The sequence below is a fragment of the Candoia aspera genome, chromosome 2, assembly GCF_035149785.1.
Source record: "Candoia aspera isolate rCanAsp1 chromosome 2, rCanAsp1.hap2, whole genome shotgun sequence".
NCBI classification, from domain to species: domain Eukaryota; kingdom Metazoa; phylum Chordata; class Lepidosauria; order Squamata; family Boidae; genus Candoia; species Candoia aspera.
This window is the reverse complement of record NC_086154.1, coordinates 182,642,317-182,751,145: the sequence shown is the minus strand read 5'-3', so window position 1 is coordinate 182,751,145 and position 108,829 is coordinate 182,642,317. Positions and strand designations below refer to the sequence as shown.

The following is a 108,829-nucleotide window of genomic DNA, read 5'->3' as shown; positions in this document are numbered from 1 at the left end:
GCATCTTAATTTCCATACAAATCACTACTAAACAATGAAATTATCACAAACAATGAAAGTATCCATTATTACATGAAATGTAGCAACCTGGATTGTGAATCTGGCTAAAGCAAATTATGCAAATGACTAGACTTTATGGTAATTTATTGTGAGATGGACTTGAGAAGGGGCTTATCAGGAGATTAATAGAATTTACAGATCATGCTACCCATGTTTATTCATAAATAAGCCTAGCTGTGATACTGCCTCCCTTTGTTGTATGATCTGTTTAAAGTAAAAAAAAATGGAGTAACTACAGGCAAGATGAAATAATGGAGTAGTATAAAGAGCCATTAAAATGATTTTGTTTATTTGTTACAGAAGCACACGGTGGAAAAAATGTAAGTTGTCTAAGCATGGAAGGTGTTAAACAACACCTGTGGTATCAGGATTCAGGAAAAGATGGGGCAGAGAATAGGATAGATGTTAACACTGCTTCAAAATATTGGAAGAAAATTATGTATCACAGTTATGAGGTGGGGATCAATGCTGTTGACAGATACACGCCAAAAAAGCTGTATTTTCCTGATACATACAATATTCATTTAGTGCAATTTCACTTGTACCGTTCAACAGAAAAGCAGTGTTTTTTAGCACTTTTAGCAATTGCCTCCGTTCTGTTAGGAAGAACCATGCATTAATCTTGTTCCTTAACAGTTCTATCCAGCATTATCGTAACTGTTACTTTAATGGTGCTTTTGTTAGGGATAAGTACAACTGTAATGAGGTATCATCTCCTGTAAGAATCACAATGATCCATGAGAACTTGTGCTTCAGGCTCATGTGGTTGAATCACGTGTCTGCCACTAAACACTAGAAGCGTGATTTTTATATGTTCAAGGAAAAGTGATTTAGGTGAAAGGCATTAGCTGGAAAATTCTAGAAGTTTTTTGCAGTTGTGTTAGTGTTCTGAAGTAACATATATGGTTTTTATGTTATAATCCTGTAAGTGTAGACATGATCCATTGGACAAAATCTAATGGCATCCATTATAAACATTTATAAAATCAATTTCATTTGGACCAAGTTTTTGCAAAAAATATACAAGTGTGCATGCACACACACACATATATATCAGTGTAATTAACAGATATAGGTATAATTTATAAACTGATGCTGATTAGTTTTTTATGCTGAAAAAAAACCTGAGGATCCATTCTGATCCATGCCACAAAAAGATAGTTTATTCAGTGATAGTGCCAGAAACATTAGAAAGAGAAGTGTTATACAATTATAAATGTAAAAATCATATGCTTTCCTAGGTACATTTGTTCATATTCATGGCAACACAGTGATTCACAGGGGAGTTAGTTTTCCTTATGAAAATGGTGGATTCAGATCTTATCAGTAATTTGACATTTAATATCTACTGGCTGTGAGAGGAATCACTGGTGAGAATCTTGGCAATCTACACTGTATCATGGGTCTAGAACTTACAATGCATATGAAACTCCAAGTCCAATATATTGATTAATCATGGCATGAACATACTGTAGATTGTTCTGAAATTTGACTAGATGTGTATGTTCCCCAATTGAATATACAAATGTAATGGTGTTACCTATCAGTATAAATACTATATGAAAAGTGCTCATTTTGGAGAGAAACCTTTTGTAAAAACCCTTAGCGCTCATAAAGATTCATGACTCTGCACCAATTTTTTGTGCAGAGTTAATATTGCTAAACAGAATATCCATGATTTTAACTGTACAGCCCATAAGCTCAGATGTATTCTGTGAGTTGATACTAGATTTGGGAGAGTCTCTGTAAAAATCTAAAGAATGTACATAAAAATATAGCATAGACCCTGCTGGCCTTTTGGAAGTCCCTGAAGACTTGGCTGGGCCATTAGGCTTGAGGATCCCATGGAAGTGGGGAGCCTGAGAGAGCTGCATTGTTTATGAGTTGTTGGTTGGCGCTCTCCTGCGCTTTTTATGTTTTTGAGTAATTGGTTTTAATTGTTTTAACTGTTTTTAATTTTGTTTATATGAATTTTGTCTTTTTGTTTTAACTTGTAAACTACCCAGTCACGTATGTGAGATGCGTGGCTATAAAATTGATTGAAAAAAGGATAGATCTATGTTCTACTCTACAGCGGCCATGTATTTCTTCAGTTGTGTTGCTACTCATCTTTGCCATGGAGTCAAGATTATGGACCATGATTGCTCTTGAAAGTACAAGGCCAATTATTTTAATGATTGTGCAGTGACTACAGGTATGATATATAATTTCAAAGGAATATTGAAAATATTCTGAACATTCTTTAGATTCATATTGCAGCACCATGAAAGTTCCTTAACTTTCCACATCTGTAATTTTTCTAGTTCAGGCCACATAGGGAGATGTGATCTGTGATATTATATAGGATATTACAGTATATTGAAAGCAAGTGACATTAAGAGGACATTTTCTTTGTATACATGTTTGGGCCATGATGCCACAGAACATTGTATCTATGATTGTTACTGATCATTGTACATAGATGCAACTCTGTTTTGCAATGTCTCCAGGAGAATCCCATGTAAAAATAAAGTGAAATCATAAGACTCCTGCCTTGGATCCCTATTCTGTACAATTTCGTTGCTATTTTGGTACCAAAAGTGGTCAGATCTGTAACAGCAAAGGTCAATGCTGTGCAGATGGATCCCATGTAAAGATCATATGGATTTGTGTGGATAAGTGCCTCAGATCCCTATTTTTTGCACCATAAGAGCATCAGAAGTCATTGGATCTGTGATTGCAGGCAAATGGATGAGATATATGACCTGGTGGTATTTTCCTATAAATTACTTCTAACAGTCATGCAAAATCAAAAAGATCTATGATACAAATGCTTTTTCCAAACACAATAGCCATAAAAATTTTCAGATGTGTGACATGTTTCATTATGTGCAGTCAGGTGTGGTCTGTGGATCCCGTGTGATTTGATGATTTAATAAAGATTCCCTAACAATGTGAAAGCAAAAGGATCCAACCTAGGAGCCACACTTTTAATACCACAGTGGAACAAAAATGGCTTCATCTGTTTGTGATGGTCATTGTGTATAGACAAATATATCATGTGATTTGATGATTCGGTAAGGATTCCAGGCAAAAATCCATAAAATATTTAAATATAACTTTTCATTGGAAATTTTTTAAATAATCACTACATTTAACATTGAAAATGTTGCCATTGTTTTCATGCCCATAAGAGCATCAGAAGTCATTGGATCTGTGATTGCAGGCAAATGGATGAGATATATGACCTGGTGGTATCTTGTTTTGACGTTGAGATGAAATAATGTCCCAGGATACTCAACTGGAAGAAACACCTGAAGCCTTAAATGTTCCAGCAACCTATGATATTTTGCAGTTATGCCAGACCATAGACCTCTCTAAACTGGGTGTGTTTCCTGCCCATGTCTTGTAGGTGCTACAGTATTCAAATATTTTTACAGGGCAAGAAGAATGCACCTGTCAAATTTCCAGGCAGTTGCTTTGGCCCTTCCAGAAGAGTAAGTCTATTCTGCTTGAAGAGCCAACACATCTGACTGCAAGTGTTTTCTCTGGCAGCTTTCTAAAACTAACTCTTTGCAGAAAATATTAAAACATTTTGAATGTGAAACTGGCAACAAGCAATAGGGCAATTCCCTGGTAACCAAAGCAGACACTTGTAGCTTTAACCATTGATACAGAAAGGTAGCCATACCAGTGGTATCCCTAAAAATGAAGGAAGGTGAATGTAAAGTGTTGACCATTTATTTCTAGATTTATAATAATCCAGAAGCCCTGTCCTCTTCAGCATCAGCTGGTAATTGCATAAAGCAATACAGAAGAGCTGCAGTCATCTAAAGTAGTAAGATATACATCTGGTGAACCACTGACATTTTCACTGTCTCCATGATTTTGAATGGGCTCAGCTATGTTATGCAAACCAAACCAATTGTAGTTTAACAAATAATAGCTCAGCATTAGGTATAAACCTAGTTTAACCTATGACATTCTGAATGTCTGGCTTATATATGGGCACCAAATTTAAGACAGAAAAGTTAGAGAACACTCCTTAGATACCACATAGATTCTAAGAAAACTTTCTGTAATTTAGGGAAGCGTATAGACTCCCACTCATGTAATTTAATTTTCAACTAGTGCCTTGTTCAATGTGATCAGAATTAGTCAATTTGGTTGTTACAATATATCACATTTGTATGATGGTGCGATTTAGTTTGAGTACAGGAAGGCAAACACAATGGAGAAATTGCTGTATTCCAGCACTAAGCCATAATGGCTGGGCCTACATTTTATGCTAAAATGAAATATAGTTTGATTGATTTGGGATTCACACATTGTCTGAACCCAAACATAGTTTGCAATCTAACGTTTGTGTCTTAGCAGGATATATGGACCCTGTTAATAAGATATTCAAACTTTGATTATGAAACTTGATAGGTCTTACACAAAATTTATTTATAATTTCCATTTCAATAAGAAACCACCTCCTATAAAGGAAACTTCCTAAAATAAAATGAGAACATTCAGAACTGAAATAATTATTTGCATATTTAGTATTGCAGCTGCATTTCTAAATCCACAAGAAATGATAAGCAAAGGAGCTGCATGTTTCTGATAAGGAACTAAGAAATAATGCTGACATTTAGGTATAAGGGCTTAGACTTTTGAATGAGCATCTCATCAATATGAATGAGACAGCTCATACTTTGTAGCATTCTTCTTGCAAATCTGGCTGGCTGAAGATAACACTGCACTCAACACTGGGAAGGTTATCACTAAATTCAGAGAAAGACAGAACTATATGTATTCTGAAGAAACATTCTATAGAAAAACAACCAGAAATGAAAAAGACCACAGTACACCTGAAAACACAAAAGACATATTTCCTGGCATGCTAGATTTTTCTTTAACAGTGGTTAAAAAGATACCTACTGTATGTGGAAGTCAACTTTCTGACTTATCTCCAGTTTCATAAAGAATCAGGACCACTGTTGGTAGTGTCACACAATGTAAAAGCTTACAGAATAAGCAGGGAGCTAATATCAAAATGCATTGCTGGAATTCCTTGCAAAATACAAACTTAAATCTAGTTAACTTTTCCTTCCAACTCTCTCAGTGGATAGTGAAAAAATTTCTGCCTGCTCAACAGAATTTTCCAGCCCCCTCTTCTTTGAAGCCCTGTGGATCTACTCCAGGTACAAATTGATTCCAGATGGTTTCACCCTAATGGAGGCACCTGGTGGAATAAGAATCCATTCTGCAAGCGATTTCTGTCTGATGAAAGGCAGCAGTAGATATAAGTGTCACACATCTCAGTGAATCAACATGTCCTTAGTAATTTTTGTTAATCCCAAACTACAAAAGGTATTACCATTACCTTCAAAATAAGCTTGCATGCTTAACAGCTTTGAAGAATAACACATTTTAAATCAGTGCAAAAAAATAACATTTCATGTCCAGAGAGTTTATCCACAATATTTATTCAATTTTTTGTAAAATATGAAAATGTGTATCTTTGATATAGTCCTAGACTCCCCCCCCCTTTTTTTTAAAGGGAGGAGTTTAGAGCAAATTAAGAACAAATCTACAGCATTCATTTACTTTAGCTGGTTCTGATACAGAGGAATACTTCTTAATTTGAAAATCAACTCCTAGGGACTTGGCTAACCGTACAGCATTTGAATCGCCACTGATGAGTGTCCCAAGAGCCACAAGCAGTCTAAAAACAGCTTCAAGGTCTTGCACTACCTCCATGACTGTGCTGATCACTGACAAACACTGAGCTTTGCCCTCAATGTTATTACTCTTATGTAGACAAACAGCATAGTTCAGAGCCAACGTAGCCAGTGCAATGTGAATGTTCTTATTGCTGCTCAGCTTCAGTTCTATTGCTTGTGACATTATTGAGTCCCCCTGTGCCATCATGAGCTTTTGGCCAACTGGGTGAATAAAACAATTGCATAAAATTCGCAGAGCCAGCATCTGATTGGCTTGCTTTCCTCCAGGGTTCAGGAATTTGATAAGATGGCCGCAGAACTGAAGGCCATCCTTTTCACCACAGAAGCTTTCATTCACACTGGGATGCCTGATTGCTAATCGAAGAATATCTAGTGCTGGAAAGACAAAGTCTAAAAACAGAAATACACAGGAAGTTAATGGTCATCCTCTGAAATTCTACAGAACGGTCAGTAAATTGGTAACTCCTACTCTTCCAATATCTGGGCAGAAGAACTGCCTCACCAAAGATTAGGAATGAAATGGTTTTCTCAGGAACACATTTCATATTCCCACTGGCAAAAATGGAAAAAGTAAATATTATGGATGTTAAAATGAACTTATTCACAGGGACTCCATTTACAGTGTCTAGGCTGATGACCCTGTTTAGGCTCAGGAGCTAAGCAGGATCAGGCCTGACTGGAAGTCTGTTCAGCAATCTGGATTTAAAAGGGACACAACGATTTGAAACGCACATGGGTGCACATATACAGTAGCATCTGTGTTATGTGGTGCCCATGCAAACTCTGAATCTGGATTGCAGCAAAGTCTTATTAGTCAGATGGGAGCTATTCAGGAAACTGTAAACTGTAAACTAGATTAGGAAGTTAAGAAATATTCCATAAGAAAGCTGTGGCAAACCACTTCCATACTGTTGCCAAGAAAATTACAGAGATGTGTCCATGAAGTCAGCAGGAGTCAAGCTCAACTTGTAGGAGATTTGATTTTAATAAAGATAGTTGGCTAAGTAGAAATTATCTACAGATCTTTATACTAATGCCAAAGTCACAGACTGGACTTCGCAAGACTGGACTGAATACAGGATATTGTTATGAAAGTCTAGGCTAACCTGTCTGAAAGATGATATAGCAGTATATCTATGTTTTCCAAATACCTGAAAACTGGACAATACTGAAAGATGGCTTAGATATGAGCTAAAAATACAGTATGGACATAGCATCATAACCCTCAGAACTTTACTGCTCCCTTCCATTCTTGCGACATACCTCTTCTCAAATACGTATCAGGAATGGGAAATCTGAGAATGTCACCCTACCAACAACTAATTCACCCAAATGGTCATTCTTGCCTACAGAAGGTGGCTCATATTTCTAGTTTTCCAAATTAAATGAGCTCTGCAACAGCCGTTTGCAACAACAAACAACTGTTTACCTCAAGAGTCATGTTTTGTAAAATGGGCAGCTATATACATTTGCTAAATAACTAAATAAACTTTTCATGAGAAGGAAGCTGCTAGAAGATAGGCAGAGCTGCAAAACTGGATACAGTACATGATTAGATAGGAAATGGGAAGAAAACAAGTGACTCATTAAAGTAACACTTGTAAGTGAAACATAACTGCTGATGGCCTTATGGACATGTCCATACAGTTTTCTTGGCAAGAATACAGAAATGATATGCTGCTGCCGCCTTCTGGGTTTTGTTTTGTTTTGTTTACTTACCCTAACCTTAGAATTCACAGGTAATGAAAGGCCCTAAACATTTTTTCACTAGCATTATCTAAACATAAAAATGCTTTTGTTATGTGCATTCTCAATTACTTAGACTATAAAACTATAGTGAACTTCCAGCTTCTAGTTCATTCTGGCACACGGATCCCCATCTTTCTCTACTGGTAGATACACTGTGAATTTTATCAAGCAATTCTACAAAATGGTTGATGGACTTGCATATTCACACAATGGCAACTATAAAGCACCAGTTTACCAGAAGGGTCCAAGCAAAACACTGTGCTATACCTACCCATCATTTTTACTTTCTAAGAAAGCTTATGGAGTCCACTGCTATTTGAGAACTCTAATCAAATTTTAAAAATATGCATTACATATTTTTATATCACTTCATGAGAATTCCTAAGGCAATTCACATTTCAATGTGCCTTGTATTAATCATCATCTCAAGATCAGATTAAACTCTATCAGAAACATCTGGCTGTACTCTCCCTGATGAAACCAGTTTGTTTTGGGAAAGGGGAACTCCTGGATTTGTGGTTCCTGCTGGAGCAAAAGGTGGAAGCCATGGCCAAGGAGCCTTTGCCCAGCTCTAGCTGATGAGCCAGTTACATACCTACCTGGACAGGGAAGTCTCAGCAACTATAACTCTTGCCTTGATCACCATGAATGGAAACTTCAATGCATTCCACATGGGGCTGCCTTTAAAAACAAGGACTTGGAAGGTACAACTGGTATAGAATGCAGTGGCCAGATTCCTAATCAGGAACATCCATTATAGTAGAGTCACAACAATCTCATTGCCCTATATGTCATGGAGCCAGATTATATCAGGATCTGCCTTGCTAAATGTGACTCTGGTCAGGTCACCTATGGAGAGCTTGCTGAAAGTCCCATCTTCAGAAAAGCTGGAGGGGTACAGACCAGAAGGCAGGCTTTTTGGTAATTATCTGTACAATACGTGACAAGCTGCCCCTGGAGGTGTACATGGCTTCTATCCCTCCAGTGTTTTAGGAGGTACTTAAGTCCATTCTTTTTCAATGAACCTTTGGTTCAGGATGAAGATTCCTAGAGGCCATTTTATGCAATGTTACATGGATTTTAATTGTTCTGTATGTCTAAACTGCCCAGAGTTTGTATGTTTGGTGCTGCCTATCAATATTGTGAAGGGAGGGAGTGTTGAGAGGAAGGGGAAGAATGAAAAGAATATGGTTGGAGTGGAGATGACATCCCCCAAAAGAGAGAAGTAAGAATTTTAAAGAAGAAAAAGCAATGTATGAATCAGCAAATGGACATAGTAGAAGCAAGGATGGTTAGTAAGGATAGGAAGGTATGGAGAGAGATAATGAATGGTGTTGGTGTAAACTAGCTTCAGCTAGATTCCTTTTTCTCCTTTCTCATGCCTTTAATCTCTTTTGCATATTATTTTTTACTCCTTTTTTATACTCCGTGTAATGTTGCCTACTCCAAAAGGGAAGAACACGTTGAATATGTATGTAGCTATATAAAAAACTCTCATATTTAAATATTAAGTGTACTGATTTAAGGTAAGCATGGGATAAAAAGTGGCTTACTTAAAAAGATGTATTAAGATATTTTAAGATGCTGCCTTTAGTCCATATAATTTGTGAGATCTGTCCTCAACAATTACTGCATACCATTTGGCCAGTTAATTGCTTTCCACAAAGTTTGCAGCTGCTCTGCTGTGGGTGCTTCCATGGACACACTGCACACTATTGACAACATCTTTTCTAACACATCTAGATCATCTTCTGTTAATTGTTGTTCTTCAGATACATTTCCATTTAGTTCTTTCATCTTACCTATATGGGAAATGTGAAATAATTTGAAATTAGTTTGCACTTATCTCTACAATGCATTTACTTCCTTTTTATAAAAATGCTGCATTATCTTTCTTGTATCTACTGATTAGATCAAATTGTAGATAACTCTATTTAGCATGAGCATTCTTTAACATCAACCTACATGTCTGAGTTATGTAAATGAATGACTATCAGTTTATAAAACACATTTTACTAACTTTCAAAAAAAATTTAAAAACTGAGATAGCCCTATGAACAAACCCACCATACTAAATCCATGCATGACTAGTTGGCATTCAGCAGTTCCATCATTATGTTAACATTAGGTGTAACTTCAGTAATTTCCACATACAACAAAACTGCCCACAAGCAATAAACTTGCTGTAGATTTGGAATAGTAATTTATCTACATTGTATCACCTACTTTCTAATCCAAAATATCTTATAAATATTTTAGGTGTTATGGAACAAGCTGCAGTTCCAAGTTCCCCTGCAGGGAAAACTAGATCCAGTAGAAAATATTTTCAAATAAATATATTTAGGATTGAAGCACAAGTGAAAATTATAAAAAGTAATTGAAGATTTATAATTGCTTTAAACTTGCATTAAATAGTGATCGAAACATATGCTTTGTGTTAAGAAGTTCCCAAGGACAAGCATTGGCATCCTGAGTTACAAGGATCTGGACAAGATTAGTGCTAGTCAGGACAGTCTCTACTGGGCTAAATTATGCTGGTCAAAAACTGAAATAAAGTGATTATTGGGCTAAAGCTGTGACTTTAAATGTAACAGTTTCTGAAGTTCCAAGTTCTTGAAAATATCTTCATAAAACTAATTTATCATCATCTGACTGGTATTGTGGTCCCAAGATGCTTTCTACTGTCTCAAAACTCTATGTTCATTCTTAATTTAGAAGGTCTTATGAACACTCTGGAAACTTGGAACAGTTACAAGATCAGGCAAGTAAAGAGTAATAAACTATTGACAGCTATTGAAAAGCAAATTTCCACCATTAAAATGTATACTTTGGAATGTAACTGGTATACCAAAACCACAATCTAAGATGTGATGGTGCAGCAAATAAGTGCCAATCAATACACATCTAAAGTAACATGTTATGTGAGAGAAGATATCATGAGCTGGCTGATCCAGATTTATTGGGACCCAATTATTTCAGAAGACATAAGGACTAAATTCCAAACTATTTTCTGCAATACGTAAGCTATTCATCTTGTAGCATAAAATTAATGAACTTTGATGTTTCAAGAACAAAAATGGTTTATATTGTATTGGTTTGCACACAAGAGTCCACTTGATTTGGCTGCAGTTCACTGCTTGCATCCTTTGACAAATATTTCAGCTACGTGTTAGAAGGAGTCTGGTAGCACCTTTTCCGACTACAGATTTTATTAAAAGAGACAAACTTTATTGTAGCTCACTTCACCAGGTGCACAGAGAGCCAGTTTGGTATAATGGTTAAGGCATCAGCCTAGAAACCAGGAGACTGTGAGTTCTAGTCCTGCCTTAGGCAATGAAACCCGGCTGAGTGACTGTGGGCCAATCACTCTCTCTCAGCCCAACCCACCTCACAGGGTTGTTGTGGGGAAAATAGGAGGCAGGATTATTAGGTATGTTCACTGCCTTCAGTTAAATATAAAAAAGGTGGTATAAAAATCTGATAATAATAGCGCCACTCTGTGCATCTGATGAAGTGAGTGCAACTCGCAAAAGCTTTTCCCTTTTCATAAAATTTAGTAGTCAGAAAAGGTGCTACCGGACTCCTTTGGATTTTTTTGCTACCATAGATTAACACTGCTCTCCTCCTACAGTCTTCAGCTACGTAGAGAGGAGAGAGCAGGCAGTACTGTCAGTGCTCGTCCTCATAACAAAACTGCTACCCTACCCAGGGAGGCCTATGCCTGATGGCTTATCAGAGGGGCAAAACAGCAAACACAACAAATTTAGCATTACTCCAGTCCAACTTTTTCTGCAATAGGAGAAAGCAGAACACTGTTGGATGAACAAGCAACACTTGAAAAAACTGACCTGCAATACTTATAAAAGATGAGAAGCAACTAGTGGCTTCATTCTGTTAAAAACATAAATTTTCTGTGTAATCAAAACTTGCTTTTTGCATGAATTGTTTAAGAAGTCATTACCAATATACTCACCCAGTATTAATGTAGGGTTGGCCTGATCAAAAGTAACAGCTTCTTTCTTCGGAAAATAAATATTTTCAGTGTTACCTATCACTGATTCGGAGCCTAAAGGATAAAGGTAAGAAGAGAAAGAGAGATTGGCAGCCAATTTAGTAGAGAATCTGTTTATTGCTGATAAACTGAATGAAAAGTAATAACTTGATTGCCACCTACATTGGTGCTTAAAAGTTTGCAAACCCGTTTGAATTTTCAATGTTTCTGCATACATACGACCAAAAAATGATCTGTTCTCCACACTTTATCCTAAAACTAGATAAAAAGAACCCAATTAAGCAAATGAGTCAAAAACATTGTACTTGTTAATTGATTGAGAAAAATGATCCAAAGCTACATATTTGTGTGTGGCAAAAATATGTGAACCTCTAGGATTATCAATTCATTTTAAGGGGAAATTAGAGTCAGGTGTTTCAATCAATAGGATAATAATCAGGTGTGAGTGTAGGAGGTCCTGCTTTATTTAAAGAACAGAATTCTGGATATTCACTATCAAAGTTTGATCTTTACCACACAGGCATGTGGAAGTGTATCATGATTCAAAAAGGGAGATTTCTGAGGACTTTTGAAAAACAGTTATTGATGCTCACCAAGCTGGAAAAGGTTATAAAACTATTTCCAAAGAGTTTGGACTCTACCAGTCCACTGTCAGGCAGATTGTGTACAAATGCAGGCAACTCAGCACCATTGTTACCCTCCCCAGGAGTGGTCAACCAAGATTTCACCAAAAGCAAGGCATGTAATACTCTGTGAAGTCTCAAAGAACTCTAGGGTAACATGTAAGGAACTAAAGGCCTCTCTTGCATAGGCACATTTCAGTGTTCATGAGACCACCATCAGGAGAACACTGAACAACAATGGTGTACATGGCAGGGTTGCAAGTAGAAAGCCACTAGTCTCCAAGAACATTGCTGCCCATCTATAGTTTGTGAAAGACCACATGAATATACCAAAAAGCTATTGGAAGAATGTTCTGTGGACAGAACAAAATAGAACTTTTTGGCTTGAATGAAAAGTGTTATGTTTGGTGAAAGGAAAACACTGCATTCCAGCAGAACCTCATCCCATCTGTGAAACATGGTGGTGGCAATATCATGGTTTGGGCCTGTTTTGCTGCCTCTGGACCAGGATGGCTTGCCATCGATGGAACTATGAATTCTGAATTGTACCAGCAAATTCTACAGCAAATGTCAGGGTAACTGAACTGAAGCTCAAGAGAAAGTGGATCATGTAGCAAGACAATGTAGCAAGACCGAAAAGACACAAGTCGCATGTCCAAAGAATGGTTAAATCAGAAGAAAGTTACAAGTCTTGGAATGGCCATGTTAAAGTCCTGACCTTAATTGTACAGAAATGTTGTAGAAGGCCCTGATGCAGGCAGTTCATATGAGGAAGCCCATCAACATACCTGAGTTAAAGCTGTTCTGTAAGGAGGAATGGGCTAAAATTCCTCCAAGCTGATGTGCAGGAGTGATCAACAGTTAGCAGAAACATTTAGTTGCAGCTACTGCTGTTCAAGGCAGGCACACCAGTTACTGAAAGAAATCGTTCAAATACTTTTGCCACACACAAATATGTAGTTTTGGATCATTTTCCTCAATAAATAAAATGAACAAGTATAATGTTTTTGACACATTTGTTTAATTGGGTTCTCTTTATCTAGTTTTAGGACTTGTGCGGAGAACAGATCACATTTTAGATCATATGCAGAAATTATGCAGAAATTCAAAAGGGCTCACCAACTTTAAGCATCACTGTATGATAAAAATTATAGCTTTAAAAATTCTAGGCAGTGAGTAACTTAGCAAGCTTTATAAATCTCACATAAAAGTTATATAACTGAAATTTAATATTTAAAGGTTAGCATGAGTGCATGTATGTGCACACACACACACTATAGTTACTGATATAGCCTAAAAATTTAGTTCAAAAGGAAATCAATTAATTTTATTTTTAAACCTTCTTTTATTTGCCACTACCTATCACCTCTGTTCCCCACACCCTGATCTGTCTACTACATTTGTTAAAAACCTCATTTACTTGTTGTGATACCATTTCCCAAATTCTGTGACATGATTCATACACTGCTGCAAGCCATGTGATTTCCCAAGTTCAAACTTAGCATGTTCTGTAAATCCAGCTGCTGTGGTTTGTAAACCATCATTTATAACAATGAATGAACCCAGTCACACCATAGTATAGGTACCTTTCTCAGTATAAACTTTTAAAAGGCCAATAATACTTCAAAGCCTGGAGATAATGTAAGTACAATGTTCACATTTCTTCAATTAGAGCACAGCAGTGGTTCTAGCTATCCAAAGGCAGCTAAACAGGTAAGTGGCAGCAATGCAATTGTATTTGTTGACCGTGATAAATAAGGAAGGGAATAACGAATATAAGTATACAGTAAATAAATAAAGAATACAAGAGAGCCAGTTTGGTCTAGTGGTTAAGGTGCTGGGCTAGAAACCAGGAGACTGAGAGTTCTAGTCCTGCCTTAGACATGAAAGCCAGCTGGATGACCTTGGGCCAGTCACTCTCTCTCAGCCCAACTCACCTCACACGGTTGTTGTTGTGGGGAAAATAGGAGGAGGAAGGAGTATTAGGTATGTTCGCTGCCTTGAGTTATTTATAAAAATAATAAAGGCGGGATAGAAAATAAATAAATAAGTAGCCAGCTTGGTGGCCACAGTACTGATCTTTGGCCCAGTTTTAATATCAGCTGTGAAAACCTGTCCAATTACCTGTAAATGGATGAGTTCCACTTACAGGAGTTGAAAGATCAGATGTAGTACTTGGGACGTAACGACCAGCACCTAAAGACAAAAGGACAGTAACAAGGTTATATTCACAAAGCTTACATAGACATTGATAATATAAGCTTATATATATAGACATTCATTTATAACAGAAAAAATATTATCAAATCCAGACTTCATTTTGTAAAGTCTTAATATCTTAATATATTCATCCAATTTTGTTGTATTTTCTCTATTAAGAACTATCCCTGATCAATCAAGAAAAGGCTCATCTTAGTTCAGCCAATTTTTTTTTTTTCTTATACTGGCCAACCATATGCCTCTGGGGAACTTGCAAGGAGGCGGTGAATGTATATCCTAACTCCCTAACTCCCATCATTGTGCCCTTGCACAGATATTTGGAAGCATGCTGCCCCCACCAGGAGGTGATATTGAGTCTCAGTACCAATAACTCTTGATAAACCTGGCTTCCATAAATTTTGCCAATCCCCTTTTAAAGCCATCCTAGTTAATTACTATCACCATGTCTAATGGGAATGAATTTTGCAAGTTAATTATGTACTATGTGAAGAAGTACTTTGTCTATTCCAAATCTCCTTCGAATTAGTTTCACTGGATGACTCCTGGTCCTAATATTTAGAGAAAGAAAGAAAAACATCTCCCTCTCAACTTTTTCCATGCCATGAATGATTTTATACACCTTGATCATTAGGCTCCTCAGTCACCATTTCTCTAAGATGAACAGTCCCAATTGTTCTAGCTTTTTCTGTACCTTTTTTCAAATATGACCAGGCCTATACACTGTATTCCAGATGTGGAATAGAAGATTTGTATAAGGGCATTGCCATGTTGGCAGTTTTAAAACTAAATTTCATATGCTATTACCTAATTTAAAGAGATTGACCTGGAGCTCTTCACAACCCACAGTAGTGATTCGAGAAGGAATTTGATCCACTTTCTCTAATGATCAAATCACCTATAACCAAAAGTCTTCTGTCCCCACCCACTGGAAAAGTATCCTCAATACCAGAGCATGTGTATTTGCCACCCAAGGATTAAGCCTCTCTTGCATGAACATTGCTTTTATTGCTGGAAATGATGTTCTCCTTCCCCGGATCTTCATTCTGACAGAACAGCATCTATCATTCTGGGAATTGAGATGAAGCAATCATATCCTTCAAGGTCTCATCCACATTCTTTTCTGCCTCATTAATGATCTCCAACTCAGTCTCCTTGGTTTTAGGGAATGGACTTGTTCCCCGAGAGTCAACAGCTCATAGCACTGACTTCCGGTGGGGGACATGGCCTACTGAACAGCTGTGCCCGAGACCTCCGCAGACAGAACTGACAGCGGTGAGTTTTTTGGGGGCTCGGGCAGGCTTTCTCCTGTCTCCCAAGAGCGATTTCACGGACAAAGAAATCGCTCAGAATATCCCATCTGGTGACTTGCAGCCCAGGAATCACAAACAGTGTTTGCGCCAATTGGGTAAGAGCCACCGGGAGGCCAGGATGTCATCATTTCCAAGCCATGCTGTAGCCTTAAGGGACACTAGGTTGAGCCACCCCATTTCTAAATCATCCAATTTACATGTGTGTGTGTGTGTGTGTATAAATTATCTATGCTAAGAGAGATTTTCTACAGCAAGGAGAAGCGATCTCTCTTGGTGCTTGTCATTATTTTGGGATTAATTTTTTAATTTTTTTTAAAGCTTTGGCTTGTTTTCCCATTTGGATATTGAGGAAGATTGAGAATAAATAATTGTCTCCCTGCTATTATTTTTGAATTGAATTTGAAGGATTTAAAATTTTCCTACATGTTGAATCTGCTGTTTCGAATCTTCAGTTTTCTGTTCATTTTCCATGAGCTGCTTGTTAGCATACTTTCCATTATGTCAACAATGTAAGAGATATTTGATAAGGGAATTTTATCACCGGCATTTAATCAGGCTTATATTGCAGTTATACCAAAAGCTGGTAACTATCGAAGCAGATAAAGATCACACTCAGTGTGCTAATTATTGTCCAATTTTATTGTTAATTTATATCCTGAGAGGAATTCCAGTTTATATATCTGGAAATTATTTTCAGAAAATAAATTCTGTTTAGAAAATTTCTATGGGATTCTTCAATTCCAAGAATATCTTTACAGAAAATGCAGTTACCAATTACTGAGGGAAGATTCAGTTTTCCAAATCTGGAGCTATTATCATCATGCTTACCTATTGTCAAGTATTAAATACAGAAAGCCAACAACTGGTGTTAATTTTCCGATTTGGGCAACTTTGCAATATACATATATAGCACTTTTGGTTGGACAGTATTAGGACCTAAATACATTAAAACTCCAGTATCTCTGGAAACAATTATGTCAGTTAGAAAGTTATGGAGTGTAATGTCTAATAAAAAAAGATTTGACCTTTTTTCCCATGCTAAACTGACTTTATGGGGAAACCCAACTTTAAAAATTGGGGAAAAGATGGTGATATGGAAAAATTAGATGGAAGTGGGAATATTGACTTGGGACCAACTGATAGATGATAAAGATGAATTTTTAATATACTCTGTGTTAAGAGATAAATATCATTTATCAGATGTAACCCAATGGCAATATTTAGTTACAGCTTTTGTTAACATTGTTTGGACCAGCAGCATTTTCAGCTTCTGAGACACCTGAGATACTAAAGCAACTTGTTAAATCCTTTAAAACTAAAAAAACCTACTATTAGTTTTTATAGATATTTGTTATCAATATATCAATTTGATATGCAGATGCTAAGAAATGAGTGGAATAAAGAATTAGAGGTTCCTATATCGCCTAGACAATGGGAAAGTTTCTTAACTTCTACAGCAAAAGTGTCAACGGACCTCAAATTACGACTTATACAACAAAAATTAATATTTAGAATTTATTGGACTCCACATTTATACAGTGGATATAAAAAGTCTACACACCCCTGTTAAAATGCCAGGTTTTTGAGATGTAAAATAATCACACCACGATAAATCACTTCAGAATTTTTTCCACCTTTAATATAACATACAAGCTGTAGAATTCAATTGAAAAACAAACTGAAATCTTTTAGGGGAAAGAATAATAAAAAACTAGAAGAACATGGTTGCATAAGTGCGCACACCCTTAAACTAATACTTTGTTGAAGCACCTTTTGATTTTATGACAGCATTCAGTCTTTTGGGGTAGGAGTCTATCAGCATGGCACATCTTGCCTAGGAAATCTTTGCCCACTCTTCCTTGCAGAAGTGCTCCAAATCTGTCAGATTGTGAGGGCATCTCCTGGGCACAGCCCTCTTCAGGTCACCCCATAGATGTTCAATTGGATTCAGGTCCGGGCTCTGGCTGGGCGATTCCAAAACTTTGATCCTTCTTCTGGTGAAGCCATTCTTTTGTTGATTTGGAGGTATGCTTTGGGGCGTTGTGTTGAAAGGTGAAATTCCTCTTCATCTTCAGCATTTTAGCAGAGGCCTGAAGGTTTTGTGCCAAAATTGACTGATATGTGGACCTGTTCATAATTCCCTCCACCGTGACTAAAGCCCCAGTTCCAGCTGAGGAAAAGCAGCCCCAAAGCATAATGCTGCCACCACCATGCTTCACTGTGTGGTGTACCTTTGGTGATGTGCAGTGTTGTCTTTGCACCAAACATACTTTTTGGAATTATGGCCAAAAAGTTCGACCTTGGTCTCATCAGACCATAACACATTTTCCCACATGCTTTTGTCAGACTTGATGTAGGTTTTTGCAAAATGTAGCTGGACTTGGACGTTTTTCTTCGTAAGAAAAGGCGTCCGTTTTGCCACCCTACCCCACAGCCCAGACATATGAAGAATATGGGAGATTGTTGTCACATGCAGTACACAACCAGTACTTGCCAGAAATTCCTGCAGCTCCTTTAATGTTGCTGTAGGCTGCTTGGCAGCCTCTTGGACCAGTTTTCTTCTTGTTTTCTCATCAATTTTGGAGGGACGTCCAGTTCTTGGTAATGTCACTGTTGTGCCATATTTTCTCCACTTGTTGATGACTGTCTTCACTGTGTTCCATGGTATATTCAATGCCTTGGAAATTTTTTTGTACCCTTCTCCTGACTGATACCTTCCAACAATGAGATCCCTTTGATGCTTTGTAAGCTCTTTGCAGACCATGGCTTTTGCTGTAAGAGGCAACCGAGTAAACGTCAGAAAAATCCTACTAGAACAGCTGAACTTTATATGGGCTTGATCAGAGTCACTTTATTTGATGGCAGGTGTGTACTGACTATTTAACATCAATCTGAATGTGATTGGTTAATTCTGAACACAGCCACATCCCTACTTATAAGAGGATGTGCACACTTATGCAACCACGTTACTCTAGTTTTTTATTTTTATTTTTATTTTTTCCCCCCTAAAAGACTTCAGTTTGTTTTTCAATTGAATTGTACAGCTTGTATGTTATATTAAAGGTGGAAAAATTTTTGAAGTGATTTATCTTGGTCTGATTTTTTTATGTCTAGACTTTTTATATCCACTGTATAGAAAAGGACTGTCAAAAACTGTACTTCGTTGGAGATGTAATAAGGATAGTGCTTCTTTAAAACATGTTTTTACAATGTCCTTAGAATGTCTTTACGAAGTTTTGGGAGAAAGTAGTGGATTATATAAATATGCTTGTGAGACAAAAGCTAAAATTTTCAGTGGATAATATTCTCTTGAACTACATACCTAGTACATGGAATCTGATAACTGGACAAGGTAAATGGATTCTCCGTGCCCTTACTGTGGCCAAAAGACTGATACTGCAGCATTGGAAAGATAAATCTATGGCCCTGTTCACTCAATGGACTGAAGACCGGCTTGCACGTGCCACTTACAGTGTAAGTGGATTGCCTATAGACATAGACTTTGTATGGACAAGTATAACAAAATACGGGACTCATTTATACAAAAGACAGTAGGTTTTTAAAAAATGATAGTTATGTAAGTGTATTAGAAATATATACGTACTTGAGTGATATTTGCAGTAAATATATATAGAATTGTAACTGTTTGTTATAAAGGTATATCATACTATTATTTTTCCTTTGTTGTGTTTTTTTCACTTTTTTGTTAGAGCTTTTTTTTTCTTCTTCCCCTTTGTCACTGCATGTATTTCTATCACAATTATCTTTGTGTTTTGTTTCTTTTCTTTTTCTCTTTTTGTTATTATTTTAAAAGCAATAAAACATTAATTAAAAACTTGGAGAAGAGTCATACCTGTAAATGGATCTGCGGCAAGTCCTTCACTAGATTCTGAGGAAGAACCTGGAACATAGCGACCAGTACCTGTGAAAAGATGTACCCAACAGAAGAACAAGTTCATTAGCTAATTGATTGATCATCTGCTATCAAGTTGGTGTCAACTCTTAATGACCACATAGATAGACCTTCTCTGGGATGGTCTGTCCTCAACCTGGCCCTTCAGGTCTTCCAATGAAGCAGCCATCACTGCTGTAATTATCCATCCCCCTTGCTGCTGGTCATCCTCTTCTTCTCATCCCAGCATTACAGTCATCACAAGAGAGCTGAATCTTCACACACAACTTGTCCAAAATATGATAGTTTGAGCCAGGTCATTTGTGTCTCAAGTAAGAACCCTGTATGATCTCTTCTATGAACCATTTGTTTGTTTTAATTATCCAATACATTCCGTATTTCATGAAGGACTTATTTCACATTACTGCACTTTTACAATTACATTATCATCAGAGGTGGTATGGCTGGATTATTTCAGTTCAGAATGGGGTAACTTAAAATAAAAACAGTGTTACACCTGTTTTCTTTTTGTTTGGCCCTTCTGGTTGTTGTTATTTTTAATGAAAAACCATCTAACTGAATTTTTTGGCTGTCAAATTCTAACAACATGCTTTGTGGAGGCTCAGGACGGCACATATTACCTAAGGGTTGCCAACACTGTTGCATAGACAGTGAAATGGTTAACATCTTTGATTAGGATGAGGGAGATACAGGTTAAAACCCATATTAGCCATACTGTAGTATAAAAGCCCATGGAACAACTCTGGGCCACTCACTCTCCCAGCCCAACCTACCAGACAGGGTTACTGTTGTATGAAAGAACAGAAAGAGAAAGTGTTATATACACTCCCTTAAGGTACAAACAAAAGTAAAGATACAAACCTAACAAAGAAATTATCCTGTGAAGTTTAGTTTGAGGCCTCAAGTATTTTAGAAGTCATTTTTATTTTCAAGAAATCGCTGCTTGGTCAGCTCTTAATATTTGAACAAATTAGTGCTTCACAACATGGCGGAAGCAAAAGAATGGCAAGATCTGCATTACATATATAAAAATAAGTATGAGTTTCACTGTCATGCTTTTCAAGCAGTTCAAGAACATAACGTTTTTCCCTACCTGTGAAAGGATCTGAAAATTCAGTATTTGTATGTCCCAGCGTTTGCCCTTTGGTGTTATCTATTATGAACTTGGCCACTTGATCCAGGAACATGGGATTCAAATCATTCTTTTGCAGGAAGTTGTATGCTGTCAGCCATGGATCATCAGTAATACTATATGGCAGTTTATAAGAAGGGCCACCTTCATTTACATCAATAGTGAAAACATAGTCATATTCCTTTAAACAGAAATCAAATTAAAAACAATGATTTTCCTATATACATTCAAAGGACATAGATGAATACATTGAGCAGCTAGTCATTCAGGAAAAATGATTTACCTTTCCTTCATATAAAACTTTTCCAGATGTCTGCTGTGTGGCTCCAGATGAGCCAACAACATCTCCAATTTTCATCCACTTGCCTTCACTAATGCTCCACTGGTAAGCTTCAACTTTTCCACCATCTTTAATAAGTCTTGTCTGCCCATCTCTTGTACCTTAAAATATTAAGAAGAAAATTAACTGCATGCCTAGAGAAAGTAATTTAATAACCAACATGTTTCTCTCCATCAAAAATGATAATTCTGGGGGTTTTGTCTTGTCCTCAGATATGGTCGTGTGTACAATTAGCTTCAAACTCTACTAGCATAGTCTATAAAGATGAGAATGCATACACTGTAATTTTAGAGGTATGCAATGCCATGTCATGGTCAATCCTTGACAATCTGCTGAAACAGATTTTAAAACTCTATTCATCTATCCATACTATGTACACCTCCTAGTTGGTGGAATGCAGGCAACAGTATGTTGGCTTGCAAGTTAATCTAGATCAGCCTTTCTCAATTACGGTTGAGGTTGTCACAGATTCCATGAGATACCATAATGAAAAAAAAAGTTTTTGATCTTTGCACAACGCTAGCGCTTGCATTGGTGGGAATTCTTACATGCTATTGTTGTAAACATTGTAAAAAGTGTGGATTAGAAGTGAATTGTATTGTGAAGTTTTTGTATTGTTTTAATTTTTATGGAGGGGTTCTCTGAGACCTGAAGATTATTTCAAGGGTTCCTCCAGGGTAAAAAGGCTGAGAGAGGCTGCTCTAAATTAGAAATTCTATCTTGTACAGTATTGTGTGAGCATGTTTCAGGATAAAACTAGGCTCTGGTGATGCCTTTGGTATACCTGCCAATAAACATAGTTTTATACTATTAGCAAGGAATGCTGCTTATGGCACAGGCCCAACTAAGCCTTATAACCTACTCTGTATCCTCTCTATCTTATGAAAAACCATTATGTGAAAGCCTTGATTGACCAAAGGCATAATTGATTATAGTTCTCAGTATTTATGGGCCCATCTAGACACCATAGGTTGGTGATAGTTTCCTTTTCGAATGCAAAAGGGGTCACTGACAGTTGACTGCAGCAGATAACAAATAAATAAATGGTAAAGAGCATAATTTAACCCCCTCCTCAAGAAACTATTGCTGGACCCTATTGTACTAGACAATTTTTGTCTAGTCTCCCACCTCCCCTTTTTGGGGAAAGTGGTTGAGGAAGTAGCGGCGTTGCAGCTCCAGAGGGTTCTGGATGAAACGGATTACCTAGACCCCTTTCGGTCAGGTTTCAGGCCTGGACATGGGGTGGAAATGGCATTGGTCACACTTATGGATGACCTCAGGCGGGAGCGGGATGGTGGCAGTGCATCCATCCTTGCTCTTCTTGACCTCTCAGAGGCTTTCGATACCATCAACTATGGTATCCTTTTCAGGCAGCTGAGGGAGTTGGGGGTGGGTGGCGTGGTTCTGCGCTGGTTCACCTCCTTCCTCCAGGGCCAGTCCCAATCGGTTGTGACAGGGAGCGAGAGATCCAACCCTCAACCCCTCCTTTGTGGGGTGCCGAAGGGTTCGGTTTTCTCTCCACTCCTTTTCAACATCCACATGAAACCACTGGGTGAGATCATCCGTCACCACGGGATGAGATATCATCAATATGCAATATGCTAACTGTAATGACTAATCCAGACTTAAATGAATTCAGAGGTTTTCCTTCAAGGATCGAAGTTCATTCTGGTGTCTGTCCGTTCTTAAACTAAGGGACTAATTCTTAAATTTTGAACCTGAGCATGTGAAAGCTACCTCTAAAAGCATTCTTTTTTAGATTTTATAATATCCTCTTAGAGATAGTATCAAAGATTACTCATTTTTAAACAGACAGCAAATAATTAGCAATTAAGTTTCTAGTATGCATGTTAACAAATCATACACGGTTGCTTTAACTTTTGGGAGAAGGGGAAGAAAGAATGCCATACCAGGTTCATTCAGATGTTCTCTACCAGGAAGCTCATCAGCATTAATGTCCCCTAAGTCACCAGTTTTAGAATCAATTGCTGCTTGAGAAAGCTCATTTTCAAAAGCATGAATCTCCTCCAGACTCGCTGTGCGCTCCAAAGACTCTGTGAACACTCTGATAATTCCATCACTGAAGGAGGAATAAAAATGGTTTTGGTTATTCAACCAAGTAGTTTTGTTTATGATGTCTCCACTTACAGGAATGCTTGTGTCTGAAAGGCCCAGCTCACAACCAACCAACCCCAACTTACAGATTTTCTTCCAGACCTCAATGAATTCAAAATAATGTAATGAAATATCACAGAGACTGGCTTATTTTAATAGTTCAGTCTACTTTTTAAAGAAAAGTAAAACACCATATTCCATGAACACCACTGATGTGTCCTAAAGTTACAAAACAAGAAGACATGCAGAAGGGTACGTTCAAAGCACATTAAAAAATCTGTGTTTAATGGACTTGATATATATCTTATTATAGTTTTTTGAACTCGAATTAAGCTCAGAATAGCTATAGTATTTCTAAGAACTTTACTGTTTCAACCAGAAAGTCATTTTCTCCCATATCTAGCGTTCACTGTCTCTGAATATGGAGCTTTTATTTCAAATTGAGATGACTAATAGCTATTGATGAGTTATTAATTATTTAGGGAAAGGGAAGAAGTCTACCAGGCAGGATGTATTTTTCCAGGAATCCAAAACATCAGCAGGCATGGTCCACCACTAGTTTGCTATTTGAGAATTATGGTCTATATTGCTGACCACTGAAACATCTCAGCAGTTTACAATAAAAACTAATTAAAAATCAAAACACTGAAAACAATTAAAATAACAAAGCCAGTAAGAACAAGTAAAATGCATAATTTTACTTGTTCTTATTGGCATTGTTATTTAATTATAAAAATAATTAAAAGTAACAATCATCAATAAAAAGCTTGTTGATAAATATGTATTTTAATTTTAAAAAATTTAAAAAAATAAAGATATTGGGCCCCTCAATTTGGCAGAGGGTGCATTCCAAAGAACTGTGGTAGCAACAGAGAAGGCCCAGTGCCAATCCATTGCCAGAAATTCTTATGGCAACTGTAGGTGAACCTCCCTAGATGATCTCTGCAAAAGTGGAGGTTTGTCTAAAGAGGACTTTCAAACAGCCCGAAGGCTTTAAAGGTAATAATCAACACTTTGTATTTCGGCCAGAACCAAACTGGCAGTCTATGCAGTGCTTTAAAGCCCATGTATAACATGGCCTCTGTGTTTCTCCCAAGACCAACCTGGCTGCTGAGCTTTGTATCAGCTGAAGTTTCCAGATTAGATATAGAGGCTGCCCCACATAGAGTGCATTACCATTATCCAGCCTGGAGGTTACCAGCACACACATCACAGTTTTAACATCATTTTCTTCCAGAAAGGGATGCAGTTGGCATACCAGCTGATAAATTGATAAAAGACATTCCTGGTGGTTGCATCAATCTGGGAAACCAGAGAGAGATTTGGGTCTTGAAGCACCTCCAAACTGCATACCTGCTCCCTCTGGGAGAGGATAATCCCAAATCTATACCTCTCTGGAATTATGGTCCCTCACAATGAGCATCTCCATCTTGTTTGGATTCAATTTCAGTTTATATTATCCCTCATTCAGAACAATATTGAGTGCAAGCAGGCATTCAGAGGAGCCACATCATTTCCTGAAGATGTTACTGAGAAACAGATTTGGGTGTCATTACCACATTGGTAGTATCCATCTCCAAATCTCCTAATGACCTCTCCCAGGAGCAGCACCGATCACTTCATCTATACATTTTATCATACAACCCCACTGAAGGTATAGTCCTTAACCTCATGTCATCCATTAAGTGATTACACAAAAGGGGCAATCTCTTTAAGGGCCAGACACCCTTAAATCCTGGCCTTTCCTAGAGACAGCCAATGGCCAACAGCCAACAACACTCAGGGAAGGGCCCCCAGTTGGTACTAAATTAGCAAGCAATGAGACCTCTGCTTCAAAGTCAAGCAGGCTGCCATCCAAGCGGTGGGAGGAGTAGGGAATGGATGTCGTCTTCTTCAGATTCTGCTTTGTTACTAACATTTACATTGCCATTTAAAACCCACACACTAGCCAATGCACTTTAAAGTCTCACTTGATACTTCTTTTCATGTTATAAGTTCCACCTATTCCTGCTGCAATAAGACTGAAGCTTAAAACTTCAGTTTTGGAATAACGGCAGCTTACCATATTGACTGAACTCTAACAAACTGTGACTATACTCACTTATAGTTCCTTGAAGCAAGCTCACTAGATCCCAAAGTGTGCTTAATCAAAAATGGAAACAGAAGCTTCCAATCACTTCTCACAGTCAAGCTAAGTAAGAGGATAAACCTAACTATGCTGAGGCTCGTTTGCGTAACACTGACATGATACATGACTGCAGCCAATACTAGTAAATGCACCAAATTATTTAATTATGTAGCGTACAACTGATATATACTGTTCTTGCTTAGTGCTATTACTAATTTATCTAAATGGATGGCAAACTGAAGCTTAAAGATACCTTGCTCCAACAACAAGATCTCCGTTGTCTAATGCACAGCAACACCAAACAGACTGAGCTGGAAGCCTGATTGTTTGTACACATTCTCCTTTTCTCCAGATTCTGAGTGATCGATCTTCACCAGTTGTAACAAAATCTATAATAAGACAACAAAGCATAATTATATAAAAGAACCAAATTTAACGGTTACATTATGTTCATGCAGATGTTAACAGTTATTGCAGATGTATGATAATCCAACCCTACTATCTGCTCGTTTGAAGCTTTGGTTTCCTGTATTAAGTGCAGAACAACGGCTTGCATATCACAGAACCCTCATACAATCAGAAGCATTTGCTCTCTTACACTTAGATTTACAGGAGTGGGTTTGTAGTGTGTGTGAAAGCATGACCAAATCCCTTCATCAAAGCAGCAGTAGCAAACGAAGAGCTTCTCTGCAGCAAAGGAATAGGAACAAAACTCACCAAAATGTGAGCAGAACCACACAAAAGAAGCTCTTTGGAGCCAAGCCATTAATCTGAACAAATTCAGGGGAAAAACCCCCCAAGAAATCTGACAAACGATATCTGGCTTGCCTAGCTAAAAAAGAAGTTGTCAATATCAGATTGCATGAGAATGAAGTATTATACTGTATAACACTGATTATTAGGCCTCTATTCAAATGCCTTATTAAAGTAGCTTTCAAGGATCTTTACAATTTTATCAATCTTTTAAAGAGGAATGTAAGAAGATGTATTTCAACAGTCATCATTAAAAGTTTTTATTTATAATTAACACTAGAGCAGTCCTTGTTCCAAGGTGCATTATTAGTCCAGAAGAGGCACCTGTAATGACTAAACAAACCTGGACAGCACAGTGTACACTTCCAGGGCTCACATCCTAAATCAAGTTTATTTATGATTTATGATATCTGTTTGTTTATTTGTACCACAGCTGGTTGAATAAATTGCAATGACATGGTTCACACAACATTAAATCATGATTACTGGGTTCATAAACTGCTAAACCAATATCAAACCACATTATTACTTGGCATTATGTAGTAATTCCTCAAGTGCAACTTCAACTCCTCTATTATAGTTTGTGACAGATGGTCAGGGATGCCCTGGTAGATGGAAGAATCCTTATTAGAGGCAGAATCCTTATTACCGAACCTTTCGGTAAGAGAATATCATCTGGCGGGGTCCAGGAGGTGGGCCTTCTCTGCAGTAGCTCCCACCCTCTGGAACACACTGCCCCCAGTGGTGAGGTTGGCCCCCATCACCCCTGGCCTTCCAGAGGAATTTGAAGACCTGGCTCTGCCACCTGGCTTGGGGTGGGGAGGGGAGTCATCATGTTTGGGGATGGCTAGTACCCTAGAGCGCTCTTCGCATACAAGGTCTGAGTTATCATCCACCATTTGGATTCTACTTTTATCTATAATTATTGTATTTGTAATTGTATTTTTAGATATTGTATTTTAGATATTGTATTTTTATTATATAGCTATTGTTTTATTGACTATTGTTGTAAACCTCCCAGAGTCCCTCTGGTGGGAGGAGATGGGCAGTGACAAATTTGATTGATTGATAAATAAATAAATAAAATTAGGTAATTAACCTGAAGAACCAATATTCTAATGCTAGGGAAGGAACTGAGATTTTATTTAATGGTAATTCTATACTTACACTGACAATAATCTAGAAAACAAAATGGTGTTGTTGCCATTCATTAAAAAAAAATGGGGAGAGTTATCTTGTGGCCCAAGTCTTACCTTTACTTTGAGGGAAGACTGATATGCAATATATATAATTGGTGTGGCCATAATAAACTTGAAGACATTCACCAGATATATGCCATCTTCGAATGCTGGCATCATTTGCACAGGAAAGAAATTCTGTTTCACTTAAAATAGCTAGGCCTCTTACACAGTCTTCATGTCCTTTGAAAGGAAATGTTTGATAGATTAGAAATGTATTTCCTTGATAAATTGTTCAAAAGTTTATATTTTCCCTATAAAAGAGCCATACCTCTGGGTTTAGCCCTACAAAGACCCGATTCAACCCATTTTAAATGACAATAAGCAAGCTTTGTAACCAGGATGTACAGTAATTGTCATCAGTGCTCTTGTTTTCCTGGTTTGTGAGATCAGTCTTTCAAATACAGACCTTGCAAATAGTCATCATATATATAAAACTCAATACTGCTATTCTACCTGAGTTTCCTCTGGGAGACTAGAAGCTATGGCTGGCACTTAAGCCATAGGTAAATGGAGAACTGTATACTGATGTGTTATGTACACTGCATGCATCTATGATGCAACTTAATACATGTAAAAGCATTTTCAGTGATACAAAACTTAGAACAGTCCCTTCAGTATAGGTATTTATATATTCTTTCTATATATCAATATAGATTTGAGTCTTTTCATACTCACATAGGCAAAGCCAAACTGACAAATGAAATTATCAGCAACACTGGACTAATTCTAAAACTTAAAGAAGGGAGCCTTGCATTAAGTTGTAAACAGCAATACAACTTGTTTTTTATTATATTAACTTAACAGAGAAGAGTATGTATGTATGCATGTATGTACTTATGTATGTCTCGTCCAGAGGCAGGAACAGGAAAGTGGCTGGAAAGGACTGGACTAAAAGACGGCACTGGACATAGCAGCACAAGAACAGGCACTAAGCACCAGATCCATAGATGCAGGGGTCTACCATGCTAGACAGGACCTGAGGTGCAGACCGTGCAGAGAGGCCTCAGAGACAGTCCAACACATAGTGGCAGTGTGTAAGATGCAGGCAGGAACAGCATACACTGAACGGCACAACCAAGTAGCTAGCATTGTGTACAGGAACACCTCCAAAGAATATGGGCTAGACCCTCCCAAGTCCAAATGGAAGATTACACAGAAGGTTGTGGAGAATGACAGGGCTAAGATCCTGTGGGACTTCCAGATCCAGACAGACAGGCAGGTACTGGCCAATCAACCAGACATTGTGGTAGGAGACAAGGACCAAAAGACAGAGGTGGTGATAGATGTAGTGGTGCCAAGTGACAGCAACATCAGGAAGATGGAGTTTGAGAAGCTGGAGAAGTACCAGGGCCTGAAGGAAGAACTAGAGAGGATGTGGAAAGTGAAGGCCAAAGAGGTCCCAGTAGTGGTAGGGGCACACGGGGCTGTGATTCCCAAACTGGGAGAGAGGCTCCAACAGATCCCAGGAACATCAGAACTCTCTGTCCAGAAGAGTGCAGTGCTAGGAACAGCCAAGATACTGTGCAGAACCCTCAAACTCCCAGGCCTCTGGTAGAGGACCCGAGGTTGAGGAAGACACATACTACCCATAGGGGTGAGACAGGAATTTTTTAAATATAATAAGCAGATGAATACCCCCACCCCATTATCCATATTACTCAAAAGTTTTCTTGCTTCCTTCCTTTGGCATGAAAAACTGATTTGAATGTTGACAAGCAACACATATTAACAATCAATGCTGCAAGTCAGATACAGACTTTTATTGTTGTATGATAATCTTTTAGGTGGCTCCCTCCTCTGAATAATGCATAATTTTTTATTTCTTGGTAGATTCCAAATACTAAGGATATAGCCAAGAAGAACATATGCTTCTTAACATGTAGAGGTCAATTCATCCTGCTGATTTCTGTCCAAAATGTGGCAATAATAGAACAAGCCAAAATCATATGAATAAATGTTTCAACTTGTAACTGGCAACTCCAATAGCAAGTCAACAGTCACCAACCACTATTAATCATTCTCTGAGGTGTCCAATGGAAATAAGGCAAATGTTTTGTCATAGTAATCTAATTAAGATAACAGAAAACTTTTTTCACATTATTTAAAACAACTCATTAATTAGTTTACCAGGGCAGGGCAAACTCATTATTTCAGACATTGCATAACTAATATCAATTTCATTAACTTCCTCCAACTTCCTATAAAAAGGGATTACTGCTTTAGAGAGCTTTTTCGCCAGCACCAGGAGCTTCTGAAGCAGCAACAGCAGCTGAACTGAACAGACTAAATAACAAATGACCGAGGTGTATAAACCACCAAGAAGTATCCGCCACTAAATCAAACTGTATTTTTTAAAGGAAAAGTTTTAAAAACAGTTTCCTCAAGGATTCCTTGTCAGAATCCTGTTTACTGATTACATTGATGGGGATTTATTTATTATCCCACCTTTATTATTTGTATAAATAACTCAAGGTGGCGAACACACCTAATACTCCTTTTTCCTCCTCCTATTTTCCCCGCAACAACAACCCTGTGAGGTGAGTTGGGCTGAGAGAGACTGACTGGCCCAAGGTCACCCAGCCGGCTTTCATGCCTAAGGCAGGACTAGAACTCACGGACTCCTGGTTTCTAGCCCAGCACCTTAACCATTAGACCAAACTGGCTCCAAATTAAATTAAATTAAAAATTAAATTAAATTAAATTAAACCACGTACATTAAGAGAGAAATTAGATCCTTGTTAATTAATTTAATGAAACATTTCACTAAGCCAGCATACAATGAGAATTGCATTACACATTCCATTTTAAACTACAGAAATGGAATGCAAAACAACTCCTGATGGGGTGGGGAAAGGATCTACTATGTATTACTACAAGGAAAAGCAACAGTTTGTTTTTTACTACATGAAGTGATTACCCTGTGGTCTTGCAAAAATGTCTGTACTTTTCAAAACCCTTTCACTAGCAATTTAATGCAAAATACCTACAGAAAGAATTAGTAATTTTCCTCCTTATAATGCCTCCCCCACCAAAGCAGGATACAAAATTAGCTCAGAAACAACTGGCATGTCCCACCGACTGAAGCTCTATATCCAAGCCAAATATCTGGTTTCAATATGTCTAACTGGCCAAGTAACTTTCATTTCGTCTTATCCATATTAACTCTCCCTAAGAATATCTGCCCATCCCACTAGATCAGATAGGGTAGGCATGCTCCAGATCCCTTCCCTAAAATCCTGCCACCAAATGGGACCTCCGAAGTGTGCCTTTTCCATGGCTGCCCCTACCTTATGGAACACCCTCCCTCTGGGCGATTCAGCAGGCCCCCATCCTTTTAGCTTTTCAGAAGGCCATCAATACCTGGCTTTTTACCAAGGTGCTGGGATAGGATAGAATACAAAGAATGGAATGAGGGTAATTGGAGCTTGCTGTGGGGCATCCTAAGGGGATGATTAAGGCGCAGGGTTTTGGGTTTTGTTTGATCATTTGATTGTTTTATGGTTATGTTTTATTGCTGTTGTAAGCCACTCAGAGTTGTTTAACATGGGCAGCCATACAAATCTTTTAAATAAATAAACAAACAAACAAATAAATTGCTTTCTTTGGCACACATTTACTTTTGTTTCTTCCTGTTAGAAATGCCCTCTGTATGATACCAACTGCCTTCCCACCCAACACGGGAAAGGATGGCTTAAATTGATGTATATAAGAAAGGAAGGTGTTAACTTTAGATCTGAGACTTTTCCATAATGGACATTCACTCATAGGAAACTTTTACTAATAGCTTAATTTTGCCTATCATTGGGATGCCCAGCAGAAGCTATACTTGCACAAAGCAAAGACTTCAGAGATGAATAACTGCCATTCTAGTTGCAAATTCAAGCATTGAATAGCCCTCCACAATATTAGAAAGGGCTAGAAATCTTCACAGATCTTTAGATTCTAACTAAACTTGTTGATTCCATTTCCAATAAAATTCCAAACCTTCATTTTATAAAAGAATTCTTTTTTTTCCAAATGTGCGTAAGGTGTATGTTTGCAGGACACATACAGACTTCCACTAAATACAGTTTAATTGCCCTGGGCCTGTTAGTTTACACTAACTCACAATATTTAAGATAACAAGCTACCTATCCCAAGAACAAACTTTTTCCTAGCACCTGGTGCCTATTTTAACATTTTCCTACTCTCTGTTGTAACCCTGTACTATCAAATAGTACATGAATTGCAAATAAGCTTACTCAGGCAGAAGGCCAGCTACATTCAATGGAAATTTTACTGTCATATGAAGGGGCTCAGAAGTAAATCCTTGTGTTAAACTCACTTACACGAGAGTATACTTTGTTAAACTCTACAATACTTATTTCTGAGTATGACTGTCCTGCTGGGTGAGTCTAACTCCGTATTATTAATTCACTGAGCAAACAAATGGATCCAATTACTGTATTTTCTTGCATATTATTCATTAAACATAAAATATTTTTTGATAAAGCAATCAAAATCGTTTAGTTTTTAAAACTGAAACAACTAACACAAAACAACTCAAAACTGAAAATGCAAACTGTATTCCAAAATGGTTCCAGATGAGATTTTAAAAAAGTAACAAAAGATACTCAACTACCAGAAAATATCATAAACATTTATATGACCAGTAGTCAAAAGTCTGAATTGAAATAGAACATTTCCCGACAATAGACAAAAGCTGAACCAGGCTAGCAAAATGAAATATTTTAATGCTTGTATACTATTAACAAAACATGTTTTTTTTCCTTTCTATATCTCAACGTTCAGGGTAGGGAAAAATATCGATTTTTGTATAAAAGAAGAAATTTCTCATTATTTTGTATTTAAAAACTGTATAGACAAATACCTACCAGTAAATGTTCTCTCGCATCTACCTGCCTTCCACAGTTTAATCGTTTTATCAGCCGAACCAGTCAACATCAAACCTTGTTCAGGTAGTATCTTCACGGCCCAGACTGCTGCAGTGTGGCCCTATAAAAAAAGAATATTTTCTCTACCAGAGCCCATCTATGTTTTCTGAAATGCGCCCGTATCAACACACACACATCATTATCTGTTACTTCATGACTGGCGGCAACAGAGCTTCCATACCTGTAACGTCATCATGCATTTGTCATTCAACCAGACTTTCGCTGTAGTGTCCCATGAGCCACTAAGAAGGGTGCCAAATTTTCCAGAGGAGAGACTGCAAACTAGAAAAGAAAATGAAATCGGCATCGTCAAACTGAGGTGTTGATATGCTAGCAATCAGAAATAGCTTAGAGGTAGCTACTGCAATCCTAAAAATACATTAGAATAAAATTCACTGTTCTGAATTTCATAATTATTATTTCATTTGTGACGTGACAATAAGTAATTATGCTAAACAACCAAGGAAACCACAGCCAAAGTAAATGCCTAAACAAGCAACATTCTTTCCACATAGCCATTAACAGTCCGTGTTACTGTTTCCTTCTCCCCCATGTTTTTATCATTCTTTCTCTCACTCCCACAACGTATTAAATTCAAACTGCCTTTTCCCCCTTCTTTCAACATGCTGTTTTGGAATTTTCTGAATAGAAAGGTGAAATTAAAATATTTTAATAAAAATATTTAATTTAAAGACGCACTGTATGGTGGTAGAACTTCTGGTCATAGGCATAATGCAGTATCACACAACATAGATAACATTGTTAGCTTAGCAATTCCCAAGTTTTGTTACATAATAGTGAAAGTAAACAAAAGTACTTGCCCCATTTACAATGCTAAAATAACAAATTTAAAATCCATTTATAAAACTATATATATTAATGTGAAATTTTGTACAACAGTGCAAATTAATCCTGACTTGTATAGACATTTAGTTTTATTCAACCAACAGCATCATAAAATGTGGCTGGTACATTCTTAATAATATGCCAACATGGATTATTAATTCTGAACATGACAAAGCAACATACATTTGGGTGTCTTTTCTAACAAAATATGTCTGTTTGTATATGGTAACAGTTGTTGGAATTATCAGGGTCAACTCAACATTGTCTCATAAGCATAAGGGGGTCTTTCTAGTAAACGCATCTCTATTGTGCTTGTGGGATGTCACATGGGTCACCTGATTTCCACTTCCTTCTCCTTCTTGGGTTTGGGGATTAACAATCACCATTTTTACCTCTTGGGCACACCTGCAAGCAGGAGGTGCTGCAGAATGCAGCTCTCGTCTTTTTCATCTTGCTTGCATGCAGACTTTCTATTCCACATAGAAAGTGTCTACAAAGAACCAGTGATGAATAAGTGCTTTCTACCATGAAGCTACTTGGTCCAGATCTACTGAATAAATGTAAGCTACTTTTTTTTTCTCCATCTAACTACTCTGTGAAGACTGAATTCTTTTCTGAACGTAATTAAGCTTAATGTGCAAGTTTCTTCTTGGTTCACGCTTCTACTCTGCAAGATTGTTGTTAGCTGCTTGGAGTTCTCTTATTAACCTTTAAAAACCCCATAAACAGTTGCTAGGATACCTCATACCCTTTTACTGGAAATCACACATTAATAATAATTGTATAGTTAAATAGCTTTTTCTTACCAGTGTTTTTATGACCTTTAAGGACATACAGTGGTGTAGAGTTGTCCAAAGTGAAGATGCAAATATTGCTGTCATTACCACCAGTAGCAATTAATCCACGGGGGTAAAGGTCACTTGGAGGTATGACACACACACAAGAAACAAAATTGGAATGGCCGCTCAAACAGTGTATTTCATGAAATCCTCTGTTGGAACTAAAAATAAATACCCAATTTATAATAAAAATCAGATCAACAGATCAAACAAAACTTGTACCTAAGTCTTCATGTATTAAAAAGATTAGAAAAATATTTTGAGAGACAGAAAACTACTTTAAAATATGGTATACTTTATTAACTTGTCATGCTTTCCATTTTCTTTGCAATCCAAGAACACAGTTTTTGCTAAAAAAATAAAATAGCTGAGCTTGTAATTAAAATATACATTTCAACAACAAGGATCAGAAGGTCAAAAAAATGTTTAATTAATTTATTCTATTTTTATTCCGCCTTTTTTTTTTTTTATAAATGACTCAAGGCAGCAAACATACCTAATACTCCTTCCTCTTCCTATTTTCCCAACAACCACCACCCTGTGAGATGGGCTGGGCTGAGAGGGAGTGACTGGCCCAAGGTCACCCAGCCAGCCTTCATACCTGAGGCAGAATGAGAACTCACAGACTCCTGGTTTGTAGCCTAGCACCTTAACCTTTATTTTCCAGAAAACTCTAAATTATGTTGAAAAATCCCTGGTTCTTTATAAATCCTAACTCTTCTAGAATACTTTTAAATTGGTAATAATCTAGAAGAGTAAACAGATGAACACCTGATTTCATTTGTTGTTTTTTCAAGTGAGTAGTGGCATCCCCCAGGGTTTTCAGATGAGTTCCAGCCAGAGATAAATATGGCAGGCTTGGTTAATAATCGTTCAATGTATTCATTTAAGCTGAAAGTATGATCCCATCCACTGGAAGGCAAACAGAAAAAAAAAAAATGCACCAGACCAAGGAGGTGAGAAGAAAAAAGATACATGTACTTTATTGCAAATGTACAGTTATGATATGCATGAAGAACTTACTCTCCAGGGGGATGATTATGGTACAAAACACAAGCAGCTAATTTAAAGTTTACAAGCTAAAACATTTTCTTTTTTTTTCTTTTCACTTCCTTAGTCTGGTGTGTTTCCTCCTGTTTGTCTCCATGGCACAATGCTTTCCACTTCTCCTATGAACACATCAAACAACTACCACTCAGGCCTTCCATATTTATCTCTAATCAAAGGTAATATTTGTAGCTCAGGGTTGAACTGTGGAGTCCTTGGTGCTCTCTGAGCCTTGTTGTTTTCTTGCAGACGTTTCATTGCCAGACTAGGCAACACCTTCAGTGCGAACAGGAAGAGGGCCTTGCTCTCAGTTTATATCCAGTGGCTTGCCCTGCTTGTGTTGGTGGGGGTGTTGTTGTTCTCTCCTTGGGAGTTCTTTGATTGAGCTGTTGTTTGCTGCTTGGTTGATTGACTGAGATAATAGTTCCTTGATTAGGGTGTATTGTGCTGAAAAACATATTAAGTAACCCAAAAGACCCAACAGCCCAAGAAGAAAAAACAGGAGTTATTTACAACATACAGTGCAAAGACTGTAACAGCCACTACGTAGGACAGACAGGCAGAAGACTAGCAGAGCACATCCAGAAACACCAACTAGCAGTCAGAAGACACGATGAGAACTCCTTAATCTCACAACACATGGACAGACTCAACCATAGTTTCAACTGGGAAACTGTGAGCATCCTAAACCAAGCCAAATCCAAAAACGCTAGAGAATTCCTGGAAGCCTGACACTCAGACAAAGCAGCCACCAACAGACACATAAAGGTAAACAACATTTACATACCATTCAAAAGAGACAATAGAAAAGCCAAAAGACCAGTACACTCCCTTGCCAGCAATCAACACCCGGATAGGCAAAAATCAACACTAGGATTAACACCAGATGAACCATCGAACAGCACAATACACCCCAATCAAGGAACCATTAACTCAGGCAATCAACCAAGCAGCAACCCACAGCCCAATCAAGGAGCTCCCAAGGAGAGAACAACACCCCCACCAACACAAGCAGGGCAAGCCACGGTATATAAATTGAGAGCAAGGCCCGCTCCCTCTTTGCACTGAAGATGTTGCCTAGTCTGGCAATGAAACGTCTGCAAGAAAACAGCAAGGCTCAGAGAGCACCAAGGACTCCACAGTTATCTCTAATCCTAATTCATTTGTTACTCTGAAAGCCACTATGCTTTAAAAAAAAAAAAATCTTCAAAGCTTACAGCAGTTAGGTAACAACAGAAATAATATATTTAAGCAAATAGTTTGGGAAAATATTTGAGAAGTAAATCAGAATAATTTCTAATGATCAATTTATACTGGCAATGCATTTAACATGAGCACCGTAGTTTTTGCTGTATGTTATGGTCAACTCATTAAAAAATCCTGAGACAGTCATTATAAATTTCAGAAGACTGGATTCTATATTACAGCAGATAAAAGTTCTGTCTTCCACTATAAAAGCCAGATTTCCTGCTGCTCCTGGTTGAAATTGAACATACTGCCACATAAGCCTTGGATTTACATGCTTCTCAGCCAACTTCATTTGGTATGTCCACCAGATGATTGAAAACATTTGCTTCTATTTCCATAAGACTAGATAACCTCAATGATAACTTTGCTGGGACCTTCTATGTATGCACAATGTATGAGCATATATGCAAAATGTTTTTTTTTTAACATTATGGCCTGTTTACAAAGACAGGTAAATTACTATCCTCCTGATTTTTGGACCTCAATTCTCAGAAGCACCTACCAATTATTATGCTGGCTAGGTCTGATGAGAGCTGTAGTTCAAACTATCTGGGACCACCAACCTCTGATCTAGTAAAACAGGAAAAAGTAGTAATTTGGACAGATTTTCAGCCGAGACCCGCGTAGTGTCCTAACATCTAAGAATCAACTGGCCAACTGGTCATCCGATTTGCCCCAATGGATCGACCCACAGCTATGCCGTTTCAGGAAAACACACGTAAGTTCTCACACTGTACGTGACAGTGGCACCCTAATCAAGCGTCTCCAGCCCCAACAGGCCCTACATGTCGTCGCCGTCCCACCCACCCCCACCCCGGCTTTCCCCTCTCAGTTACTACTAACCTGTTCGGCGCCCAGACACGCGCCGTCCGGTCCCGGGATACGGACACGAACGAGCCTGTCGGGAAGAGGCAGCAACTAAGCCCCCGGACGTCCAGCTCGTGCCCAACCAAGGAGCAGCGGAGCCGGTAAGCACCTACCGCGCTGGCCATCCTGCCAACCCGCCCGCCCTCAGACACCCTGACACAGCAGCGGCAGCCGTCACCACACCCGCCTCCCTTCCTCTTCCCACCCACTTCCTCCCCCGATATGGCGTCAAGCACCAAGCGCCGGAAAAACTGACAATCCACAATTCTCTGCGGCGAGAAAGAGACGAGGACTACATATCCCAAGATGACAGGGTCGATAAAGGCGGAAGGAGTCTTACAGAGAACTACGGCGATGGGAGCGAGGTCCCCTAGTTTTCTTTTTAATAGGCTCTTGCATTTACGTTCGTCGTATAAGTAAAGCCAGTAGTCACTTGCGTATCGATCGCGTTGTAGAATTTAGGCAACGGGGAAGAGTAGTGCTTGCTGATGGTTCGGGGGTAGCAGGCAATGGCAAACCACTTCCGAATTCTTGCCAAGAAAACTGCAGGTACCTGTCCAGGCAGTCTCCAGGGGTCAACACTGACTTGGAGGTATACACACACACAAGTTATTTTGCAATTAATGAATCTTAATCTCATTTCGCTAGAGTTATGTTTGCCACAACTTTCTTCAGTGATACCTCATTTTTTTAACATGGGTGAGTGAATTTACTTTCAGAGCAATAGCCCTGGTAATATAACAGCAACAACAATATCATTAGGCTACAAATAAACGGACGATCGCTAAAAGGTCGAGTTGTCTACATGGAGAAATGATCACATTTCTACACATAAGAAATGTGATAATTAAAATGAGCAAGAAGACACAATTCTTGCGTGAATATTTATGTTTACTTATAGTTATATATTGTATTACATATGATTTCGCTTTGTTTCTTCGTAATACGAAAGACAGAAACGTCCACCCCAAACAATGGGTCCGAATATCCACAGGAAATATTGGGAGCCACGAAGAACTATCTGACATGACTAAGCAGACTGGAAATAAAAATTACCTATAAATAAAATAGGGGACGGATCTTCAGAAAGAATAGGATAGGTGAGAGATCGTTTTGCCCTTTCTAGATTATTATGTATTAATTTTGTTATTTGCTTACGTAGATTTTTATTACATAAATGATTCTATGCATACAATGGCAAATGATAGGTTGGGGGTATAAATAAAAGTATTTATGGCACCACTGGAACAGAGATTTCCTAAAATAGTTTTACAAATATTTTACAAAGGAGACAGTTCATATAGTGCAATAGTCTGCACGTAGGAAATTTAGTACGGCAAATTTCCGGGTAAAAGCTTCGTTAGAGAACCGAGTTGTTTTGAAGCCATTATCTGTCAATCAAGTATCTCTGTAATGGGAGGGAGAGGGAGATGATGGAATCTCGCGATAAAAAGCGTGAAGAAAACACATCGTTCAAGTTCCGGAATGGCGAAGGGAAAACGGCGCCTTAACTGAGCTGCTCTCGTTGCTAAGATACGGGCGCCGCATGCATACAAGAACTACCTGGCAGCAACTGACGCCCTTTCGTTTTGCGCGTGCTGAGAATCATGTAAGATACAGAAACTCGGATTGCAGAGCAAAAGGGCGTCTGTAGCTTCGTCTGCCTGCGCCTCTGTGGAGGATAATCAGGCTGTCATCGACGCTGCTAGATTACCCTATATATCATATCATATCGTATCATATCTCAGCATCGCCCCGGCTTTTCCTGTGAGTGAATGGATTTTCTTCGGCACAGCTTCTGAGTAGTAACGGATGGCGTAGACCTGCTGTAACGGAATCAGATGGTGAAGCCTTGAGGTGAAGTGAGTTCACATGATAAACCGTAATTTGTCTGAAGGATAGTTTATTCACCAAATCCCTACTGGCTAGGCTTACACAAAATACAAGATGTAAATCAGAGTTTACAAGGCAGATCTGTTGCAGATCTCAAGCCAAATAAGCTATGCCAGTGTTTCTTAAACTTTTCTCTCAGGACCCTCCAGTTTTAAAAATTATGGAGGACCCCAAAAGAGCTTTTGTTTGTATGGGATATATTAAACAATATTTACCATATTAAAAAATAAAATTGATGGATTTTCTGCCACTATTGCTTGTCACAATTGGTTGATGGGATTTTAATATTGTATTATTTTTCAACATAGGCTGGCAAATAATTTTGATTTCATGGACACTTGAGAGGGTCTTGGGGGACCCCCAGGGATCCTCGGACAACACTTTGAGAAACCCCAAACTATGCTGTGGAGTCTTTGGCATAAGAGGACTAACATACTATTATCCATTGTGGAAGTTGGCAAAAATATATGCAGGCTTAAAGAACTGCTGGCCACATTTCTGACCCTTCTTCTGCCTTGGCAGTAAAGCAAAACGGGGGTTCTATCAAATGAGAAGCACAGTGAGAAACACCTTTAGTGTCAGCTATTGGCAGTAGAAGACCTACAAGTCTTCTGTCAATTATTTGATCACTCTGTTGGATTGGAGAACTGGCACCAAAGGAGTTATTCTGTCACTCTTCTCCCCCCAGCTTCTCTTGCCACACTTGGAAGAGGGAGCAGGTCTCTTTCTTTACTGCAGGGGAGGCTGGTGGGGAAGAGAAGAGGGGGAAAGTGATTCTTCAGCTGGACACACACCGTCCCCTCCCTCCCCCATAAAACTGCCTTTACCCAGTGGATTGATCTCTGCAGTGCCTAATCCACTGGGGTGCTTTTTTGACATGTGCTCAGTGGGTTTACAGAAGGCTGCTGCATATATATCAAAAATGTAACCATCTAGCCCCACAGATTGGGCACTGCTCTGCCACAGGCCTGGGTGGACAGCTGGGGTGAGGAAGGGGAGGGAAAGGGAGCCACTTTCCCAGACACACTTCTCTTCCACAACAGTTATCTGGCCCCATGGAAGTGTTTCTACATGGGATGGGAGAATTGGAAGCTAAAGAGCCACTCCCCACCACACATCCCAGTAGATACATACTTGACTTGCTGTCCCTTCAAGTTTGGGGATCTGTGGCCAGCTATGGCAGAGTTAGCTAGAGAAGTGGGAGGGCCCTGGCTCTCCTACTGTCAAAGGCAAAAAGCTGGAGCTATGGAATCATTTCATTCATTTTCCTTGAAGATATAAACAGGTGCTTAGACAGGCTTGGGCCACTAGTGGTCTGTTGACCCTGCTCCCTCTTGGCTAGTTCTGGCTGGGACAGACCTATTAATCTTCTTAAATGTTCTGGTTTGCAGATTGAATGTTTATTTTTGATATTTATTTATTTTGTACCATGGTTATTTTATTTTATTTTTACCATAGTTATTTTACTGTATGTTATAGTTTTATGTACTCCTGAGATTGTGGTAGTATAAAAATCTAATAAATAAATTAAATAAATTATGGAACAGTTGTGTATTATTATTAATCCCACCCTCTCTCAGGGGCTGAAGGAAAGTGTGATGCACCTCCTGCTGAAATTTTAGATCCCTCCATTGTTAATTGTAGGATAGTTTCTATTCTACTATTCTTAGGCAAGGTGGCAGAATGGGTGATGTTCAACCAACTTCTGGCATGTCTGGATGGTATTGATTGCCTAGATCCATTTCATTTCAGAATATAAAATGGAAGTAATGTTGGTTGTCCTGACTGGCAATCTGTTATGGAAGCATAATGGGGAGTGTGTTTCTGCTTGTGTTCCTGAATCTCTCAAGGTTTTTTGATACCATTAGTTATGGCATCTCCCTGGACTATCTGAGAGAGTTATGGATCAGAGACACAGCTTTGTTATAGCTCCATTCATATTTTGATGGCAAGTTTCAGTCAATAGAAGAGTGGAAATACAGCTTCTCCCTGCAGTTTTTGGACTGCAGGGTCTTGCAGAGTTCCATTTTATCCCATATGATTTCAATAAATATATGAAATTGCTGTGTGTGATAGTCAGGAAGGATAGAGCTGGTACCATCTTTATGCACATCGGATCTGCTCCTCTTTTCCATCTTCATCAGATACTGTAGGTCAGCTTCTATAATCAGGTTCTGCTTGAACTGGATTGTTCAAGGCATAACAGACTAAAACTGAATCCAGAAAAGTTTGAGGGATTGGTTGTAATGGGTTTTAATGGGGAGATGAAAGAAACCCAGAAATTGCAATGCATCCAGGATGCAGAGTCAAGAGCCATTTAGGAGCTTGTGAGCAAAATTCAAAGAGCTTGTTTCAACATATAAATCCCTTGCCTTGCTCCTAAAGGAATGTCTTCCCCTTATATTATGACTATCACCCGGAAAGGAGATCTGACTAGAAACTATTAGGCTCAGTCTTCTCAGGAGTGGCTGCATGGACATTGCCCTCACTCACTGATTTTAAGAGAAACCCCAAAAATTATAAAAGCAACCATTCCCTTTCTAATGTTGCATTTTTATGACTGTGTATGTTGGCTGGTCTAAATTTTATATATGTTTTATTGGCATTTATTGTTTAAATGATGTCAATTGATGTTGTTTACCAGTATTTACTGTTGTAAAACACTGTGGGCTGAATTGCCAAAAGTTGTGGAAATAAATTTGATTGTCTGTGTGTGTGTTTGTGTGTGTCAGTGTGTAAAATGGGCTGTTTAGGGGCAGCTATTTTCAAGCTCTCAGGTAAATCCAATGAGCTGCTAGGCTTATTTATTTATTCATTCATTCACTCACTCATTTATTTGTCATTCATTCATTCATCTCCTATTGCAAATAGTGAATTGTAAATGTAGACTAGACTAACTCTACAGTTTTAACTTCTTAAGGAACATGGCAGGTGATTTTGGATCCAAAGCCCTTTTACCCCACTTCCTGCCCAGTTTCTGTCGCCCTTTGTTTTTGGAGATTTCTGCGGTCAGGATTTCCTCAAAAGAAACTAGCTGTGGGGCTTGGCAGAAAAGCAGGAAGGGAGATATAATGTCAAATATCCTTCCTGAAAATTAGAGAAATAGCAAACAGTATAGAATAATGCAAACATTTTTCACTATGGTGGACTTAATTGCCAAGTGTACTGTAATTATACGATGTGTGAAGTAACCACTTATTTGTTCACTTATAATTTTAAAATTGTTCATTCAGTATATTCCTTCTTTAATAGATTATGTTTTGTCATTTAGAAAGCCCCCTATGTTTTATAATTATTACTATACCAGTACACAATTATCAGCATCAATGTGCAACATTTTATCAATTTGTGTAGTTTTTTATTTATTTTTTAACATTGCCCCCTTTTCAGTAATTGTTTTCAATGCAAGTGACAAGCTATTTTTTTCCCTAAAGCTTGTTCCCTTATTGCACTTATACACTTTGTCGAGGTAAATGTAATTCTAATTTAAAATATAGAATTTTATTATTTCCTTTAAAATAACTGGTTTATCAGCCAGATCAAAATTATCCATTCATTAAGGAGGACTTTGTGTAATATGTGATTGTCTTTTTCTAGACAGAAATTTGACGAAAAAAACAGAAATGGCAAGTAATCATAAACCTCCTACAGCACGTCCTTCTTCACGCATAGGGCTGAGTACCAGACCACCTTCATCCTCATTACGACCTCCATCTGCAGCTTTACTTGGTGGAGGGGTAAGTTAATATTAACTTGTTCAAAAATCTAACAAACCCAGATATAGTAGAATTGACTGTTCCCGGTTTAGAAGTATGGTAGGCCTGAAATGTTTTGCTAGGCAAATGATATTAAGACACTTTTACTTTGTTATTTGTGTTAAGGGGATTACTTTGAAATACCTTCTCTGTAGCTAATTGTGTGCCAGTATTATGGGAATCCTCCCTCCCTGGCTAGGGCTTAGATGAGATACAGGTTGACTTCACTGGTGTTCTACCTTTCCTTGTCCCGCCCACTTTTTTTTTTTTAACTCTTAACTGGCATAGCACTCTATTCCGTAAACTGAACTTGAAGTCAGTTGGCAAAAAGTATTTTGGTAGAAATAACTTTCACATCCCCCTATTTCCTCCAGCCATCCCATATTTTTAGGCTGGATAGTGCCCTTACTCTATTTAATATACTATCAGAAATGCATAAAAGGGTGTAAATGCATAAAAGGGTGTATATTATTGTGTCCGCAGAATGCTGTCCAATGGCCCTGTTTAAGATTGATCGATCTCTTTTGGGTCAGGTAGATTCAGTGACCCACTTACAGGGCCGTTCGGAAGAGTTTTTGAACCATCTGCAGGACAAAATCGCTCAGATCCATTCAAAGTTGGACTCTTAAGCGTGAAGCGGAGTCTGGGGAGATGCCAAGGGAGCGTACTTGCCCTGTTATATGGGAACAGTTTGATCCTGTTGGGCCTGAGGAAGTGGACAGGATCCTCTGGACTGTTAACGAAACTACATGCCATCTTGACCTGTGCCCTTCCTGGCTGGTAAAATCAGCCCGGGAGGTGACTTGTGGTTGGGTCCAGGCGGTGGTTAATGCATCCTTGAGTGAGGGGGTATTTCCAGCTGCCTTTAAGGAGGCACTGGTGCACCTCCTCCTCAAGAAGCCATCCCTGGACCCTACTATACTGGGCAATTTTCACCCTGTCTCCCACCTTCCCTTTTTGGGAAAGGTGGTTGAGAAAGTGGTTGCACTACATCTCCAGAGGATTCTGGATGAAATGGATTATCTAGACCCGTTTAAGTCAGGTTTCAGGCCGGGATATGGGACAGAGACCGCATTGGTCGCACTTATGGATGATCTCTGGCAGGAGCAGGATGGAGAGAGTGCATCCATCCAAGCTCTCTTGGACCTCTCAGCGGCTTTCAATACCATCGACCATGGTATCCTTTTGTGGTGGCTTGGGGATTGGGGGTGGGCGGTGTAGTTTTGCGTTGGTTCACCTCCTTCCTCCAGGGCCATTCCCAGTCGGTGGTGATAGGAGAGATCCGACCCTTGACCCCTCCATTTTGGGGTGCTGCAGGGTTCGGTTCTCTCTCCTCTCCTATTCAACATCTACATGAAACCACTGGGTGAGATCATCCATCACCATGGGATGAGGTGTCATCAATATGCTGATGATACCCAGTTATTTATCTCCATTCCGGGTGAAGTGATGTAGTCTCCACCCTTTCCAGATGCCTGGGGGCTGTGGGGGTCTGGATGGGGAACAACAGGCTTCAACTGAACCCTGGTAAGACGAAGTGGCTGTGGATTGATGGCCCCTCGGCTTCCAGGAAGTTGTCATCTTTGGTTCTGGATGGGGTGGCACTGCCCCATTCAGAACCACTGCAGAACCTGGGGGTCCTCCTGGACTTGTGACTCCTGCTCGAAGAGCAGGTGGAAGTCGCGGCCAGGAGGGCCTTTGCACACCTTCAGGTGGTGCACTAGCTCTGCCCCTTCCTCGATCGAGATGCCCTCCGAACAATCACTCATGTCCTTGTCAACTCCCATATAGGCTATTGCAATGCGCTCTACATGGGGCTACCCTTGAAGAGTATCCAGAAGCTTCAGCTGGTCCAGAATGCAGCTGTGCAGACAGTTATTGGTGCTATGAAATCAGCACATGTGACACCACTGTTACATGAGCTGCATTGGATACCAGTTTGCTTCCAGATCCAATTCAAGGTGTTGGTTATCACCTTTAAAGCCCTGCATGCCATGGGACCAGGCTGCCTGAGGGACCGTCTCATCGCCATAACATCGACCCGCCCCACCCGGTTAGGCAGAGAAGGCATGCTATGGACCCCATCAACAAAGGAATTTTATCTAGCGGGGTCCAGAAGGCGGGCCTTCTCTGCAGCGGCACCCACCCTTTGGAATATCATGCCCCCGGAGTTGAGATGGGTTTCCTCGCTCCCAGACTTCCAGAAGGTAACAGCTCCACCTGGGGGTGGTTGGTGCCATAGCACCCCTATTGATCGGGATTCTATCTCCCCTTGGATTTAATATTTATTATCTTATTTGTGTTTTTAAAACTGTGACTGAGACTTAGATGTTTTTATTATCTTTTTTATTGTAAACCGCCCAGAGTCCTCCATTGGGGGAGAGGGGTGGTAATATAAATCTAATAAATAAATATTCTGCATTTGTATATTTTTCTTTATTCTGGTACATTTTTATTTTTTAAACTAGACAGTTATCTCTGTAATTCAGGTTTATTTAATATTATTCATAAAATGTGACCACTTACAAAATCATCTAAGCCAAAACTTCCTGCTTCAAGAATTTAACTATCCAAATGTTTGTCTGCGTTTTTGACATCTGATCTTTTTCTTGTTTTCCTTTTGTCTTATGCCTCATACTGTTTGCCTTTTTACCATCCTTTAGATTGTTAGTGTTTAGACAAGTGCCTAGGTACTTGACATGCTTATTGATATTATCACTCTTAATAATCAAGTAATAACAATTTTTTGAGTCTTAATACCCATTTTGATTGCTAAATAGCACTTCTTTCTTCAACCCTCCTAGGGAAAAAAATCTATATGTTGGGAGATAATGAATATCTTCTAACTCTGGGTCAAGTTTCAGTTATTTATGTTTCCTTTGTTCCCCACTTTGGGATTGTTTTATCAATTAAAAGCAGGTTAAAACTTCTAAGAATAAATAAAATAGGAACATAAGGATAAAGCATGGTATACATAAAGGTCTAAAACAGTACTTTATTTATTTATCTATCAAATTTCACCACTGCCCATCTCCCCCCAAAAAGGGACTCTGGGTGGTTTACAATAAAGCGAAAAGAATAAAATACAATAAAAACAAAATATAATACATAAAATATAAAATATAAAATACAAAATATAAAATGAGATCAAGATGGCAGATAAAATTCTAATTCGGTTCATACATATATGAGGACCACTTTTAAGGTGCTAGCCACCCCCAGGATTGACTACCCCCCTTCCTGCCCCAAGCAAGATGGCAGAGCCAGGTCTTTAACCCTTTCCGGAAGGCCAGGAGGGAGGGGGCTTGCCTCACCTCTGAGGGAAGAGTGTTCCAAAGGGCGGGGGCCATGGTAGAAAAAGGCTGCTTCCTGGACCCCACCAATTGACATTCTCTCATAGATGGGGTCTGTAACTTGCCCTGTCTTCATGACCGGGTGGGACGGATCGATGTGGGAATAAGTGTGCTTTTTGTTTTTGATTAAAGCTTATTATTATGGTTTGATGTGTTATGTGAATCCTGCCAGTATGGTTTGTGAATCATGGTCCAATAATTAAGGTATATTCAGTAACCATAGTTTAACAAACAAATGGCTTAACTTAGGTAAACACTATCTTGAAGAGGTTCTAGAAGAAATCATTTTCTATCATATGAGCAGTAGGATCTTAAATTCTTTTCAGTTACTACTTCTTTCTCCATATCATATCACTAGCCATTTCCCACTCTATAGAAGTTAATATATACAGTGTATTTTGCATTTACAGAATTTCTGCCTTCCTATAACTGCTTTTCCTTTAAAGAATCTGTTGTATATAACATTAAAAGCTATAAGTTTTTTCAAATTTCAGTGCCTTAGCCTATTTATTCATAGAATATAAATCAGAACAGACTGATTATCCTGTTCTTTGGGGGTGCTATTTTAATTACCTTTTCTTATTGATTTTGATTTCTGTATCAGATTCCCCCAGGTACATCCAGGCCTGGTACACGTGGTGGATCCATAGGTACTGGTGTGGTTTTGTCCTCTCAGATTAAAGTTACAGACCGTCCAGTGACACAGCAAGGACTGAGTGGAATGAAAACAGGAATGAAAGGTATTTTAAGATATTAAAGTACAAGAACCTTAACCTCATTTAACTATTTTTTTTCTTTATTTAACTCAAAGGTCAAAATCATTACAAGATAAAAATAAATGAAAATTAAAAGGTTGAATAATTAACAGAATGTACAACAATACCTAACCTAATAAGAATATAAATTCCATTCCATTAGATCCAAGTTTTCCTTGCAACAATCATTATTGGGCAGAATTTAGCAACCTTCCTGGTTACATCAGAAAGGTTTGCTAGCAGAAAGCACGTATTTCCTGACCCAGCCAATCAAAATGGTTAACTAGCAGAGGCATTATTAAACAGGACACACACCTAGATTGATACATGGAACAATGCACTAAGCATGAGGAACTAACATTCCTGATCCCTCCAAACAGAAGCAAAGTATGTCTTTTAGTGGGATGTTGTTATAAATGCCTTCCAGAACCACAGATGTCATAGCATTAAGTCTAGTCAGTGAAAATATCCTTCAGTGCAAAACAGACAGAATACTAGAGAAATGGTTGGCCTCAATAACCTGTTTTCTACATATACTCCTCTTACGGTAGAGGGTTAGACTTCAATTTTTGTATATCAGTGTCAGGCATGTATTTCTCTATCCAGCACCTTTTTTCTACCATTGTAGAATTGAGCTGAAGAGCCACAAAAATTTGAGTGTGTTTCTGTTTTTCATCCAGGAGGAAAGAGATTTTTCAATGAGAATTAGGACAAGAGAACTTTCTGTACAGGGTAGTATTAATCAGTATCCTGACTGACAAACTCTCAAACAGAGGAAAGATCAGCTTCTAGACACAAGAGAGCATTTGACACACAGCGGAGAACATGAAGCATAGCTCTTAAATATTTAGTCTGGGTTGCTTCTAAAACTCTAAAATCCTTATACATGCAAAGCTGGGGGCATAAAAGGCATAATATCTTGGCCTTAAACTAGTTTTATGGCTGTAGGAAGTATTGCCTCTGCTACCAAATCGAACTACTGATGTTACAATGATGACATCTTTTGTATGGTTCTGTCATATAAAGGAAGATTGAAAGATGACCCCAAAATACTTGAAGTCTTTCAAGTAAGGTAATATAAGTAAAATGTTGTAAATAGTTTGTTTTAAAATCCCGTATTTATTAAGTAATTATTATATTAATTGGATTATATAGTAGTCTCTCATTCTTATTGTCTGTTTCATCTAAAAACACAGTATATTTTTAAATGATCATGTTGAATTTTCTACTTTAAATACATTTTTAAGGTAAAGGTAAAGGTTTCCCTTGACGTAAAGTCCAGTCGAGTCCGACTCTAGGGGGCGGTGCTCATCTCCGTTTCTAAGCCTTGGAGCCGGCATTGTCCATAGGACACTTCCGGGTCATGTGGCCAGCATGACTCACGGAACACCGTTACCTTCCCGCCGAAGCGGTACCTATTGATCTACTCACATTTTGCATGTTTTCGAACTGCTAGGTTAGCAGGAGCTGGGACGAGCAACGGGAGCTCACCCCGCCGCGCGGTTTCGAACCGCCGACCTTCCGATCAGCAGCTCAGCGGTTTAACCCGCAGCGCCACCGCGTCCCCCTAAATACATTTTTAAAAGAGGGAAAAATAAAAAGAGGGTATGCTGGTTTGGTGTAGTGGTTAAGTCACTAGGCTAGAAACCGGGAGACTGTGAGTTCTAGTCCCACCTTAGGCACAAAGCTGGCTGGGTGACCTTGGGCCAGTCGCTCTCTCTCAGCCCTAGGAAGAAGGCAATGGCAAACCACTTCCAAAAAACCTCGCCTAGAAAACTGCAGGGACTTGTCCAGGCAGTCTCGAAGAATTGGATACGATTGAACGGATTAAAAAAAAATGCTGGAGTGAACCCATAACATGTCACCTCTGTTCATATGTGATTGAATAGTCCAATGCACTCTACATAAGGTTGCCTTTGAAAAAGCATTTGGAAGCTGCAGCTGGTTCAGAAGGCAGTGGATTGGATAGTGATGGGTATATATTAAAGCATCCACACAATACCTTTACTCTAGGAGTGCACTGATTGTCATTTCCTTCTGGGTACAATTCAAAGTGCTGGCTGTCCCCTTTAAAGCTTGTCGAGTTTTGGGGTCTGGGTACCTCTGGGACACATTCTCCTTGTAATATTTGCCTGCTGATAAGATCTAGTATTCTGGGCTTGCCATATGTCCCTCAGTTGGAGGTTGCCACTTTCAGAGACCACGTAAACATACCTTTTGATTTGCTACCCTTTCCTCTCGAATAGTATCCACCCCCCCACCCCCTTGTTCAGTTGGCCCCTTCCCTTCTGGGAAGCTGGTCTGTTTATAATTACTTCTTGGTCATGAGATTGGGTTCTTTCGCTACTGTGAAATTTTTATACACAACTGCTGGCTCCCGAGGAATGTTTTCTAGCTGTTTTTTTTTTAATTGATTGTATATATCATTTTAATCCCAGTTACGTATTAGGTAGTTGTATTCTGTTCAGAGGTGGCAGATTGGATTGACCTGTAAGTCCTGTGAATACATAAAATAAGATAAACTGCTTGGAGGAAAAATGTATTTGGTTGACCTTAACAAAGGCTAAAATAATATATCATTTTAATATATAATCAGAAGCATCTGCAATGCTGGATTGAGTCTGGACCCTGTGAGCCAAAGCAGAGCAAGCATATCCAGGGCCTATAGTTTTCTAAATTTATGGATAATGTATCATCATTGATCTTTTAGGAAAAAATATGCTACGTCGTTTGTCATTAGTGAAGAAATATCTTCTCTGTATGACAATTTTGTTGTTTTGCAAGAATCATTTCACTATTTTTAATTAAATACATCTGTTTCTCATATCAGAATAATATTTTTTTCCCTTAGGCCCACAGAGACAAATTATGGATAAATCCTATTACCTTGGAGTGCTTAGGTACGTGAAAGAATTTGTCACTCGTAATACCACATGAGGTTGTGTCAAATGTTGTATTGTAGCCCATGTTAGAAAAAATTATAGAACCAAGCTGGGAACTCTTAAAATCTTAATGAGGAGGTTTTGGATTACAGTACTCTTTTAATATTGTATTTTCTCATAAAATGAAAGAGGTTCTTGCCATCCTAGTAGCAACCATACTTTCTCTGCTATTTTTCTGTCCTGCTTGAAGCTTTGCTTTCCATTTCCTTCCTATTTGCTTAAAGCTAGTTCTTCAGCTCATTTTAAATTGCCATCGCTTCCTTGCTACATAAGTGGTGATTTGGCCATACTCCACAGCTGATCGCCTTGCATGCTTTTGTGGCTAAAGCAGACTTCCCTCTAGGCATCTGTGTATTTCTTCTCCATGGTTATATATGCTTGACATGCTAGGCCAAAACCTTTGTTTAATGAGTTTAATGTGTATAGAACTTATGACCAAGTTTTGCTTTCAGATTTTGCTTTTCCACAAACCCAAATGATGACTTTTTTAGGTTCAGATAATATAGTAAGCCTAAGACTTAGGATAAAGCAGGGAAAGGTAATATTGTGGTATGATTAACCAGTTTTTTTGGTTTAGTGTGTCACACGATCACAACTCATGAGACTCTCAAACTTGGGATTGTCATAAAGTAATAATTGTAGCTAAGCTGGATTTATTTAATCATGGTTTGGAAAACAAACCATGATCTTGTTTGCACATAATGCTAAGCCATATTGAGTAGATTCATAGGTACATCAGAAATGAAAAAAACTACATTTTGCCTTCAAACAGTGTATGAATTTCACCCATGTTTCTTCTGTCTGTCCATATGCTCTTGGTAGCCGGAATCAAATTAATTAAGCACCCTTAATTCTGCCTAATTTTAGGCATCTTCATTTCATCATTGTAATGAGGGAAGTGATAATTATAAAAATGTCCCTTTTTATATAAAGAAATAAATCTATGCAAAACTTGGTATAGTTCTTACCTTGGAAAAACTAGCTGACCCTAAATTAATACAATATAGTCAAATAGGTCAGAGATAAATATATCCTTTGATATATTAAATACACGTTTTAGAATGCTAATGTGGGAATTTTAAAAAGCATCTATATTTTAAAAATCCTATCTATTTTAGAATTAAAATTAGGAACTGCAGGTTCCTAAACAAATCCAATTTAGTGCACATTCCACTTAGCCCTTCATTGTCACTGAAAAAGATGAAGTAACATTTGTAGCCTTCCAGAAAACTTAGAAACCGACCTGGGTTATAGAATATTATGTTGACCAATGCCCATCAACCCTAGACCACATACTTAGTTAACGGGAGTTTTAATTTAGCTACTTCTCAAGGACCTCCTCAAGTTCAATTACATGAAATTTCAGCAATACACAAAGGCTGAAGTATATATCTTAACACCTATTTCTTTTCTTATAGAAGCAAAATAAATGAACTTACCTCAGAAATCAATAAGCTTCAGAAAGAAATTGATATTTATAATCAGGAGAATTCTGTGTATCTGTCCTATGAAAAAAGGTAAGCTAAACTGCACATCAAAATCCATAAATATGCTTGTCCTTGTTAGTGGATTCACACTTATGAGTAACTTTTGGAAATGTAGAGCTTTACTTGTTTTAAATTCCATTTATTGCTGGGCTCTGTAGTAATCTTGTGTTTTCTTGTGCTCTTAGAGCAGAATCTTTAGCTAGTGAGATCAAAGAATTTCAAGGACAGCTGGCAGACTACAATATGGTATGTTATTGTTTCACAAATAATTTTTAAAATTTAGGTTGAATTCATGCATTGAAGAAACTGGACTCAATTTTGAATTGCATTTGCAAATAGCTTTCCAACTATTGTTTCTCTAATCCAGCTCGGACCAATGCAGATTTGACAATAACTATGCAGAGCAGTAGTCTCTTTGATTGTGTTCTTCTATGAGATTACATGAACAATTAATTAACTTTCCTTGTTGTTTTAGTTGGTGGATAAACTTAACACTAACACTGATATGGAGGAAGTAATGAGTGACTATAACTTGGTAAGTATAAAGACTGATGTTTTATTTCAGTGTTGGTAGTATTTATATTGAAAATTGGCCTTGGACTGCTGCTGCCAAATTTCCACTTGCGTAGCTGGAAGATATTTCAAAGAAAACAGGGTGATCAGTTCTTGTGAACAGTGTGGAATCCTAAAATGATAAAGGTAAATAATGTGGCCCCTGCACTGTTGTTTCTGTAACATTAAAAATTAACTGAGTATGGAGACCTATTACTTCATTTAGCAAATAAATCCTATTGCCTGTATGTACAAACCAGCTATTATGCAGGGGAATGGTAAGGATATATTAAACTTTGATTTTCTTTCAGGGTACCATTTACTTTTCATTTATGTTAATAAACCAGAATAGCATATATATTAGAATAAAGGAATATGTATTTTTTGTTCATATTTGCTGTTGAAATAGCAAATGTACATAAGTGACGTTGCCAATGACTTTGTCTTTGTTAATAGTTAAAAGCTCAAAATGACCGTGAAGCTCAGGGCATAGACATTATTTTTACAGAAAGACAGAGGTAAGTATCTGAATTAAAAATTTTAAAAAAATCACAAAAACTTGAAGAAGTGAATTTTCATACACATTGCAGTTTCTTGGCATTTGCCCGCTGTTTGTTCTCAAGCATTTGAAGAAGGCTTTCACAATTGACATATTTACCACACACACACACACACAAAACAATAGCAGTCACAAGAACAATTGGCATAAAAATTGCAAAGCAGCTCTTATTACAGTTGGGGGTAATTCATGTTAATCCAGAATTCCTTTCATGGAAGTAAGTGGCAGTCAGTGGCATCTGAAAGGAGAGGGCAGAGGAGAGCAAATTGACAAAAGCAGTGCTCCAACATCACAACATAAGCGTAGCCTCTTTTGTGTCTTGTAATGTTGCTTGCAAGCCCATTTACACAAATTATGTAAATGAATGCAAATGGCGTAATTTATGACATCATTACACAACTGATGTAAATCAACACAGAAATTTGATTCACTGCATTAGAAATCCATCATATCAGTATCTGCTAAATCAAGGTGGTAAGGTTTTTCTTAGTAAGTTTAGATCATATAAAATTAATTAATGACAAATAACAGATTGTGTGTGTATTTTTGTCCTATATATAGCACACTTCTGTGCTAATAACAAATAGTTTTGGTCTACAATATTTATGGTAAACCTTTATGGATCAATATATTTGTCTTCAATAAATCCATCATCTTCTGGAACAAATGTATGAAATTGTTCAAAAGCAGCTATAGACTCTTCTTCATTCGTCGCTGAAGTTTGTGGGATCGTGCGTAACTGTGGTGTGAATGTTTCTTCAAACATCTCAGATTCTTCTTTTTCTTTCAGGCGTCTGTGATTATAGTTGATGAAGTGACGGTACCACATTGGAAATTTGATAGCAACAGTAATCAGTGCTGTAGTGCTAAGGATGACTGCTAGGACCCCCAACAGAAAAGTCCAGCTTTTGCCAATGGGCTGAATACCTGCATGTTAAAATAAACAAAATATTTATAATGTATAGTCATCCTCCATAACTATCTTTTCTACATAAACGTTCTGAGAAATAGCTTGACTTCCAAAGGCCATTTATTAATGTCTACTGACTTGATTAAGCAAACCTCTCCTCTTCCTTATAGGAAATAAAGCCTTTAGGTTATTTACCTATTAACTTTTTAAAAAAACACATGATAAATATAGTACATTTTTAAAATAATGTTGACCCTTAGGTGAATATTTTTCAGGTGATGCTATGCTTAACAAATACTCTTGCAGGAATCTGTTTTGTAATTATAATTATTATTATCATCATCATCATTTATTAAACTTGTAAACTTGTATGATACTTGTAAATATCACATATGAGATTTCAGCTGAATTAATAATAGACTGATGAATAATCTTGACTTTCTACATGGATCTCAGGTACCTGCCTCAGTCATGGTCTAGTTTATTCAAGACTAATGGCCCCACCTAGGTATACCCTTTCATGTTAGCATAATACCATTATTACAACTTCAGCTGGAACTTTGTTGACTTTCATGAGATGAAATTGTTGCCAAATCAGATAAGCAAGGTTTTTACAGCTCAGACCAACATATAACAAATAATTGGAATATTAAACTATCAGGATTATCTGAATTAAAGTATGGTTTGCCAATATGCATGTAATGATATTCTGTGTCTCTTGCAATTTAGCATATTCAATTATGTTCTCCTAAAGAAAAGATTGCTTCAGTTTATGTAGCGTACATAAAATTATTTCAGTGTATTTCCTGGTTTAAAATACAATGCAAAAGTGTCATGGTTTAAATTAGCAAGGTAGGAAGAGGGAAAGTTGAGAGTAGAATAGTCTGTTAGGAAAACACTATGTAGGCGGCCATTACAAATACACCAGAGAAAAAGGCGGCTACCAGTCCTTTTCAATGACAGGAAAAAATAAAACAGAATTTAACCCTGTATTATGCATGTACGCATCTGTCCATCTATCTGTGAATGACTGGACCCTTTACCTTGGTAGAAGCTATTCATCGTCTCATTTAGATGGCTTGGAGTTTTATATTTTCAAATGGAGTCCTAGATTTCTGTGAGTGCCAAGTTTCAGATAGATTATTGCAAGCATTTGAGGGCAACCTTGACAAAAGCTATTCTTAAATGTAAAGCAGGATGTTGTAAAGATTTTAATTTGTGTGAATGTAGATTAGAAGTAGAGTAAATGAATATAAGTTGACTTGCTTGATGAACATTGCTTAAAGTACTCAAGGCAAATTCTTTTTTCTTCTAGCAGGCTTATGGGCATTTTTTATGTTTCAAAATATTCAGTGCTTCAAAACCCATATAAGTGAATTAAATTATTTTTTGACATTTCTTCTGAACCATTATACCCCATATGTACACTTAATTGGTTATTTAAACTGAAATGTACCTGAATATGCTGATCCATTTGTATAATTGTATGTAGTGCCATAGATAGCATTAATAGAAGTAAAAGGTAAGAGAGTTGTTCCAGATGTTCCCATTTGATTACAATTTGATATATTTGTTGTCTTGATAGGGTATTTTTTCATAGTAACTAGATGAGTGCACATAGTATTGTTCTCATTTTCTGTAAATATAACCAATGTCAGTATTAAAATGTTTGGCCTACACTCTTATACAAAGATAAACTTTTGTATAAAAAGAATACAGTTTAGTTTATGAATTTTTAAAAAATGGATGAGCTCTGGTAGCACAATAAGGTTGACAGAGTGAAACAAAATAAATAGTATGTACATAATACACTTAAATGAATTTATATTTAATTTTTTATTCTAACAGAAAAGGAAGCCAGCAAAAAAAAAAGTAGCCTTTTCAGTCAGTTAACCAGCTAAACATATGGGCAGAAAATACTTAGCATTCATGCACAGAAAGCAAACTTTATTTGAGGACTTCAAGAATAGTCACACTGTCCAAGTTTACTAATCTTATGCATTAACAGCTGGTTTGCAGGTATCAGAAGAATTTCTGACTTAGTTAAATGCAGCTTTCTTGGTGCAACGTTTAGCAAATAGCTAATTCAAAAGAAATATTTATCCCATCACTGTCAGCTTCAGTAATGGAATGGTTTGAATGAATGGAATGGATAACTACCATGAGATAGTCATCTGGAAGATGCTACAGTAGAAAACCAATTCTAGTACTGTATATCCCAAAAACTGGACAGTCTAGGAAAATAATTTCTGGGTAGAAATTATATGAATATTGATATTTTTACTGTATCATTGTAAAACTGTATGACATATGTTACTGTGCTAGTTATCTGTTTAACAGTAATCTTAGGATAGATTGCCATAATTGCTTCCCTAGGAGTATATTCTTTAGAACACAAAGTGGCTTACTTCTAAGTAGATACTGCACCTGTAAGTAGTGTTGCCAGATCTGGGTTGGAAAAATCTGGACAACTACCAGATGGCAGCAGTTAAAGTTTTCTGTATGCTGTCATCTAGTAGTCCTCCTAATCTTTTCAGACCAGATCTGGTAGGTAGCTCTAGTAGATGTTTGCAGAGTTATTTTACTGAAATACATTATTCTGGATACATTTCTGGTTCACGGTGTAGACCTTTTTTCTAACTCGGCTAAACACATAACTTTTGAATTTTCTATTCTGAAATACTTTAAAATATGAGGACTGTATTTGGTTTCAATTGGGCAGTTTTAGCCAGAGTATTAAACCATGCCTTAATGCTTATATTATTGGAATGAGCCCAAACCAGCTCCTGCAGTATTAGGAGAAGATCCTTACCAATGTTTAGTTTCTCTTTCAAGGATAGTAGCATTGCATATAAATTAAATCATGAATAAAAGCAAACTCAGTTATATAAACAAACCAATTTCATAATCCAGTTGTTTGGAAATCATGTTAATGTTATATATGAGCCAAGTCTGTCATGCTATTACAACGTAGGGTTTAATTTTTGGCTCCTAATCAAATTAGGAATTTCGGAAAGTAATTCTGAAATTACTTTCAGAAATGACAAAAAAAAAAAATCAAGAGTCTAGGTATTTCATGACCTACCCATTGTCACAGTACGGTTATTCAGCCAACGCTGTAAACTAAGAAGGTCACATGAACAAGTCCATGGATTTCCACTTAGTGTAATACATATTGAATTAAATGTTACTTCAACATCAAAATATTTTAGAAGATTGTTTTGTAAGTTCAAGACTTTCAAGTTGTTTAGCCCTGCAAATGCATCAGAACTTAATTGTGTAATTTTGTTATTTTGTAGATGCAGAACCTGCAGTTCATTTAAACCAGCAAATGCTGCTTTTCCAACTATTTCAATATAATTACTGCTGATATCAAGAATTTTTAGTTTTAGAAGACTCTCAAAGCTGTAATTACGAAGAATAACAATAGAGTTGTTGTTCAAATACAGTTTTGTGAGATTATTGTACTGACGAAGTATTAGTGTGTCATTTTTGCTTAGAGTAATATGGTTACAACTAAGATATAGCATAGAGATATTTTTGTTTAGATTAGAAGGAACAAAAGAATAGGTTTTTGCCACTTCTTCACATTTTACCTGTTAAATAGAGAGAAAAAACAGTTATGAAGATACCATTACAAATGATTTACAAGATGTTTTACAAATCTCTATAATATTTATTGTAAAAAAATTGTCCAAAGAGAAATTCGAGTGGTTTACGTAATAAAATAAAGCATAATACAGCAACAAAATCCCATAGGATATAGAACTAAAATGCAGCAGCATAGAACAGCAAAATAAGCAATACCCAAAACAGAAACAAAGCAATGACATCTGTATGCTGCTTCTGGTTAGGAATATTTTCATTACAAATATATACAAGAAAGAAGTTGATCATAAATATGGATTCCAGATACATGAAAATTTTAGTACTCCAAATATGAAATAGGTTTAAACAGCTTTCAGTAATGGAGTATGAAGCATAAATATTTGAAGTTTCTATACCCTAGACTGAAAATTACCTTTTGGCACAGAATGGTAGCACGGTTTAATTCTAAAAACCATCTGTAGAGCTGCCAAGGGGTGCAAGGGACAACACATGTTGACACATGCATGATACCAACATGCAGATGACAAAATTTAAAATACTTGCATCAGACATCATGATGCAACTATTGCAAATTACATAATACTACACTTGATCTTACCTAAAAGGCCAAGGAATGCTTCTTGGCCTTTTGGCTGTAGTCAAATGTAGTATATAATATCATCATTTGCAATAAATACATCATGACACAGATGTATTTGTTATGTCATCGTGGTTTGTAACGGACACTACTGTATGTATACAGCAGAGTATGATACCTGAAGGAGTTAAAGTGTGAATATTAAAATACAATGTACAGTACTATATTATATCTCTAATCTCTTACAGAAAAATTATTCTTCAATGGGTTTTCAGTCTTAACCATCCTGAAGAAAGCATTCCTTGATTTTTAGTATGGAATGTATGCATGAGTATATATGCTGTATGAATATATGTGTGCAAGAGTGATGGAATGACTGGCAGTATTAATAATAGGAATGTGTGATTACTATATTTTATAAATGTCACAGGTTAATTTATTCATATTCTAAAATATATTTTAAAAGAAACTGCATTGCACCATATGCCCACTTTAAAACAAGCTCTCATTCTCATCTTGTTGGAAATTGGGAGCTAACCGCTTTCTTTAACAAGTAGCTAAAGAGTAGTAGCTGTATTTGGTTCCAAAACTTACAGTTTGAGTAGTATCACTGCATTCGGTACTGACTGGGTGAAGAAAGAGAACCGGAACCAGTATCAGGAGCCAAGCAAGCTTCATGTTGAAAATCTGTTAATTTTCAATATAATTCAAATAGTAACAAGGACTGAGGATTTAGTATAAGAAACAAGTTAGAGCTATTATTTGTTCTTCCTTGGCTCATGATTTGGGGTCACAAAATGTATCAAAGATAATTGCAGAGCAAAATAAATGAATACAATTCTTAAGAGTTGAATAAAATATTGAAATTGAACTAATAATTGTTTTTACCACAAAATCATCCATTCAACTATCTGATGACGTATGTATGGAAGAAAACTTCTTTTATTCTGACTTTCTAAAAGGTAGATGACTATGCATGATGTACAGGCAAAAACACACACACACACAGATACACATACGCAGAGATACACAGAGTAATCCTTCATACGCCCATATTCCCAAATTCTGCTTTATGTTTGGAGTAATGACACATGGAAAGTTTTGCAAAGATGACTGACAAATCAGCCCTGTGCAGAATACATATGTAGGAGGCAGAATCTTGACCTTTACTTCTCAATAATGTATTTGCTAAATCATCTGGTTCTCTCCCCAGTTTTAGACTGGTTTTCTTACAGAAAATGAGACATAGTAGACAGAAGTCCATGAAATGTGCCCCCTCCATGTTTCAAAATAAATGTGATTTCTCTCCAAAGCATCTCTAGCTGGCAACCAAACAACAATGATTTTTTGAACAATTCAAAGGCTGGATGCCAGGCCCACTTGCTAAAAGCACAAGCTCTTCACTTCCTAAGGGGGTGTTGCTCTAGCTAAATAATATTGCTGTAGATTTTTATGAAGTACAGAAAATAACTGAAACAAATATTCTCTAAATGCATGTTCAGTCATTTAAGAGCAGATTTAAACCTTCCTGAGAACTTTTCTTCTTGCTCCCAACTGAGCTCTAAAATGGTTCTGCTCTGAAGGGCAGCACAAAGCGAGAGTCGTATCTCATTGTCTTGAGGCAATTTATGTGACCATTCTTTACAAAGAAAACTACATAAATCTCTCAAGGATTGATAAAAATACAGCTAATAAGGTGTTTATTTAATACAATGCAGTAGCCTGAGAAACAAAACCAAGGTTGCAGTAAAGTTTTGTTGTGAAAGCATCTCAATCTTCTGTTCAACCATGTATTTTTTAACAGGTCAAGTAAAAGCTATTTCTCAAGGTTTCCTATTTATTGCCAAAGCAATCCATGTTCAGCTTTAGGTTGTTTAAAAACCAAGTACAGCTTCAAGGTAACAGTAGAGTTAAATACGACTTCTCACAAGGCATAAATCATTCAGTACCTTTTCTGAATTTCATAAAAAATCAAACCAGGCAGTATATATTCTATAATCTTGGATTATGAAGCAAACTTTGTTATTACACAGTTGTACTATGCTCTATTTGTATATATCATACCTTCTTATTTTTTCTCTGGAATATCATGCTGGTGTATTTTCCTGTGAATGAAAAAGGAGAGATGAAAGTTCTGCACTTGGCTGCAACCTTTGTACCCAATTAGCAGGGAGGAACTTTAAAATAAAGTGCAGGACACCATTAGCAAAAGATTGACTATTTGTGTTCATCTGTGAGTTAGAGGCTTGCAGCCAATCAAGAAAGCTTTTGAATGTGATCAGTGCAGTTTTATGACATGAAATTGCAAGGTGAGGGAGGAGAAATCTCTTAGCGTTTCCAATAAAGCAAGACTGCATTGCATTCAAAGAGCTAAAGCCAGAAAGGTGGGCTTCTTCATTTTTTAAAAGGGATGGTCACTATGCCACTAGCAGTAAAAACATCAGTCCTGGCACAGTATAGCCTGTCTATAAATTTTGTTTTTAAAAGGAAGCAGGCATATGCATGATTTTAGATCAAAGGTCAAGAAAAAACAGCTTGAACAGCTAACAGGTACTAACTGAGCTGCATAAGAAGGGTCTGAACTGTATGAGGAAATGCTGTTTCTCTCATACTTTCTTGAATAGCCAGCTCCTCTTCCCAATCTACCACAGCAGTTTCAGTTTTTAAGTAAGTGTAAGCAAACTCTGGCCTTCATGTCCCTTTTTTGTGGTCCCAGGAGACCCCTCCAGCCGCACTGTTGAATTTTAATTTCCTGCCATTTTTGTGGTAGGAAACAGACAAAATCTGAAATGTTAGCTAAAAATAGGCATAATGCTGTTTAAAATGTATTTTTTTAAAAAACCACAAAACCAAAAAGTCCCAGAAGTTGGCAATGGCATTTCTATATTGTTCCTAAGAAAGCTACATGAATATATCCATGAAGTAATCAGAAGTTGAGTTCAGCTCAAGGAAGGCTTACTTTTTGTTGTTTTGCTTTGTTTTTGCTTTCATTCTCTTTAGTGCAAAATTTACTGCTGTCTTCAATTTAAAAAATGACCAGAATGCAAAAAAAGTTGGATCAGGTTTACAAAATATTTATTTTTGTGACGCAGCAAAGAAAAACTAATTCAAGCTGTGGAAGATGACATCCGGCAGGAAAAGCAGGCAGCAGAAAATATCATTAAAAATATGTCTGAAGAAGATCAAACTAACTATATGGAAATGAAAATGGCCAATGAAAAGCTATTGCAGGTAGCCTTTCATATTACCCTAAATTATAGTTTGATGTGTGTCAGCATAATTTCAGATTTAGAAAATGAAAAAAAAAAACTTTTTCAGAAGCTTCAGCTAACATATTAAGGGAACATCTTCCAACCAAATCTAAGATTTTACCCTTTTAAAGGTTGAATGAGTGCATGATTAACTCATACACTCATAAATCATGGTACAGATCTACCAACCTCTTTTTCTTTCTTTATAGTTTTAGTTCTCCAGTTCCTTTCCAGAATTATGGTTTCTTAATTTTAAAGAAATCATGGATGTGCAGTTTGGTAACTGTGCCTCACAATGGGGGAACCAGCCATTGCAAGTATTCATGTGCACATTAATCATGCATGCTTGTTTAGTGTGATGTGCAGTGTGTCTTTGCAGGAAAAGCTCCATATAGGAATGAAAGATTTGATTGATCCCATTCAAGAAAGAAAAAATCATTTGTTCAGAACAGGATTATTGAATCTAAGCTTTTAAAAGAGAAAAACCTATTTCTTTAACATCAGGAAATTTACAATCATGTCTTATTTTGAAACAGGAGTTCTAATCTAACTTTGCATAACTAACTGGGATATGGACTACAGCTGTTATTTCTTATGTTCTTATACTTGTTTCTATAAGAATCTCATTTTACCTGTGCAGGAACCTAGTAAGTTGAATTTGGCTATGAAATTTAGCAAATAAAAATCCTGAAATAATCTGGAGAGCTTCCCCCTCAGGTTTTGAGTTCATCTGAATTTCAAAGGGAAGCTGATTTTCATTCTTTACTATCTATTTCCATTATTTACATGCACTATCCATTTCCATTCTGTACTGCCCACAACTGCAGAAATCTTCAGAAGAAATTATTCCAAATATTATTGGAATTATTATTATTATTATGAAATTACTCTGATCAGACTCTTCAAAGAAATGGGAGACATATTTATCACATATAAGATTGGATGACTTGTGGTTGAATTTGACTACTTCTGTGCATTTATATAGGATAACATGGCCGTGGCTGGGCTGCCCGTGAAGCCTTAATTTCAAAGTTTCTTTCAAGCACAAAATCTCTAATAGTTTTTATTATATAAAATCCTCTCCTAGGAATTGTCTTCTTTACAACAACAACTGGATGCTGTGAATTTAAAAGAACAAGCTCTGGAAACTGTATGTATTTTCCTATTCTCAAGTTGATTACATAATGGAAAGACAAGGTTGAAATGTAATGGCTGATAAATAAGTGTCTTAAGTACAATTGGGGAAAAACAGTCAAAACCCTGAGCTAGTATCATTTTAGCTTTTTTTTTAAAATCTTCAGGACACTGTTTATCAATTGATGGTTGCCACTGTAGTGTAGAATAAAAGCGGGCAACTTTTTCTAGTCTGTGGATCGCACTCCCAGTTTTTTGCCCTGCTAAGGAGCCTCTGGGAACATATCCAGTAATATGGTGATCTCATATTACTCATATCTCTATCTCCTGAGATACCTCAGGATGAAACACTGTTATTCTTTTTGAAGCTTTTCAGGAGATTGGAACAAGGAATGTACAGCTAGAAAAGGATGCCTTTTGCCTTGCTGAAACTTAGCACCTATTGTAGCAACAACAGAACTCAGGGTTTTGTTACTGAATTGCTCTGTCTGTGATCTCTTGCTGTTATGTTATTTTATGATATTGGGCATAGGTGCTACAAATTTGGAAAGTACATAAAGTATAGAAAGCAGAATAAGTAGTGAAAAATGCAGTTTCAAGGCAAGAAAGACAGGCATATTATGGCCTTTGAAAGAAGCTACAAGATCCTGTATAGACTACCTGCCGGGGCCACTCAAATTTTTAACATTTCTTTTGTTGTTGTTGTTATTCTGTCCAACTCTCAGTGACTCTTTTAGCAAATGTTAGCACTAAAATACTGGAAAGGAGAAATGCTTCTTGAAGGGAATTTATCATTATTTACTTTCCCTGTTATGTAACATGCTACAATAAACTGTATGGCTGGATTCACATATTACATTGCACAGTGAGCGAATTCAGCCATTGGGGTTTTTAAATCCATCCAGTTGTGTTTTAGTCAATAAATAAAAGTTAAGCAAACTATTTACAATATGGGAACTTAGCCTGGGTATGCTCCTGCTATTCAGTTTATAATCTTAAAAATCAGTATAAGTAATTTAACATGCTTTATACTAAGTGACAGAGCTTCTGAGTAACTTTCCAAATGTTTGGTGTTCTCAGTTTAATCACTCCCACAATTGTTTTTTAAATATTTATATATCAATAGTTCTGTGAATTTTTCCATTTTGATACCCTATTAGAAAGTTATATGTAGCACTTCAAAACTTCAGTAGGTTACAACCTTGATAATACTACAGTCAGTTCCTCAGTTTAAGAATCTCACCAGAAAATATTTTGACAGCTATTTTTATTATTTTGTAATTTTCACATGTTAGCAGCTATAATTTGGATAATGGAGATGTTCTTAAATCAAGGATGGTTAAGAAGGCTCAGAAATAGATATGATAGAAGGAAATGGATACAGAAGATGCCGTTTAGTGGTGTATATCTCTGTTTGTGAATATGGAGAATGGCTTTGTGTTATCTCTTAGTTTAGGAGTGGTTAATAGTGATAATGTATGAATGAATGAACATATTTATGTGTTTATGTAAGAGAATGTATGTGCAGAGCCCAGTTTTAGCAGGAATCTTCCTATGCTACCATCTCATTGCTGTTTAGCCATAAGACAATGTGACTTGCAGGCCAAGACAGATTCCCTGTGTCTGGTCTTAACCATCTGCTTCGGTTCTATAACTGACAAAACACCACCTACACGTTTTCTATCTTTAGGAAATTGCTCACTCCCAAATTAAACAAGAGGCCTTACAGCTATATGAAAAGCTCCATGGTCTTGAGGAACATCGAGATCAGATGATTACAGAGGACAAGAGCATGGGATCTCCCCAAGAGGAGAGAGAAAGACTGTTAAAACAGGTGGAAAAATTATTAAAGAAAGGTTACTTTCCATAATATTTATAAAGATCAGTTAACAGGTGGAAATATAGAGCCAGAGTACTTCCACATCATGTTAATGTAGAAAAGCCATACTGTTTTGTTTTTTACATGGTACCATCATGAAACTAGGCCAGCAGATGTACTGTTTGGAGAGAGACATGATTGTTGCACTGTGATATTTCAGACAAGACTCAGTATTCACATGTCATAAAAGAATTGGGAAGAAGATAAATAAATATGTGTATGTTACACAATTTATTTTCCCTTCCCTGATAGACTGAAATACTGAGCTAAGGCTGTAAGATAATAAATTTCTTATATTTGTATGGCAGAAAAACATAAAGGGTACAACTAAAAGATGATGGAAACCTGATTTAGCAGCAATACATGTGAAAAACTAGCTGTGTATAAGCCACCAGTGCAATGCAGCTGGCAAAAAATCTGAAATGAATTTAGAATATCTCCACAGTGACATTTGTGCTATTCTGAGGTTGGCTCTGTGCCCTGGGATCCCATACCATCATCTTCATTGGATATCTGAGCAAATGTATTTCTAGCAGAATTTGGAGACATTTGTTGCCATATGTCACTTTTTCTAATATGCATATATTTGTGTTACTGAAATTTAAGATGACAGTATTTTATTCAGTAAATTAATTAGATAATGAAAGTAATATCAATCTGTTTCTAGAGCTAAGTCAGCATTCTTACTGTTCTTTCCATAAGTGAATAATTTATTTGTGTCACTAAGAAATGTGTTATGTTAATGTTATCTCTTTCTCAAGGTGAAGGAAGACAATCAAGAAATAGCAAGCATGGAGAGACAGTGAGTGCTTTTCTATATTGTCCCTCTAATTTCTATGTCTGCTATAAATGCAGCTTCATTTATGCCCACCTATTTTTACAAGATTTGTCAGTCATTTATAATGTACCCATCGACTGCAAAAAGAAGCAGGGCTATTTTTATAGCCTGCTTGTTGAAACATTCTGAATGAATTATATGTGAAAATGCAGTTGGAATTAAAGTATCTGATGACTTAACTCAAATAATAAGACAAGATGAAGGTCTAAAAGCCATATTTGCCCCATTGCATTTTTATTGCTTATAGGCATGCTTCATTATCACATGGTTATTCATATTGTTCAAAGAGAAAATAAAGGGAAGAGAGTTTAGAAACGGTACCTGACTGTCATTAAAGGCAGCTATAAAGAAAAGAAATGCCTTCCCTTGTATAATGTTAAATACAACATCACATTTGAATATGTTACCTGGGTTACTTTAATTAATGTTTTTTCCTACATTTGTCTCTGAAATGACAATTTGAGAAAGAGAGAAAGAAACATTATTCTGTTGTGAAGACATTATTGTAATGAAATTTTTTAACCACCAGGGGGACCCATTATTTAACATAAGAAATTCAAAAGTGCTCCTCATTTTCTACAAAATTAAACTTGTTCAGGTAAAATTATATAAACTCAATTGAAGAATATGCAGAAGCTAATAAATGTTAGGAGAAAAAGACACTGCAGTTTGATTGTTAGAACTTAAAGCAAGTAGCTGCTTACTTCAATATTTCTTTTGCAAAAAGCTGGAGGTCAAAAACTGTATTTATAGATATCACCATGCACTTTTCACATTGTTTCAGGCTGACAGAGATAAAAGAAAAGATCAACCACCTCAATGAAGGAATTCGACAGCTTGACATGGATTTAGAGGAACACCAAGGTAAAAGAGGGCTTAAAAACCTGACTCTTCAAAACCTTATTTAAATGTTCTATTAGTTTAGTTGATTCAGAAATGGAGACTTATTTTTTCTATTCAGGTAGAGTCTGTGAATTGTAAGTAGATATTAAAATGTGCTCATACATGCAAACTGCTGCTGCAGGAATGTTTGTTCTGTTGAGATTCTGTACAACATTTTTATTCCATAGTTGCCCATTCTTAAGCCCAAAATATATGCATGATTATTATTTCCATTTGTTATCTTCCTGTGGTTTCCTTCCACTTCTACCTTTTTTCTTACTGCTAAAACATCTATAAAAGAAGTTTACAGGCTAACACAGTGCATTTCATTTGATGGCTTATTAGCTGTCTGGAAATACCCCTTTTCTCAAAGGACTTCAAGGAGTGTACTTCACTGTGAATGAAAAGAAAATGACGCTGTGTCAAAGTAAGCCAAGAATTAATCTTCTCTAATGAAGGTTTAAATTCTATGATAATGCAGAAAGACTCCAACATAAGTGAATCCTTGTTACATAGACAGGTGATCTTCTTGCCGCAGAAAAGATTTGTGTAAGCAAGACTATTTGGAAGAATGTGAATGTGTTGTTGTTGTTAGTTGCCGTCAAGTCGTTTACAACTCATGGCAACCCTCTGTATAACAGAACGAAATGCTGTTTGGTCTTGCTCCATATACCTGACTGTTCCAGTGTTTGCATCCATTGTTGCAGTAATTGTAATTTCAATTACGTTTACATTGCATTGAAGGTCTTCCTCTTTTCCACTAGCCCTTGACTTTACCAAACATGATGTCCTTTTCAAGTGATCGGTCTTTCCTGGCAATGTGCCCAAAGTATGAGAGTCTAAGCCTAGTTATCTTTGCCTCTAGGGAACATTCTGGTTTTATTTTTTCTAAAACTGATTTGTTTGTTCTTCTGGCAGTCCATGGTATTTTCAGTAAGCTTCACACCACAATTTGAATGCATCTTCTTCTATCTTCCTTTTTAATGTCCAACTTTCACAGGCATATGTGGCAATTGAGAAGACCATGGCGTGAGTCAGACACACCTCTGTTTTTAAACTGACATCTTTACTTCTGAAAACTTTGGATAGGTCTTTGATGGCAGATTTTCCCAGTGTGGTACATCATTTGATTTGTTGATTACTACTTCCCTTGGCATTGATTGGTGATCCGAGTAGACTGAAATTGTTGACAACTTCAATTTCTTCTCCATTTATTGTAACATTGTTTATTGATCTATTTGTGAGTATCTTTGTCTTCTTCACATTCAGGTGTAGTCCATATTGCTGACTACAATCTTTGATCTTCATCAGAAAGTACTTCAAGTCTTCTTCACTTCCAGCAAGCAAAGGTGTGTCATCTGCATATCGCAGGTTGTTAATGAGTCTTCCACCACTTCTGCTACCCCGTTCTTCTTCATACATTCCTACTTCTCGAATTATTTGTTCAGCATACATAATGAATAAGTAAGGTGAAAGTATACAAACTTGCCACACACCTTTTCCAATTTTGAACCACTCAGGATCACCGTTTTCTGTTCTAACGACTACCTCTTGATCCGTGTACAGGTTCCGCATGAGTACAATTCAGTGCTCTGGAATTCCCATTCTTAGTAATATTCACCCTAACTTGTTATGGTCCACACAGTCAAACTCCTTTGAGTAATCAATGAAACAGAGATAAACATCTTTCCGGTATTCTTTACATTCAGCCAATATCCATCTGACATCAGCAAAGATATCTCTCGTACTGCATCCTCTTCTAAATCCAGCTTGGACTTCTGGTAGTTCTCTGTCAATGTAAGGCTGCAAACGTTGAATTATTTTCAGCAAAATTTTGCTAGCATGTGAAATTAATGAAATGGTTCAGTGATTTCCACTTTCTGTTTGATCTCCTTTCTTTGGAATGGGTATGAATACAGATATCTTCCAGTCAGTTGGCCAGGTTGTTGTCTTCCAAACTTCTTGACACAGAGGAGTAAGTGCTTCCACTGCTGCACCTGATTGTTGAAATATCTCAATTGGTAATCCCATCAATTCCTGGAGCCTTGTTTTTCGCCAATGCCTTTAGTGCAGCTTGAACTTCTTCCTTCAGTCCCGATGGTTCTTAATCATATTCTACCTCCTTAAATAGCTGAACATTGACTAACTCTTTTTTATACAGTGATTCTGTATATTCCTTCCATCTTTTTTTAATACTATCCGCATCATTTAATGTATTGCCCATAGAATCTTTAAGGATAGCAACTCGGGGCTTGAATTTTCTCTTCAGCTCTTTCAGCTTGAGAAATGTTGATTGTGTTCTTCCTCTTTGATTTTCTAACTCTAGGTCTTTGATTTTCTAACTCTAGGTCTTTGCATATTTCATCATAATATTTTTCCTTACCTTTCTGAGCTGCCCTTTGAAATTTTCTGTTTAGCGCTCTTCGTTCTTTTTTTCATTAGCTTTAGCTACTTGGCATTTAAAAGCAAGTTCCAGAGTCTCATCTGACATCCATTTGGATCTTTTCTTTCTTTCCTGCCTTTTTAATGATCTTTCACTTTCTACGCATATTATGTTCTTAATGTCTTCCCACAACTCTTCTGGTCTTCGGTCATCATTGTTCAGCGCATCAAATCTATTTTTGAGGTGATCTCTAAATTCAGGTGGGATGTTTTCTAGATCATACTTTGGCACTCTTGGACTTGCTTTAATTTTCTTCAGCTTCAGCTTGAAATTGCAGATGAACAATTGATGATCTGTCCCGCTGCCAGCTCCTGGCTTTGTCTTAGCTGATAGTATCAAGCTTCTCCATCGTCTCCTTCCACAAATGTAACCTATTTGATTTCTGTGTAATCCATCTGGCGAGGTCCGTGTATATAGTCGTCAACTGTGTTGTTGGAAAAAAAGTGTTGCAAATAAATAAATCATTGGTCTTAACAGAATTCTATCATGCGATCTCTAGCGTCATTTCTGTCACCAAGGCCATATTTTCTGATCCTTCTTCTTTATTTTCAACTTTTGTGTTACAGTTGCCAATAATTAACAGAGCATCTCGATTGCACGTTCGATCAATTTCAGATTGCAGCATTTCGTAAAAGTTTTCACTTTCTTCATCTTCAGCATTTGTGGTTGGTGTATAAATTTGAATAATAGTAGTATTAACTGGTCTTCCTTGTAGGCGTATAGATATTAGTCTATCACTGGTGGCATTGTACTTAAAATTGATCTTGAGAAATTCTTCTTAATGATGAATGCCACACCTTTCCTCTTCATTCCCAGCATAGTATATCATATGACTATCAGAATCAAAGTGACCAATGCCAGTCCACATCAGCTCACTAATGCCTAAGATGTCAATCTTTAGATGTTCCATTTCATTCTTGACAACTTCCAGTCTTCCTTGACTCATACTTCATACATTCCATGTCCCAATTATTAATGGATGTTTGTAGCTGTTACTTCTCATTTTGAGTTGTGCCACATCAGCAAATGAAGGTCCTGGAGGCTTTACTCCATCTGCGTCATTAAGGTTGGCTCTACTTTGAAAAGGCAGCTCTTCCCCAGTAGCATATTGAGTGCCTTCTGACCTGAGGGTCTCATCTTCCAGCACAAAACATTCTGTTGCAATCCATAGGGTTTTCATTGGCACGTATTCAGGAGTAAATTTCCAGGCCTTGCTCCCTAGTCTGTTATTTGTCTAGAAGCTCTGCTGAAACCTGTCCACCATGGTGACCCTTTTGGTAGTAGAACTACTGGTGGCATAGCTTCCAGCATCATAGCAACACGCAAGCCACCACAGTACAACAAACTGACAGACAGGTGGTGAATGTATAATTCTCGGCAAATGTATCATCAAATATTTGTATCCCATACAATTAGGAAAAAGTGTTTCAATAATAACGTAGCCTTCTCTGACCTGGTGCCTTCCAGCTGCTGACCAGATAATCATGGGAGTTGTTAGTCCAATGATACCCAACGACACTTCTGCTCTATGAGTTGCACTGGCTCCCAGTAGACTTCAAGGTGCAATTCAAGATGCTGGTTATCACCTATAAAGTCCTACATGGCATAGGACTGGATTATTTGTGGGACTGTCCATCCCAAATACTCAAGGAGGGTACACTCTGGGTTGCTTTACTGAAGCAATGCCAACTTATGGAACGCAGAAGGCATGCCTTCACAGTGGCAGCTCCTGCCTTTGAAACAACCTTTCCCCCAACATTCAGTTTGTCCCAACCCTACAGATTTTAGAAAGGTGGTTGAAACCTGGCTCTTTCCTCAGGCTTTTGGCTCAGGTTGAGTAGAGTTCCTAATTTGAGGAGTTAAGTAAAATCAGCTCTGATAGCCATTTTATTGTCTTAGTAAGTTTTAATGATATTTTGAGTTTTTGGGGTTTATTGGTTGATTATTTTTCTTTTCTTTTTTTCTTTTTATATGCTGCCCAGAGTCACGTTTTCTGAGTTGGGCAGCTATATAATTGCCTTAATTAATAAAATAAATACATGTAGATGTAAGTTTTGATTTAATATCTTAAAGGCATTAATTATCTTAATGCTAGCTCCTCAGAAGTATGACTTAAATAGTATTGTTTTTTTCTTGACTCTTAAGTTTGTTCATGTTTTCAGTACTTGATTTTAGCCTTTCCATAGTAATTCCATCATTTTGCTTTTATCTGTTTTATTTTCATACACTTTTTGGCATCGTTTTCCTATATTGCTTGGATGACTGTAGATGGTAAGAAATTATTTGTTTTATTATGTATAGCTTAATAACTGAAGCATAGGAGCTTTTCAAATTAGTTCATTCTATTTCTTATGGCAACAGCATTAATTACCTTTCTTCAATGGTATTAAAATTAAGAATTGCTTTTTCTACTTCTGAAACATTCTTAGTACTTAATTTGTATGAAAATATGTCCTCAATTTATAAGGGAATATTGGTATTTTCAGAAACAACTATACCAAAAAAATTTGCTCATTTGATCCATCAAAAAAATTACAGGTGACATGTTTCTTATCTGTGGTGGTTTTGGGATGGGGAGGCTTCAAGTCAGTCTTGACTCCTGGTAATTGTTTGAATTAATTCCTGCAGTTCTCTTGGCAAGACTTTTCAAAGTGATTGCTGTTGCCTCCTTCCTAGGGCTGAGAGAAAGTGACTGGCCAAAGGTCACCCAGCTGGCTTTGTGCCTAAGGCAGGACTAGAGCAGGCAATCTCCCAGTTTCTAGCCTGGTGCCTTAACTGTGCCCCAAACAAGCTCACTTCTTATCTGTGAGGTATGCAGCATTTCCATAGTTCCCCTCAGACTTTTACTAGATCCTATGTTTTTGTAAATCATAGTTCCCATTTAATCCAAAATGAACAATAAAGATGGAGGCAAATGTGAATGTTTCTGTGAATTCATTATGGCATGTAAATACTTCCAGAGCTGCATATTATCTAATCATTTACAGTACCATTTTCAAAAGACCTGTAAAATGAACTGAAGTTTGTTGTTTGATTGCTTGTTATAGATAGAAGGCATAGCAAAGTACTGTGCAAAGTTTCGTATTCATACTTGGATGACTGTTTCCCAAACAGCACTTCCCCCCTGAATTACGGCAAATTCTTCTTCAGTCTAAAGATTTTTTGATACGTTTTGATATGTCATTGGTCAAGGGTCAGTTCTATTCTTGCCTGAAATACGTGTGTATTGTGATACACTTTTGCAAGTATATGTTCACTTATCTAAAACCAAATTGCAAACAACGCTATGTAGTAGATACTGAAATACAATAATGTTTCACAGAGTAATCTTACCTAGATCTGTTTAGAACGAAATATTATTGGGCTAAATGGGCTTCCTCTCATGGAAGAGGGTTTAGGATTGCAGCCTTAGTTAACCTGTAGAACTCATTGCCACAAGTATGATGGTGATCACTAAATGTAGAAGATTTTTAGGGAAGGATTAGACAGAGCCATAGAGATGAAATCATTCATGATGTTTAAATATCTCCATGCTCAGAAGCACAGAGTACCAAATGCTTGGGACAGGAAAGTCTTGTTCTGAATGACTGGATTGTATTTTCCCATCTTCTGTTTCCTTTCATGTAGTCTATTTGATTCCAGTGTTTTCCATCCAATGATGTCCATATTTAGAGTGTTTTTATGTTGCATGAAGCAGGTGTTGACAATATTCTCTTAGCAAAACATTATTAACCTATCTCCTGAATTATTACATTTACCCAATCCAAACTTTCCTGTAATTCAATTCCTACATTTGCTTTCCAGTAATATTAGTTGAAAATAACAGTAATATTAACTGAAAATAATACTGTTGTAGCCACAGAGGCATTTCCATAGTCATGTTTTGGTGGAAAACATATGACTATCACACTCTGCCCCCTCACAGTACTGCAAAGTAACACCTGGTTTGCTTAACAGCAGCACCGTTGACTTAACAACCGAAGGAAACCACAAGCCCTGATCTTGAATAACTTAATGACTGCTGTGACTCGCTTAACAACTGTGGTAAAAAAAAAAGGTTGTAAAAATGAGTCTGGACTCACTTAACAACTATTGTGACTTACAACCAAAAATCTGGGCTCAATTGTGGTCATTAAATGAAGACTACCTATAAGGAGGAACTTTCTCACTGTGACAGCTATTGAGCAGTGGAATAGTCTGCCTCTTGAAGTTGTGGTACTCCATCACTAGAGATTTTCAAGAAAAGATTGGACAACAATTTGTCCAGGATGGTATGAGGATTCCTGCACTGGGCAGGGGGTTGGACCAGAAAACCTCCAACTCTGACCCTACGGTTTTGTGATTCAATATTAGCATCATCAATTACCAGATATTTTTGTGACTTTGGTCTCCCATGTCATCCTCTTCAGATTTACTTGTGGAAATTCTATGCTCTTCCCCAGTGCTTTATGAGCCAGAGGTCACATTGTCTGGCACAAAAACTTGTCTAAATGTTACAGTCAAGTCCATAAATGTTCTTGCAACCATACAAAATCTTTTGAGTTTGATATAGGAATCCCTTTTCTTAAGATGGCTCCCCTCACATCTGCAGTTCCACCTGCCAGCACCCCTACTGTAATTAATCTTAGCTTCAACCCTCCCCTCTTGCCCTACCAGCAAGAGTGATCCTACCAGGAGCTCCCATTGCTGGCATTGAAAGTACTGGGCACTCCCACAGCTTCCAGGTTGTAATCCCCCAGAACATTGGCCATGCCAGTTGGGATTTCTGGAATTATAGTTTGAATATCTTCAGAGAGCACCAGGCAGGAAAGGCTGTTGTCATTTCTCCAGATTACATGTCACTGGCTCCTATTGTTCATGGACAATTCACTTTCTTTTATCTTAAATTATTTAAAAGAAATATTTACCTGACTTACACATCCTATCTGAAGAAGGGTATTTTTGTTTCTAAAACATCATGTCAAAACAACTATCAGCTGAGTTCTACTGAAAGTCTGTTAGTACAACTTTTAAAATTTGTATCATGCAGTTTATACATTTGCACTGATCTTTATAGCTTTAATATTTTAGAGAAATATTGAATGGGAAATATATAGACTAAATATATATCTAAGATAAATTCATAAACATTTGTCAATATAGTGTTATTGATGCAATTGTTCAATATTCTGAACTTTTCAAGAAAAAATCCTATTTTTTGTAAAATATTTTTCAAACTTTTTTTCTTTAAACTCTCAGTCTAGGTGTCTATTCATGGTCCTCTGAAAAGTAAATTGGACTTTTTAAATTCAGTATTATCATTTTTTTTTTCCTGTCATGAAAGGGAGAGTTGGCCAGGAATAGGATCACAGCTGCCAGGATGTTTAAAAAAACCTGTCCTCTTAGGGCAGTGCACACATTTATAATTTATAAATGCAAGTAGTGGGAATGTCATATAATACAGAGGGGAAAGGAGAAGGTGGAACGGTCGATTCTAATGTGTTTATTCTTAGCTTATGCATTCCATTTTTTTTCCTTTTGGCTTTGAAGCTGATATCTACTTGTATTATATACTTCATTTTTAATTTTTGAATCTGCCATATTTGTGAAGTCAGCAGAGATTCTAGTTACTATAAATAATGTGAGCACCTCATAGAAGTAAGTTATGGAACAGATGCACCATGTATCTAATTCAAATGCATCTTATTATTTTTTAAATTTGTCCCCAATGCATTCAGCAGGACTCTCAGTAGCTTACAATAATATGCAGTGGTGTAATAAAACATCCACGGTAAAGAAATTCTCCTAAAAATACGATATAAATTGTTTATTTAATCAGTTTCTAAAGTCACCCACTCAATGACTGGGCCACTTATAATGGGTTAAAAACAGTAAAAATACAGACAATGAACACGATGGAGGGAAGAAACAAGCTCAAATATACCACAGCATTGCTAGTGATTAGTGTGCCACACACCAACATAACTCAGAGCCTGCAGGAAGAGCCAGGTCTGAAGTGTCTTCCTAAAGGCATTTAATACAAAATACAAAAAACATACATTATACATCAGCATCATCTCATTCACCATTAGCCCTCCAGAATTATTCCATTTTTAACAGTTTCTGGAAGGCCAATAATATGGGGGCCAGCCTAATATCAACAGGGAGGCTGCTCCATATTATGGGTGTGGCCACTAAAAAATTGTGACAGAGCATTTCAGCTCCCCTTACCTCAGTGTGTAGAGCACATTGAAGTAGTGCATTTGCATAGTGATGAGGGCATAAGTCATTGTTGTGAAGCCCTCATGCTCTAAGGTTAGTGAAAATTATTAACCACTTAATATTTGCTTAAATGAAAAAATAAAGGCTGAAGATGTCCACATTTGGCTGACAGTCCACAAGATTTCCTCATGCTGAAACAAATCAGAATGCAAGGGCACAGAAACTCAGCTGGTTCCTAAGACATAAAGCTGTTTTTCCTATAGTGCTAGTATGCTAATTGTGCACAGGGAAATTCCTGTCTCTTCCTACTCTTGCAATTTTTTAAGCCCCCCCCCCCAACTCTCACGATTTTTAGAAAGCCTTCAGAAATAGCTTAGGATGTAGTCAGATGGAAGGATTTCGAGGAAACTGAGCATGGGCACCCTCAGTGAGTATCACTCAATTGGCCTTCTTTCCAATCCCTTTTCCATCTGAAATTCCCCTGTGCCAAATCTGAGATTTTCCTGAAGTTTCCTTAATGCAGACTTTTTTTTAAAAAATGCATTTTTGGTGCAGAAAAATTGATTTCTTGTACCAAATGGTTGGCTATAAAAGATATGTGATGCCAATGTTGTTAAATGCTGTTCAGGTCCATAGTAGTAAGATAAAATCTCCTCAAGTGGAGGTCAACTCCTGGTTGAACATGAGGTCAACTCCTGGTTGACTTCCTGAACAAGTCCATATTATTTTGACAACAGTACAGAAGTAGCTTTCCATTACCTTCCTCTGGAATAGTTTTCAGCTTTGAAGTCTAGCCTGTAGGTGTGGCATTCCATCTAAACCAACCAACAGTATTGTTTACCTTTTTAAGATCACCCAAGGTTGGCTAGATAATGTCATTTAGCTTGGTTCAAGAGGAGTAAATACTACCAAACTGCAGAACCTGAAGGTAGTATTGCATTACTGGGAGTTCTGCTCATCTTAAAGTCATGCCATTTAAAGCAAAGATTAGGGATATCTTTAATATATTGTACAGGTAGTCCTCACCTAATGACCATTCTTCCCAAGGCCGTGCATACCGTTCTCCAAATCACACACACCATTCACCGAGCCTTCCAAAGCATCACGAGAACGGCATGTGTGGCCTTGGGAAGGAGGCCTCGCATGGCCAGCAACTGCCTCATGTAGGGTCAGGCTGGGTGCGCTTCATCAGCAACGGGTGGAAGAAGACACTGAAGGTCAGCTGGGCACGATGGGGCCGGTGGAGCGCAGGGCGGTGGGGGTGGCTGGGACTTTGCACTGTGGTGCTGGGGTGGCTGGCCATGGTGTGGGGCTTGAGGCGGCAGCTGGCTGAGACTGCTGAAAGCCCTGGGCCTCTATGTCAGCTCCAGCGCTGGGGCTACCACCACTGCCGAGGAGCACCACTGTGCAGGACAGCCAAAATGGCAGAAATGGGTGGGACATAAGCAGGTGGGGGGAATTCAAGAGGAGGCAGTTCCTTACCTTACCGAGGCTCAGGGCTGGGAGGGACCAAGCTGGGAATGGCTTGGATCAGGGTGGGTCCTCACCTAACGACCAGTGGAATTTGGTTAATGATGGCAATGGGGACTGCCAGGATTTCTGTCACTAAATGATGCAGTCACATGATATCACATTTTATGACTGCATTGCTTAGCAACAGAAATTCCAGTCCCAATTACCATCATTAACCAAGGACTACCTGTACTCTGATTTGTCAGTATAAAATAACTGCAGTATTAACTATTTTAAATTGTTTTTTGTAGGTGAAAAAAATCTGAAATATAAAGAACTGAAGAAGAGAGAGGAAAGCATGGATAGTAAGTAGATTCATTTATGTATGTGTGTATGTGTGCGTGTCTGTCTGTGTGTGTGTGTGTGTGTGTATATGCACACTCTGCATTTAGTGCCCTGAAAACATACATTTTAGTATGTCTACTCAGAAATAAATCTTACTTAGTTTTTTGTCATTTAGTCTCAAATAAGTGAGAACAAGATTGCATCCTCAGTCGCTTGGTATGAATGCTAGTCTTTATTAGTAAGCCCAACTCATTGTTTCCCACGTGATGACTGGCTAGTTCAAATACAATTGTTGGAAACTGATAGTAAATTGAAATACTTCGTTATGTCTTAAAACATTATAAAAGAAAACAGAAACATTTGAAAAGACCATGGCTAATGAAGAATAATAATTTCCTAAGTTAATTTCATTTCAAGAATTCTGTAGGTTGTTACTGTGCCCAGAGAAATAGATAAGGATGCATTCAGCCTATTTTAACAGAACCCTTTTATGTAAGGAGTGGCTTAGCACATACAGGAACTCTGATTTACATTTTGGAACCCTACATGAGCCAGAGCTTCCTTCTTAATTCAATATTGATAAAGTTCTGTGGTCACATTACAGTTGCGCTCCCACAGCTACCCTCCATTTTGGACCTTTGCTTCTGAAAGCTCTCCATGTACATCAGAGAGGTTTATGGAGCTTTTAGTCATATTGCAGTACCATGGCTTAGTTAAAAACTTAGAAAGTTTTCTTCTACTTAAACCAGTGGTCATACAACCTTTGTAAGTGTTGGGAGATGTTGCACAATCTTAGATGGTGGTGTGGGTGACCCCAACCCTCCTAGTTTCTGTCTGAATTGTTACATCTGGTGGTAGATGTTCCAGAATTTGGAAGCAGGTACTAAAGAGTTCCTCTGTTTGGCCAGTGGTGTCCCCCAGGTAATCTTTCATATAGTCCAATATGAAGCTATATATGCTTTATGGGTCATAATCATTATTTTCAATTGGATTTGGAAACAGTATTTTAACAAAAAGACAATCAATGGGATATAGCACTCTGCTGAAATTCTGAATCTTTTTCAAAGGTTATGTTACAATAGATGAATAGATTGTGTTATAGTACGGGATGTAATCAAATGTCTTAGATATATGTATATATTATTATTGCTGGATTGCCACATGGAGACTTAAGTGTCAATTGGATGCAAGAATAACTGATTCTCATTCTAAGTTTTCACATAAGCTAATTCTTGGTAAAGTTATTTTCTGATTTTAAACTCCCTGTTTTTATATTTTTAAACCCTTTAGGAATCAAAATACAACTGTAAGCAATGCTTCTGGACTTGTCTGCTGTTCCTATTGTAAACAACAGCTTCCTCTTTTTCTTTTTTTTTTAATCTTTAGACTTTCTCGAATCTTTTGAAGAGACAAAGAACCAGGAACTGGAACGGAAAGCACAGATAGAGGCCAATATTGTGGCGCTTTTAGAGCACTCAAGTCGGGTAAGAAGTAATCCCTCTTGAAATCCTAATTTACTACTGAAGAAATACCGATGATGTATCACTCTTTCAAACAAATAAAACCAGACAATTATTTAATTTTAAGTAAAGTTGAAAACATATCAATCACACTGTTGACTAATAAAGCCATTTGATCATAACATTGGATTTTTTATTTCTTTGTTCTCTGTTTCTTCAGAATGCAAAGAAGGGTAAACCTAACAGTGATTTAGTGTCATGGGTTCTCAAACTTTATGGTGCTGTGACTCCCTAAAATAATTCTTGAATTTGTGTGTCCTTCTCTCCCCAACATGAATTGCACATAAATGAGGAAGGAAGGAAGCCTTTTATGGGCACTGGAGGGAAGGAGGGAGAGAGGTGTCCTTTCTAGTAACAGCTACCAGGGAAACAGCTGTCTTCATATCTTGAGAGCAGCCACCCTATGAAAGTGTAGCACGTAGGGGATGTGCTCCAGAAAGACTGGCAGCCAGAGCACGTCAGCCTCCTGTCACAAGAAGGAAAAGAGAAGCAGTATTTCACTGCCTGGACTGGGCATCCAAGCTCAGTGTCAGAATTCAGTGTGATATCCCCCCAGGAAGAGTCACCTTGGAATAGAAGGAAGGTGAACCAAGAGTGCCTTGATCCCAGCTGGTTTGTGTTGGAGAATACTCAGGAGCAGGTTGGGGCTGTCACAGGAGTCATTGCTATGAGTAAAAGGTTGTTGAAGAGTGTTCCAGCAGCTGGATCCTGCATACAGCCTGATCTGGTACTGACAGCTCCATCTCCAGGCAGAGTGGGAGTGAGTGCAAACTCCCTTAAATTTTTATGAGACCCCCTTGAGGGTTGCGAACCACAGTTGGAGAAATCATGGGTCAAAGGGAGGCATTGAGATTTTTTTAATACTGTGCTAGCTTGCCCCCTAAAATAGGTTTCCAATCAAACAAAGTAACAAATGAAGAATCAGCCTTGGAAATAAATGCTCCCTAACCTTACCTTAGCCTTTTTCTTCCTGAAATGCTTCCTTCTTTTTTTACATCAAGATCTGAAACATGTTTCAAATCTGTTTCAGATCCCAGTCACCAGAATAGCAGATTAACCCTTTGGTTTGTTTAACATTGGTGTTAGCACTTAAAGTGGGGTTACATTTCAAAAGCTTTTAAAACATAGTTTGTAGGAAGCCATCACTGCATATGAGTTGATCTTGCTTCTTTTTTCCCATCACTTTTGTTTCTTCCTTTGGGGTACCTTAGGCTTAGGCCCAAGAAAATAAAAATGACCTCATACTGAAATTCATTGCATATGGTGTGAAACAGGACAGTGATTGTCAAGTATGCTTTTTATTTCTCCAATGAATCATAATGCAACTTAAACGTTGTAGTAATTACATTTCATGTACTGTACTTGGCTAGGAACTGCCCTTAGATCAAGTTTGTCAGCCTTTTCCCCCACAAGAATCAGTCCATTTAAGACTGAGGTAGAATTTTGCCCCTCCCTTTTTTTTTTGGTTATTCTTTGTTCACTGCGTGGGCTAAATATTCTCACTAGATTTTAATAAGTCTTTTGCAGATCCAACTTAATTCACTGGGCTTTTAGGCTTCTTAGTGAAACTTCTTAAGGTGACATGCTATAGTGAAAATAGCTTCATTTAGAACTGCCGGGTCTCACTTTCTGAACTAGGATCTGATTGTCCCATTAACATTTTTAGAAACAATTTTCCTTTAGGATACATTGCCTTTGAAGACTTTTCCATAGCATTAAGGAATGGGTTATTTTTGCAAGAAACAACTATCCTTGGTTGAATTTCCTCAAATTATTGTAAGCCTTTAACATTTTGTTCATCTTTAGCCTTGACTCGTTATGTAAGGTAAAGTAATAGAAAGATTTGTACAGATAACACAGAGAGCCAGTCTGGTGTAGTGGTTAAGGCATCGGGCTAGAAACTGGGAGATTGAGAGTTCTAGTCCCACCTTAGGCACGAAGCCAGCTGGTGACCTTGGGCCAGTCACTTTCTTCAGCCCTAGAAAGGAGGCAGTGGAAAACTACTTATGAAAAGTGGTTTCTCAGTCTCTGAGAATTGGACATGATTGAACGGATAAAAAACAACAACAGATAACCCAGCTGTGCTTCTTTTGAGATATATTCTCTATTATTTACATTATTTTCTTAAGGATATTTACTGTAACTATTTATGGAAAAACTCCAGCTCTTTTCATTGATCAGCCACTAGGCATAGCCACACATTTGGAAAGGGTTTTCTTTGTTTGTTTTTTGTTTTAATATGCAGAATGTGAGTCGTATGAAGCAGATATCTTCTGTAACAAATCAAGAATTGAAGATCATGCAGGAAGACCTCACTTTCAAATCAAGTGAAATGCAAAAATCACAGAGTACTGCTAAAAATCTGGGTACAGGTAAGGCAAGAATACATTTGAAATGCATTTATTCCATTACAAAAAATAACCCTGCCTGAGTTATATCTCAAAGACTCAGCTCTTTCCTAGCTCATACTCTCTGTTCACCACTAAGATTTTAGTGCTGGAAAAGCTTTTTAATTGAAAGAGTAGCTAAACTTACAAATTACATTAGGGAGTAATGAGGGAAAAGATTTATGAAAAGAATTAAGAAGCCTGTTTGTGGAATGTCATATTTGGAAAGGGAAAGAGTATTTTTCCTTACAGTAGAGCTCTCCATGGATCTTGGAGAAGGAGTGTCTTTGTTTTCCTTGCTCCATATCTGCACAATGTGAAGTTGTGTGAACACACTTCTGGCTTGTTTGATGAGCTGTGGTTCAAGCAAACTACCATTAGATCTGAAGATGACTAATTTTCTAGCTCTCTTTGTTGAATTTTGTTTGATGGTACGAGCCGAAAGTATGAATGCTGGAAATGATGAAAAAACAATAAAATGCACAGACTGCATATCAAATTGCCCCATATGGTATCAGCTTTATACTGCTTTCCCTTTCTCTGTGGGTTAGATGATTACGGTTATATCTTTGTACATATTTTCTTTGCATTATATAAATTGAAGCATAACATATGTATTTAAATAAATCTTTTGAAACTGGTATAGAATCAGGCAAATACAGCTGATTTCCCCATAACATATGGATATACTAATTTTTTTTTTCAAGTAGGAGTTATCTTTACATCTTCCAGAAGCGGTTGGGCCCCAAAGAATGTTACAAGGCATTGAGTTTTTACAGATTATGAATAACATTCTAAAATAAAAGCACTATCAGTCTTCAAATATATTAATTTAGGAAACAACCATTTTGGGGGACAGACCTTGACAAGTTCTGTATGGTTTGCGTGCATTCCAAATGGGAACACTTGTGGAGTTGATTAGACCACAGTTTCTATTATATCTGTGAACCTGTGGTTATTCTTTCTCTCCTATCCTGGTCATGAAACCAGAATCTCACACTAAAACAAATAAATAAAATGCAGTTTAAAAGAGGTGAAAAAAGCAGTTGAACTCTGTTTCAACAAGGCAAATCTTTATTCTAATTTATTTCCCTTAAACTGCTTAGATCCCTATGATTGTGGTTACTGATTTGTTTAACCAACTAAAAAGGAGGTGAGACTCTGCTGGTCTTGAATCATGTCCTTAACAATCTACACATCGCCTGTTTGCTTTGTAACAAGTCTTCCATATTTTAGAAAAGTTCTTCAAGGCTACAAGTTCACTCTTTGTGTGAAATACTGTTACAGAGTAGTCTGTCTTTCCCTCCTTAAAGGAAACTTCTGTGAGTAAACAGATTTGCTGATGGCAGCATTTCCCACTAACATTTCCCTAGGTCAAAGCACAAAAGCAGTTTTGTCTCAGAATTTGCTACTATGTACACACTGCTTGCTGAAGTCTGTGACTTAGTGGCATATCAGAAGGAACTAGACTGCATCCTCTTCCTGTCTCTTCCCAGAGAGAAGGGTTGTTTTTTTCCCCCTTTTCCTTTCCTTTTTTTACTCTAGGATGGTATTTGGTTGAAGAAAATTAGTACCTTCTCCAGATTGTTGAACAAAAGAAACTGTCTTATCCGCAATCAAACTGTTGGCCTTTTGATATTGCTTATACTGTTTAGCAGCAGCTTTCCAAGATTTCAGATAGGAATCTTGAATGTGGATGTTCTTCACCAGGAATGAACAATTGTTCAGGAAGCAAGACATAGTATAGTAGTAGTAGCAGCAGCAGCAGTAATGATAATGATAATGATATATTTTTTTTAAAAAATTGGGGGAAATTGGATTGGTTGATTGATGGATTTGTAGTTTTTTGTTTTACTTTTTTAGATGTTCAATTGACATGAGGACCTAGTTTTTTTTTTCTGCTGCTGAAAATCAGCAGGAAATGGCATCATTCCTCAATCTTTGTTGCTGATGTTTAGGGGCACTCTTGTGAGGGGGGGAGGTGTGTGGAATTTGGAGGGCTCACATGTAGAACATGAGTTGTTGAACTGCCAGCAGTCAAAAGAGGCTCCCGAATTCAATCAGGCAATGAACATTTGGAAGACAAAGTATAGTTGATGTAATTTATTGTTAGCAGCACTGATCATATAATGCAATAACACCAAAGGTATTTTTGAAAAGATGGCTACACAAGGGGAAAAGGAAAAAGAACAAAATGGTCATCTGGTGCTCTTTCAGTTGGTTGGGCCCAAAGAGCAGCAGAAAAGACCATAGCTAGCAATTTTTTGTGCTGTGCATCTGTAAATCTCAGTCCCCTGTGAAGTTAAAGAAAAATCCAGTTATATTTTAAAACACATCAAGTTTCTCAGGCCTCTGGATACTGAGCTCACCAATAGCCGTGCTATCCTTATCTTTAGGAGGCTTTTATTATCAGCTTACCGTCAGATCCTTAGGAATACATCAGGTGCAGGAAAGAATAGAGACAGGCTGCAGCCGCTCTAGCAAAACTGAGTTTTTTTCAGTACATACAAAATGAAATATGTGTGCAAAATATATATAGGGCATAGAGCTTTTCTGACAATACCATTACCTTGTCCCTTCTCAAGTTTCTACAAGAGTCCTATTTCACTATGGTTGCCCATTCCTCTTCTGTGTGTGCAGAAGTCGTGTTGTACCACTGAGCTACAGTCCCTCTTTCTGTATGTTGGCTTCAAACTTCAGGTACTCTTGGCCAATATGCCCAGTACGTTACATCCTTCATTGGATCTGGATCTTTCCCATGGCTGCTGTAATTGCTTGTTCGTTTGCCTTCTCTCTTTAGGCACAATCAACCCAAGTAAAGCAAGTATATGATACTCTACTATTTCCCCCTTTTTGTCATTGCTTAAGTAGAGACAGGGATACAGGCAGTGAGAGTGAAGAGGAGGAGGAGGGGTGACAGTTTCTAGAGACTGGTGGTTGGCCCTTACTGGATCATGGAGCTTCAAGAGGTGCCAAACTTCCTGCCCTGCCTCTTCAGTCCCTCCTTCTCCAGAAAGCATGGCTCGTTTCCCCATATACAAGAGTAAGCACCAAAATAAATGCTACTGCATATTGTTGTGCCATCTACTGAATTCCATCTAAGGCTTATTCTCTCTTTCTCATACACACAAGCGCTTGCATCACAACACAAGTACAAGTAACATGCAAAATGAAACTCCAGACTGCAGCTCTTCTTGAATCTCAGAAACATAGCTGGCTGTGACTGTACTTCTTTGCCAGTCCCCAGGCATTCCACTGTGCAAGACTTTGAATCCTTGAATCATTATTTTGGAGCACAACCCATGTATCCTCTAAGCAGAAGACCAGCCAGGAACACAGGCTGCTCACAGAGTTAAACCGTATCTAGGAAAGGAATTAACAAGACACCATGAAGATTTCAAATCATGATGATATGCACTACTTTCCTGCAGTACGCTAATTTGATAGTGCCATATCTTGCATTGAAACCTAAATAGAAAACCTTTCAATCTACAGTACACACACAGGTAATTCGGAGGAATGAATAGGTTTGCCTGAAATTCCCAGATGAGACCACGCACAACAGGAAATGAGTATTCACATGCACTAAGATCCCATTATTATTTTTGGAGTATCTAGGGATTTGGTGTTGCTGGAACTAGAGAGGTATCAGTCAAAATGGCCAGACCACAGGGAGCACTGTGTAGCAGTTGGATGTTAAGTTCAATATTTTAAAACATTTTAAAAATATGGTGTCAGAGCTGCAGATAATGGGTGGACTCTATTGTGGGTCAACAAAATCGGTATACAAAGGATCAGCATTTATTTGAATATTTCCTTCAATTATAGTAATCTGCTCTTTTTCTTCTAAGTTACAAGTGTAACCACTAGGAGTTTATAACATTTTGGATAGTTTAAAACTAAAAAAGGCAATAGGGTTCTTTTTCACAAATATAAATGAAGCATAACAGTCTTAATTTCTGTTTGGCAGCTTTTGTTGCAAGCAATAAACTATTTCAGCACCAGTCTTTGCCGTACTCTTAGTTCATCAGATAATGGATATTTGTACGCAAAAGATAAGAACATTCTTGGGAGCTTTACTGGAGCAAAGCCAGGGGGAAAAAGGCAAGCAGGAGTTGGTTGTCTTCTTGGATAAGTAAATGTTTTGTGTGATTCAGTTCTCTGTAATGGAAAATAAACCATACTGTATGTCAGCAGTACGTACTAGACAGTTTTCCTTTGTTACAGATAGCCAGCGTCTCCAGATGGACCTCCAGAAGATGGGCTTATTGGAGGGAAAGATGATTGATGAACTGACTTCTCTCAAAGAAAAAATTGAACAGATGACCAAGGACTTGGAACTATATAACAATCTGCCTGCTCTGAAAACAGCAGGAGAAGAAAAGAAAAAGGTAATCAGCAGTCCAAATCCTGAAATATAGAATTGCAAAGGATACTGGGAGTCATCTAATCCAACCCCCTGCTCAGTGCAGGATCTACTAGAGCTAACAGATGGCCACCAAGCCTCTCTTCAAAGACATCTAGCAAAGGAGAACTCAGCTCTTTGTGTGGCAGCCTATTCCACTAGATGATATAATCAGGAAATTTCTCCTGATGTCTAGTTTCATTATACAGGTAGTCCTCGCTTAGCAGCTGCCTTGTTAACAACCATTTGCGTTATGACAGGGATGAAAAAGTAGCTTTATGACCAGTCCTCGCATTTATGACTTTCTCAGGTCTGTAAAGCAAAGGAAAGCTGAAGTAAAGATCATAAGCACAGTCACAGTTCACTTAGTGACTGCTTTGCTTAATGGCTGAGTTGCCAGTCCCAACCGTAGTCGCTTAATGAGGATTACCTGTAGTTTTAAGCCACTGATTCTGATTCTGCTCTTTGGGGCAATAAGAATAAGTTCACTCTTCTGTATGTCAGTTCTTCAAAAGGGAAATGTGCTTGATACCCAGTTCTTTAAAATGCAGACTTAAACTATTTGACAGAAACTTGTCTTGGGCCTGCTTTAAAACTTATATATAGAAACTGCAGTCTTCTACTCACTTTTGTAGGATTATGCTCTACTGAATCCAGTAGGGCTTGTACTCTTAACTGCTCAGTGAAATAAGGTTGGACTGTTTCTCTATATCTTATCTCAAGTGGATATGGCAGAGCCATGTGATGTGTCAGTAATAACTCAAATAGTTGTAATATTTGCATATTTACTGCTGCAAGCCAAGATACAAGCCAGCTGCTTCAAGTGGCTTCCATACTTCCCAATAGAATCTTAATGATCAAACCAGTAAAAAAAAAATTCTTCAGAAATATCAGCGATTGCTTAGAAACTATTTTATGCCTAAAATTGAAGCGGCATTAAAACGTTTTCTAAAAACTAGCGTTTAGCTTTTTCCTTAAGCAGTCAGCACTCTTCTCACTTGAAAGAAATGCTGTTAAAATTAGCGATGCTTCCTTGTAGGAATGGATGTTTAGAATGGGTGATAAATAAAGCCAACCAAAACAGGCTCTCCCTCTTTTCTCTTGCACCAGGATCAGTTTTTCCAAATCACCACTCTCTCCCTGTCTTGTTCTTTTTATAAGAAGGCGCATTTTCAGTCTATCCCAACTATGTTTCCTTACCTAATAGAACTAGAAGTGCCAGCAAGAAGATGGTGCAAATGATGATTTATAGTATTCATATGTTGCCTGTCATGCAAAACAGCTTGAGGTTATGTTAAATGTTAATAGTGTTCAATATGGAATCCACCTTTATTCCACCTTCACCAATGTTTGTACTTACTGTTTTCCTAGCTTGAATATGTTACTATAATTTTATGGTACTAAAATTATATGGTGAATTATAGTTCTATTTCTACAGTATTCCTACTTGGTATTATGATTATAATAAAGAGTAGGGAACACACTTAACCAACGGGTAAATAAAACATGGTACAATATAAAGTGGTGGCATATAAAATAAATAAAAATAGTATCAGATGTCCGAATGCCAAAATGAGTAAAATACATGGCTTATTTCAAGTTGTTCAACAGAAAGTCACAGTGCAAAAAATCCTATTCCTGTTAGGCAAATATCTGCAGAATATGACACAACTAAGAAGGTGTCTGATAGATATAAGCAGGAAAGACTCTGATATCAAGCAGATATAATCATAACCCTAATTCCAAGAATTCTCTGGGGAGCTCTCAAGACATCAAATTTATAATTAAAATACAGTTAAAAACATAGCATAACAAAGCCTAACTGCCTGAACAAGACAACAGTAACATTCACAAAACCTGAAAAAAAAAAACCATGGCAGGGGTTCCACAAACACCCTAATCCCAGGCCCAGGAGCAGAACCAGGTCTTAAGGGGCTTCCAGAAACCTGGAAGAGTGGGAGCCATGCATATATCTGGGGGGCAGCTGTTCCAAAGGATAGGAGCTGTGACAGAGAAGGCACGCTTCCTTGGTTCCATAAGATGACATTTAACCGGGGGAACTTATCAAGTCTTATAGATACATTAAGACCAAAGCATTAAACCCAGTTAAATCAGCAGCTAGTGCACTTCTTTCAACAAACCCTGTTCTGTGGCAGTGCAGATGTACCAGATAACAACCTTGCCCATGCCTTTTGCACTAGCATCAATTTCTGAACTACTGCTCATCCTTTTGCGTTCTACTGAGAGGTGTTCCCCAGTTGAAGGTTTATTGGACAACATGTTCATGCTGCTTGATTTGAGTCTTGGGGATTGGATTTTGTTGTTGTGTTTCCCTTCAAAAGTCAGTAACTGTTCCAGTTTTATCCTACTATATCTTCCTGATAGTTCTGGAATACTACCGCTCTTTATTTTAATTGTGTATTATTTATATCAAGTGCTTCAGCATTTAAGCACCATTTATGACTTTGAACAAAAGATTTTATGAGAAGAGGAAATGTGTTAGAAAGTAAAAGCTAGGAAAAAATACTAGAGGCCAATGTGTTCATAAACACTGGCTGGGAATCAATATTAAATGTACAATGAGTGCATGAGCACAGGGAAAGAAAAAGAAATGATTCATAGTAAAGGTATGAATTTTCATTTCTAAAGAAATGGAAAATCTGTATTCATGCAAATCTTCAGGTTTCTATTTTACCACTTGCTAAAAGATAGAATAACTCAAAGGCTGGCCACTTCAGTCATATTCTGAAAAGCAAATCAGTTCTATCTCATTGTACAGTGCTCTTTATGGTACTCTATATGCTGTGCTAGAGGCTTAATTATAAACATAAATACCTTTTCCCTCCTTGAGTGAATTAGCTTTGTATTATATCCTCTTGCTAAGAAACTGCAAGAAGAGAAAGAGAGATTAACAAAGCACCGGGATGCATTCAAGAAAATTATGGAACATCTGAATAGAGAATACGAAGGCCTAAAGTTGCAACTGCAGGAGAATGAGACACATGCACAGGTAAATTTTGAAGATACACTGAATTGCTTCAAAGCCTCTTTAGACATGTTTTTTAACATGTGGGACACATGACGTATTTTCTAGTAAATACCACAGATGGCAGATTTGAATTAAAAAGAAGGATGGAACTCTTCCAGGTATAAACCTCTAAACCATAATACTATTATTGCAATCATACATTCTTGCAAATATGGGCAGAGACATTGAGACGATTCTGGGAAAATTAGCCCATGTTGAAGCCATGCCAGATTTTGCACAAATGTCTACTCAATAAACCTCTGATGACTTAATTCATTCAAGCCCCTAATGAGGGTAGCCAGCACCTAAAGTTCCTCTACAGGGAGAAGTAGCTATTTTAAGGGTAAGAATATGGAGGAAGAGATACCTCCACCCATTCTTCAAATGCCAGTTCTTCAGAAGAATTAGAAATACGCAGTTCCAAATGTCTGTGTTTTGGTTTTGTACATTCTAAGTATCACAATGATCCTAGACTGTGGTTTGTTAGACCAAGAATGCACACAGAATGCACACATTCTCCATTCTATTTGTCACTTTAACTCTACCTTTTAAACTCCGTTCTCCTATAATTTCAGACCGAGAAAGAGGATTAAACGTTCCCTAGAAATCAAATTATGGAACAATAGTTTGATTCTAGTTTATGTAGAACTCTGAAACCACATTTTTTTTTCAGTTTAAAATTTTATTTATTTATTTATTTTATTTAATCTAATTTATCCCCGCCCATCTCCTCCCATCAGAGGCCTCTGGGCGGTTTACAACAAGTGATTAAAACCATCAGAATAATACAAAAAATAAAATACTATAAAAATACTATAAATAAAAATAAAGAATAAAAAATCCAAGCGATGAAACATCTAAAACATCTAAAAATCATAGAAGCTTGGGGTTTACCACAGTATTTTAAGATTTGTGGGAAAGGGCTGAGGCATGGCAGGATTCCATTGAGATAGCTCCATCCTGGTTCAACAACTTTGGTTGGGCTGGGTTTATTACAAATGAAACTTGGTATAAAACACAGACAAAAATATAAGTTGGATGGTTAGAGGTATGGGTAGTTTGGTATAATGTTGAGATAAGCATTTCTAAACTTATTCTAAACTTATTCAAGGTTTAAACCTTGATCAGTTACTCCAGGTCATCAATAATTTCTGTAGGAAAAGGAACATAGTTTGTTTTTATTATGCAAAAAGTTCAGCAAGTACTGAGTGTCATCTCTCTGTAGTGAACATGAAGGCTACTGTTTTGCAATAATACAGAACATATAAAAGCTATATAAAATTTTATACTATGAATTGATAACTTTAAATGCTGAGTATGGCATAAAAAACAATTGTAAAATGTATGATGGGCGTTGTTATTTATTATTTTTTATCTCAAAGCTTACTGATCAATAAAATTTAAAGTATTTTTCCAATGCAAGTATTAATATAATTGTTGTTTTAATGTATACAGCAGTTTATATTCTAATTTTCATTCTTCAGTCAGATATTTTTAAAGTAAACATGTTGACTTCCACAGAATGTTTTTGAAAGATTCATTGTAAGGAGCCTACATGTTTTGACTCCCAAAGTTTGAACAGTAGTTTTCAGGCAAGCAAATTGGTGCTAGTATTTTTAGGAAGCAGCCATAAATATAATAGCCATATAACCTTGTTATTTATGCTCAGCAAATGGCTGAAATTCCACCGTTTAACTTACTGTGTTAGACTATTCTCAGTGCGGACCAGTTCTTAATCACACCTTCTGGCATCAGACAGGAAATTCCAACTATGGAAGTGAGGAAGTTTCTCCTGTATAGTGCAGAGCAGTTACTGACCCCCTCCCACCCCCCACACAAAAAAAACAGACTGGGAGAATTCTGTGTCTTATATACATAAAGCCAGTCTTCATTGTGATGAGTTGTTTTTTAATAGTTTGTCACTATAAAAATTACATGTTTGTGTGTGTGTGTGTGTGTGTGTGTAGATACACATACACACACATACATATATACACAGAGAGAGGGTTACACTGCAATTAGTCTTAATCTGAATGCTTAATAGAAAGCAACAGAGCTAAACAATTGAATAGAAGGGAGGTCAATCTTAATGTTAAGAAAGCGGAAGCACAATTTTTATTTCTGCTGTTACCATATTTTCATTTTCTACTTTCAGCTTACAAATTTGGAAAGGAAGTGGCAACATCATGAACAAAATAACTTTGTTATGAAAGAATGTATCCTTTTTGTTTTCATAAATGGCATTACCGTTGTCAAATACTGCAAATTACTACTAATACTTCCTGCAATGCAACAGTCTTTATTAAGCTCTACTGACATTTATCTATATACTGCTAAAACTCTGGTGTCTGTTTGATACTTTAACTGGGCAAAATGATAGGGCAACAGTTTTTGAACCAAGGTACCTCAAATGGGCTAACTGTAATGATTGCCTATTCTAAAACACTCTCAGACTCATGAGCAGGAATTCAGAGATACCTGATTTATTAAAGAATGAACATAGATACAGAGCTTGGCACAAGGTTTCACAGCAGCTCCCTCCCAAACAGAAATGTGCATCAGCGCCATGGCATGTGAAACGTTACGATGTACAGCGCACATTGAAACAGTGAACATGACACTAACTTGCAGAATGCGTCCAAAATCTGGGGAGTCCCGTGGAATAGAAATTTGGCAAATTTTATAGAGCATTTCATACAATAAAAATGATCATAAAACATTTTATGACATAATACCAAATGTCATAAAGGATTTCCTGTGGTTAACTCCTGATGTTTGACTGTGCTATACAGTTCAACATGGGCTACTTTCAAGGCAGATACATCTCTGAACGTCTCCCTGAATTTTTAAGAATGTTTTCAGCTCTGCCGTTGTTGAAGGCATTGAGGAATCTGGTAAGGAAATATTTCTGAAACTATGACCCAACGGGTCACGGATTGTCTAGTTCTGAATACATTTTGTTAAGATACTTTTTTTTTCCTGAATACAATGACAGCACACATCAAGCACTTACAAATTACATGAGTTTAATAAGGAACTAAGACAGGTGCATAAATTTAGACTTGTTTAATGTTGTCTCCATTCTCAGATCATGGTGAACTAAATATAATCTACTTGTTGTGTAACATAACATGCAAATACGTTACTTACTTAAACACAGTAAATAAACCTAAGAATGAAGCAGTCAGTTTAGCGTAGTTGATGGCTGCTTCCTTCACACAGGGTTTATATACAGTTTATTGGGTTTATTTGACCAGTAAAAGCTCCACCAACATCTTGAGATGTATACCAAGTGTAGTTACATAAGTGAATGGCTCTTGCCAGCCAGCCATCTTCTAGGGTGGCTTGCCAGATAAGCACAACAAGAATACATTTACCAATGGCGTGTGTTTTCATTGTTCCTTCTCACTGCTGAGTGATGCTTTGTCTAACAGTGACTTCTCTGTGGTCATACCTACAGAGTTTTTAACAATCCTTTCTGTGCCTTAGCCGAAAAAGAGTCAGTGAGATCACTTGGTGAAGCTGTACCAGTGCTTCGGCATAATAAGAGCCTTTGGGGTGTTTCGATCAGTAGCACTGACCACAGGATATATACAGCACACACACTGGAGGGATGGCAGCGTCATGTAAAACCCTGTACACGGGGGCATGACATAATGTAACATCTGGCCTCTATATCTCATTCTTACAGCTGGCATCAGTAGTAAATCCAAGCGTGAGCAGGCTAAATCATGACGGGAAAAAAAACTTAGTTGCTTGTCTGTGGTTTTTAGGCATGTCTTCCTTCTGCCTGGCAAAATGATAAAAAAAATGACCAAAAAAAGGTTGATGTCTAGTTTTTTTTTTTCCAGTATTGCCACCCTCAGTTCTTTAGGGATTAGGAGTTGATGGTTTTTTTTATTTGTACCTTTGGTATTTATTGGAGAAATTTTCCCTTAATTGGTATAATCAGTTATAGCTACAAAAAGCCAGGAGAGTGACTATCGGCCCATAATGAAGAATGTGATGAAGGAAGTTGCAGAATATAACAAAACTATAATAGAAGCTTTACAGAGCAGCAGGAATTGATCCTGGATGTATCTACCATGGATGGACCCAATCTAAGGGCTTATGCATCATACAGTTATTTTGAGGAATGTCGACATTTCAAGGCACCCCAGTGCACATAGCAGAGTCTGGGTGCCTTTTTTGCATATATTCTAGGGAACATGAGAAGCATGTACTAGGGACATTTACTTATTTACCCTTGAGTTTAATTCTGTATTGTCAAACAATTGTTCAGTGAATATCATTTAATTTACATTTGTTTTGCTTTGTTAAGTAAGCAATATAGTTTAATTCACATTGTTTTAAAAAACAGTCTGATGATAGCTGCACTGTAGTAAAGTTCTAGATAAAGCAATAACTGCAATAGCAGAAAATGTTGTATTTCTATACTTCGATTTATCCTACTGTATCAGAAGTGTTCTAGCATTGAGTTGTGTTTAATACGCACAAGGATATTAAAATAAAAGAGGTTTAAGGACAAATCCCATATTTTTTTCCAAAAAATTATTATGCAGGTAAAAGTCATATGTTGTAAAATGAAGTATCTAAGAAATGACTTCATAACCCTCAATATCCAAGGAATCCTGGAACGCCTGCCTGACTTGAAAAATTCACAGCATTCTTTCAATCTGAAGTGTATGAGAGTCTTATGGAGTCACATACTTGCTGTAGGAGGATAAAACTCCCAGTGGGATTGAGAAAAGAGCAAACCAGAAGTGCTGTGTTGAAAAGGGAGTCATCGTGAATGAGCAAAAGACAGATCAGCTCTTCTCATTGACCCATCTCCCTTGTTCCTAAGAGATCTTCTTTGAGTAATGTTCTGTTTGTAAAAGCCTGCTGATAAGCCTGAATAAGAAAAGCAAACAGAGTAAAAGTGTGTGGCTAGCTTTTCTGACTGATACCAACAGGCCAGATGACTCCCTTTCCTCACAGTTACGTTGTACTAACTTTTTCCTATTGCTTTATCTTTCCATGGAAGATCAGTAACATGGTATTTTCTGAGAAACGCAGGAATGACTAAAAGTTACATAAAACTGGTCAATGCAAAATAATAAAAATGTAACCCAAATTTTTAAAAACCCAAGTATTTGGAACTGTATTTCTAACAGTTTTTGGCTTTTTGTTCTTCTTCTTATTATTACATTATTGAATTGATATAAACAATGGCATAGATACCTTGACTGAGTCAAAAGCAAAAATAGAAGAATTTTATGGGAGAGGATAATCACATTAGTTTCTAGTAGCAAAACACAATAGTCTTGTGTCTCCTTAACATGTAGCAAATTCTTTGCTTCATGAACCAAGGACCATTTCATGAAATTTACTTATTTATTTTTTATTATTTCATTTATGTCCTTCCTTTCCTCTATGATCTTAGGATGGCACACGTGGAAGTCGCCTTTCATTTTGTCTCTGTAATAAAACAGGTAGATCCTGTTAGCTCGTTTCCAAATGATTTATCAAACAAGTGAATGTTTCAAACATTGTTGAGCCATCATGGACAGTTTCACATATTATACCAAGCCTCAAAGAAACCACCTAATGATTTAGCATTATGCCAATGATTGCCCAAAATCACCCAATGAGTTTCCTTAGACCTACAACTTGACCATGAAACTACATGGTCTCATACTAGTGCTGTTTTACAGGTACGTATATAAAAATAAAGAGGGAGATTGTAAATATAGAAGTGTAGAGAAACTAGCCATCTTTACATAATATGCTAAGATGGCTTGCAGTAGACTTGATAGGTTGTATAAATCTGGACTATGGATTGAGGAAGTTGGTTTATTCAGTTTTTACTTGTATTTTTTGCAGATTAAGACCATTTCTTAACCAGTCACAAATCTGTGAGATGGGCGGCTATATAGATATGATGTATGAATAAATATAAATAAATAAATAATTTCTCCATCATTGATTTACAGTGACCCTAAGTTAAACTGGCATAATTTGCTCTGCCCCAACAGCTGATTTTTATTCTGCTTCAGAAAAGAGGCTAGTGAGGGATCCTGTCCTGACAGCTTTAATATGGGACAAGTTAAGCAAAATGATTGATGGATATCCTGCCAGCTCCCCTGAACATGGTTTGTGGCAGGGGGTAGAGGTGTGTTTTGACTAGCAGATTTAACCAGCTGTTCTCTCCTGCTATATTTATTTATTATTTATTAAACAAATTTATATGGCCGCCCAACTCACATACAGTGAGTGACTCTGGGAGGCTTACAGAATTTTTACCAGGAAGTCCCACTTGCCCTATGGATTAGAATCATTTACCATGTCCATTGCACAGATGATTGCTCTCATGCCATGTCTTTCCTGTTTCACATTGTTTGCTTGTTTATCTTCCCTTGTTTCATTGTTCACTCTGTCAACTTTCACCTGCTTCCCTGCCATTTCCATTGTGCTCTCTGTTGCTAGCTCTACTATTCTAACACTGTTTCCATCATCAGCTCCATCATCTGCTCAATGACTGTCTCCATCAACAGTTCCACCATCTGTATCACCAACTCCATCACCAACTTTCATAACAGCTCCATCATTGGCTCTGTTGCAGATCCATCACCACTCCATCATTTTAGCTCTATCAATGGTTCCATTACCAGTGGCATCATGTCAGCTTTACTACCAGATCTCCATCTGTTTTGGTTCATTTGTTGGCTCTATTGCTGGCTCCATCATCTGCTCTAGGAGCAACTTCTTCACTGGCTCCATCGCTGGCTTCATTGCCCTCTCTATTGTTCTTGCTCCAACACTCATCTGTCTTGCACTATCATTCTTGTTGTTGTTCCTATTTCCTCTGCTATGTCATTTATATATTTCTCCCTTGCTCTTCTTTTTGCTGATAGGGTGATGTGTTGAGGAGCTCTCAGTACTTCAACCACTGCTCACGTCATCAGAAAGTGAGGTTAACTCTCCAGGATCTGAACCCTTCTGGATTTATACCATACTTATATAAACCAGTTGATTTTTTAAATCCATTCTCATGATTAGAGCTACACTTTAAAAAAAAATACAGAGTTTTCAGCTTTGCCTGGGGGAGAGTTTTCTTCCATCTTAGAATGATGGAACACAATACAGTGCCACGTATATGACATTGCGCATTTGCTGACAGCCAGACGTCACTAGCATTTCACATCAGCAGTGTGGGTAAGATGGAGAAGAAGATAGCACACCCACAGCTTTGGAAACTATTAAAGGGGCTAAATTTCTTCTTCTGCACAACTTTATAAAGACCTGGTTTTAGCTCCATGCATTTTCCAGCATGTGGCTCCACTTTTGCTCAATCTGAACAGAACAAAAAAGGCACTGTTTATTAAAATGGCAAACTTAGAAGGAGTTCCCTTGCAGAATTGTCAATTTCCTGCTTCAACTCAATAAATCTGTTTCATTCTGTTTTTCATATAATATCTAACTAAGACAAAACAGGATTACTATAGACCCAAGCCTATTATCTAGGGGAAATTCCCACTAATATCTCTTCCTTCCTTTTGGGGAGAGTTTTCAGCTATTTCAGTGAGACTCTTTTTTTTTTTATTGAGATAAAGTTGGTCTCTAATAACTTCACAGGAGTCTTTTTGTCAGTCACTTGGTTTATCCATTGAAATCCCCTGTACTACAATAACATATTTTGATGAACGGTGGACAGAAGTCACACTCTGAATAAACACACTGAATGAAATTTCATTGTGCTCTTCACATAGGGTCGGTTGTGACGTGGCACCAATTTTGCAAAACAGCATGGGAAAGTTCTCCAGCCTTATTTCTCTCCTTTGCGGGAGATCTTGACTGTAGAGATACAGTCTCTCTGATTTTCTCTCTTACAAAGCTTACCTCTTACCTATAGGTACCTCAAGACTCACTTTACATTTCCTTTCTTCATTTTTGAATAAGTATCCCACTGCTGGGATATTTAATACTGGCACTTCTGCAAATATTTTCTGCATCGGAGGCTGAATATATTGTTCAGCTGGCTTTTATTTATATGTGTGTGTGCGTGTATATATGTGTGTTTATGTGTGTGAATGTGTGAATGTGTGTGTGTGTTTACAGTATATATAAATAAAGCCTAGGCTCTAATGGAAAAGAGATAGCTGTATGAAACAATACTAGAGTGAGCAAAGCTTCTGGAAAAACAAGTCTTTTGCACCACTCCAATTTTAGCTCAACAGCTTCAGTGAGAATTAGAAAAGTATTATCACTTTGCATGAGCTATTCATGATTGTGTTATGTCTTTCTACTGATCATTTGAATCAGAAGTAGATTTTTCTGCAGCTTGCTTTATTGGAACTTGATACAAAACGCTTAATCAAGCAGTAATAGCAATACAATATGCTAGGTATTGCACAAAATACCTAGCCTTGATGTATCAAAAGTTATCCCCCCCCAAACATTATATAGTGAATCATAAATCAATAACCTTGCCCACAGGTACTATCTAATGCTGCTTTTAAAATGAGATATAGGCTGGGTTGCCTATATCTGCCACATGTTTTTCCCAATTAATTTTGTACAGGAGTGATGACTCATTTTTTGGATGACTAATCCATCTGTAATACTGTATTGGGGAACCCACAGTATCTGTAATGCTTCATCTAATGATTTATTTGGCATTGGCACCTTATTGGATGAGGGTGAAATCTGGATTCATATGAATTCCTCTCACAGTTACTGCATTTATAACTTAAGGGCATCTAAACTGCCTTGATGGATCAGGCCAAGGTCCATCTAATTCCAACTAATACTCAGAAGACAGGACCTTACAGTTAACAATGGTGGTGCAGTCTCCCACAGTGAGAGATTTGGGGACTGCCTTACAACAAAGTTGTATCTGGGAAACTGCCTTTTTTGCTGAGTAGAAAGCTGCAGCTAAATATGCCAATGAATGTAGAGATGTTGCTGAAGCTATTGGTTAGTAATACAATTATAGTAAATGTTGAATAATTTCCCAGGTCTTTGTGGAAGCTGCGTAAGGTACTTGTCTTCAACCTTTGGAACAGGAATCCATCTTCATTTGAAACATGACTTTGGAAGCTTAGTTGCCGTTGCGATATTCCCACACCTTCTGCTATATCATTTCGGAAATCTAACTGCTAACAAAGGTGCGTTATTCCTGAATGATGTAAGTTAAGTATCTATTCTAGGATTTGATTCAGTCTAGATCTTGAGATATTTTAAAAGGTGAGTAAGGCAGAAACTGCCATTGCTGATATATTACTAGCAATTGGAACTTATACTCCTTCCATATTAACATTGCCCAGAAATGAACCACAGGGCAATCTTTTGAATGGCAAACTGGGCATGGCATAAGAATTTTTTGTGTCAGAAAGTAAACTGTATACAGAGATGGCCATTCCATCAAGCACAATGTTGAGACATTCATTAAAGTGCAGGAGAGCAGAAATGAACTATCTCCAAACTAAACAGTTTTTATTTTTGTATTAAAGGAGATAACAGGACCAAGGAGGAAGAATGAGTTAGGAAGGAAGGGCCAAGACTGCACTCCTTTACACACTGACCCTCAATCGCATACTTTTGAACACACTTGTGTAGGATTGTATTGTTGTTTTGATGATTTACAGAACTGAGTTCAAATTCCAACCTTGAAGCTTCCTGGAGCATTTTCCTAAAATTAAGCAATGTCCTGCTCAGATTGACAGTTAGTGAAATAGTCTATGTCTGAAATATTAAATAATTGCTCGGATTTTTTTTTTTAAAGCCTTCTCTTTTTCCTGGGTTTTTAAGCATCTTGTTTGATGAAGAGTTCTTCAAAACTCAGAACATTACCCACTTTAGTGAAAGGCTTCCGCTGACCTAATAACACTTAGCACATAATTGTACCCTTTTCCACGCTGCAGAGGGGAATGCTCAGCCATATAGTGGTTGGTTGGTTTGGGCTTAGCATAATTGCAAACTTATCCTCTGTTATTTCTAAACCGTGATTTCTTTCATGCCACACAGGCTGCATATACAGTATATAGATTACTCCCAGATCATGAAGCTCCTTTTGGCATACCATGTCCTGTGGCAAACCATAGAAGACTGAACAGCATGACATGCAGTGGAGAACTGCAAAAAAAAATAATAATCATGGAACAGCCACAATCTTTTTACTTGGAAGGATGCTCAGACAATGGCTGAAGTCCTGCATTTGTCTAAGCTGTACTATGCTTCCTTTTATCTAAGCCTGTGTGAATCCAGCCATTATAGTTTACAAGCCATGGCTGATAGTTTGTGGGTGCTACACAGCTGACTGTGGTTTATTCGGTTACTTTTAACTCAGACCCTTGGTGACATATTTGAAATAGTATGTCATAGTTATATGACAGCCTTGAAGTCTGACTTGTCTAGACATTTACCATAATTATTTATCATGTCTGTCTGTCTCCTTTTTTCAGTGGACATCACATTGATATACGGTGACTGGGTTCATGTTAGGCTGGGCCAAACTGGAGTTTGAGTAGCTTGGGTTGTTAATGAAGTTGCAGAAATCTAGCCACTGAATGAATGTGTTATGTGAACCAGGTCATCAGGTTAATCCATAATATAGCACAAGTGTTCAGACAAGCCATATTATTATTTTTTAAAATCTTAGCTATCTGCAATAGCTAGATAGCTAGATATTTCATTCATGAAATGTTATGGGAGGGAGAGTTTATCAGGTAGACATTTCAAAGCCAGGCCACATCTGGAACACTACAACCCATTTCTTCTTCTTGAAGGTTCACTTATGGAAATGGACAGTCCCCCACCCACCCTACCCCCAAATCATTTGGACTGTAGTGTTCCAGGGGGAAAAAGGAACATTCTGGTATGTTCCAGAAATGGATCACAATGTTTTACACAACTCTAGTTTAATATGTTCAGCCAGCCATGGAGTACCTAAAGGAAGATGTTCCATTGAAATTCTGACCAAACCTGCTCTTCAACCTGCTGTATCCCAGAGTTGAAGAACTTGTGGTCCTCCAGATGTTGCTAACTGTAACTACCAGCAACCCCCACCAGCCTAAACAATGAAGACAGTTGCTTAAAAAAACCAATCATACTAGGATGTTGGCAGCAGAGTCTGTAACAAAACCCAAAAATGTCAAAATGATGACACACATTTGCTAATTTGTCCCTCTGCTGACACCTAAATACAGTACGTTGTGATAACCTAGCACATGTAGGCTTACGGTTCAGTGTGCCAAATGAACTAGAAAACTGGATTGAGTGAAAATGAACATATCCTTAGATAGATTTTTATTTTTTAATGGCTTTGCAATCCAGCCATAAAATATTGGTAGAATCATGAATGTAGGCTATGTGATGGCTTTAGTTGCTGCAGCCAATGTTGCTAGTAGGATCCTGTATGTAACTGAGTTAGAATGGAAAGGTTTTGGCCCCTGCTTGAAATCACTATACTCTAAAATAGGGGCTGCTGTCTGCTCTTTTGGGCCCCTAAAATGCCCCATGAAAGGACTGCATGTTTGTGTGAATCCTTCCATACTATTTGAATGAACCTTAGAACCAATTTGCATGGTGCCCATCAAGTATGCTGGACTGTATTTTCTTCTCCCCACCAGCCAACACAGCTAATGGGAATTGTACACCACATATCAACAGTAGAGGGCACCAGATTAAAGAAGGCTGTTATTGGGGAACATACATGTGCATGTGTGTGTTTGTATAAGTCTAATTATCATTTTAGCCTTCCCTTTCTTTTTGTCTCTCAGCTCCTGAGCTAAGAACAGTCATGAATACTACCGTATGAATTGCCCATTTTTATTTCTGAAAAACTCAGAGGACGGTTTGCTTGCTTTAGCGATGCCTGGAGAATCTTGTCTTGCAGCGCTTGTGGTAAGCGTTTTTCAAAAAACTTCTCCTTTTGTTCTCCTATGGTTTTTGGCATTCCTTGCTGTTTCCAAAGCAGGATATGCACAACGCTGAACCAAACTTAGCTCCTTTTAACATTTCAGAAGAGATAGAAATAGGAGGAAATGAGCTGCGATTAACCTCTTGGGTGCTCTGAATTATGCTGTGTGTGGAAGCAAGCAGATCACATATCAGTGTGAATCTTCTGTACTGCTATTTTTAAAAGTATCCTGCAAACTTCAAGCAGTAAATTCTGGCCTTGGAGATTTCAATTTTTTTTCATTAGTGCAGATTCACAAGTTACTCCCTGATCTGGGACCAGGAAGTCATTTTAAATAGGATGGATTCACTCACATAATTATTTATTTCATCCAAAGATGAAAAATGAAGATACCCTCAGATGGATTAGTCCAAAGATAGACTGATCTGTCCTTTTCTGATAGTGAAAAAGTCCTCTCATGGAGAACATTACTTGTTGAGTGAAATCAACTGACAGCCAATAATATTCTATTGTAAATTATAACTGATTTATACGTGGTGCTAAACCACTGCTTGCTTGCTTGCTTATTTATACTAATACTAATACTTTATTGATCAGCCAGTGAGGTCATATCGGAATACAAAATATAAGACAATATTTATTTATTTATTTAGCATATTCACATAGCTGCCCATCCCACAATAAACATGACCCTGGTGTACAACATAGGAACAGTTAAAAACTCCATAACAGTCTAAAAACAATAAAATATAAATAAAATAATCATATAACATAAAAATATAAAACCAAGAATGCGGGAGAAAAAACATCACTTAATCTCATACAACCACCTTGCCAGCTGGTAAGACCACACATAACAAAATAAAGGCAAAACTAAAAGAAAATACAAACTATATTTATATATCACTCCTACAGTTTCTCCAAATCAAATCCATACGCAGTTCTCAATTGCACTGTTTTATTCAGATAAAAGACCACACATAAAATTTGGGTTCTGACCACACATAAAATACTTTGTTCTAATGTATGGATCCCAATGGACTGCTTAATGTCCAAGATCTTGTTCTCTCTCTTAACTATACAGCTGGCATTCAAACAATATACATTGACTACTGCAATGAGCTCTATATGGGGCTACCCTTGAAGAGTATCCAGAAGCTTCAGCTGGTCTGGAATGCAGCCGCACAGGCTATCTTTGGTGCCCCTAGAAGGGCACATGTGACACCACCGCTGTGTGAGCTGCACTGGGTGCCAGTTTGCTTCCGGGTCCAATTCGAAGTGTTGGTTATGACCTTTAAAGCCCTACATGGCATGGGGCCAGGCTACCTGAGGGACCGTCTCATCCCCTTAACATCGACCCATCCCACCTGATCACGCAAAGAGGGCATGCTATGGACCCTGCCAGTAAGGGAATTCCACTTGGCGGGGTCCAGGAGGCAGGCCTTCTCTGCAGTGGCACCCGCCCTTTGGAACATTCTGCCCACAGAGGTGAGGCAGGCCCCTTCACTCCCAGCCTTCCGGAAGGAGTTGAAGACCTGGTTCTGCCACCTCGCCTGGGATGGGAAGGGCAATAGCTCTTCCTGGAGGTGGCTGGTGTCGTAGGGTCCTCCCTACCAAATGAAATACGTGCCTCTTGGATTTTATATTTTATATTTATTCTATTTTTCTGTTGGATTTTCTGTATTGTAATTTATATGTTTGATGGTTTTAAATTGTAAATTTTACTGTAAACTGCCCAGAGTCTCCCTCTTTGGGGAAGATGGACAGTGATAGAAATTTGAACAATAAATAAATAAATACATGCTGTGTACTCAGTCTCTGGAGCACCACAATCCAGGTATGTTCACAGTAAGGAACTTGGTTAAAGTTGCATTTAAAGTTGTGCCTAACTGCTCAAATCTTTCTCAAGTAAATACCCTCTTATAATAGCTAGACATTTTTATATTTAGCGATTTTTCCACTTGAAAGGTGTGTTTATATCTGCTTATCCATTTCAGCATGCTGACATTAATGAGGGTAGCTGTAACTCTTTAGGCTTCAAAATCCAACATTCTTTATCCAGCTGTCTTTTTAACTCTTTGTCCAGAGACAGTTGGATAAGAAACAAGGAGAACTCTTGTTTATTTACTGAATGCCCTAGAATTCTGGTTTTGCATAACATGCTAATGTTCTGCAAACCACAGTGGCTGAATTGAGAAAACACACTATGTCAAATTCACATTATCTATCTATCTATCTATCTATCTATCTATCTATCTATCTATCTATCTATCTATCTATCTATCTATCATCTAATCTATCATCTAATCTATCCATCCATCCATCCATCCATCTATCCAATTTGTCCCTGCCCATCTCCTCCCGTCAGGGGACTCTGGGCGGTTTACAATAATCAATTAAAACAACAATCATACAATAAATAAAATATACAGTATAAAATTACAGTAATAAATAATATAAATAAGAGTAAAAAAAGTCCAAGTGGCTAAAGAATCTAAAACAGTCCAAGTGTGGGAGGAGTGGTCTATAACAGCCATCCCCATGTAGATCTATTCCTCTCTCTGCCCCAAGTGAGGTGGCAGAACCAGGTCTTCAGACTCCTCCGAAAGGCCAGGAGCGATGGGGCCAGTCTCACCTCCAGGGACAGCATATTCCACAGGGCAGGAGCTACTGCAGAGAAGGCCGGCTTCCTGGACCCCACCAAACAAAGTTGTCTTAGAGGCGGGGTCCGCAGCATGCCCTCTCTGCACGATCAGGTGGGATGGGCTGATGTAATGGGGAAGAGGCAGTCCATCAGGTAACCTGGCCCCATGCCATGTAGGGCTTTAAAGGTGATAACCAACACCTTGAATTGGACCCGGAAGCAGACTGGTACCCAATGCAGCTCGCACAGCAGCAGCGTTACATGTGGCCTTCTAGGGGCACCAAAAACAGCTCACGTGGCTGCATTCCGGACCAGCTGAAGCTTCCGGATACTTTTCAAGGGTAGCCCCATGTAGAGAGCATTGCAATAGTCTATATGAGAGATAACAAGGGTATGAGTGACTGTTCGAAGGGCCTCCCAATCCAGGAAGGGGCATAACTGGTGCACAGCACATAACTGCTCAAAGGCTCTCCTGGCCTTGGCTGCCACCTGCTCTTCGAGCAGGAGCCGTGAGTCCAGGAGGACCCCCAGGTTATGCACTGGGTCTGTCTGGGGCAATGCAACCCCACCCAGAACCAGAGATGACAAAGTCTGGGATACGGAAGAGCCATTAACGCACAGCCGCTCCGTCTTACCAGGGTTCAGCTGTAGCCTGTTGTTCCCCATCCAGGCCCATACAGCCCCCAGACTGTCATGTTCACCGTTTCAACGTTCTGTTAACATCGTAACGTTTCACATGTCACCTGTCTGATCCGTGTATTGCAGGCTTGCAGGCTTGCTGGTATTTTTCCGTTTCTCTTTGTTTCTTATCTTGCTGCTTAGGAATGTATGTTTGGGTTTGTAACTCTGTTCAAGGTTACTTTCTCAGGCCGATGTAATGGTTGCTAGCACCTGGGAGGGGGGTGGTTGCTAAGGGGGGATAGGGGCGGGATTGGTTTGGAAGCAAGGGTTTTTAGTTTGTATTTGGCGCGCTTTTGCTCATTCTCAGCTTTCTCTGTATTTGCACACTATTCTTATAATAAATCAGTTATCTTTAAGCTCTGGCTTGTGAGACTGAGTATTTTGGAGTAGGCAACCATTACATAAAGCTGAGAATCCATAAGTATATTTTCCGCTAGCCCCATCCAAGTCTTTGGTGAAAGGGAGCGCTAGTGATGATGGAACCTGGGCTGCGAGAGAGCGAAGGGAGCGAAGAAGAACCTGATACCACGAAGGCTATTGTGACCCCGAGCTCCCGAGCTCAGAGGGCAGCCCGCCAGGATAAGCGGAGTATCCAGATGGAAGACCGAGGTTTACCGTCTGAAGTGAGGGGCGCTACAGGGGATGGCTATCGAACCAGGGAGGAAGAGGACTCCAAGGTCGAATCGCCCCAAGCGTCCTGGGAACCGGAGATTCCGTTGTCACCTACGGTCTTGGTGACCACGGGACCCTTGGAAGAACCTGTTACCCCCGCCCGCATAAAAGCACTAGAGGAGAAAATCGAATCTCTAGTGGCCATGTTAAAAGAAAACCCCAGGGGGTCGGGGTCCCTGCGAGAGGGTCCGGAGGAAACTCCAACCCGACGGCCCAACCCGGTGGCAAGATCCCCATCACCCAGGGGAAGAAGTAGGACTCGGGTTCTCCGGCAATCGAAGGGAAAAGCGTCGGGAGTGACTAGGGAAGGGTCACGGATGGTGGGCAGGCGTTCGTTGGCATTCGCGGAGCCTCCTGAGGCGCACAAATCAACAAGAACCCCTCCACCTTTTATGGTAAAGTTTGATGGCGATCCCACAAAGTTGTCCTTCTTTATTACTAATGCTCGGAATTATATGGAGGACTGGGGGCGAAGTTTTCGCTCAGAACATGGCAAAATTAATGCCCTTGCCAATAAGCTGAAGGGGAGGGCAGCGGATTGGTATATCCAATTATGCCAAGCCGAAGCCACGGAGTTAGAAGACTGTGAGGAGTTCCTGTGGGCGTTAAAGCAGCACTTAGAAGATCCCTTGGCACAGGAACGAGTGAAACGGGCACTGAAGAAACTTTCCCAGGGCTCTCTCTCAGTTGCGGATTACGCCTTAGAGTTCAAAGCCCTGGCTGGAAAGGTGGAGGACTGGTCCCAGTCAACTCTAGTGGAAATGTTCAAACAGGGACTGGAGACGGAGGTCCTCCGATGGGCTTTGGGATGGGATGATCCGAAAACATTGTATGGGTGGATTCAGCTGGCTGGCAGTGCTGAAAACGCCCTAGAGGCTTTCGCACATAACAAGGAATTGAAGCAAGGGAAGTCAGGTAAAAGTGCCCGTGCCCCGGGATTCTCAACTCGCCCCAAACCAAAAAGTTGGGAGGAAGAACGAGAATGGCGTTTCGCCAAGGGCCAGTGCCTGAGATGTGGGAAAGAAGGACATCGAGCAGCTTCGTGCACAAAAAAGAGATCCGAGGAGCGGCCAGGGAAGTCGTCCGGGAAGTCTCCTTTGGTACCGAGGAAGATGAGGGCGGCCCGCGCGGAGGACGATCCTGACAACCCTTTCAGGGGAGAGGAGGAGGAACTGGATTTCGTACAGCCGGCGGGAAAAGGCAACCACCTGCTCTGAAGGGCGCCGTGGGGCAGGTGGAGGAAGATGGGCGCGACCATGATTCGCTTACTCAAGCCGTTTCTCCGATCCGACCGATGGCATCCCCAACCATCACCACCCCCACCCATTATGATTGATAACCAACAACACTTTGAAGTCAAAGAGGTGCTTGATTCCTGCCGCCAGCGCTCTACCTTACAATATCTCATTCGCTGGAAGCATTTCTCCCATCCGGAATGGGTCGCCACTCCGGATGTCCAATCTCCTGACCTGGTTGCTAGATTTCATGCTGCCTATCCGGCCAAGCCGGCCCCTTAGCATTTCCCTTTTGAGGGTTTTTTTCAGGGGGGCGATATGTCATGTTCACCGTTTCAACGTTCTGTTAACATCGTAACGTTTCACATGTCACCTGTCTGATCCGTGTATTGCAGGCTTGCAGGCTTGCTGGTATTTTTCCGTTTCTCTTTGTTTCTTATCTTGCTGCTTAGGAATGTATGTTTGGGTTTGTAACTCTGTTCAAGGTTACTTTCTCAGGCCGATGTAACGGTTGCTAGCACCTGGGAGGGGGGTGGTTGCTAAGGGGGGATAGGGGCGGGATTGGTTTGGAAGCAAGGGTTTTTAGTTTGTATTTGGCACGCTTTTGCTCATTCTCAGCTTTCTCTGTATTTGCACACTATTCTTATAATAAATCAGTTATCTTTAAGCTCTGGCTTGTGAGACTGAGTATTTTGGAGTAGGCAACCATTACACAGACACTGCGAGAGGGCAGTCACAGCATCACTTACCTCACTGGGGATGGAGATGTACAATTGAGTATCATCAGCGTATTGATGATACCTCACCCTGTGGTGACAGATGATCTCACTCAGCAGTTTCATGTAGATGTTGAAAAGGAGTGGAGGGGGTACTGAACCCTGCAGCACCCCACAAAGAAGGGGCCGAGGGTCAGATCTCTCGCTCCCAATCACCACAAATTGAGAGTGGCCTTGGAGGAAGGAGGTGAACCAGTGCAGGACCACGCCGCCCACCCCCAACTCCCTGAGCTGCCCCAAAAGGATACCATTGTCGACTGCCATTGCAGTTTTGATGTTCCTGTTTTTTAATCTCCTAGTTCTGCAGCATGCAGAGAGTGTATTGATGACAAAAGCAGGTGGGAAGAAGCTGAGTCTGACCATGACTGCTCCACCAGTCTGTAAAACAAAATAAAAGCGTCATCTTGCCAGCCACCACAAACCTACTGAAACAGCAACCAAAATGGAGGGCAGCCACCAAACTGCAGCTGCCCGTGATTTCTCATGTTATCTGGCACATCGCAGATATGTAAATACCTTGTGGGTGATTAATGCCAGGCTCAGCATTATGTGTTCAGTGAAGATATAGAAAACAGCCACTCAGAAGATGAAATCAATCTTTTTGAAAATGTGCCAATCCAATCACTAAAAGATTAAATTAGTATACTGACATTTCCCAATGGCTGGGTTTGTACATCATGATAAGCCACATATAAGCAAAACACATTTTAGTTTAACCTGATGTAGGAACCCAGTCATTGATTGGGTATGTGCATGCTAAGCCATGCTTTGCTCAATGGTGAAACAGTGATTAAACCACAATCTGCTAGATTTATAAACATGTTATGCCAAAGGAAACAGTTTAACAGCTTGGTTTGACCATGAATCCAGCAACACAAGTCAAAGTCGACTGACTATATACATAATAAATCCTAGTTTTGGTGCATATTGGCTTTATTTAGAAATCTATTTTTAACTATGTTTGATGTTATAGAGAAGGGCTGTGGAGAAATGGCCATGCCAGCTGTTGGGAGAGGTCTTCACCCTCTTGCATAAGCTCTTTAGGTCCTTTTCTACCATGCTTGGAGAACTGTGGTTATGCATGCTATGTAGTACTTTCCATTGCCACTACCCACCTTTCTAGAGCAGTGTTTCTCAGCCTTGGTAACTTTAAGATGTGTGGATTTCAAATCCCAGAATTCCCCAGCCAGCAGGCTGCCTGTTCATGAGTTCCCTGTCTTTACTTACAGACTCCCAGGCAAGTTTTCCTGGGAAGCAAACTTGTTGAATTCCTGTTTGCATGAGATTTATGGATTGGGATATTTGCAGGGTTGTGCCTACGTCTGAAACAGGCTTGAATGAATTTGATCTTGCCCATTTATTTCAGGTATATTGATAGTTTTTTATTATAATATTTTCCCCTTTAATTTGGGTTCCATCTCTCCCTCCCACCCTTCTTTCCTTCCTTCCTACCTTCCTTCCTTGTTACCAAAAACATTTTAAACTTTTCGATAAGTGGAAACCATAGGTCAACACATCTAAAATGCAGCACTTCAGAAAAATATAAGGTAAAAACAGCATGGAAAAATATTGAGGCAATATCTTCCCTTACTGTCAGTGTTTGAGATACTACCACTGAATGTGGAGGTTCAAATTTAACTATAACTAGACAACCCTATGACCTGTTGGCTTATCCTTTGAGAGGAAGGTAGTGCAGTCCGATGTGACCAGAATGAACATTAAATTTTAGGCTGACCATATTTTTTTTAACCCCAATGCTGGACAGTCCCATGATCATCTAAGAAAAGTATATATCATAAATAAAAAAATAATTGTAGTGACAAATGAACTTCAATAATAAGTCAGTATTTAAACAGATAAACAGAATGACCATAGGCAGGTGAAAAAGTAGTGGGAGCAGGAGTGACTTTCGACTTCCTGCCAGCTTCCCCATTGACTTTGCTTGTGGGAAGCTGGCAGGGAGTGTCAGAAATCATGGTTATGTGACTGCAGGGATGCTGCAGTGGCCACAACTTTGTGAATAAAACTGGTCTGAACATTGTGGAAATTTCAGTTCCACAGAAATAATGGGTCCTGGATTTTTTACACATGTTTTACACATTCTTGAAGTTAGCAGATTTTAGATACCTTGAGTCAAAGATTTTTGCAGTATAATGCACCATTTGGGCTAACTTGAGGGTACATTTTAGTAGTACATAGATTATTAATAGTCATTAAGGGCATGAATTTGCCTAAGGCCCTTTAAAACAAAAATTTGAAGTCTTCTTGTAGCAGGGCATCCCATAAGTTAATTGTGAGTTGTGTGCAGAAACACTTCCTTTTATCTCTTCCAAATTACTCAGTGAGTTCTAGTGCAATGAGAGATGGAATAACATTTCTTTGCAAAGCACATGCCCCTTTCCTCTAGTCCCTGGTCCCTGCTTTCCATGGCCATTTTATTTATTTAGAAACTGACATGGCTGCCTATTTTATAGAATATAATCCTAGGCAGCTCACAATAATATTGAATAAAACAGGATAAATAAAACAGACCAAACCCCACTGCAACACTATGTAGCCCAACCAGAGTGCTGCAACATCACATAAACTCTCTATACTCTTATATTTGCTGGGCTCACCATTATCCTAGCCCAAAGCCTGGGCAAAGAGCCAGGTCTTCACAACCCTCTCACTAAGGCTGCAGGAAAGCCCAAATACATGCCTTCTGCAAAGGCGTGCCCATGCGTAGCACTCAATGGGCAAAAAACATTAATTGCAGAGAATGTGCCCAAATAGCTCTCTCACTCTGTACTGCTCACTTACCAAAGAAGAGAGAATTAAGAACGCTTTGTGCTACATGAGACGATTCCTACCCAGTATGAGAGATTCCCAAATTACAGTCAAACTTTAAAAAAGGAGGTCTTATTGATGATGTCTTACCCATCGGTCTGCAAGAGGAGGACCTGACACCTTGTAATGAAGGCTGCTTGGGCACATCTGCCATGAAGCCTTTGGATGAGGCCCATGTCCCTTAAATTGGAATAGGATTTTATAGGTTAACTCACACTAAGTGTATATGACCCAAATCCTTGTTTCTTGCTTACAGTCATGATTTACATGTCATAATCACAACCAGATTCCATAATGCTCATTTATTGTTTGGGCCTGAGATGTTCGTAGTTTGTTCCCAGTCATCTACTTCCTACTTTTTAAAAAATCTCCTCCCCCCCCCCTCCTCCTCCTTCGTCCCATCCACCCACTCCACATATACCAATGTTGGCTAGAACGGTGTTAAGAGTCACTGTGTGGAGGGTGAGAGAAAATATTCTTCTTCCCAGCTCAAAACCTCTGAACTATTTAAGGCTGGTGGCCTACTTTGACTTCTTAGAAACTGTTGTGGGCCCTTTTGCAAAACAGTTGCAAGAACAGGGCTATCAAAACTGCAAAATCAGGATCTCCACTCGATGGCAGCAAAGACAGTTTTCTGTGTCTCTTTGCTGCCATCTAGATGGCCATCTGGATTTTTGCAGTGGTAAAAATCGTAGCCCCCTGCAGGAGGAAATTGCACATCAACAAAAAAGCTGCCAAAAAGGACATAACAAATTATAAGCACAGATTTACTTGGTGTTACCTCTTACCTCCTAGCCCCCTCCCCCAGGACATTACCTCCTCTCCCTGGTTACCTTTCTCTTGGA

At 38.2% G+C, this 108,829-nt stretch overlaps 3 protein-coding genes across 6 annotated transcripts; 1 reads left to right on the top strand and 2 right to left on the bottom strand.

The window, feature by feature from the left end:
• Window positions 1–5,481: 5,481 nt before the first annotated feature.
• Window positions 5,482–37,281, bottom strand: PLAA (phospholipase A2 activating protein). Of its 3 annotated transcripts, XM_063295002.1 has the most exons (15): window positions 37,065–37,200; window positions 36,724–36,791; window positions 33,894–34,087; window positions 32,423–32,523; window positions 32,182–32,302; window positions 27,320–27,487; window positions 25,567–25,702; window positions 22,981–23,150; window positions 21,014–21,171; window positions 20,692–20,911; window positions 19,539–19,607; window positions 14,280–14,351; window positions 11,494–11,586; window positions 9,158–9,322; window positions 5,482–6,161 (listed from the first exon to the last, which is right to left on the bottom strand). In XM_063295002.1, the coding sequence occupies exons 4-15, from the start codon at window positions 32,435–32,437 to the stop codon at window positions 5,596–5,598; spliced, it is 1,953 nt and encodes a 650-aa protein (XP_063151072.1). In that variant the 5' UTR covers window positions 32,438–32,523; window positions 33,894–34,087; window positions 36,724–36,791; window positions 37,065–37,200; the 3' UTR covers window positions 5,482–5,595. The 3 variants fall into 3 exon arrangements, 2 of the variants coding, with proteins under 2 accessions (XP_063151072.1, XP_063151071.1); XM_063295001.1 differs by lacking the exon at window positions 36,724–36,791 and having other exon boundaries at window positions 37,065–37,277; XR_010067311.1 differs by lacking the exon at window positions 36,724–36,791 and having other exon boundaries at window positions 6,074–6,161; window positions 9,074–9,322; window positions 37,065–37,281.
• A 5,239-nt stretch (window positions 37,282–42,520) lies between these two features.
• Window positions 42,521–91,751, top strand: IFT74 (intraflagellar transport 74). Of its 2 annotated transcripts, XM_063294999.1 has the most exons (19): window positions 42,563–42,718; window positions 46,694–46,829; window positions 49,696–49,744; window positions 51,205–51,303; window positions 51,459–51,519; window positions 51,749–51,808; window positions 52,282–52,343; window positions 60,573–60,711; window positions 61,819–61,881; window positions 63,556–63,699; window positions 64,506–64,546; window positions 65,367–65,446; window positions 75,872–75,925; window positions 77,292–77,389; window positions 79,671–79,797; window positions 84,040–84,203; window positions 87,102–87,227; window positions 89,401–89,461; window positions 91,198–91,751. In XM_063294999.1, exons 1-19 carry the CDS (start codon window positions 42,605–42,607, stop codon window positions 91,311–91,313), a joined length of 1,794 nt encoding a protein of 597 aa, XP_063151069.1. In that variant the 5' UTR covers window positions 42,563–42,604; the 3' UTR covers window positions 91,314–91,751. The 2 variants fall into 2 exon arrangements, 1 of the variants encoding a protein (XP_063151069.1); XR_010067310.1 differs by lacking the exons at window positions 79,671–79,797; window positions 89,401–89,461; window positions 91,198–91,751 and having other exon boundaries at window positions 42,521–42,718.
• Window positions 52,385–59,609, bottom strand: LRRC19 (leucine rich repeat containing 19). The gene is made up of 5 exons (XM_063295000.1): window positions 59,545–59,609; window positions 58,075–58,167; window positions 56,380–56,890; window positions 54,751–54,930; window positions 52,385–53,311 (listed from the first exon to the last, which is right to left on the bottom strand). Exons 1-5 carry the CDS (start codon window positions 59,569–59,571, stop codon window positions 53,001–53,003), a joined length of 1,122 nt encoding a protein of 373 aa, XP_063151070.1. The 5' UTR covers window positions 59,572–59,609; the 3' UTR covers window positions 52,385–53,000.
• Window positions 91,752–108,829: the final 17,078 nt, after the last annotated feature.

What these genes read in the sequence shown, in the direction of transcription:
- LRRC19 (XM_063295000.1), bottom strand. Translation starts at nt 59,571, where the DNA reads ATGATATTCCAGAGAAAAAATAAGAAG. An exon ending in TAACCGTACTGTGACAATGG is followed by an intron (nt 54,931 to 56,379) that starts GTAGGTCATGAA and finishes TTATATTTACAG; the next exon opens with AAAATGAGAACAATACTATG. An exon ending in AAATGGATCAGCATATTCAG is followed by an intron (nt 53,312 to 54,750) that starts GTACATTTCAGT and finishes TTTAACATGCAG; the next exon opens with GTATTCAGCCCATTGGCAAA.
- IFT74 (XM_063294999.1), top strand. Translation starts at nt 42,605, where the DNA reads ATGGCAAGTAATCATAAACCTCCTACAGCACGTCCTTCTTCACGCATA. An exon ending in AAGAACAAGCTCTGGAAACT is followed by an intron (nt 61,882 to 63,555) that starts GTATGTATTTTC and finishes TTCTATCTTTAG; the next exon opens with GAAATTGCTCACTCCCAAAT. An exon ending in AGAATGAGACACATGCACAG is followed by an intron (nt 87,228 to 89,400) that starts GTAAATTTTGAA and finishes TTCTACTTTCAG; the next exon opens with CTTACAAATTTGGAAAGGAA.
- PLAA (XM_063295001.1), bottom strand. Translation starts at nt 37,213, where the DNA reads ATGGCCAGCGCGGTAGGTGCTTACCGGCTCCGCTGCTCCTTGGTTGGG. An exon ending in CGTGTCTGGGCGCCGAACAG is followed by an intron (nt 34,088 to 37,064) that starts GTTAGTAGTAAC and finishes ATTTATTTTTAG; the next exon opens with TTCCAACAGAGGATTTCATG. An exon ending in AGAACATCTGAATGAACCTG is followed by an intron (nt 21,172 to 22,980) that starts GTATGGCATTCT and finishes TAATATTTTAAG; the next exon opens with GTACAAGAGATGGGCAGACA.